The sequence below is a fragment of the Lemur catta genome, chromosome 9, assembly GCF_020740605.2.
Source record: "Lemur catta isolate mLemCat1 chromosome 9, mLemCat1.pri, whole genome shotgun sequence".
Lineage (NCBI taxonomy): Eukaryota > Metazoa > Chordata > Mammalia > Primates > Lemuridae > Lemur > Lemur catta.
The window spans coordinates 62,371,746-62,513,032 of NC_059136.1; the positions used below are offsets into that span (position 1 = coordinate 62,371,746).

A 141,287-nucleotide genomic window follows, 5' to 3' on the forward strand; every position below is an offset into this window, starting at 1 on the left:
GCAGCAATTACCCCCTTCTCTCATGGCAACTTCTCTGCCGTACTATTCTCAGCAGCAATGCCAGCAGTTGTCCTTCCTCCCACAGTGAAAATACAAAAATAAAGACAAAACCTCCCTGTCTTCCCATTCCCCTCTAATTCTACCTTAATCATTTGTACTCCTTTACAGCAAAATTCCTAAAAAAAAAAAAAAAAAAAGAATTGCTTAGTGTTGTGGGCTGAATTTTGTACCTCCTAAATTCATATGTTGAAGCCCTAACCCCTAGCACCTCAGAATGCGACTGTATTTGGAGAAAGGGCCTTTAAAGATGTGATTCAGTTAAAATGAGGCCATGAGGTGGGCCCAATCCACCATGACTGGTGTCCTTAGAAGAGGAGATTAGGACACAGACAACACAGAGCATTAGGTACACAGGGAGAAGACGGCCATCTACAAGCCAAGGAGAGGTCTCTGGAGAAACCGGCTCTGGTGACAGCTGTTTCTTGGAATTCCAGGCTCAAGAACTGTTAGAAAATAAATTTCTGTTCTTTAAGCCACCCAGTCTGTGGTACTTTGTTATGGTGGCCCCAGCAAACGAATATATTTAGACTTTCCGGTCTGCTTCCTCACCTCCCAGTCTCTCTTTCTTTTGATTTTCCTTTCTCTCTATAACCCACTCCAGTCAGGACTTGGTGGCTCCCAGTCAATCCCCCAGAACTGCTTGTGCCACGGTCACTGCTGACCGCCATCTTGCCAGATCCAGAGGCCACCTCGCTGTCATCATATTCAGCTTCTCTGAGGTTGGTCACACTTGCCTTCTGAAGGCCTTTTCAGCACTTGGATTCCAGGCCACCACACTCTCCCATTTTTCACTCACCCCACTCTTCCCAGACTTCCTGGCTGGATATCCCTTATCTTCCTTCTAAATGTCAGAGCTTCAGGCCCAGCCCTCAGCCCTCTTCTCTGTCCATAATTTCTCCCTAGCTCATTCCATCCACTTCTGTGGCTCTCAATATTATTATATTAATAAGCTGATAAGTGACACATTTACATCACTACCCCCACCTCTCTCTCGAGCTCCAGACCCAAATATTCTGTTGCTAGGACGTTTCCACCCGCATATCTAAAGAGCTTCAAGCTCCACATGTCCCCTACTCCCCTCCTCTGCATCTCCCCATTCCCTTTAATAGCATCTTCGTTCACCCAGTGAGGTCAGAGCCTCAGGCCTCATCCTTGGTTCTGTCTTTCTCTCACACCTCACATCAGTCCACTAAACAGCCTCATTGTCTCTACCTTCAAAATAAATCCTCCTTCAGCCATTTACCTCCCCGTCTACTGCTGCCATCCTGCTCCAGACCCCACCTTCCCTCCTCTCCTCAGAATCGCTACATCTTACTTCCCCACCTACCCTCTTGCTCCCCTTTAGGTCATTTTCTACCCAGCAGCCAGGGTGATTTTTTGAAATTATTGAACCCTCTCATTCATTTCCCATCCCATTATGAATGAAAGCCAGACTTCTCATTCTGGTTTGCAAGTTCCCTCCCAACCCAGGCCCTGCCCACTTTTCTGACCTCACCTCCTTCCCCGTGACCCTTGGGCTACACTGCAGGTCCCTACCAACCTTGTGGCTCGGTGAGACCTTTACACTCACGTTCCTCCTGCCTGTACTGCTAGTCACTGCCTAGAGCTTCACAGAGCTTGCTTGCTCCTTGCATCATTCCGGGCTTGGCTCCAAACCCATCTTCTGGAGAGGCACTTGCCGGAAGGTTGGAGAACTCAGCACACTCAGGTTATGCTTATGACCTTTCAATATTAGCTCTTCTGTGCCAAGCATTGTATTAAATGCTTCACATACATTATCTCATTTAATTCTCAGAACCACCTAAGGAGGCATTCTTATCATCCCCATTTTATGAATCAGGAAACAGGATAAGAGAGGTCAAACCCAAGGTCACACAGCTTGCAGTAAGCTCTGATTCTAAAACTAGTGGTCTTAACCATTACATTCAGCTGCTTCTCACTCTAAATTCCATTCTGGGCTATGGATGATACGGCTTCCAGGAGTTTACTTTCTAGGATTGGTTGGTTTCAATTGCACTTGTGTGCAAGCAGGTAAAATAACTCATGTGTGTCAGTATATGCTTGGGAAGGGCTTATTTTCCCGACCATGGTTTGCAAAATTCAGATAATACAAAATGCAGGGTAGGTAGACACAAATTCAAGCATGGGGTCTAGACCACCTCAGTGATTCCTGCTTGTAGACTTACTAAAGAAGATGAAGATATTTTGCTGTTAATTTTATAATTAGGGGAGGGCTCAAATTCTCAGAAGCTATTAAAGCTTTTAAGCTTTAGTTTTTTTCTTGTCTCTTCTCTTCTTTTGATATCCTATTTTCAAATGTTGATTAGAAATGAAATCCTTAAAACAATAAGTGCTATGGTTTGAATGTATCCTCCAAAGTTCATGTGTTAGAAACTTAATCCCCAAAGCAACAGGGTTGACAGGTGGACCTTTAAGAGGTGATTAGGTCACCAGGGCTCTGCCTCATGAATGGATTAATGTTGTTATAACAGGAGTGCGTTAGTTGTCACAGGAGTGGGTTCCTGATAAAAAGAATGAGTTTGGCCCCCTTCCTCTCTTGCACGCACGTACTCTCATGCCCATCCACCTTCCACCGTGGGATGATGCAGCAAGAAGATCCTCGACAGTTGTGAGTCCTTTGACCTTGGAGTTCCCAGCCTCTAGAACTATAAGAAATAAATCTGTGTTCTTTATGAATTACCCATCTCAGGTATTTTGTCATAGCAGCACAAGAAGGGTCTATGTGTTGGTGAGAACACACACTTATTGAATACCTATGTGTGCCAGGCACTTTTCTGCTTTTATTGTCTCTCTGAGCTGGTATTATTTTTGCTCTTTTACAAGAGAGGAAACCAAGACACTCAGAAGATAAGTTACTGTCTCCATTCCAGAACAGGAACTCCATAATTAACTGTTCTTCCTTCCTTACCAGATAGCACAAAGTGTTTCTGCCTTCCCAAAATGCAACAGAATCGATTACCTGAGTCCCATTCTGTGAGACTTGTTCTGAGGGCTCTGCAATTTAGCTCCATGTTATAATAATAAATACAAAAAGTTACTTCTCAGGGATCTGTACGGTTTTCTGGAAGTGTTTCAAAAACTCAAAATACTGCAAAGGAATTTAAAGTTCTATAGCTCTTCAACTTGTAAACCTATGGGTCTGGTCAGGTAACCATCAGATTCCAGGTCATGCCAAATTCTGTTATACCGTGTAGCACGAGTGCTGTTCCTTCAGCACATCAAGGGTTCATCTGCCTCAGGCCTTTGCATTTGCTCTTCCTGCCATGTGACCACTCTTCCCTGCATGCCCTTCGTTCTCACTGCTCAAGTGCTACCTCCTCAGAGAGGCCCACCTGACCATCCTACCTCCTCCCCAGCTTCTCTCGAACCCTTACTGAGCTTTATTTTTTTTCACAGCACCCAGAACATTATATATTTACTTGCTTATTGTGTCTCCTCTGCGAGATGGAAGGTTCATGAAGACTTTGTTTTGTTCACTGCCACATTGCCAGTGCCTGGCATGGAGCCAGTGCTCACTAAATAACTGTTGAATGGACCCATGTATGCTGTGAATACAGCAGACACTTAGGCCATGTTGTGGCCTGAATGAATGAGTGGTTGACGTTCAACCTTTGTGGGATTATGCTACCCATGTCCTCCCTCTGTCTGAGCCACACAGGGAAAGAAATGATTACTCCTACCAAAGAGGAATAAAGCAGGAGAAGAGGCCCCAAAAGAACGGAAATAAAAAATCTTGCCTCAGATTTCTGTTGAGGCCTGGCTTTGCCAAAGCCATGAAAAATCTGGACATTAAAGAACACAAATTAACCCTGCAAAATGTACTGGATATTTGAGGTAGTTAATTCAAGCAAAAAAGAATAATCCAATAACAGTAAAGAAGTTTTCCTTACACAGGTAGATTACTTAGACGGTATATGGCTTATGTAAGTAGCAGTCATATTGTCTGCACCATCTTTTTGAGAACGGCAGAAAGACATGTCGTACCTAAGCTGTCACCATGACAGAGCAATTCACGGTTACAGGCCCTACCTTGAGTAGCCTCTGGTACACGTGAACTGCTGGACAGTGACCCAGCAGTAGCAGTATGTGGGGCAGTTATAAAAGACCTTTGCTCACTCACCTCAGCTAACTTCTGACAACCGCCCTGGGACCAAGTCAGGTCTGCCCCACATAGCAGGTCTCTCCATGGCTCTTTGTGGCTGGGTTGGTGCATGGAGGGACAGTCTATGTCACGTACCTAGACCGTATCCTTTATGGGGTGACTTTGCTTTCTGCTCTGCTGTAAGGGTAAGTTTTAATGTAATTCTAAATAATTGAGTTCTTATCTGTGCACTCATCCAGAGACTAAAAAGTCTTTAAAGTGAGGACTTTACAGAAACCAGAGAAAGCACTCTAGGCCTAGAGCAAGCATCAGTCAGTCACAATCCAGCATGTGCTACCACAGCTCCTGAGGGCTTTTCTCCCCAGCACTGGCTGCTGAGTACAGTGCCCCAGCCAGCACACAGATCCTTTTTATTTTAAGGGCCTTATTTCTAATCACCATGTGGAAATAGGGTTGAGAAAACTAATAAACGGAAGTCACAAAGGATGCAGGGATTTGAAAAGCTATTACACTTATGGCTCTGGAATAATTCATGACTCCTTCCTGAGGAGGAATCAACTGGCAACCCAGTTAGATTTCTGTTTTCTGTTTTTATTTCAGAAAGCAGAGTTCACTAAATCTTGCTTCCTTCTGTCCCAGGCTTTCTGGAGATTCAGACAGATCCTTTCTTCCCTTCTCTTAGGACAACAGATTTCACTGGAATTCCAAGTCATTGTTCTTCTAAAATACAATGAAACAAAAATTCTTCTGTCGTTCTCAGACACTTGGCAACATACTGGGCCCATAGTAGAAGTTCAGCAGACCCTATTTATTGTTGGATAAGCTGAAAATGACCTAAGTGGACTTCACTTGGGGTTCTCCTCAGTACAGACTGGATGATTTGTCGCTTTGTGTTCTGAGGCTGCCCTGAGTAGCCATCCCATGGCTTGGTAGAAAACAACATTCTTTAGCAGCCTCGAAGCAACTGGCAGGGTGATGGCCACAGCCTGCTTTGGGAAGCAGGAGGCAGGGGCATTAGCTGCATTCTATCTCGATGTTGGCATGAATGTGGTTTTGCCCTGTGAGCCTTCAGAACAAAACTTGAGGTTGAATCCCTTTTGTTAGGGTAGATAAGGGAGTGTATTGAGCTCCATGGAAAACAGACAGGAGGACTCTGACAGATGGGGAAAGGGTCACCCCCACAGCAGGGGGTCAGCCTGGAAGTGGGTACTATGGCAACATGCTAAGAATTATACTGTGAATTAAAGGATGGTTGGATTCACTGGGTCTGCCCAGGCAGGGAACCTGGCTGGGTCTTTGTCAGCCAACAGATGAGAGGCTGGTTTGCAGTTGTGTGATTTGACAGTTTGGATGTGTTCAGACAGCTCTGCGCTGCGAAGATGACATTACTCCTGAGTCTCACTGCATGTATTTATGTAAACCAGTGGCATCCCAAGGAGGGAGGCTGTGGGAGTGATCCATCCCAGGTGCGGGCAGTAGGCAGAGAACTGGTGTTTTTTTTTTTGTCTGTAGAGAAGTTTAAAACAATGATAAAATTGACTAAACATCAGTCTGCTTTTTATTGTTATCATGCTCCAACAGTTCCAAACAATGTCAGTAGTAAATTACTCCTCCCTCACAGGGGCAGACTTCTCCTATCCTGCCCTACCCCACTGCCTCTTTGGTACACCTCTGGTATAAACAAGCACCAGGTGGGAAGATTATAAATCAGCAGGAGAGTAAACAGAAAGCAAATGACTTCTGAGATAAGATGTATTTTTTTTTTTTTTTTGGTCACAAAAACTCCACTTTGTGGAATTTAGAGATGGTTGATCCGTGATGGGCATTTCTGTTAGCTTTGTGTTTTGGGTATCTATTGCTGCTTTAAAAACTACTCCAACATTTAGTCCCTTAAAACAACAATCATTTATTTGTCTGTAGTTCTGCGATTTTGGCAGGGCTCAGTGGAGATGGCTTATCTCTGTTCTATATGGTGTCTGCTGGGGCTGGAACTTCCTAGAGGGCTTCTTCACTCGTAGGTCTGGTACCTCCGCTGGGATGAGCTGAAGAGCTATGGGCTGGCCAGGCCTCTCTCTCTTTCTACGTGGCCTCTCTCGTGGCTAGCTTAGGCTTCCTCACAGCATGGTGGTCTCTCCTTAAGTGGTGGCTGGCTTTTCCCAGAGTGCAGAGCAGAAGCTATCAGGTTTGCTTAATGTTCAGGCTTGGAAGTCATAGAACATTCTTTCTGCCACATTCTGTTGGTCAAAGCAGTCACAGGGCCAGCCCAGGTATAAAGGGAGGAAAAGTAGACTCCACTTCTTGATGAAGGAGATATTGTTGTGGCCATCTTTCGAAACATCATCTACCTCACATTGCTTGTTTTATCATAACAAGGTTGTATGCTTTCACATGTTGCCTTTAACTATGATAAAAAAGGTAGGTCTTTTTGACTTTTAAAACATTAGACCCTTATAATTATCATCATACCTTGGTTCTGAAAGGTCTCTTCGTGGATTCCTGAGGAGAAACACGAGACCATGGGGGCTCCTACCACAGCATGACTAATTTGCCAAAACCTAAAATCCAAAGTGTGGCATTTCCGCCCGGAGGACTCCATCTTTTACACCCCGCCCCCCGTGCCTCCTAACCCCTCCACCAGGGCTCCCTCCTCCTCCGCCCCTCCTTCTCCCGAGGGTTGAGGGGGGCTCCAGCGGGGGGGGGGGGGGGGGCGGGGGGGTCAGCGGGGGACTGCCCCTTGTTGGTGACCGGCCACCACCAGGCTTTTAAAAATATTATTAAAATTAAAATATAAACTTTTAAAAAATGTAAAAAATAAATAAAACCCAAATTGTGTTCAATTCTGTGAGATTATGTAGTCCACAGTTACAGCCTTGCTCCACCTCCCAAGATAAGGCCAAATGACCACCATATTGATCGTTACTCCTGGGTGTCAGACAATTCCCTGCACTTCAGTTGACATCCCTTAAAGCCAGTATTGTTGGAAATGGACTGACCTCAGGATTCTTGTGAGGTTCAGAATGTATCTTTCAGCCTCTGTAATGTATGATAGACATACCCCTATACATTTCACCCTGGGTCAGAAAATTTCACCCCAGTCCAAACAGGATGCACATGAGAGCTGATCTGCAGCAACATGACTCCCTTGCCTTTGCCAGACACAGTTAGTCCACCTATATGTGTACAGGACTTTGGTTTGCAAAACAATTTCAACCCCACTGTCTCATTTCCTTCTCACTATAAATAACCTGGTGAGTAGGCAGGCCCCTGTGAATGTCCAGTTTGCACGTATGTGAACAGAATAGAGGTCATAATTCCTCGTGTCACACCAGAGCCGAGCTGCACAGCCGGGGGAAGGAGCAGCTCTCCCAGCTCTTCTTCATGCAGGGTTCTTCTTGCCTGCTGGAGCAAAGGGCCCTGGGGGTACAGCCTGCTCTGCCTGCAGGCCTAGTCCCATGGCCTCTTCTGCCTCGCCCACGGGCAGAATCCCGAGCCTGGGAGGCAAGCTCGGTCAGCTCCCACTGTTGGTTTCCACAGCAGGTGGGGCCCGGCTCCTGGTTTTAAAAAGGGGATGGAGTGGACCGCTATCCCCTGTGTCAGGAGCCCAGACCTTCATTCCCAGGAAGGCCAGAGGCGGGTCCGCCGTCCAGCACCCAGTCTACGGGTTTACTGCTCCACCGGCCAGAGTGGGGCCCTTGGAGGCGTTAGCCCCATCACTCCCCGTGTCCTTAACTGCCCTCTTACAGGACAGGAAAAACTGTTCCTGATGCCCCAAACTCTGGACTCCTCACACAGCCAAAGGGCCCGCTGAGGGCGGACGGGTGGGCTCTTCCTTCTGCTCTGCCCGCAGCCGTCCCTCCCGCCTGGCCCCTGCCGGTTCCCACGTCTGGGGTCCCCCTGCGCCCCTTCCCTCCCGCCCTTCCGCTCGCCCCAGCTTTTGTTGCCCGGGCTTGTTTCTGACTTGAGAGCGTCGCCGGGCCGGGCGCCAGGTCACGTGCGTTAGTGACAACCTCTCGCAGGGCGGCCCCGGGGCGCCCGCGCCGCCGATTGGTGGGGCCGGGCCTGGCGCGGCCCCGGGGCGGGGCGGCCGGGCCCGACGGCGGGCGGAGCGGGCGATCAGCTGTTGCGGGCGCCGCACAACAACAAAAGGACCTGGACGGGCCGGCCAGCGCGCAACACCGGGAGGGCTGGAGCCGGCTCCGCGCCCGCCGTCCGGGGACCCGAGCGAGGCGCGGCCCAGGCCGGCCGCCGCTACCTCAGCAGCCCGCGCCGGCCCGCGCCTTCCCCCGCCGAGCCGGGCGGCCGCTTCCTTCGCGCATCCCCGCGGCGGCTCGGGCCCACGTAAGTGCGGGCTGGCGGGCGGGCGTCCGGGGCCCCGGAGCCCGGCGGGTCGGGCCGCGCGCCCTGCCCTCGGGGCTCCGGCTGTGCGCTCTCCGCGCTGCTCGCTGCTTCTTGGTGTCGGCGCCGCCGGCCGGGCCGCCCACCCCGTCGGCCGGCCCTCGGCGGTCCCCGCGGCCCGCGGTGTGGGCGGCGGCGGCGCGGACACGGGCCCGGCCGAGCCCCGGCGCTGGGCGGCGGTTGGGTGTTTGGTTTCTGCCTCCTCCCCCGAGCGTGGCCTGTTTTCTTGGCCACGGCGGGACCTCCTCTTTCTCCTCCTCCTCGCTCCCCTCCACGCCTCCTCCTCCCGCACTCGGCCGTTGGATGGGGCTGCCCGCCCGGGACTCGGCCCGGGGCTCCCGGCTCCAGGACGAGCGCCCGCGGCCGCCGCTCGGGACGCATCGCTCGAAGGCAGCGGCGTCTGGGCTCTCGGCCCGGTGCCTGCCCCCGCCCTGCGCCCGTGTCCCCGCTGCTTGCCCCCCAGCGCAGGGCCGCGCACGGTAGCGCAGGAGGCCCCGCGGCGGCGGGGACCCTGCTCCGTTACCCGGCGACCGCCCCCGCCTGAGTGACCGCCTGTCCGTTGCCTGTTCCTCCACCCGACTTGATCTTACGCATCGCTATTGGAGGTTGCACCTGTGGAAAGAGCACTTTACTTTCCCGTTAAAAATTAAATCGTAATCATTTTGATCACTTGGGCTCATTGAGCGCTTAGTATGCGCCATATACTATGCTTGGGGCTTTACGTACATTATCCCAGTTGAGTCTCATAATAACTCTCTAAAGTAGTCCCAGTTATTTTATAGATAGGAAATCCGAGGCACAGAGAAATTAAGTAACTTACTCAAGGCCACACAGCCAATTAAAAGAAAATAGTGTTTTCTATTTCAAAGTTGCCGGTGAATTTTACGTGGGGATTCTTTGTTTTGATTGTATTTCCTGATTGTGTCTGCTTGGTATGTTAATTCCAATTTAGAATAAGAAAGAGCCTGTTTACATCTGTACCTCCCAAGAAGTTGGGCATCTTTGCTAAAAGCTTTTTCTGAATGCAAACATACTTTTGGGGAAAAGGGAAAAAATGTGACCCTTGGGGTCATTGAACCGAGGTCCTTATGAGTGCCCCAAGATCCTGAAGTCCCTAGCTTGGTAATTGAAATACATTTTTCATTTGCAGATGTGAAAAACACTGGGAAGCTTTGGATTTTAAGTCGCAATCACTATAATTCTGAATTGGCAGCATACTTTTCAAAGGCTCCAGCCTGGAACCAGGACCTTACTCATTTCTGTGACCAAGGTCTCTTGTTTTCTCTCCTATCTTTTGTTCTTTTCTGCAGTTGCTCCCTCCTGTGTCTCTTGGGAATGGCCCTGCTTTCAAAATTCAAGGGTAACAGGCTATGAATTACCACTTATTGCTGTCTTTGTCCACTGTCATTCAGCCTTCTGGGCAGACAGTAGTGGGTCCCTGGGGGAACAACCTCCCTTGTAAACTAGTTGAATAGACTGGGTAGGAGTGGACCAAACAAAGACAACTTTCTTGGCTTGGTTTTTCTGCAGTTCAAAATTGATTTTAAATTAGTTGAATCAGCATATTTATTTTTTAAAGTAGTGGGAGAAGTTAGGATATAAAGAGAAAGATCGTTTTGAGGCAGTTTCTCAATGAAGGTGTGTTAGTTCAGCCATCTGATATGCTGAAGCTGTCAAGGAGGCACGACTGTACACATATTTAGAAGTCAGATCATCAAAGTTGTGGGGTTTTTTTTAATTTAAAAATGTTTTCTGGAGCCACCTGCTGGCAGCCAAAACCAACTAAAAGGTGCTATTTTCTTAGGTTCTTAGAACTGGAGTTGAGGCTGGGAGCCTGAGAGATCCTGTGCAGGGAAGAGCAAGGGATTGGAATCAGATGGACTTATGTTCTAATGCCGGCCCCACCCTGACCAGCTGTCACTTTGAGCAAGTTACTTAATTTCTGAGCCTCAGTTGCCTCATCAGTAAAATGGGAAAAATAAGTACCTCAAGGCCCTGTCACATACAATAAGCAATCAGTATATTGTAGCTTTGATTATTATGTAGACATTTTATGGATGAAGAAACCCAGACCTAAAGATGCTAAGTGACTTGCTTACAGTCTCACAACTAGCTTGGAAGGAACTTGTAGTTAATATTTACTGAGTGCTTGCTATGCTAAGTGATGTATACTTAAGCCTCATGTTGGCACTATGAAGTAGGTATTATAACCATCATTCTCATCTTAAGGATGAGAAAACAGGCACCAAGATGTTAACTAAATATCCTGAATTCACACAGGTTGCTAGTAGCAGAGCCAAGATTTCAAACAGAGCAGGCTACCCCAGACTGGTCTTTAGGTACCACAACATATGGCCTCTTGGTGGGCTACCTATCTTTAAACTGAGAAAATAAATTATACTAACAAGATCTTCAAAGTAACAACTTCTTTTCTAAATTCTGAAAGCAGACTGCTCTTTCCCATGAGTATTAAACTCAGTCACCTTTCTTTGCCCACTAAGCATCTCCACTCATGTAATAATGTGAAAAACATTGATGATAAAATGTTAAGTAACAATGCAAGATACAAAATTGTGCATTCAGTAGACTACAACTATGATAAAAAGAAACCTTTATATGTAGAAGAAAAAACTAGAAGAAAATGCACCAGTATCTAACAATATTGCAACAAGGCAATGGAATAATACCTATTTTCCTTATTGATTTTCGAAACTTTTTATAATGTAGTTTTGTCCACTTAATAATGAAAAAGACATAATTTATTTTTAAAAGGGAGGAGGTGGAGATATTTTGAGTCAAGCAGAACAGGGACAAAGCTGCCTTCTTGATAATGCTTGGGCCCAAACACTTTGTTTCTTTTCTCCATCAGGGAGACGGCTAGGCCAAGGTTGGTTACAGCTGAAAGCTTGCAGGTGCCTCAGGGAACAGCAGCATTACCCCAGCTAGCCTTCTTTGCCACTGCCTCTTTGCTAAATTTCGGAGCTGTATTTGTAAATTTGTCCTCTTAGGACACATGCTTTCCCTGGAATTTTCATTTTAGTTTTATCATTGTCCTAGAGTTGTGATTATTAAAGTCAGTGACCGTGTAGGAAGGAGAGAAGTCTAAAGCTCTTTGCTTTGCCTTTCAGCTCCACGTAGAAGCAGTCCCACTGGGAACCTCCATCCCTGGGCAGGACCAAGGTTAAGAGTAGTAGTGACTGGGCAGGGACAGTCTCTGGGTCATCCATAGAAGTATAGGCCATTAAAATTTTAGGGATATTTTTCTGGAACGGCCCTGTCCAACAGAAGTTTATAATGTGAGTCACATGTATGCTTAAATTTTTTAGTAGCCACATTAAAAAAGGGAAAGGAAACATATAAAGTTAATTTTATTTAACCTAATAGTTCAAAATTATTGTTTCAACATGTAATCAATCTAAAAATTATTAATGAAATATTTTACATTCTTTGGGGGGATACTAAGTCTTTGAACTGCATTTCAGTGTGTATTTTACCCATATAACACATCTTATTTCAGATATAAAATTTTCATTTATATTTAAATGTCATAAAATTTACAGGTGAAAAAGTAGTTTCACATACCCTAGTTTATTCCAAACGTACTTGAAAGTTTTCCAAAAATTGACTTAATTATCAACTTTTAAATTTCAATGATTAAAATTAATTCAGTTTCTCGGTCACGTTAGTCACATTTCAAGTGTTTGTTTTTCTAATGTGCCCAGTGGCTACCTCATTGGACAGTTTTAGCATATGGTGGGGGATCTCTCCAACAGCCCCTTGTCTTTTGGGACACCTATAGAAAGCAGGGCCAAGGGAACTTTACATAGACCAACCTCACTTCTTTGTGCTTGAAGTTTGTGGGTAAAGGGAGTGAAGAGGCAAATCCAGCACAGTCTTCCCGCTTTTCTGAGAGACTGAGGCTCCGAAGGGCAAATTGTGTAGCTGCAGCCACTTATGATAGAGCCAGAGCCAGAATTCTGCTTATGCCCAGATCAGTGCTCCTTCCACGTCTTCCCAAGGACTCCACTGTGAGTACGTCCCACAGAGTGTCAGCAGGTGTGCCCTGTAAATACCAGCAGTGACTCAGGTGAGATGAAGGATGAGCTCTTCCCTCGCCTGCCTGGGCTTCTGAATACTCTGCCTACCTGAGGTTGGTTGTCCTTGCAGAGACATAGGAGATCTGGAGGCATCCTCTGACATTAGGAAACCAAAAGAGCATTGGGTTGTGCTGCTCCTTAGAGAGCTACTCTAGAGGAGTCTTTTCTAGAGCAGAGTTGCATATATTCCAGGCATAATGGAGGGTCTGTGCTGTGGCCAGAGGGGGCAGTTTGTGCTTGGGAACCCAGTAGCTGCCCAGCAATGACTCCTGCCTTGTAGTTGCTGCTTATCTGGCCTGGGTGGCAATGCCTTCCTCTCATGCAGCATCACAGCAGGGGACAAGGCACTCATCCAGGATGAGCAAGGGTTCCCCTGTGGTGTTCTCCCCTCCCCAACCTGTGGCTCTGGCTGCTTAGCTGATTGATGCAGGGCCAGAGCCCAGCACTGCCCTGGAGAATTGGGATGATTCTCTCAACTGTCTCAGCTGACACAGAATTGTACTTGGTGCCAATATCTGTCTCCACCACTTAAGAGAAATGGGGAAAGATTTTGAAAATATCTTTTTCCCTCCTAGCTTGTATCCTTCAAAACCTTTATTTACATCAGACCTCGTGATAGCTCATCTTTTGCGATGTAACTATCACACCACAGTGGGTCAAGCGAACTAGCTATACAGTCCACTCTTCTTGTCATTTCTCTTACATGAAACATAAAGCTGAATTTGAATTCTCATACTAGAGCTCCAGCCTTCATGATCTGGCTATGTTGCTTTCCAAAAGGTTTCAGAAAGACTGGTTATGCAAGTGACACTTCCTGTTTACCCGCTTTTAATAATTAATGGCTGAAGATGATGAATTGTGACCACAAAAGTGTTCTAATGTCATTTCTTTGAAATGTTTTACTCTCGTAGTAGTGTGCCAAACAATTGTAGCAGTCCAGTTTACACACTAGGGATTGAACCAGGAGTCTTGTTGCTACAGACTCAGCAACTTCTACAGCTAAAGGAGGTTTTAAAAGTGAACTGTCAGGAGTCTGAAATTGTGGATTCAAGGCTGATGCTTGTGATAAAAAGTGTTGATTAGTGAGATGCTTTTTACGAGCCCTGGGTGATCTCATCCATGGTTTTTTTTTTCACCCCTTTTGTGTCAACAGCTCCCAGATCTGTGCCCCCAGCTGAGACCGTACTCCTCAGTCCCAAGGCTCTGTATTCAGCGGCCTGCCAGACATCTCCAGCTGCATCATCTTGCACATTCCCCAAATTCAGCATGTCTGAAATGACTCCAACCTATACTTTCCGCAGTATTCATTTCTGTACCCCTAAATGGTCCCATCGTCCCCTCATTTGGCTAAGCCAGAAACCTGGGTGGTTTTTTCCTTGGTTTTACTTTTCCCTCTCCTTTCTTCTGGCTTACAAGGCTCTGCAGGATCTGACCCTCCGTCTGGACCTAGAGTGGTACCACAGGTGCCCTTTTCTCACTCATCTGCTGGCTTCCATGGTGTTCCTTCTCTCCCTTCCTCCATTCCCGATTTTCTCAATCACTCAAAACTAAAAGTCATTTATGGCAGGAGTATGCTCAGGTAGTGTGAGGGGCACCTGGCACTACCACTTCTGTAGCATGCGTCACCCCGGCTTGTTACACTCGCCTGTGGGAGGGCCTGGTTCACAGCTCTCTCCCCTGTGTTCAGAGCTATGCTTGATGCACCATAGGTGCTTGGTAAATGTGTGGAGAATAGCTGGCCTGGATTGAGGACTTTGTGCCAAGTACCTTGCTAAGTCTATTCCCTGCACTGTCTCATTTAACAAGAGTAGCATCAAAGAGACTGTCCGAGTTGTGGTTTTGGCAAAGTCCTGGAGGGACAATAGATTGGCTTAAACTAGGACGAGAGTTTAAATTAGAATTGAGGGAAGTAGGCAGATTCGAGCTGCCTGTGTAGCTGGAGTCCATAGGATTTCCTGATAGTTTAGATGAGGGGTTAGTGGGAGGGTGCAGAAGTTGTCAAGGGTGGTGGGATGTGGTATAATCCCAGCTCTTTGGGAGTCTGAGGGTGGAGGATCATTTGGGGCCAGTAGTTCAAGACCAGCCTGGGTAATGTAGCAAGATCACATCTCTACAAGAAAATTTTAAAAATTAGCTGGGCATGGTGATGCATGCCTATAGTGCCAGCTACTCTGGAGGCTGAGGTGGAAGGATCACTTGGGCCCAGGAGGTGGAGGTTGCAGTGAGCTATGATCATGCCACTGCACTCCAGCCTGGGCAGCAGAGTGCGACTCCATCTCTTAAAAAAAATAAAAAGGATAACTGCTAGGTTTTTAGTCTGAATAACTGCTGAGTGCTGCTGCTTACTGAGAGGGGATGTGTATGAACAAATTTGTAGGGAAAGAATTAAGTTATTTTTGGTATGTGTTCAATTTGATATGCCCATCAGGTAACCAGGTAGAAATGGATACATAAATCTGGAACTGTGCAATAAGATCAAGGCTGGAGTTCCTTATTTAGAACTCATCAGAACTACCTGAGGTAGGAACTATTGTCATCTGAAGCCCTGTAACTTCCTGACTCATATAATGAGTGAGTGGCTAAGCTGGGATTTGAACCAAGGGCCACTGATTCCAGCACCCACCTGCTGAGCCACCACACTGGAGTGGTGTTTCCAGTTGTAGGTGCTGCCAAACTCAGTCTTCTATGGTGTAAATTTCTCCGTGCCAGCTGTAGGAATTGTTTAGAAGGCCGAAGTATGCTGTACTTACAGACTTTAAATGCAATTAGGTGTGCTTACAGCCATAGACAAGAAATAGAGAGCAGAAGGGAAAGTGAGCCAGGTCAAGATGAGGGTCACCGGGCAGTGGGTCCATTGGAAGACTTCAGTTGAATATCATACAGCAAGTGCGTTAATATCTAGTTCTTACTCATCTACTTCCAGAAAAGAGATATTGCAGTTAGAAATACATTATTCAGATTCACCACTTAATTATAAAAGCACAGATGTGAAAAAGAACAACTCTTTCCCTTTTATTTCCCATTTTAAGATATTTACATGTTGCATTTCTTGTGTTTGACTCCTGTAGAAAGAAATACGTGTAGAATGTAGGCTGAGGCATATGCTTGCTTCCAAGGGTATGTGTGTGTGCATGTACTTACAACATACATACATAAAAGTATATGCTGATTTTTAAATGAGCTCCCTTTTCTGTTTTATTTTAGGGATAATGACTCTTCTTGCTGTTCACCTAAGTTGAATAAGCACCCTGTGCACTTTAATCTCCTGTCAGTACCCTCGGGCCAACTGAAGACAAGATTTTGAAATCTCAGCTGTGAAGACACCCAACCAGAGTCTCAGTCTTGCCTTAACAATGTTCCAGAGGCTGAATAAAATGTTTGTGGGTGAAGTCAATACTTCTTCCAACCAACAACCAGAATTTAGTGAGAAAGAAGATGATGAATGGATTCTTGTTGACTTCATAGGTAAGGTATACTCTGGTTAATTTTCACAGTGAGAGTGGAAACTCTTGCCTCTCCGTTTTTGCATAAGTAAACCAGTAACTGAAGGTTTTTAACCCTTAAAAGTAAACAAGAATTTGTCTAAAAAAATGGCAGGAAACATCCTGTGCCAGATAAGTCAGTGAAATTGACTAATGTCAGACTTTCCAGTTTTGCAACTCTCATAGCCTGATCAAATCAGAAGCACTTTCATAGGGAGCCCTCATGTGAGACAAGCAGGAACGCATATGGCTCATTATGTGTTTATTCAGCAGAGGAGAAACAGTCCTAAAACCATTCCTGCAAAGCCAACATACTCCATCCCATACAGTGACACCACACACACACACACACACACACACACACACACACACACACACATATCAAGTGCTCAGAAATTATTTTATAATCATTATGAGTGACTATAAATGGTTTTGTTTCTGAACTAAAGGAAGGAATGTGAGCATCAGCTAACAGTATCATCTCTTCTTTTTCTGTGCTATGAATTTGATGGGCGGCTTTACAATGACGGCTCCATGTGATGATATTCCTCCCATGGGACTCTCCAACAACAAATATGAACTGCAATGTGGACTACGATCTAGATACTTGCACTGGCTTCTCAGCAGAAGAAGAGGAAGATGATGATGATGACATCAGTGAAGAGTCACCTACTGACCACCCTTCAGTCTTTTCCTGTTTACCTGCATCTCTTGAATGCTTGGCTGATACAAGTGATTCCTGCTTCCTCCAGTTCGAGTCCTGTCCAATGGAGGAGAGCTGGTTTATCACCCCTCCCCCGTGTTTTACTGCAGGTGGATTAACCACTATCAAGGTCGAAACAAGTCCTATGGAAAACCTTCTCATCGAACATCCCAGCATGTCTGTCTATGCTGTGCATAACTCCTGCCCTGGTCTCAGTGAGGCCAACTGTGGGCCTGATGAACTTCACAGCCCAAGTAGTCCCAGGTACGTTGCAAGTATTTTACTCCGTGGGTGGTCTGCTGAGCATGCATTTTATTTATTTCTACTATAGTTCAAAGTTAAGTTCTTAGCAGATGCAAAAGTAATTTTGTTAGGGATTTATAAAGGCATTTGCATAGTGAACAAGGTGATCAATGTTATAGAAAAGCTTGTTCATTGCAGATTTTTAAAAAAGTTAGTTGTAGCGTAGCCCCAGTTATATATAATAGAGAGCTGTCTCATAAAATTCTGCTACTGACTAGAAATAGAAGACTGGTGTTTCTGCTAAGTACTTTAGAATATAACTCTGACACTTTATAGACTGGATTATCTAGGGTATCATTCAACCAGAATATTATATCTTAAAATAAAACTTATCTTCTTCTAAGTATTCCTAGCTCGGTCATATCAAATGACACCTAGCCTTTGAAGACCTTGTCTTAGAATATAGGAATAACAAACTCAGTTTCTTCCTGCTATACTCTCACAACACAGTCACACAATACTTCTGACACCAGGTATGTGGGGGGTTTTCCCTGCACACCAAGCAAGCAGTCTTCTAGCAGCAGACACCCTGTGGGTGTCCTCTGATTCAATTCAATTCTGACACTGTCTTCCTGGAGATAGTGTCAGATCCCATGGGTCAAGGGCAGTCCCCAATACTGTCCGCTACTTCTGATACTAATCACAAGCACCAAGTCATTTAACCTGTGCTGCTGACAGACCAGCTGTAAAATCAGGGTTCCTGTGAAGCCCCTCCTAGGGTTTGATTAGTTTGCTAGAACAGCTCACGGAACTCAGGGAAATGCTTCCTCACGTTTACTGGTTTATTACAAAGGTTATTAAAAAGGAAACACATGGAGATATGCCTAAGGCAGGGCGTGTGGGAAGGGGTACAGAGCTTCCATGCCCTCTCCAGGTACACCACGCTCCAGGAACCTTCAGGTGTTCAGCTATCTGGAAGTTCCCCGAACCTAGTACTTCTGGGTTTTTATGGAAGCCTCATTACATAGACATGATTGATTGAATCGTTGGCCATTGGTAATCAGCCTAACCTTCAGGGCCTCTCCCCTTCCTGGAGGTTGGAGTGCAGAGTGCTAGAGGTCCCAACCCTCTAATCCTGCCTTGGTCTTTCCGGTGACCAAATCCTATCCTGAAGCTGCCTACGGGGCTGCCTGCCATCTGTTAACCATTAGCATACAAAAAAACACTTTCCACTTTGGAGATTCCAAGGATTTTGGAATTTGTATGCCAGGAGACCTAGGAAGACCAAATATATGTTTCATAATATCACATCCACCTCCAGTCTTTGCACTTGGATCCCTTACAATAAAAGGATATATAGAGTAACTCAAAAGATACTGGCACATTACTGGAATCCCATTCAGTCATTGCTGTTCATCCAGTCCATCATCATGTTGTATGAATATGGCCTCCCAAGGTGAGGCCACTCAGGTTTTCAGGTTTCTTTGGTCTTATCAGGTTCCAAAAGCAGGAATGGTCTTGGCACAAGCACAGCTTCACCCTTTCAGGCATTTGCTATAACTGAGCTTAGAGACAATGTCATCTCTTGCTCTTAGCCTCTTTTGAGGTGTGAATGTACTATTGGATTTCTCTCAATTCATAACCTATTTATTCATTCCTTTATCCTCCTCCTCTTTATTTATACCTGAACTTTTCCACCTTTGGAAGGGACATCAGGTTTAGCCACTGTGCTGGTCTAGATTGCAGGCAGCATACTGGTCCAGCAAGTACCTCCCCCTCAGCCCACTCCCCTTCAGATGGGGTGAGGTTGCACAGGAGCAGAACTAGGGGGGAACCTTTACCACCAGGCAATGTAGCCACATTCACTGTTAGCCCCAATTTTGCCAGATGGGGTGAAGGCAAAACCCACCCCTATCAGGCCCTTAGGAATTCTGACGTAAGATTTAAAAACATAGTTACAGATTCTTACTTAGGAATCATTCCTGCCTCTAGTACTTGTTATTGCAGCCCTGGTCCTAGTACCACTGCATTGGGTAGGGGGAAAAATTGAGGTGATGTGGGGAAGAAAAAAAAATTATAGTCATTATATTAATACCAGTACGCGCTTCTCTTAGCAAGAATTGCATAGTCGTCCCAGCATCATTTCCAGCCCCTCTTCCCCAGATCAGCCAGAAAAATGGAGGAAGACCTACTGGAGACACTGCTTTAGTCCCAGTCCTGTTGAGTGTGAGTACCCACTCATGAAAGCGTGGAACGCAGCCGTTCATGCTTTTATCTCCCCCCTAATTTAGACAACCACTGTTTTACCTGCCCTTTCTACTTCTCTATCAAACTAGTATTACTCTGAGGAGAATAGCTTTCTGCCCATTATTGGACATTATGACTGTACAGTGTGTTCCTTGGTCTGAAGAAATGATGGTTGCCCGTCCAAATCCATGCAATATCTGTTTTGTTTTTTGTGGAACTCTTAAGTATTTGCATCTTTCACCTGGTATCTCTGGAGCTCAGTCCAGAGGCAGTGTCTGTTACTGTTAAGAGCCATTTGTAGCCCCCCAGGCTTGTGGGCATTACTGTCACTTGCCAGCTCTGTTCAGGGGCCTTCCCACCAGCAATCCCACAGCCATTGGCAGTCTCTGTCTTTTTTGTTGGAAGACAGAATGGTTATTATTGGCATTGTGTGCCTAGAAGGGATGTGCCTAGACTGAGCCCGTCTGCACTGCGGCAGTACCCCATATCCACTCATTTCATAGACCCAGGTGACCACCTCAAGGCCACAGGGATATCTGCTTTCAATTCCAGTCACCGTCTGAACCTGGAAGGTGGCTCTTCTGATGGGCATCGACATGTCCTACTTTATGGACTCCTCAAACATCCATAGAGCTGCACCCCATATGGGCAGCCCTTTAAAAGGCCAGGTTTTCATTGCCCTTCTGCCTGACCATGTGGCCAGACCATTGGCCACTGCTCATGAATCAGTAAAAACCCAAACAGTGGGGGCTCCACTGCTCAATTCCTCCATCACCACTAGGAGGAAAGCAGCATGCAATTCAACCCACTGAGCCCATGTGTTCTTACCTTCTTTGATCAGAGTGGGATCCTTCCAAATAGGATGTTATCTGTTCACGTTGGAACTGCCATGTACAAACCAAGCATCTCTTGGTTGGTCACTTTAGAGCTTTTATAAGTCACTGTCCAAGTGACAGTAGAATCCAGCAGTTCCTCAAACAGTTCGAGTCAGTCTTGTGGGAAAAGAGGCTCCCTGCTTATATCTCCCTTGCATTCCCTGGGTGGCATGATCCTGTATAAACCATTTCCATTTTATTATGGAACTGTTCTGGGCACTACTGTCCCTATAAGAATGTTTCTCTGATGTCACCCAAGACATCATGGGTATTTCAGGTTTCAAGGTCACTGTATGTCTTTCAGTCATAGGGGTAGCTTCAGTTAATGTCCCATAGCAAGGGTAGTAAATGCCCCTCAGGTGGAAATTCTCTAGTCCAAATTCCCAGTAGTAGTTGCTGAGAGGTGCTCACAGTCTTGCCATAAGCTCCAGTTTTTACATTCCACATGGGGCTCTCGGAGATCTTGTCCCTACCAGCATTCCAGTTTTTATTCTACACTGTGTGGGCTTGGGCAGTCTTACTGGTTCCCATTTAACATGTCCAATTAATATTGCTTGAAGGACGGATTTACATGCCTTTTGTTTCGCAGTACCAGGTAGGGGGAACATCCCCCAGGGCAGACACAGTGTTCATTCCCATAAAATATTTAGGTAAAGGAGATACAGCTTCTTTACATAAAGCCTGTTAAAACACTCCAACTCTCATAATCGTACCAATTCTTACATTTTATATTCCCTCAATCTAACTGTAGCCTGAGTCAGGGCTTCACCAATGGATCTTGGTGCCACAGTGCATGGGGCTCCGATGTCAATGAGTCCCGGTAATTTCTCCACCACCTCCTGACCGTTTTACCCACTTGTGTACATGAGGCCTTGTGTCCTCAGCAAAGGGTTGAACAAAGGGACTCTTGCCCATTTTTCAATTTTTGTCTTGATTAATCTGCCTGACTACTGCCCCAAGCAATTATTGGTCAGCTTTCTCCTAGTGCTTAGGAATTAGGCACTAACTTAATTCTTTCTCTTAGGTTAAGAATCCAGGTGTATTTAGATCCTTTGGAGCAGTTCACAATATTCCTGTCGTTAATGCTGTCATCCAAAGGGCTTTTTGGATTGTCCAGGCTCTAACTCACTAAGTGTAGACCGTTGGATATATCTTCTGCTATTTCCTGTTTTCCAAATATAAACAAAGCCCCAGTAGCCCATTGATTTGTTAACTTTACTAGGGTTTTCTGTACTCTCAAGTTTCAAGGTTGTAGATGATCTTTTATGAGGCTAAACATATTTCATTTCATTTTGCTTGTACCAAAATGAAAAACAACTTTCTTATATAACTACATGGTGCCAGTCTATATACTGGGTAAGATCTTTGATGGGAAGTGTTATTTTAACTGGCACTTTATTCAGTGCTATAAGTTTAGTAAGAGGTGTTTCAGGCATTGCAATAAAAATTTAAAATACAACTTTTTGGGCTGGGCATGGTGGCTCACACCTGTAATCCCAGCACTTTGGGAGGCTGAGGCTGATCTTGAACTCCCAGGCTCAAATGATCCTCCTGCCTCAGCCTCCCAAATTGCTAGGATTATAGGTGCATGCCATGGTGCCCAGCCATTTTTACTTTAACTGCTACCCAAACTACACTCATATGTCCCTAATAATGCCGGGAATATTTCATCTAGTTTGTCCAAGCCAGCATCCAGTCTAGGACCATGTGCTGCATCTGGTTGTCGTGTGTTTGTGGTTTCCATGCAGTGAGAATGTTGTTTTTGTACCTTGTTTGTTTTTGCACTCATAGATATAACATATAGGGTAGTTAAATATGTACTTTCTCATATATAAAGGATCAAAAGAACACAAAGAATTTCATATTAATTCTTTCTGCACATATTATAGTTTTATAATAGTAACTAAAATTTTTTTAACATCCTTATTTTTAGATTTGAAATTCTCATAAGACCTGCTAAATCAATATAGAAATCAGGTGTTACCAAAATTAGGAGGATAGCTATGTAGTAAGCATCTACGTTTTCTGAGCAAAAAATAATTGTGTCTTTCAGAAGTTAAATTGTTTCCATAGTGTCTATTGTCGGAAATAATACACGAAGCACATAAAAATAAGGTGATTTGTAATTACAGTGGGCTTTGGAGTGTGCATTTGATTGAATTTTAGCCTTTGTTATAAGTATTGTTTGTGAAGGTTTATGTGCTATCATAATCTTAAGTAATATATGTGCCTTTAATGACACATAATAAACCAGTTTTAATAAAGAAAAGTTGACCACATCCTAATAGTAAAATTAAAATAGCATTTTAAATCATACTAGTGATTTAATAGTTCACCATTTAACATTTGTAGGGCCAGGAAAAGCTGCTTATAGGACTCTCGGGCACACAGTAAGTACATCGACTTTGAGACTGTGATATGTTATCAGTCTGCACAGGAGGCGAAGGACTCACAGGCCGCCCTCCTAAAAACCACACTCTGTATATTCTTTCTCTTAGTTTCTTAATGTGATCTGCTTTAATTCTGCTTTTTAAAATAAATATATACATAAATAAAAAGATAATAGTGTTTTCCTCAAGTGATTTTAGGCAGAATGTATAACTGCCCTTCCTCTTCATGTTATATATTAACATAGTTTAGATCAATCCTGCTTGATTAGCTTTTTATATAGAAAATATATAATAATCATACTGTGTGTAGCCATATTTTAAGATTATGTGGTCTATGAAAGTCTTTATAACATTGCCATGTAAATGCTATTCCAAAATGTGCCCTGTTGTGATATAAATAAAAACTTAAAGAGTTGTTTCTATAATGAGCCATAGCTTCTGACCTAGAAAAATGGTAAATGAGTAGAATATGCGTATTGCTGTTAAATGCAGATTTACAGTGTGCTTCCTAGAACATTTTACTTATGACAGAAAATGTCTGTGAAGGTACTGTTGGCACAATACTCTCTGATCAGTAAAATTTGGGAATTAAAATATTTTCCTTTTAAGATTACAGTGAGAATTAAAGTATATAATATTTGCAAAACAGCAAATGTAGATATTCATAAATGCTAATTCCCCTCCCAGAAAAGCCTATATAAATATATGTACTCTGTAACTGAAATTCACTCAAAGTATAAAGCATATTTTTAGAATATAGTCTACTTAGCCATCTGTGGATTAAACAGCACATTTCTATTAAAAGTTGGCTCACACTCCAGCTGTCAGTCAGTGTGGTCAGAAAATAATAAACTCATCTGTCAGCCATGAGACACTAAGCTCGCATTCAACCATAAACAGTGTGGCAATTGAATTGCTAAGTAACTTTTTCAGTTTCATTAATAAGATACTTTGTTATTTAATATATCCCCACTTTTTTCTGTTTCAGAGTGGAAGCTCAAAATGAAATGGGGCAGCACATTCATTGCTATGTTGCAGCTCTTACTGCTCACACAACTTTTCTGGAACAACCCAAGAGCTTTCGGCCTTCCCAGTGGATAAAAGAACATAGTGAAAGACAGTCTCTTAACAGAAATAGCCTTCGTCGCCAAAATCTTACCAGGGATTGCCACTCTCGGCAAGTCAAGCACAATGGCTGGGTTGTTCATCAGCCCTGCCCGCGTCAGTACAATTACTAAGAATTTCAAGTTTTGTTGGTTGTTTTCTCTTGGTTTGTGCATAAGTGTGTGGATGTGTGTATATGTACAATGAAAATGTTGTCTCTTTACAGCCAACTGATGACCAATCACATAGTTTTATTCAGTGTGTTTAGACACTATCTTGAAAACTAGATTTATATGCTGTGTATCACATAATGCCTTGCTCTTAACATTTACTTTTTTGTAAATTTTTTCAGACTATTTTTGGAAACATATCAATACAATTACAGTGTTTGGTGTTTGGGGATGTCTTTAAATCTATTAAAGTGTACATGAGTTAGCATTTTAAAGACATTTCTTCCCAAGTACAAGAAGAGGCATCTTTCAATTTCATTTTGTTTTGTATTACTTAATCTTTTGAGTAAGCAAAAATTTATTCTCAGGGTCAGCCATACACTTTATTGACCAGTACTTGATAATCTTTTCTGTATATAATGAATACATTTTTACACACTAACACGAGCATTAACAGGTGATAGTTGCCATGGATATAATGGAATTATGGCTGGACTTTCTTTTGAAAGAAAACTTGATATATTTCTGTGTGTATGGGTTGTTTTTTTTTTCAGATTAGTCATGCAGTTTATTTTGGAATTCAGGTACATTAAGCTTTAGTGAACAGTGCATTCACAAATTCCAATGTGACTATGTGACGTGGTACAGACATTACAGGTGTCATGGACAAGAGCACTTGTCTCACGTGCAGAGGGATTAAATTAGACCTGTGAAATTATATCTGGAAAAATTTATGTCTATAGCTAACCCATTAGTCCAGTATTTAAGTTGTTTCGATTTCTTCCTGCCAGCTCTGCCCACTCCCCACCTCACATCAGCTGTAAATTCAGAAGTACTTGTCCAGGCACTTGCATGATTCATGTTCATATTTGCCCATGGGAAAAGAGGCTTTATATTTCCAGATACAGTGAAAAATCCTCTGCCATGGAGCCTGTCCTGCCAAGTGGCAAGCAAGGGTGAGGGGGAATTTCTGGTCATGCCTTTTGTAGCATCTAAGTGGAGAGTAACAGGTTGGCTTCCTTGACTTTTCATTTTTTTGTTTTAACTTCAGGCAAATCTTTAACCACTCTGGCCTCTGTTTCTTCCACCAACAGGGGAGTAGTGATACTTACCTCCCTCACAGAGCTGTGAGGATTGTATGCTGATTTGAAGTGGGGCTGTCCAGAACTGAACCTTGTAGGAAATTCCAAGGGCCTTTCTGCTGAATCTGGCGATGGAGTGAGGCTGAGGCAATTTCTCTGCCACAGCTGTTCTTCAGTGTTGGTGCTAAAGAGGCCAGGGTGCAGGGTTCGATTCACATGTAGGCCAGTTGACTCAGCACAGAGAAACTCTCTTCCTTACCTCTAGACAGTCACTTCCTCTTTTAGCAGTTGTGATGGGTTTTGCTGAGCCATCTACAATCTCACCAATTTCCTTTGAAATTAAGTAAATACATTTACAATCCAAAGCACTTTCTACTAACAGAGCAGTAGCATCACCTTCATAATCAAACAGCTTATTTTTCCATCTTCTCTACAACTAATTAAATGAATACACATACACACATCTGTAAAATATTTTCAAGGAAAAAAGCAGCATATAGCTATGTAAAGTATTATATTTTTCAATAACCCTGCAGCAGCTTGATGCAGGGAACCCTGGAAGACTTTAAGGGAAGAGCTGTGCTCTTTTCCAACCAGACTGGAGCACTGGTAGTTGGAAGAGGTCAGACGTGTAGCTGGGTGGTGGTTTTGGGTCGTTCTTCCACTGGCTGCAATGAGTGCCAGGATGTCTCCTTAGAACAAGTCTCGACCCCCCTTTTCTCCTGATTGCCCCTTCTGTTTTGACTTTCCCTTTATTTATTTGTTTTCTAATTAGGGGCCAAGTCCGTAAAGTTTTGTCAAACTGAGTTAGAAGTTATTTTGTTACTACTTGTGTTTACCAGAGTTGGGAGATAAGGTAGTTTTCATGAAGGTGTGTATGTTTTACATCGTGTCTGTTATAGGGTCATAGGTTGGTAACTTGAAAATAGACCAGCTAAATGTCTTCAGGATGTAAGCCTCCGAATACATGGGGTCTCTTTTTCATATATTGCATGCAAGTCGTTAGTACCTCACAAGCTACAAAAGTTCAGCCATGAGAATTTGTTTGGCAGCATGAACAGATTTGTACATACAACTGCAATGGTCTTTTTCTTTCAGATTTCCTGATACTTTAAATACATTCATATCTCTTATCAGTTATTGACTTTTTGTTTGCTTTATCTGGACCTAGCTTTTTATGCTCTGTACCTTGAAAACAAAAATTTCAGTCACTAGGTTAGGATTACACCACCACCTGTGACGTCATACTGTGGTTTCTGTGTCAGTGTCTAAAGTATTGGCACATGTAAAAATTGAAGAAAATGGTTACATAATTCAGTTGAAGTTCTTGGTCATTAGATGTTAGGCATCTACTGTGTGTAGGACACAAGGCCAATAATAACACAGAACGATGTTGACCTGTTAAATATTCTCTGAAACATGGCCAAAATGCATTTTATTATGAGCTTATATTATTTTTTCTATTGTAAATATTAGTGGTTTACAATGTGCTTTATTGAATATTTCTTAAAAATTCAAGCAGTGAGAAGTAAGACTCCTGAGCTTAGTAACTCTGTTTCTAAACTGATAACAGAATGTTACTTGGTGAAAGTCTGGAATACGTGCTGCACACAAGCAGTGCTTCGTGAATGCATTTCTTAACTTTTACAATGCACCATGTTTCTCAAAATTTGTTTTTGTTAATAAAACGTTTTATAATATGTCCTATGTTTATTACTTTTTCTTCCTCAACTAATTGAGTTATGTACTGCACTGTAAGTTGAAGATTAGAGCCATCCATTATTTATCTTCTGTGGCAATGCATTTACATGGTTAGTTGTGTGGGGAATTTTTTTGCAGAAGATGCAAAGTGATTGGATTTTTGACTTCCTATTGCAGAGACCATTTTTTAATATTAATTTCCTGAACATTTTTCCAATTCCCATGCAGACTGTTCCTGTTTACATATCTTCTCTGTTGTGTTAGTACTTTGATTCTAGTGAGAAGACAGTTTACTTAAAACTTGAGAGTGCTGTTCAGCATAGCCTATTGTTTTTGCTTCTCAAATCTGTATAGTACACTGGTTTGTAATCCTCATCTTTGTTGAAATCTGAGTTTCTTTGCCATTTCTCTTCCTCTTCAATGAAATACGTTGTATTTATATATTCTTAAGAAAAAAGAGCAAAGAAGAGTATCTTTGTTTTCCTCATTTGAGTTGGAAACAAAAAAAATGAAGGACTCCAACTAGAAGATAGACATTTGCATTTAAATAGACTAGTGGGAAAAGTTTGAGTTTCCAAGTATTAGTTTTTGTTTTTAGAATCAGTTAAGAGACTGCTCCTTGTACTAGGAGATACTAGTATATGTTTGTAATGTTACCTTAAAATTATCTTTATTTTATAAGGCCTATAAATATTGGTTAAACTCTTTTACAAGTTGGGCTTCTATCATGATGGTTGCACTGCCATCTGCCATGCTGATATATTATATAAATGGCATCCCTGTCTACTCACTGTAATGCTTAAAATTTTATATAAAATGCTTTATTTAGAAAATTTACATAATACAATGGTGTCAGCCTTGCCATGTACCAATTTCACTTGAAATTTGACACCGACTAACGTTTAGGGTGGAGAAAGAGGTACTAGAAACGAAACAGATGAGGATATCTTATTTGCAACAGTATCCTTTATGTGGGAGGAAAAGTTACTATTCAGAGGAAGGCAGCTTAAGTGGATAATGTTTTGTATATCATTGAGAATTTTCTTTGACATTTTTAAAAATTGTGTAATTGTTAAATGCCCAGTTTCGCTCTGTGTTTGCCTGAAGTTTTAGTATTTGTTTTCTAGGTGGACTTTCAAAAACCAAACCAGTACTTGGGGAGGTTAGATGTGTGTGTTTTCAGGCTTGGAGTGTATGAGTGGTTTTGCTTGCTTTTTGGTTGCGTTTTCCTCCAGAGATGTTGAACTTTAATCAATACTTGTGTGTGTTATTAAAACAAAAAGTGGCTTTGTTTTTTTTCTCAAGTAAAATTGTGAACACATTCGCTTTTCAATGGCAGGGCATGAGTTATGGAGACTGAAAAGTATTGTAGAGTGTATTATGTGCCTTCTTAATGTGTTTCTGGACACAAAATTTTTTTTTTCATCAACTTGAAAACTCAAAAGGGACATTTGGTTAGGATATATACTGTGTATCAATCTATGCATAAATGGCAGCTTGTTTTCTTGAGCCACTGTCTAAATTTTTTTCTGTTTTTATAGAAATTTTTTATACTGGTTGGTTCATAGATGGTCAGTTTTGTACACAGATTGAACAATACAGCACTTTGCCAAAAATAAGTGTAGCATTGCTTAAACATTGTGTGTTAACACCCATTCTTTGTAATTGGGTTCCGTGGTGCATTTTGCACTACCTGGAGTTACGGTTTTTAATCTGTCAGTAAATAAAATGTCCTTTAACTTCATGAAACTTGTTGAATTCTTTTATCTTTATGGTCATTAGTCTTAAAAGTAAGCACAACATAAAATATTTGCTGTTTAGTTTTGGTTGTCCAAGTCCAAAAGATGTATTTAATATGCACCTTAAATACTTTTTTAAAACTGTATATAAAATTAGTGCATTAAGATTTTCTTTTACATAAAATGAGTAATCTTTTAAGCAAACAGGAATTTGAAGGTGGCCCCAAAATAGTACCTTATCCTCTTATCAATCTGGGTTAAAAAACAAATATAGAATTTATTACCCTTGTTCTTAGCCTTTTTAAGCTAGCTTGGTGAATTCCCAATGGATCTTCTCCCAGATGAATGGAGATACATCTCACAGAAACGTTTTAGGACACTATGGCCCCTATTGTGGAGCTCTGGCTTAAATAGGCCAGTAAACATTCAGAATACTTGAACAAGAAACCCAAAGAATAACTCCCATGTGAATGAGTCCTTGGGGAAGATCAGCGTTCTGGAACTATAGCCTATTGCGAGACAGACTTTTATTATCTCTGAGCCTCTCAGCTAGATGAAAAGACGGCGGGGTGGGGTGGGGCGGCAGGGATTGGAACCAACCTAACATGAAAATAAGGTCATGAAAGTTGACTTGGGAAAGAGCAGGTTGAAGTGAAAGCCCCTACTCTAGAACAGCGGGAATGGCTGCTGCTGAGAAGTGTTTACTGGGCCCACTTAGGAGGTGACCAGAGTTCCAAGGAATCTGGCAGCTTGGTCATGTTTCCAGGGCATGACTACACAGAGTCTGAAAGCGGGGAGTCAAACGTGAAGGTGCCTTATGGGAATGGCCACGTCAGGGGTTCACAGTTTGCTATACAGCCTAAGATTATCTAGCTCCTTTGCTTTGAATCTGCACGGGCTACAAGGTTATTGACTGCAGCACTGTCTCCTGTAAATGTAAAGTGTTGGAAATAACCTAAATGTTTATACACAGGAGAATGGTGGAAAGTATTATGGCACATCCACACAACAAAGGTGGAGACAGCTTAAAGAAAACGAGTAAAAGCTTTACGAACTGATTTAGAGTGATTTCTGAAACACTCTGAAGTGAAAAAAGCAAAGTACAAAGCTATGCTTCATGTAAGAAAGAAGGGAATAGGCCAGGTGAGGTGGCTCACGCATGTACTCCTAGCACCCTAGGAGGCCAAGGTGGGAGGATCGCTGGAGCTCAGGAGTTCGACACCAGCCTGAGCAACTGTGAGACCCCCGTCTCTACCAAAAAGAAAGAGGGGAAAAATGGGGGAATATAAGAAAACACACATTATCAGCACTTTTGTGCCAAGAGATATGGAAGAATAAGCCAGAAATGAAAGAGAATGGTTGCTTACAGAGGGTGGGTTAAAAAGGGTTGGAAAGGAGAGAGGAATTGGAACAGGTTCATGGGGATGAGGAGGAACAACATTCTCTGCGTGTCCCTTTTTGTATCACTTTGGCTTTTACTAATAGAACTATAGTAATGCAGTCATACTAGTCTTATTTCAAGTGCCCAACACCCACCTGTGGCTGTTAGCTGCCATACTGGACCGTGCAGAAAGAGAACATTTCCATCATCGAGAAAGCTCTCTTGGACAGTTTTCTCTAGACCTGTCAACAGTTCCACAGACCCTATATAGCAACCTCGGACCATTGCATTGCTGTCTTCTCCTCCCACTTTGCCTGCTTCACGTTATTAGAAACATTCAGGTTATCACTTTCTTTCTTCATGGCCACCCTCCTGCCTACCCAGCCTAGACCCCCATTCTGCACCATTTTGGCCATTCTCCTGGCCACATGCCTAACTCAATCTTATCTTTCTGACATGCCTGCTCTGCTCATCTCAAGTCAATCCGAATGCAGGACTTGTTTCTACACTCCAGCTGCCTACGAGCTACTGGAGGAAATCACACACTTGTGGGGATCAGGGCTTGAGACATGCAGTCTACAAGCTCTCACGTGCCACTGCTCAGCGGGCCTTTTGTGTGCAACTGGTCAGCTCTTTACACTCTCCAAGCCCCCTAACCCAGTGCTTACCAAACTTTAATACGAAAACAAATCATCTGGGGGATCTCATTAAAAATGCAGAGTCTAACTGGTATGATTGAGGAACTGCTGGAAGCATTACTACAGCTCTAAAAGCCAAAGTCACAAAATGGAACACTCAGAGAAATGTTGCCCCTCCTCATCCCTACGACCCAGTAGGCCAGGTGTGTGGGGGCAGAAATCCTGGATTTCTAACAAGCCCCCGGTGATGCTCATGCTGCCAGCTCCTGGGCGCTACTTTGAGCAGCAAAGCCCTAATTGTTCTCAAACTTCCCTGAGCATTACAATTACCCAGAGGGTTTGTTAAAACTAGATTGCTGGGCCCCACCTCGAAGTTTCAGTAAATCTGGGATGGGGCCTGAGACTGTATTTCTAACAAGTTCCCAGGGGATGCCGTCACTACTAGCCCAGGGAATACACTTTGAGACCATTCCCCCGACCCACTGCTGGCCTTATTACTCAGTCTCCTGACTCACAGAGCCAACTGGGCCTACCAGGTGAGAAGCCCTGTGTGGGCTCCTATGGCACCTGCTCTTCCCTTGTTGCAGCAACCATCACGCTTCTGAAGGGTGTCACTAAGAACACATCTGTGATTAAGAAAAACATCGAGTAAAGTACAGATGCATCTTGTGGACATTCTGCATCCATTTTCTTCTTCTGATAATAGCATCCCAATTTTCTTCTAGGGATCTACTTCTTCTGCCATATCCACATTAGTTTCAGATGGTATTAACGATTCCCAGCTCCAGGAGTAAGCACACGAATCGGGGCTGGCCAATCAGATATGCGTTCCCCCTGGCCACAGGGATAGCTCAGGGATGGGACTGTGCCCCACTCAAGGCTAATAAGATGCACCAAGGCTCTTCCTGGGACTGCTGGGAGAGAGGCTGAAACTCATTTCCACTTGACTTCAGTTAAAGAATACACGAACCTAGAACTACAGCAACTATCTTGCTCCAAAAGGGGAGAGGTGGTCAGAGATACAGTCAACATGCAAGAAGCAAAGGATGGAAGGAGAGACGACCTGTTCTGGTAACATAATTCAATACCTTGATCAAGTTCTACCCCTGGACTATTATGTGAGAACTTATCTTTTTGCTTAAGCTTGTCTGGGTTGGGTCTTTGTTACTTGTATGTTCCCTTGGCTTCCAGTAGAGCAATTTAAGAGCTCTTCCTCTACCCTCCTTGAAGAGGATTAAGCTGGGTGGTTCCAGAGCTGGAGAAAATGCAGTTGCTTTAAGTGTGGAGATTGGACCCAGTGGGTGGCTAAGACTGTAAGCAGGGACAGGAATTCAGGCTTTCTTTTCTTCAGAGGCTCAGCCCCAGGTGACCGTAGAACCCCAAAGGAGTGGCTGCTGTGGGATGTTGCAGAAGCTGGTCAGCACGCAACACAGCCTGTGAGCAGCATGCAGCTCTCGAGGGGCAAGCCAGGGCTGGGAGGCGGAAGGTCATGCATAATGGGGCTCTGTAGTGGCATCCTCGAGTGCCCTACCTCTGAGGGCAGGCATGCAGCACACCGGACTGCATCAGCCATGGTGGCAGCCAATGAGGACTCAGCCCAGCCCTGCCCTTGTTTCCTTGTGCCACATACTGGGTTGCTTGTGTGATCCTGGAGGAGGGACGTGCAGGGCTCCCATACTGGCTGCAGTGATTATGCCATGAGGGCTCTGCCCTCATCAATGGAATTAATGCCCTTGTAAAAGAGGCTTCAGAGAACTGTCTGGCCTTCCCCCAACTTCTGCCGTGTGAAGATGCAGCAAGAGGGGCCGTCATGAAAGCAGAGGGCAAGACTTCACCAGACACCAAATCTGGTAGCACCTTGACACTGGACTTTGCAGTCTCCAGAACTGTCAGAAATAAATTTCTATTGTTTATAAATTACCCAGTGTAAGGTGTTAGAGCAGTAGGGATGGACTAAGGCATCTGGTTAGGATCTTGTCATCTGTGATCCAAGACCTTACTCCAGGTTCTATCCAGATGGTGGTTCTTATATAGTATTATAACTGTGTATCAAACTGTTATCACCATATATAGTGTTATCACTATATATCAAACTGTTAACTCACCGCAGCCACCTTTACCCTTTCAATATTTTCTTTTGAAGACCACTTCCTCCAAGAACAATATTTTAACATGAAGTTTGGCCTGACAAAGTGAATAGACTATAGGAAATTCTACATTAAAAAAAAAATTACATGCCCATGGATCCTTCCTGACTCTACTCCACTTTAATTTAGAAATTTTTGGTCCTAATATTCTGGTTAAAGTGTATATTTCTTAATTTTTCACTGCAATGTTTTAGACTTTGTTGCTAACTTGGTTTACAATGCTAATTGTGGATAATGAGATCAGATAATACAGAGCACCTGGAATCCTTAACGTTCAGAGGCCATCAGGGCTGTCCTGCAGGTTACACAGGACATTCTGCAGCTGCAGAACACTGGCCAGTGGGACACAGGGTAGTACTGCTCAGTGCCACCAGGGGGTACCCCTGTGGCCTGGGAGGAGTGAGTCACTCTCTGGAGGACTTAGACGATCCTCTCTGTCCCTGGGATGGACGAAGTGTAGCCAAAAGCAGGTTGGGTAGACTGCAGGCTGTTAATTCCTGGTCTCTCTGAAAATGAAGGAGCAAATCATGGGAACTGCATAAAGAGAAAGATAGTCCAAAGTGTTTGACTTCTTACATGAGAATAAAAACCAAGCTGTAATTACAGGGTACATTGAGTTAAGGAGTGAAGTAATAGCCATTTAAAAGTGCTTTTATCAAATAATTACACTGGCACATCCAGTGGGGTAATATTTTATTTTCAAGTTCTTTAAGCTGGAAGTGACATGTATTTGAAAAGACAGCCCTTAAACAAGTGAGGAATTTGCTTCCTGTATAACATGAATAAAACTTAAATCTTTCAAGGTTTTTTTTTTTTTTTTTTTTGCTATTAAATGAACTGACCAAAGAGGATGTGTCCTAAAGTTGCTTAAATACACCCTGGCCTAAAAGTTTTTAATAAAATTTAACACTTAACTAAATTAAAATTAGTGTCACATCCAATGTAAGGAGTAAAAAGGGAAATGCATTTTATCAGTTGGTCAGCATTTATCAAACACCTTCCAAGGGTAAAACACGGGATGGTTTGCGGAGAAGGCTGTGGAGATGGAATGATGCATGTGACGGGCGTGCAGGGGAAGTGGGCAGAGAAGGAAAGCAAAGGATGGGAGATGTTCGCTTTGGGCAAACCTGGGAATACAAACAGAATACACTCTGCTGTGTGTACCTCCATGCGGAGTGCTCTTTAATGTCCAATCACAGGAATAAAATATTCTTGTTAAAGAGGGCCGGGCGTGGTGGCTTACACCTGTAATCCTAGCACTCTGGGAGGCCGAGGTGGGAGGATTGCTCGAGGTCAGGAGTTCGAGACCAGCCTGAGCAAGAGCAAGACCCCGTCTCTACTAAAAATAGAAAGAAATTATCTGGACAACTAAAAGTATATAGAAAATATTAGCTAGGCATGGTGGCATGTGCCTGTAGTCCCAGCTACTCAGGAGGCGAGGCAGGACGATTGCTTAAGCCCAGGAGTGTGAGGTTGCTGTGAGCCAGGCTGACACCACAGCACTCACTCTAGCCTGGACAACAAAGCGAGACTCTGTCTCAAAAAAAAAAAGAGAGAGAAACATTTGACAACGATATTCAAGAGTATGTCATAACAATATAGAGATCAGTGAAATGGTATTTTATACAGCTACCTCATAGGCTAAAAGTAGCCTCTAGAGAAGTCTGTAAGGGTGAAAATGGATTAGTAATTAAAGAAAGAGCTGACCAGGCTTATCTGTAATAAACCAAGCCTCTAAGATAACAGTAACTGAGTGTGACGTGGTGGCTTCCCTGGCAGCTTATCTGGGCCAGTCTCCCAGGCCCCACCCTGCACCAGCACCTCTGCAAACCCTCAGAAGTGCAGGCCAGGGTTCTCTGCTTCAAACCAAGCCTGGGCCCCAGGGGACATGAAAAGCACCTGGGTGGTCAGATTAGTGTCATCCTTTGAGGCTGGCTTTGTGTCCCTAATGAGCCTGGACTGTGTCCAGGGCACTAATCAGGAAGCGGGTCAAATTGGTTAGGTTGGTGCACTTAGAAGTTCCTGAGTTTTACAAGTCAGGCAGTATTTCCTTCTGGGGGACAAAAGTATTTATCCAGGAATCCAGTGCAAGTTAGAAAGCCTTAGAACTAAGAAACCCCTTACAAAAGAAAGTTTTGCTGATCCAAAAACATCTGACAACATGGGCTGGAGAATGTAAATCTGAAAGAGGCTTCCATTAACATTCTTGCATTTAAGATGCAAACATGATGAACAGATTGATATACTTTACATTTTTAAAGCAAAGTGAATAAAATTAAGAATTACCTCTTGTACACCTTGTCATAAAATTGGGTTGGTAAAATATTAATGCATGCGGTCATAACATTTAGGAGAGGACTTGACAAAGAGCAAGATGGTATTAATTTTACATTCCAACTAAAATGTTTGCCCTGTTTTTTATAGAATTTATACATTTCTTTGTTTTCCAAAAACTCCATAGTGTTGACATACTAAATTTCTTCCTAGACTGAGAGATTCTTTGTGGTTGAATTTTCTATTTTAAAGCCAGTTTTGGGGGATGCCATTGCCAATACACAAAATGGTAATCCAAACCACCTTGTCATTACACAAAAATAATTCATTTCAGACCCAAGGGTTTGTATATTTTGCTATCAACTTTGGCAGAACTTACTTTAATTTCCAATTGTTATATTAAGGGGTAAATATACTAGTCTGAGAAATGTGGATTCTAGTTGTAGTCCATAGCAACACCTGTGTTAGTATAAATTCCAGTAAGTAGGTTAGACCACCTCGAGGACGTAAGACTAAGGCAGAGATGTTAGTAAATGACTCCGCAGCTCTCACACGAAGATACTCTGGAATTAGGTAAAAACAAGAGGACTAAAGCCCTTAGGTTATTGAAGTAGTGTTACTTTTTACTATAGGAACTTCCAAGTTGGTACACAGTGTTAGTGATTTGTCTTCCAAGATTATTCCTTGTGGCTGTTTTTGATTTTTAATAGGTACAGTAAGCTAAAATTTGGCCTACTTTGTAGTAATTCCTTTAAATGTAAATACTAAATACTAAAGTGGCTGCCACTTAGGATGACAGCTGGGATATAAGAGGGAATGGGTCATTTATGAGGTGTTAAAGCCAGGGCACCAGCCTTTCCCCCCTCAGGCGGATGGACTAGTGGACAATAACCCCATTAAGGGAAATTTCTTGCTGTTTGGGGGTACTGATCTCACGGGATAAGGATACAGCTTGACTCTGTGTTGTGTTGTTAGGCCACCTTGGGTTCAGTGTTGAATTGCTACTGAGAAACAACAGAGGGAAAGGTGTTGCACCAGGCTCTAAGAAATTGCAAAAGGCTTTATTTCTTCTCTTTTCTATACCATCTTGCTACTTCCCCCGGCAACTCAACAACCTTCAAACTCACCACACTTCATCCGTCACTGCCTAAATTGTAGACACCATTTCTGCTTACATTCCACTGATAGGACTCGGTCAGTGGCCTAGCTGTAAGGATGGATGGGAATTTAGTCTTTATTTCAGCTAAATTAGGGGATCTATTACTAAAGAAGAGGGAGAGCACAGATATCACAGGAGTATCCCTAGCAATCACTCCCACCCACCCATTAAAATCCCATTCATCCTACAAGGTTGGGACAGGTGTCACTTATTCTGTAAGTTTTCCTATTTTTTCCTTAATTCCTAGACAGACACGAAATCACTCACTCCTTTAAAGTCCTATTTATACTTATACTTGCTTTTTGCCTTGGGAGTATATGATCTGTATACTCGTTGTGGTCTCATTCTAAATTTTAAGCCCTGAGCCATGGACACCTATGACTCACCTTTATATATTTAGTTCCACATGTTACTTCTGTAATTTTAAGGACCATTCCTTTTTGTGTGCAGAGCCTAGTGCCTATATGGTGGTTTGCAATTGAAGACCCTTGGACTTTTGGTAAAATAATAAGAGGAATCTGTGCTATTTCTTATATACATATATATTTTTAAAAAACTATGATATATATTAAACAAATTTTATGTATAACCTCAGTTGGTACACACAAAATATTTGTTTCTATAAATGACATCATTTCAGCAAGATTAAGCAGGTTATCCACACCAATCAGAAGCTTTGTTGACAGCTGTACACATAGCTCCAAGGCTAAAGGGGTCTCCAAAGTCTGGCACCAAAACTTATTTGTAGCAAAACCTGGCTTGAACTGACCTAAGACTCAGTTGTGTCACGGCACTCCTCCCCAAATGTCTGCTGTGTGCTCATATCTTGTTGCTTCTTTTGTTGTTTTGTAACCACAAAAAATGTCAAATGGAGTCAAAGATACTCTTACGGTAATAGAAGATGAAAAGAAAAGAAGTATCATCATCAACAATAGCAGAATGACGTTATTACAGAAGCTTGATCCTGGTGTGTCTGTGAGGCATTTTACTGAAGATCGTGGAGTGGAACCATTACCATATATGACATGAAGAAATGGAAGTTAAATTTTATAGTGATGATGAACAAGAATTAATGAAAGAAAACACTGCATAGGACAAAAATTGAAGATCTTCACTATGTGTAGATTGAGTGGATTCAACAAGTGTGTGTATAACTAGAATATATTAATATCTACAATATACCATGAAGCACTGAACCTTGCAGGTGTGTATAAGCATTAATTAGTCTGGCTACAAAAACCTGAGCATCATTGTGTAATATAATCTGAAAATCAAATGGAAAAAAGCTACTGATCAAGAAGCACTGGAAATTATATTGATAGATGTGGTAAAACCTTAGTCTGGAACCAATTGACAATGCTGATGAAACAGCTCTTTCCTAATGCTACTTTCTTGGAAAGACATTAACAATACTAATGAGTGAGCACCCACAGGCTTTGAGGAATTGGCTAACTTCTCAGGGTGTGCCACAATTGCTGGCCACATCAGATAAGATTGGCAGAGATTGGAAAGAGCATCATCCAAGATGTTTGACAGGTGTACATCATTTACCTGGGCTTTCCTATGCAAACAAAACGTGGGTAACCAGATAAATGCTTTCTGACTGGTCAATAACTACTCCATGGCAGCAGCATGACTTCATCGCAGGGGCACGGACTTTGGCTTACAGTGACCTCTGAAGGCAAATCTACAGATGACGACTTTGAAGGATTTCATATCACTAATGAGAAGAATACCTTGTGCCAAAAGTTCATCAGCTAAAAGCATAAATAAAGCTGACATCAAATAAATGTTTCACATTGACATTGATGTTCTTGTGCATGTCTTAAATGGAGAAACCATGGAAATGGTTTTAAATATAAGTAATCATAAGGGGATAATAGTGATGATGAAGAGGAAATTGTAAACACAGGTGGAAAAAAATCACTAGATGACTGTGAAAATATGTGATCAGTCAATGGTGGACCTTGAACCATGCACATTGGTCAGTGAACATGAGTTTATGGCAGTTTTCGTAATTAATGAGGGACTGCTTAGACAGAAACTCAAATTAATGAACCATTAAGACACCTGGGAGAAAGTCCTTTAAAAACGGTGCCTGTTAGAGTGCTGCATTTAATCCTGCTCCTACTGGCATCAGATGTCTACCTCCAGCCTGCTGCTGGGACTGGCACTGAGCCTCCTCTCCTCTGTGATGTATAAGAACCAGAGGTTATAGATGTTCATGGTTTGTGTATGCACGAGCATTTTTAGCTAAATTCAAAATATTTATAGATTTATAAAATCTTTTCCTTAGAAAAAGACTACTAGAGTATTTACAGTCTACATTTATTCCACTATTTCATTTACTGGTTTATTTAAGTAAGCTACACATTATTTGTCCTAATTAATGTTGCACACATTTCACTGTAGAAATATTAATATGTTTGAGTACGGTGTGTTGCCTTAGACCCTCCCAGGGCTGTTACTTAACACATGGTATTGTATACATACACACTACCTTTCAAAAAATCTTCAAAGCTCTGAATTCTAAAACTCGTCTAAAAAGATTTGGATTACAGATTGTGGACCTTATTTTACTCAAAGAGCAACTAATGCACTTGTAGGAAACCATTCCATTTTTCTAGGTTAAGATTTCTTTTGAACAATTTTTAACACCTGTCACACTTGGTTATGTAGATTTTTAACTAAAAGCAGCTACTCTATCTTTCCCTCACAGGATAAAGACCACCATTATATTCTGGGGCTGATACAAAAACAAAACTTTTTAAGCAGCAAAACTAAAGGAGTTTAATCATATCTGATGGTAATACGTCTGGACTATATCACACTCTTGGGGGCTTTACAAGGTTATATGAAGAATGAATTAATTTCTCCCTAATAATTCAGCATTGTCATTATGAAGAGCAGTTATTCGTTGTGAAAACAGAGCCTGGGCCCAGGCCATCTGGCTTCCTGAGCTCTTGTGTTTGTGTTTCAGTCTTCCGTGTACCTCTAGGCTCAGACCAGGCTGTCACTGCTGCCTGCTCTCAGGGTGGCTGCCGTAGAGTCCTCACTAATGTGCCAAGGCTGGAAAAGCTCGTTTGGTTGTCTAAGATAAGAATAAATGATCCAGGAGAGCTTGACTTTAGACATCTGCTTCGGCTATTCAGGGGCCTCTTCCTTCCTTCCTGCTTCTCAGCTGGGTTACTAATAACTGAGGTACCAGGTGAATAATCCCTGGAGGGTTAAGGCACCGTTGTATATTATTCTTATTTTGCCTTGAGGGGGGAAATAGAGATTATCTCCTGGGTATTTTTTTCTGGAGAGACATTAATCCACCTCTTTGGAAAGGCCAAGGCCAAGTGGAGAACATCAGGAAAACACACACCAGCAGCAGAGCCAACACATTTTGCGTGTGTTTTAATACTCTACTCCAAGCCGCTTGCGTAGACGGAAAAGAAACTAACATTTATAGAAGGATTACAATATGCTACTTGCTTTGTATACTTCCTTTAATCAAACACTGTAAGGTAGGTATTATTCCCCTTTTACAGAAGAGGACTGAGGCTAAGTAATTTACCAAACTTCTCACAAGCATCAAGTGATAGAAACTAGATTATAAACCCATTCTCTCAAAGTTTTTTTTTTTACTTTATTACAAATCACAATATCAATACATGCTTGCTATAACAAGTCAAACAACACAGATATGTTAATGTTTCCTCCCACATCCCAATTCTGCCCTTGAGGTAACAAGAATATATCATAGACAGCTTTTCCAGTCCACATAGGTAGTGGTAACTCATTTGAAAAAAATAATTGCATGATATATTCTGTATTACACATAAGCCATAATTTATTCAACACTCCCTGATAAAATTCAAATTGTCTTTAGGTTTTTGCTATTACAAATAAAGCTATAGTAAACTTTTTTCAACATATATTTTTACAGACTGGAACCTTGACTTCCACAGGATAAATGAACAAAAGTGACGTTACAGAATGTAATCCCTACTTCTATTTGTTTATTTTTGAGACAGGCTTTCACTCTCTCACCCGGGCTGGAGTGCAGTGGTGCGGTCATGGTGCACAGCAGCCTCAAACTCCTGGGCTCAGGCGATCTTCTTCCCTCAGCCTCCCGAGTAGCTGGGACTGGTGCCCGCCACCATGCCTGGTTCACTTTTTTTTTAAGAGATGGGATCTTGCTATGTTGCCCAGGCTGGTCTCAAACTCCTGGCCTCAAGAGATCCTCCCACCTTGGCCTCCCAAAGTGCTGGGATCACAGGAGTGAGCCACCACACTGGGCCTGTACTTTTCATTTTAATCGATAGCAGCCTGCATTCCCTGTCAGCACAAAATATTATCAATCTCCATAATTATTTGCCTATCTGATGGTTAAATAATGATATTTCATTGCATTTCTACTGGCAAACTTTAGGTTCAAGCTCTTCCTGTTATCAGGTTTTGACTCATGAAGAGAGACATGCGTAGCCAAACAATGGAATCTATCTTCCTATAGACTTGTAAAGTAATTCCTGCTGGACAGAAGGCAAGATTCTGTTAGATCCTGTGCAATGTGAACTCTCAGTGGAGGCGGGGTCTATATCAGAAAGCATCAGAGAAAGAAAGAAAAACAAAACTAGACTCCGAGTTGTGCAGAGTTCAAGAGCAGGATCAAATATAAAAACAGTAAATAAATGGAAAGTGAGGTAGGTTATTATTTTATTAACTCTCAAACTTAGAGAACTCTCAACACCAGTTCCAAGCCAAGCACAATGGCTCATGCTTGTAATCCTAGCATTTTGGGAGACCGAGGTGGGAGGACCGCTTGAGGCCAGGAGTTCAAGAGCCTGCCTCTACCAAAAAAGAAAAGAAAAAAAAAAAAAAAAAGACCAGGGCCTTAAAGGGGAGGGAGTAGGGAACCCTGGCTGGACACCTCTTCTACAACTCTCCAACCACCATCGCCACCACCTGCAAGGGAAACAAGAAAGAAGGAAAAAGAAATGACAGAGAGAGAGACACTGAGTTTCCTTCAGTGAGGACCATGCTCCTCTCAGAAAGGGGCCTGGCTCTCAGGGGCCTCTGATGCAGACAGAGCAGAGGGCAGCTTGGTCTCCCACAAGCTCAACCACTCTCTCAGGCTGACAGTGAAATCTGAGGACCAACCAGAGGCAGCAGCTGGGGGAGACAGCTTCAGGGCAATTACTTCTTAAACTGGATGTGTACCTTTGGATGCCTCCTATAAACTCTCCAAACCTTTTTTTTTCCTTTTTTGAGGAATGAGGGAGGAGTTTGAAATTTGTGATATGTGAGGTCACTTCCAATTCTCAGATTCTATAATTCTAATTACAAAATGTTGGTAATTTCCTATGAGATTTGTATGAATCAGTACCCATGAAAAAGTAGGATGATCCTAAAATTTGAAGTCAAGTCTTGGGTTCAACCCCAACCAGCCAGCTCTGTAATCATAGCCAAGCCCTTTGACTCCTTGAGCCTTTTTCCTTATCTATAAATCTGACAAAATAAGCCTCATAGGGTTGTCGCAAGACTCAAACGAGGGGATATTTATGAAATAACTTGTAAACTCTAAAACTCTAAAGGTGTTAAATAAATGTAGCATAGTATTCTTACTAAATCTAAGCCACTAGTTTCCGTTTCTTTGCTCAATTTTAACTTCACTAATCAAATATTTGAGTCAATCATTCCATAAATATTTACAGAGTATCTCCTGTTTTAGGCACTAGAGACACGTTAGTGAATAAGACATGGGAGGTCACTGATATCATGGGACTTGGATTTGAAAATGTTCTTTTAATATCTATATCAAACACAGAAATCTGGACATATAAATATTTTAACAGGGTACATAAAAGGTTAATATGTTATATTCAATATAGTAGAGATATGAATTCAATAAATATGTGGAGTATCCACTGTGACCCCATATATAGGGACCAGGCACTGTTTCAAGTACTGGAGATTCAGCAATGAACAAACCAAACCAAGTCTCTGGCCTTTGGAAGGTTACATTCTATCAGAAAGGTTGAATTGGCCAGATTATTACTAATTACACATGGAAGACGCAGCCAAGCAAAAGTATGAGGCTGACATGAGAGTTATGAGACACAGTTCTGGACCCAGAGCTTCTGGCCTCTTCTCTTATAATACTCAGTCTCGCCTTATCAGAACTGAAGGCATTATGGACTCTGACTTGCTCACCTTGTTTCTCGTTCCAATTATTTAATTTGGACAAGTTAACAGCTTTTACCAAGTAGTGAGATGTTTGGGCATATGGCATAATCACAGCTATTTTCAGCTGTAGCCAGTTGTTATGACTTCATTAGATTTTTCAAACAGCATTTACACATTCTGCAAAAGTATAATTTAGCACTGCCCTTTCCTCAGGTCCTTGGAATCTACCCATGACTCATGTAGCATGAGGATTCCTGCAGCAAGTGGTGGACCACCAGCCTCCATCCAACCTGTAAGTATTGATCCTTTATGTATTCTGCTATATGTCCAACAACTGCAGATTCTTTAGTATGAAGGCACTGTGCAAGATCTTTGCTTCCTGGCATTTATAATCACACTGAAAACTTAAGAGAAATGCAAATAACTGTAATATCACATGGTATGAGTAGGTGCCATTTGACTAAATGAGATATAGGAGCTCCAAGGAGGGAGCTCTTCTGGCTGGAGTAACTACGGGAGAGAATGATGCAACTCTTTGAGAGATTGTTACGTGCTGGGCACAGTGCTGGCCATTTTACACACATTCCTCCACCTGACAGGATGGCTTCGTGAAGGGTTTGGGAGTCTGAGACCTTGAGTGATGGGAAGAATTTGGAAAGGCAGACATGTAGTTTCTTTTTTTTTTTTTTTTTGAGACAGAGTCTCGCTCTGTCACCTGGGCTAGAGTGCCCTGGCGTCAGCCTTGCTCACAGCAACCTCAAACTCCTGGGCTCAAGGAATTCTCTTGCCTGAACCTCCTGAGTAGCTGGGACTACAGGCACCTGCCATCATGCACAGCTACTTTTTCTATTTTTAGTAGAGATGGGGTCTCGCTCAGGCTGGTCTCGAACTGACTTCAAGTGATCCTCCCACCTCGGTCTCCCGGAGTGCTACGATTAGAGATGTGAGCCACCACACCCAGCCAGACATGTAGTTTCAATTGAATTTTTATTTACTGCCCAATGCTGGCCAGGCACAATAGTAGGTACTGGGCACACAACGCTGCCATAAAGTGCTTTTCGTGGGAGACACAAATAAACAGGCAATTACAGTTACCATACAGTGTGATGTGTACTACAACAGGTGCAACGGGAGAAGGAGTAAGCTGTATTTGTCAGGATTCTTTCAGGTACATGTGACAAAATTGACTCAAAGTATCTTAAGGTAAATGTGACAGCTTATGTTACTAGGAACTGCAAGATGGATCCAGGACGCTCGCTCTGCTCTGTGTCAGCCATGTCCTTTAGTATTACAGACGGGGTGCTCCTCCAGAGGAACACATTCTTTGACACAGTGACCCCAGAGGCAAGAGGCAGGCTTCTCAGCTAGATCTAGCAGAGGGCAGGCTCAGGGAAGGACTTTGGTCCTGCTTGGACCATTTATCTTTCTCCGAAACAGTCATTGTTGCCAAGGGAAAGGGAACCGCACTTAACAAGCTGGGTTTATGCACCTCGCCCTATCAGTGGGTGTGGGTTAGATTCGGATACCAGAAGAAAGGGAGAGGGAAGAAATACATACTGTGCCACCACAGGCAACAGCCACCATAAAGAGGCCCTGAGGTGAACACTGTGGTCGTGGAGAACAGCAGGAACACAGAGGAAAGGATGTGCAAGATGCATTCCTGAGTAAATCTGTCTGGCTGGAACAGGGGTCATACTTAAGAACACAGAGAAAAACCAAAGGGAGCACTGGGCCAGACTGCAGAGGGCCTGGAATGCCTGCTAAGCACTCTAGACCAGCTGGACAGGAGCATGGTGACAGCTTTGTTCAGAATCTACAGGGCAACAAGAACGAAGGTGTGAAACACCTACAGACTGTATCTTCAGTGAAATGAAGGAGTGAAAAAGTTTACAAATTTCACATTTTGTGTAGCGTCTCCCCCAAACCAGCACAGTAAGCCACATCGCGTGGGTAGGTGCCATAGGGAACACCAGAAATTGCACAGGAGTCCAGGTGGTGGCAGGTCCCAGCAATCCCCAGCAAGAAATTCAACCCCAGGAGGAGAGGACTCACCCTGGATAGGAACCACTGTGAGAAGATCAAGAAGGAAGAGGGCAGGAACACTGGGAGAGTAAGAAATAGATCATGTGAGTGCCTGGAGGACTCGGGGCAGCTTAGGGAACTGCCACTTCCAACAGAGAGAGGAGCACCTTGGTGGGAGAGGCAAGAGGCCTCAGAATTACTGGCTGGGGAAGGAGCCCACCCCAGTCAGGTTAGGATCTTAAAGTCAGGGGAAGCCTGGCTACCACACAGAAACCCGATAGTAAGGAAAGCAGACATCGCTGTAACAGAGGAGGGAGCCCTCGAGCTGAGAATCCAGGAAAGCTACCCTCTCCCCACCCCAATCACAGGATTCACTTGCTAATTGTTGGTTTGGAAAACTCCGACTCATCAAAACAAAAATGATAAAAAGTTGTAACTCAACATCTAATTAGAGGCACATCCATAAAAACATCAGAAAAACACATCAGAAAAAACATCAGAAAAACATCCATAAAGGATACTTCCAGAAAAAACAAACAAACAAACCTGAAAATGAATAACAAAAAACTTCCCTGCAGAAAGAAAACTCATCAGAAAAAAACTGCCACAAAGCAGAAGAAAATTTTCACCCAATATTCTATTATGAATTGTTAAAAGATATAATGAGGCAATGGCAGCTATGCAGGAAGATGACAAAGCAAAAATAACTCAAGGAAAGGATGGTTAGAACACAGAAGGTGACAGACCACAAGGGGACACGAAACAGGAACTAGTAGATTTAAAAATTTCTTAGGAAATGGAAAAATATACAAAAACACTGCAGAAAGGAAAGCCAAATTACAAGAAACACAAGGAGAAGAGACACTACTATAAGGGACACAGTAGAAGACATAAAGAACAGAATTAAGAAAAGTGAGGAAGATAACTAGAAATTTAAATTATTAGAGAGGAAGCAATAGAAAAGAGAGGCAAATAAAATTGCACAAATGTAAAGTTAGAGTCCCTGAAGGAAAAACCAAAACCATGGAATACAACAAATTTTAAAATATGGTTCAGTTTTAAGTGGGGTTTGGAACTGGGACTGGAGGGAGAACGTGGCCCAGATCACAGACCTAGATTTAGGGCCTCAGAGAGGAAGGAAGGCCTGGACATCATCTCAAGGCTGCAGAGCCAGAAGTAGGTCAGAGGTGCTCTTTGTCCACGGTCGCCTACTCCCTGGAGTCTCTAAGGAGAGGGAGGCACAGGGCTGGGAGAGGGGAGCTCTGTCCCCCCACACCCCGGTTCAGCCCAGCCTCAATTACCTACAGAGGTGGAGGGTGGGGTGAAGTGAGTAAATAAATACATAGCTCAGGAAAAGCTCTTTACAGACTAACAAGTTAGCAACCAGAGAACTAAAAAGGAGAGATTAACATCTGTGATGGAGCTGCGGCCATCACTCAGCTTTATCAAATCTTAACATTTTATCGTATTTGCTTCAGATGCTTTTAAGGAAATACAATGTTACAGATATAGTTGAAACCTATAATTTGTTTCACATGCTTTCAAACTTTATACAAATGGCATCACACTGAATACTTTGATACACAACTTGCTTTTGTTTTTGCCAGACATTATGTTTCTCAGATTTATCCTGGTTGACACACATGGCTCTACTTCATTTTAACTATGGCACAGTATTCCAGAGTGTGACTGTACCACAAGGCATTCACCATTCTTTTGTTGATGGACCTCTGGAAAAGGCCTAACAGTTTTTTATTTTATTTATTTATTTATTTTTTTGAGACAGAGGCTCGCTCTGTTGCCTGCCCGGGCTCGAGTCCCATGGCGTCAAGCTCACAGCAACCTCAAACTCCTGGGCTTAGGCAAGCCTTCTGCCTCAGCCTCCCGTGTAGCTAGGACTACAGGCATGTGCCACCATGACCAGCTAATTTTTTTCTATATATATAATTTTAGCTGTACAGATCATTTCTTTCTATTTTTTTTTTAGTAGAGACGGGGGTCTCACTCTTGCTCAGGCTGGTCTCGAACTCCTGACCTTGAGCGATCCTCCCGCCTTGGCCTCCCAGAGTGCTAGGATTACAGGCGTGAGCCACCATGCCCAGCCTCAGTTTTTTAAATAAAACTAAAATGTATACCTACCCTGTGACCCAGCAATTCCACTCAGGTATATACTCAAAAGTAATGAACGTATATGCCCACAAAAGACTGTTTTGTGGTCATACAAGAATGTTCATGGCACCTTTATTCATAATAGCTAAAAACTAAGAAATAATAAACTCTGGCATGGTCATACAATGGAATACTACTCAGTAATAAAACAAAGTAATACATGCAACAACATGGATGAAATTAAAAAACACTGTGCTAAGTGAAAGAAGCCTTACACAAAAGAGACTATATGTATGGTTCCATTTATACACACACAATTCTAGTACAGGTAAAAACCAATCTATGGTAGAAGAAAATCACAACAGGGGTTGCCTCCAGGGAGGTGGAAGTAGGAAGCTTTCTAGGGGTGATGGTAATGTTCTATAACTTGACAAGAGTTTGGGTTACACAAATCTATTAATAGTATATACTTAATATTTATACTTTTCGTTGAAAAAAATTTTACCTCAAAAGAAAATAGAACAAATTAATACTATGCATGCTAAAGTATTTAGGGAGATGTGTACTGTTAGCTCCATTTATTTTTAGAAATGCATCAAAAAGTAAGATGGAATGATGGATGGATAGATGGAGAGATCTGTGATGAAGTAAGCACAGTGAAATATTGGCAGTGGAATTTAGATGGTAGAGTATGTGGGTGTGTTCATTTAACCCTTTCAACTTTGCTAAGCATGTAAAAGTTTTTCATAATAAAAAAATGCAGGCCGGGCGTGGTGGCTCACGCCTGTAATGCTAGCACTCTGGGAGGCCGAGGCAGGCGGATTGTTTGGGCTCAGGAGTTCGATACCAGCCTGAGCAAGAGCGAGACCCCGTCTCTACTAAAAATAGAAAAGAAATTATATGGACAGCTGAAAACATATATGTATAGAAAAAATTAGCCGGGCATGGTGGCGCATGCCTGTAGTCCCAGCTACTCGGGAGGCTGAGGCAGGAGGATTGCTTGAGCCCAGGAGTTTGAGGTTGCTGTGAGCTAGGCTGACGCCACGGCACTCACTCTAGCCCGGGCAACAGAGTGAGACTCTGTCTCAAAATAAATAAAAATAAAAAATAAAAAAATGCAGGGGAAATTTTAAAACATTTAACCTGTCCCCAACCAACTCCTGGTTCCATCCTGCCCCATAGCTGCTCCTCCCAGTAAGTGACAGCCACCATCTGGTTTCACGTGACTTGTCTCTTCCTGCCGTATGTCTAAATCCACCAGCACAGCTCTACCTTCAGCGGGATCCAAAGGTGCTGCTCCCCACGCCACCCAGCCACCATCCCATTGACCGCATTGCATGGGTCTCCTAACTGCTGGGTTTATGCTTCACACAACAGCCAGATGGCTCCTTCCAAACATTCCCTCCTGCTGCAGCTCCTTCCCCCCCACCCTCGCTCACTCTGTTCCAGCCATACGGACCTCCTTGCTGTACATTAACTATGCCACGGTCCTCTGGACTAGCTGTTCCCCTGCCTGGATTTTCTTCCTTCTCTTCGGCAGGGCTTGTTCTCACTTTACTGTCTGACATGTTTGTCATTTTCTGTGACCTCCCTCCATGACCACCACACACTATCATTAAGCCCTAAGGGGCAGGAATCTTTGTTCACTTTAGTACTATGTCCTAGTGTTTGTTGAATTAATGCATGAACTAAATAAAAAGTCACTTCTTCAGGGCCCTCCCCAGGCTACTCCCCACCCCCTGCAGTCCCCTCTACCTTATTTTATCTTTCCCATAGTGCTTAATGATAACTATTCGTTACACATTTATTTTCTGTCCCCAACCCCAACAGAATGTAAGCTCTGTGGGCACAGACCATTTCTTGCTAACTGCCACATCCCCACAGTGAAGAACAGTGCCCAGCCCGGAGCTCTGTACCCTTCTGCCTCTACCCAGAGATTCTGGATTTCCATCACCGCCCGGCTCTTCCCTGTTCTCAGTGTGGAGTATCATGAAATGTGATGGAGCTGGATCCACCATTTCTAAGGTGTGCTCTACCTTACACATCCTAACATGCTTTGTCTTCCTTCTTAAGGCCCTTCCTCTGAGACAGCCAAGGGCGGCTCCGGTGGAGCCAGGGGCTCACCTGCCTAGACTCCCCGGTGCTTCTGGAGTCCCAGAGGCCGGGAGCAGCTCTGCCTCTAGAGGGCAACACCCAGCGAGACCCCGCTGAGCCCAGCCAGGTGCCAGCTTCAGAGCTCTTTCAAGGGAGCGGTCCCTGGAGTCTGGTCAGGAGGGCCATCTTCAGAGAGCACACCTCTGCTGCCTCCTCCACCCATCCCATAAAGTGCCTGGGGCCGGCCAGGTCCCAGGCCAGTGGTGAAAGAGACAGCCCCTGCCCCGGGAGCTCCCCACCACCGGGCTAGGGAAGCAGGGGTGTGCAGGAAAGCGCCTAGCTCAGCGCAGGGCAGGACAGCTTTCTGGAGGGGGTGGTGTCTGAGTACCAATGGGTAAATGGGAATTCGCTGAGGCCAGGCAATGGAGCCACGGAGAATGAGAAGCACAGGCGCAAAGATCCAAAGGTGAGAAGGGCAGGTGGTGTGGAGAAGTGCATGTGGCTGGATTTCCTGGGTGCAAGAGGTCTTGTGTACTAAGGGGCTTGACCTTTAACCCGACGCAATCCCTAGGAGGGCTTTAATCAGGGTGGCAACACGGGCAGATCTGTGCTTTGGAAAGGGAGCTTTGGCAATATGCTGGAAGGATGGAAGAGGCAACGCCTGTCAGGAAAACCAGTTAGGAGGTCATTGCACTAACAGAAGAGAATGCAGTCCTGAACTAAGGCAGAGGAAATCAAGGAGTAATCTGGAAATGACCTGGAAACAGAAAAGGACATGGTGATAAATGGAGGCACACACAGGGGCTCTGGAGTCAGCCTCCAGGATGGATCTTGGGCAAATTACTCTTGTGCCTCAGCTTCCTCATCTGTAAAATGGGAATGACAGTAATAGCACCTGTCTCAGCACTGGTGGACGACGGAAGGAGTTAATAATACTATGTAAAAGCTTAGGGGTACAGCTTGGCACTCATCTTACTCAGCAAATGTTAACTATGATTATGGAGCTCAAAAAAGAGAGAAAAGGAATGTCTATGTTGACTGTCAGGATCCTGGTCTGGACAAGTAGATGTGCAGTTCTCAAAGTGTGTTCTGTAGACGTCTGGGGGTCCCAAAGATAATTTCTGATGAAACACGAAGTCAAAACGATTTTATAATGAAACATTATTTGCTCAATAATAAAATTAAGACATCTACCCTTTTACTGTGCTAACACTTACTGTGACGATGCAAAAACAATGGTGGTTAAAACTACTAGTGCCTTGGCATAAATTAAGGCAGTGGCACCAAACTATACTAGTAGTCATATTCTTCACTGCCATTCACTCCAAGTTTAAAAAAAGCCAGTTTCATGTAAGAATGCCCTTGATGAGGAAATAAAAGGAATAATTTAATTAGTACTGCATTGCTAAAATTGGATATTTTTTTCTTTAGATAAGCACAGATGATGAACAAGTTTATTAAATGGGAAAAATGTTTTATTCCTTATACTGATTATCATTAAGCACCATTCATTCAACTCAGTCCCATGGCAATAAAAATTAGTAATAAAAATACTCTGGCCAGGCCGGGCGCGGTGGCTCATGCCTGTAATCCTAGCACTCTGGGAGGCCGAGGGGCGCGGATCGTTTGAGCTCAGGAGTTCCAGACCAGCCTGAGCAAGACGAAGACCCCCGTCTCTACTAAAAATAGAAAGAAATTATATGGACAACTAAAAATAATATATATAGAAAAATTAGCCGGGCATCGTGGTACATGCCTGTAGTTCCAGCTACCTGGGAGGCTGAGGCAGAAGGATTGCTTGAGCCCAGGAGTTTGAGGTTGCTGTGAGCCAGGCTGATGCCACTGCACTCTAGCTCGGGCAACAGAGCGAGACTCTGTCTCAAAAAAAAAAAAAAAAAAAAAAACCCTGGCCAAACAAGATAAAGTATTACTGAATAATAATTCAAAGTATAAAATATCCATGAGTGCATACTAATAGTAATAAATGACTGAATAAGTTAATAAATGGAAATGAAACAAATCTCCAATGCAGAAGAAATTCACATGATATAGATACTTCTTTACCCTAAGAATGGGGGAGCTAATTGCCCACTCCTTAGTGGCTGCACACAGTGACTTCCTTCCAAGGAGCCCAGTATGGAAAAGGAGAAAAAAGAGTAACCTTACAATGGAGAAACCTGATGAACACCACCTCAGCCAGGTGATCAGGGTCACCATCAACAGTGACAAATCATGACAACAGTATGTACCTTTAACATGATGTGATGAAAATGGCACTTTACCTCTATATCTTCCTCCCCAAACCCATAACCCCAGTCTAACCATGAAAACACATCAGATAAATTCCAGTAGTGGGGCAGTCCACAAAATACCTGACTAGCACTCCTCAGAATTGTCAAGGTCATAAAAAACAAGTCTGAGAAACTATCATAGCCAAGAGGAACCTAAGGAGCCATGACATCTAAAGGTGATGTACTACTCTCGATGAGATCTGGGAGCAGTAAAAAGACATTAGGTAAAAACTGGCTTGCATGGTGGCTCATGCCTGTGATGCTAGCACTTTGGGAGGCCGAAGTGGGAAGGATTGCTTGAGATCAGGAGTTCGAGACCAGCGTGAGCAAGAGCAAGACCCTGTCTCTACAAAAAAACAGAAAAGTTAGCTGAGCATGGTGGTGCATGCTTGTAGTGCCAGCTACTTGGGAGGCTGAGGCAGGAGGATGACTTGGGCCCAGGAGTTCAAGGTTGCAGTAAGCTGTGATGACATCACTGCACTCGAGCACGCAGGCAACAGAACTAGACCCTGTCTCAAAAAAAAAAAAAATCATCATCAAGAGAGAGCTTGTAATCTCCAGCACTTTGGGAGGCTAAAGTGACAGGACGCTTGAGGCTGGGAGTTCGAGGCTGCAGTGAGCTATGACCGTGCCACTACACTCCAGCCTAAGCAACAGAATGAGACCCTTCTCAAAAAGAATCAAAAGAAAGAGTGTGCAAATGTACTTTGCCGACCCCAAGGCGCTGGTGGAGCACTGGTTCTTTCTAGCTCGCAGGCCCGCACGGGCAGCGCAGCACAAAAGGCAGGGCGGGGTGGGGAGCCCGGGGCCGGGCCGCCGCCTCCAGGTGCATTTCGGGAAGGGCTCCCCGCCCGGGCCGCGACAGCCCGGCCTGCGCGGCTTCTTGTCCCAGCCCTCTCCCATCCGCTCACTCGGGGCCAGGGCGGAGAAGCACCGGCCGGCGCGCGTCTGGCCCGAGCTGCTGCAGGTTCAAGGAAGGCTTCGCACAACTCCTCCACCCCGGGGGTCTTTGTTCCCGGAGCTGTTCCCCGCCCCGTTGCTCCCGCCGCAAACCCTGTTTGCGGAGTATCATCTCTACGTCTGACTTCAAAACGCGCACTGTGGGGAGCGCTGGGGTGGGGGCGTTAATAGATACAGAGAAGGGACCCCTAAGCTTACATACCAGGGGAAAGGAAAGGCAATCAGTGGGACCCGCCCCCTCCCAGCGCCGCTCGGAGGCGGGCGGCTCCCGGGCGGGCAGCTCGCGCGGGCTCCGCAGGGCGCGCAGGCGGCCGCGGTGGGGCGGGGCGCGGAGCGGCGGGCCCGGGGCCTGCACGTGGTGGCGACTGTTCTCGGCCGGCCGGGTCCCCAGAGGGCCACGGCACTCGTAGGGTGGCGTTGGCCCCGGAATTGAAAGTTGGGAGGAGAACAAGGAAGGGCGCCCTGTGGCGCGTACGTTTCCTGCGCGGAGACTGCAGGGTGGAAACTGCAGGGCGGCGGGCTAGGGAGTAACCACCCGTGGGGAGGGCAACCCGGTCGGCAGGAAAACAGGGTTGATACGTACCTCGGTTGTCCGGCTGCTGATGCCTTCCCTGAACGTGGCCGCCCAGTGCGGCAGAGCCAGCCACTGGCGGTCCTAGGAGCCGACCCTGCAGCGCGCAGGGCCGCACGTGGCCGGCTGCGCGCCGGGGCTGTGTTTACATTCTGCAGCCGCTCCACGTTGTGCCGCCGTCCCCGCCTTCCATTGGCCAGCTCGTCACCCAAAGCTTCGCTCCTCCCGGAGGGGCGGGCCCTCCTGGTCCCCGCGTCTCTTAGGAAAGACCCGGGTTCCCTGAGGCTTTGGCGGGACAAGCAGGGCGCGCCACAGGATGGCAACTTCCTGGCCACTCCATGCTTGCCCATGTCGCCTTCCCCTGGCCGTACGCCGGGGCTGAGCCGCAGCCTGACACCCCCAGGATCCGGGAGTTGCTGTGGGAGGGGGCAGGCGCGAACTGGCGGGAGACGTGGGAGCCGAGCGGCGGGGAGCGGGGCCGCGGAGGGGAGCCTTTGAGAGACTCCTTGCCGCCGCCGGGCCGCGCAAGCAACTGAAGTGAAGTGCGGTGGACGCGGGACGAAGGCCTGGGCTAGCGGGCCCTGCAGCCACTCGGGGTGGGCGGGCGCGCACTGAAGGCAGGGCGCGACGCGCGGGCGCGCGGGCGGGCGCGCGGGAGAGGGGAGCGCGCTGTCCCGAGGTGTCAGTGTGAGGCGCATGCGTGCGGGGCGGGCCCGGCCCGGCCTATATATTGGGTTGGCGCCGGCGCCAGCTGAGAGCCGAGCAGTAGCGGGTCTGGCGGTGAGGAGGTGCTGGGAGTAGGGGGGATGCGGGAGGAAAGAAAGCCCCGTCGGGCCGATCCGTTACCGCGGGCGGGAGCCTCGGGGAGGAGAAGTGGGAGCGCCGAGAACTAGACGACTGGGGAGAAGGGGTCCCCGCGTTCCGTCCCTGTCAGGACCCTTGGCAGGGGACGGGGAAGCGGCGGGGGAGGGAGGGCCGCCCCTAAGTGGGAGGCCACGGAAAAGCCCCTCATTTTAGGGGCGTCTCTATCCCACCCTCATTTGGGGAGCTAACCCGCGGGAGAGAGGATGGGGGTCTGGGTCCCCTCCCCTGGGAGAAAAGTTCCCGACCGGCTCAGTTCCCCCTTTTTAACTCCATTTCTTCCCCCCGCCCCCCATCTGGAGTCGGGGTCCCGGTGCCCCTCAGAGCGGCGGGCAGGGCCCGTTGGGGCCGGGAAGGAGGGAAAGGAGACTGGAGGACGTGACACCAGTCTCAGTTCCCTCCGCCCCCTGCTTCCCCGCCACTGCCGCTCTCCAAATTGGCGCGGAACCGGCTTCTCCACAGCGTTTCGCCTCCACAACCCCCTCTCTGCGCGGTTCGTCCAAGACTGGAGGGGCGACGTGGAGCCGCTGCCCAAGCCCCACTCTGGGTGCACGGGGAGAGGGTGGAGGACCCAGAAAAACCCGTTTGGGGGAGATATGCCTCCCAGCGCGTTCAGGGTGCTGGGCGTGCTTTGTAAATTTGTAAGACAGTCGCGTTTCGGCTGTACATTCGGTTAAGGAAATGCAGGCATGTGTCCAAAATTAATTACCATGAGATAACTAATGTAGTGCAGAAGACAGCATGTCAGCCACCTCCTGAGGGACTTAGCTGTAACCTCCGAATCAGCGTCTAAATTGGCACTTGGAGAATATGAATGACAATGTATTTGACTCTGGTTTTCCCTTTCCCCCTTCAGAGGTTTCATACACCTGAAAGAAGAGAATGTCAAGACGAAGGTAACATTATTTGTCTTGGAGCCATGTTTCACAATTAGTTGCTGCCTGTGACTTACTAATTAGACTTCCTTTTTAAAAATTCACTTACAGTAGCCGTTTACAAGCTAAGCAGCAGCCCCAGCCCAGCCAGACGGATTCCCCCCAAGAAGCCCAGATAATCCAGGCCAAGAAGAGGAAAACAGCCCAGGTGATTTAAGCAGAAAGAAAGCCGGAGGGAGGAAATTCCTTGCTAGGACCTTAGTTTACCAGTGATCTTTTCTATTTTCCAGGATGTCAAAAAAAGAAAAGAGGAGGTCACCAAGAAACATCAGTATGAAATTAGGGTAATGCAGGACTGGGCTGGGTGGGTTTAGGGGAAACAAATGCAGGATAGGACAAATAAGAACAGAATTTAGCATTACCGCTTTACAGTAGAAAAGATTCCTCTGACACTTCTAATGTCCCTAGAGGTCAGCAGGAAGGTGCTTATCTTTGGGTGATTTTACTTGTGCCTGAATCCTACTACAGCTGCAGAGTAAGTGTGCCTTGAAGCAGCTGGTTCCTTTTTGTAAATCCCTCCCTCTCGGAGCTAGCTGCCTGGTGCACCAGGCAGGGCCCGCCTAATCTGTCCGATATACTGCTCTTTGTTCCCTCTCAGACTACAGTAGAGGGTCCTAATAGTTGCTTCTTGGGCATAAATAGGATGTGAGATCACTGACAGCCTGGCATCCAGCCCTTTCCTAACTCTTCATCCTATGTGTTGTACAGAAAGCACTTTAGAGACAGTGATTCCCTTTGAAACCAGCATTGTTGGGAAAAAGATCCTTTAAGTAATTGATTCCACTTGATTCCAATTTTAAGGTTTTGCCTTCAAGCATTCAAAAGTAGGAAAGCAGGCTTAATTTAAAAAAAAAACACCTTTTATTAAAAAACAAAGTGTCCTTTGTATCGCCAGATATAGAGAACTACAGTTTTATGATCTTTAAAATGGTTAGTATTTTAGACTATAGATGCACTTTATTGTTACTCTCCTCCTTCAATACCTAATGTCTTCTATTATTAGAATTGCATTTTGTTGTCTAAAACATCCTGTTACTCTTTATAAAGATTGATGGGAGCTGTATGGCTTGTTTATAAAATATCATTGTCAAATTAGTTTTACTGTCTGCTATGTTAAGCTAAAACTACAGATTGTTTAGACATATTAGCTTTCATTTATGAAAGATACAGGACAAAAAGCTAATAACCTTAGCTTATTTCCCATTGCACAAATAGATTTTTTTTTTTTAAATGACAGAATTGTTGGCCACCTGTATTATCTGGGGGAATCAGTCCATGCATTATCATTGAAACACCTCACAAAGAAATAGGAACAAGTGATTTCTCCAGATTTACAAATTACAGATTTAAAAACCTTTTTATTAATCCTTCACCTCTGCCTGATTTAAGGTAAGAAAAATTTCAGTAATTTTTCATCAAAGATTAAAATTAGTGATTTAATACATGGCACTATTTTGACTTATCTTTTGCTTTCACTATAAAATAGAGAAACATAAAAATTGCTTTCTTTAGTAATATTTAAGCGTGTATCATTTTATCTGTGAGTAGTGCTATCTGCAAATGATATGAGTATTTAAAACATTCTATAAAATTATTTTCATTTGCTTGCTGAGTACTGTTAAGACTGAGCAGGACTGAATTACTTTAATGGAGTTTGACTTATCTAAATTGTCAAGATGGAAGGATTTTAACATGTACAGCATTTTCGATTGATGTATCAACCCTATTTATTTCTTACTAAGCTTAATAAGGTCTAAACTTTTTTCTAGCTTAAGAGAAAACTTTTTTCTAGATTAAGAGGTACAGCTTATATAAAACATGTAGTAATTTGGCTTTAATAAGCAAATTAATGGAATCAGACACTTAAACTGATCAATCCCCCTTCCCCCATACTCTGTCCCACCTTACCCCCACTGCAGGTGACTCTACTGTAGATGATCTATTTGCAGGTGATTGAGACTTGTCTCTACTGTGATCATATGCTTTAAATATTTAACTTTTAGTATTGCTATTGAAAAAACATGGTTATCTCTTAAACATAACCTTTATAAATTATAAGTAAGTACGACTAGAAAGCAATCTTTTGAAACCTACTAATGTAAATTATCATAGTCCAGGTTCTCACTGTATTATTTCAGGTCTCTACTTTCTTGTGCAAAAGAAATGGTTTCTAAAAATTAAAGTAGAAATTTTCTTCTAATTTAAGAGCTTTTTCTTTCAAATTCTAATTAAAAGTTGGGTTTCAATGTGTGAAACTGAATTTATTCTTTGTGAAACAGATAGCTTGTATATTATGTAGATCACACCATTTAAATTATGTCCTCCCCATCCCCCACCCTACCCCTTTCTATAGCTGGGGATGTTCAAAGGAGGTTTGGCTAAATATGTTAAAAAAGGAGAGCAGATATATTCATGACAAGCATTTTGAAGTTCTGCATTCTGACTTGGAACCACAGATGAGGTCAATACTTCTAGACTGGCTTTTAGAGGTATGTTCCAGCAATATAAATTTCCTTTGTCTCTGTATGATGGAAAAATATTTAGATGTAGATGTGCTTTCCATGTGCCCTCAGGGTATATTATCCATTGCCAGTAAGCCATCTTTTTTGGGTTATTTATTGTAGTTGATGGTACCCAAGGTGGAAAATGTCTATAAGAGTAAAATCATAAGGACACAGCCACTACATACAACCAAACCCAATTCAGAATTCCTGATATCTGTGGGTATTACTATTTACTGGGCACCGTTCTAGGTGCTGAGGATACTTAAGATGAATGGAAATGTAGAGTTGACTAGGTTTTGAATTCTGCTATGCAAAGTAAAGAACCAGAACTAGGCTTCAGCGTCATCAGAAGTTACTTTCTGCATTACCAGAATCAAATTAGGAATCCTAATTTCTTTGTCCTAAGCTAAACTATAATGAGGCTTTGGATATCTGGGAGCTTTAAGCCCTGCAGGCAGGCTCTAGGTAGCCTCCCTTTATTATATACTTCTATTCCTTTCAGAAATACACTGCACCATTAATATAAAGGAATAAAAGCGATCCTGAAGCCCCTTCTAGATCTATGCCAGACTTTTCTCTCTTGTTTAGGTCCATTCCCTTTGACAAAAATTCTAAAAGTCTCTAGAATTATTATTGACAAAATGATTACTTATATTGATGTCAAAATGATTTTCTTCCAACTTTTGAAAATCTTCTCTGTAGTCTATCTTTAAGATAGAGATGATAGGCATTCTAAGGGAGAAAGACTATAGGCTTTTGGGTGGAGTAGCACTTGGCAGAACAGATCTCAGAAGCTATGAGGAAAGTTTTTAAGACTAAAAAATGTCCTCCTGTATCAGGTCATCTTGTTCCTTATTCTGACTAGAATGAAAGATTGAATTTTAGTAGTGTGGCTATAAGACTTAGGTAGTTGGGACTTTTTCTGAGTGTCTAGTGATCATGAAATCAACTTAAGCAAAATTAAGTTAATTAAAATTTTTTTTCCTTTTTATGTTAGACCAGTATTCATCCAGTGGTTATCCTGTCCTATTTTCTCCTAAATATGATTATATGCAAAAACAGAATATAATAAATCTAGCAGTGTTAAACTCTATTTTGTCTTAGTATATTCTCTGTCTTGGAATGCAAAGATGGTTCAACATTTGAAAAATCTATTAATTTATTATTTTAATAGTTAAAATAAGAAAAATCCTAAGATCTCATTATATACAAAAGACATTTTTTAAAATTCAACATCCAGGCCAGGCGTGGTGGCTCACGCCTGTAATCCTAGCACTCTGGGAGGCCGAGGCGAGTGGATTGTTTGAGCTCAGGAGTTCAAAATCAGCCTGAGCAAGAGTGAGACCCCGTCTCTACTAAAAAATAGAAAGAAATTAGCAGGACAACTAAAAATATACAGAAAAAATTAGCTGGGCATGGTGGCGCATGCCTGTAGTCCCAGCTACTTGAAAGGCTGAGGCAGAAGAATTGCTCAAGCCCAGGACTTTGAGGTTGCTGTGAGCTAGGCTGATGCCATGGCACTTTAGCCAGGGTGACAGAGCAGGACTCTGCCTCAAATAAATAAAAATAAAATAAAATTCAACATCCAGTCCTGATTTTAAGATACATAGTAAGCTAGGAATAGGATATTTCCATAACATTGTTTATTAGAAACTCATGTATCTCTGTCCTTCTATTTCCTCATCTCCAAAATGGGGATAATGGTACTGACTTTATGGAGTTACTGTGAGATTTAAAAACTTTCCCTGTATGTGTGGAAATGACAGATACTATTTATTATTGAGTAGTATTAAGAGTAAAACATTAGGGCAATTCCCATAAAAGTCAGAAAGAAGGGATAAGATACAGGTTTTATCTATTACCAATGTTACTCATTCAGTATTCTTCTATAATTTCTTAACCAGTGCAGTAAAATATAAAAAACAAATGAGATAAAAACACATGAAAAAAGCTACAAAGCTAATGAGTAAATGAGGATGGTGATAGATCTGTTTATCCTATTAGTACATGTTAATTTTTTTTTCCTCGCCTATCTTAACTTTGGTATCCTAAAAAGCAAAGTTTGGCTTAAAAGTATTCTGAAGTCTGGTATGCTAAGAGATGACTTTCCAATTTGGAGGAATTCAGAGGATAATATTTAAATGTTTTGATTCTTCACTAGGTCTGTGAAGTATACACACTTCATAGGGAAACATTTTATCTTGCCCAAGACTTTTTTGACAGATTTATGTTGACACAAAAGGATATAAATAAAAATATGCTTCAACTTATTGGAATTACCTCATTATTCATTGCTTCTAAACTTGAGGTAAGTTCTCAAAGTTTATCCATGGATATATTTATCCCAAACTTTTGTTATTTTAATCAACACATTAATCCCAGAGAATTCTATTATTTTTTATGTTAACTCCTTAGGAAACGTGAGTGGTTCTGTTCCTCAGTACACTTTCTGAACATCATGATGGGGATGGAAGAATAAATTATCAGAGTTCCCTCTATACTCTAAGCCTATTATGACTCTCTGGTTTAGATTCTGAGCTTAGTATTACTATCTAGGTGAAATGTTCCATCACTCATTCTGCCAAACAAATCATATTGCTGTTGTCCTTACATACATAATTATGGTGTTTGGATTCCATAGAATGATCTTTGAAAACTAAACAGCCAATCAGATGAAAAAAATGCTGTGGTGGGTTAGAATAATGGTTTATCCAGCCTAGATTTTTCAACTTTTTGATGGTACAAAAGTGATACACATTCATTACACTCCTTGACTCATGCTGAGGGGGTTATATCTGGATAAGTTGAAAATATTGTAAGTTGAAAACGCACTAATGATATTTTCAATTTACAATGGGTTTACTGAGATGTAGCCCCATCATAAAGTGAAGAAAACTAATTCTTTTATCTCAATCTGAATTGTGCTTAATAAAAAAATTCCAATTTAAAGGAAATCTATGCTCCTAAACTCCAAGAGTTTGCGTACGTCACTGATGGTGCTTGCAGTGAAGAGGATATCTTAAGGATGGAACTCATGATATTAAAGGTAATAATAATTACCTTTATTTCTCGTTACAACTTGGTAACATAGTAATTATGACCAAATCTGAAACGCCATGATGTAAATAGTCAAAACTGAGGTTTTTTTTTAGTATTAGGATCCAGTTCTAAGAGGTTAATGCATCAAAATATTGACAGTTATGGCTGGGAGGGGAATTTACTTAACCTCAACTCTATTGTATAAGGTGGTATATGTGCCTACTACGTTCATTAACAGGCATTTTAAAATTTTGTTAACAGGCTTTAAAATGGGAACTTTGTCCTGTAACAATCATCTCCTGGCTAAATCTCTTTCTCCAAGTTGATGCTCTTAAAGATGCTCCTAAAGTCCTTCTACCTCAGTATTCTCAGGAAACATTCATTCAAATAGCTCAGGTATTGACATTTTTATTGAATATATGCTAATATTATTGTTAATTTCAGGTTTGTTTAGTTTATATATAGTCTTAAATAGGCTATACAACAAAGTTGTATTGAATTCACTCAGTTGACTAGAACAAAACTTTTGATGTATAAAATTCTGTCTCTAATGTTTATGTTGCTTAATAATTCTAGAAAACAAAGTCCTGAAACTTATGAGTACTTTCGTTCTTTAGGAATTCAAACTAGAGAGGTTAAGTATCTCTTCTTAATATAAAATGGAAAACATTTTTTCAGCCAGTTGTCTGTAGACTTTATAATGGTATAGAATTCTTCTGTATGATTATTTTATTCTTTGTATTTGAATACATAGGGATTCATTTTAAGTTAAATATTGGAATTAAAATCACCTTATTTTGTTAAAGTTTTTTAAAACTTAATAACAAATATTTTACAAAGTAACTAATTAGAGGAGCAGGATCCCATTCTTTCTTGCCTACTTCTCCTAAGTAGTATTTTAAGTCTGCTGTATCTGCCACATACAAAAGTGAAGAAAATCTACATTCTTCTCCTGTGTTAGAATGTGAAAATCTTACCTATGGAATAGAAAGAATTGTGATATTTGGGGATGAATATTAAGTCACCTGGGTTAAAATCTGTGTTTTGGATAACCAATAAATATTTTAGAATGGGTTCATTTTATAAAACTTTCTAATAAAGGCTTATTAACTTGTTCATCAGTCAGAATTCCTATCATCCCAGATTGTCATAGGCAGTCATACCCTTTTGATAGAGTGGGTAAACTTTTCATAAATTGATAAATGTAGAAACAGTTTCTAGAAGTATATACTAATATTTCACTTCCAATTCTTCTTGTGTTTCTATTACCTTCTGGACCAATGAGGACAAACAATTTAAGTTTTATTCCATTGTATAGGTATCATCTCAAACCTCTGAAATCTAGCCCTTTTATACTATTCCACTGCTACCTGCTCAGCTCTCTTATTGCCTGGATCATACTGCCTCTTAGCTAATTTCCCTGCTTATAAACATGTTCCCTTCTGGTCTGTCTGCTTAAGACTAACTATCTTCCTTAAATTGTAACTTTCCTGATTTAAAATCTTCCAGTAGTTTCAATAATTAGCCTATAAAGTTCTGACTTCTTACAGACCGTTTATGATCCAGTCTAGACTGTCTCTCTAGCCACCTACCTCCCCGCCCCACCTTTTGCCTGGATAAGAAATAAAGGAAAGGTACTCCTTGCTTATTTCATATTTTTCACCTTAGGAGTTCTGAACTACTGGGAACTACTTTAGTTTCAAGTAATGTTCCTATACCTAGAACATTCTTTACCTTCTAATCTTCCTAGCTACCTTATCTTTTAAAACTCATTTAAGGCATCAGAAGCTTTCATTGTCTTTTCCAATCTGGATTAGGTGTCCTTCCTACTAATATATCACACTGCATCACAACAATCCTTTCTTTGTGCCATTACTCCCTGACATACAATCCCAAGATTTGACTTATTTCAGGTTGGTGGCTTATTCATCAGGTTGGTGGCTTATTCATCTTTGGATTCCTAAAGTTTTAGCAAGAGACATGTAGTATTCATCCTCCTAAATTACTTGTACTTTTGTTTTTCCTTTGCTAGCTTTTAGATCTGTGTGTTCTAGCCATTGATTCATTAGAGTTCCAGTACAGAATACTGGCTGCTGCTGCCTTGTGCCATTTTACCTCCATCGAAGTGGTTAAGAAAGCCTCAGGTAAGACTATATTTTGTTGTCGTACCTGTTCACAACTTCTAATGGGACTATAATGTATGAACTATAACATCCTGTTAAACATGAATTTAAAACTTAAGTAGGAAATATTAAGCAGTTTAGTGATTACCTTCCTTTCTGTTAGAAGTACTTTCCAATCCCTCAATGTATATCTATAAACAAAAAATAAGACCAAATGGAATTTAAGTCCATTTGGAGTGCATCAAGATGATTACAGTTCTGCCCTAAGTTTTTGGAGATTTGACAATTTCAACTTTATATGTAGAAGGTATTGGTTAAGAAGTTCTAAAGTCCTTTTCCCCTTCAATAGTCATGGTATAAACACAGTTTGAGAATGGTAATCTGTTTTGACTTGTTTGACTTGTTGATTTGGATGTTTTGGTTTCTTTTTTAAATGAGTTTTAGCACTAGGTCAAAACTTAGAAGCAGAAGCAAGTATATTAGGCACACATAAGATAGTTTCTGATGTACAACCTTCACATTTTTCCAACTTTTTTATTCTATCTAGGTTTGGAGTGGGACAACATTTCAGAGTGTGTAGACTGGATGGTGCCTTTTGTCACTATAGTAAAAAGCACTAGTCCAGTGAAGCTGAAGACTTTTAAGAAGATTCCTATGGAAGACAGACATAATATCCAGACACATACAAATTATTTGGCTATGCTGGTATGTTTTTTTGGTCTTGCTATCTATATCTAGTAAGTCACTGAAACTGATAGGATACTATAGAATACTACTTCAGGCAGTTATGTAATATGGTAGGGGGAAAGGAAGTTCTAATGGGCACATTGATTTCAAAATGTTGTAAAGTTAGTAATACTACTTTGAAGTCAAAGCAATATTTGTGAAGTGTATCAAGATCAGTACACCAATAGTCTAGGTAAGGGAACCTTAGAATGACTATTCTCATTTTCAAAGACAAAGAGACCATATCAGAGGGCTGAATGGTCTCAAATAAGTATAGCAAGGTCTGACTATCAATGCATGATTTCTTCGCATGTATAGGATGAAGTACATTACCTAAACACCTTCAGAAAAGGGGGACAGTTGTCACCAGTGTGCAATGGAGGCATTATGACACCACCGAAGAGCACTGAAAAACCACCAGGAAAACACTAAAGAAGTTAACCAACCAAACAAGTTGTAATTCCACCTGTACTGGGTAATATTTGATATAACCGAACTACTAAAGTTTTATAGGAAGATAGTGCTATGATTTGTCCTGGCCAATTCAGAAGTTACACTGCCATTCTTTGATGGAAAAACTTAAAAAATTGGCACTAAGGAAGAAATTTAATTCCTCTGTTCGCTGTTAAAGAAACAGCAGGACTTGTTTACAAAGATGACTTCATTCCCAAGGTTACTGGATAGAAGCCAGCCATGATTTATGCCATAGCAACCTTTTTTAAAGACCCAGTGTTACTGTGTTTATCTTGATAAACTAGGAATTTTATCATTAGAGTTTTGGATTAGATAAGTGCTACTTAAAGGGTACATTAAGTGATATATACTTTGAGTCTACCTTTTAGGTTCTCGAAATTCCTACACTCTTGACTAGTGCAATTTGGTTCTTGAAAATAAAATTTAAACTTGTTTACAAAGGTTTAGTTTTGTAATAAGGTGACTAATTTATTGATAGCTGCTATAGCAAGCTATTATAAAACTTGAATTTCTACAAATGGTGAAATCTAATTTGTTTTCTAACTAGTTTATTTGCCTTGCCATAATACATTTTTTTAACCAGTGAAGCTTAGATGAACATGGTGTTTAACCTGTGCTCTAAACAATGGGAGTACCAAAGAAATAATAAACAAGATAAATGGTGTGGCTCCTACTTGGGGCTTTGACACATAGGTTGCTTTATAATAACATTTTTATATGTCACAATTTCAGTGAAAAACTTAAGTACCCTTTCAAACTATTTATGAGAAAGTCACTTTATTATGCTAAGATATCCCTAAGGACTCTTTTTTTTAGTGTGACTAAGGCTTTTATTTATGTTTGCAAAACTGTTTTAGACAGTGTCAAAGTGACAAAGCTTAACACTTGACCTAAACTTCTATTTTCTTAAGGCAGAAGAGTATTAAATGTATACTGACTCCTAGAAAAATCTATTTATTAAAAAAAAAACTTGCTGTATATAGACTAGCTACTTCTACATATATATTTTAAATTAGCTTTTAAAATAAATTTCAGCCTCAAAGTAGATTTAATTAGAAAACAAATTTTTGTTACCAGACATGTGAATCTCTTCTCCCTTTGAAGAAATTATAAATTTAAGCTATTGTTATGGTATGAAGTCTTCTGTATAGTTTGTTTTTAAACTAATTTCAGTATTTTGTCTGAAAAGAAAACACCACTAAATGTGTACATATGTATTATATAAACTTAATCTTTTAATACTGTTTATTTTTAGCCCATTGTTTAAAAAATAAAAGTTAAAAAATTTTAACTAACTGCTTAAAAGTAAAGTTTTGCCATTGCTTGGAGAAACTTTTTTTTCCTTCTCTGCGCTGCCAGCTGTAACACTTCTTCTGGGTTGCTTGCATTCAATTCTGTCTGGCCGATGGCTTTGATCTTCCAAAACAAAAAAGTGATATTAGAGATCTGGTCAAAAATTAAATCTTGCTGGTATACATAACATAAAAGCTACCTTATATGATAACAATGATAGTTTTAATGATTAACTGAACCTCTAATTGTAAAACCCAAGAGTTGTGGGAAAAATTAATGTGTAAAAATTGATTAGAGCTACTCTTTTTTTCTTTCAAAATCCATTTAAAATTTATTCAATGGGGTAATCTTCCCCTGCTCACCTTACTAAAAATGTGGCCAAAGAACCGTCAACATTACCATCAATTGGAACCTTGTCAGAAATGCAGACCCCATCCCAGACCCAGAGACTCACAATCTGCATTTGCAGAAGAGCAGTGGGTAATTCATGTATACATTAAAGTTTGCAAAGATCCCTGATTTTTCTGCTTCTCATGGTAATGGAAAGTTCTAAAATGACCTTAGGCCACAAGCATACTTCAATTTACAAATTAGAATGCCTGTGCTAGATGTTAATCATATCTCCGATTTTACTTGAAGTCTTTGTCTTCTTACTTCTTCCCCAAGTAAGGTATTGACTTGGAAAGCGGCATAATCAGCATGCTCTCACTCTGTCCCCGCCCCCCACGTCTTTTCCTCCTCTCATTAGCAGCTGTTTCCTTTGCTTCTCACCTAGGCCAAAGTAGGAGTGTTAGGTCTGGTGGAGGGTAAACAGGTGGCAAGGAAGAGGCTAACGGCAGAGAGCAGGAACCAAATTACAGCTAAGAACTATTCCCTGGTGGGAACACACATGGTAAAAAGTTCCTAGTAACCTTTAACTGACCTAGAGCTCCTTATTATCTAATTAGCATGACTAGGGCCACTCTTAAGGAAAAGATTGATTGTTGTAGCACAGTTTATGGAATTATCTTTGGTGACATTTTATCACATGTAAATTTATTTGAAAATATCAGTAAGCAAGCTCTACATGGTAATTTGACACGTGGCACCATTTTTTTAGAATTAAGGTTCCTACATATTAGTTTTAAAAAAAATCACAATTTGTATTTTAGGGCTTCACTTTTGTAGTGTACAAAAATAGCTAGTTGCTTAGCACTGTAATAGCATATAGTAGCTCAACTTTTCATGGTTAGAAAGAAGTACCTCAACCTACTAAATATACATAGCAGTGTTCTGCTATAGAGTGCTTATATAGTTTAGGACCTTAGAATATACTTTTAGATTAAAAAAATTAGAACAAGACTACTCTGATATGTAGCTTGAAAGGAGATATGACTATTCAGAAATGATTATCAGTTAGTATGGGAGGTTAGGGAATAGGAGAAATTGCTGGGTGATGCCATTTCAATATAAAGAAATGCATGTGGCAAAGGCTTGTAGTAGGTATAACTACAGTTGTTTCAAACAAACAAGGCAGCCCAGAGACAAATGGCTTATAAAAGCCCAAAGTGTGAGACAGAAGTAAAAATAGGAGCCAGATATTTGAGAGAAATAATATATCCCAAGTGGGTATTAGTCAAAACCATGAGTGGATGGATGACATTACCTAGGAAGACTGTAGGGTGATCAGAAAATAACCCAAAGGCTAATTTTCTGTGAAAACCAAGTTTAAGGGGTGGGCAGAGGGAGATACAAGGAAGAATACTCAGGGAAAAAAATTAAAATGACAGGGAAGTCAAAGGAGTATCTCAAGGAAGGAAGGAGATGTAAACAGTAGGGAAAGGACGAAAAGTATCCACTAGGTTTGGCATTTGGTGACCCTTGAGAGAATAGTTAAGAGCCATGATGGTAGAAGTCAAAGCACACTGGACTGAAGAGCTTCAAACTAGGCAGAGAGGAATGAGAGGTGGCCGCATAGTCAATAAAAGTTAGTATTAGGATGAAACAGTTTGTAGACTATGGGAAAGGTTGACAATATAGGAAAAAAGAACTCATTAAAAGGTCCCCGAGGGGACAAAATCAGAAGCATAAAAATTTGCCTTCCAAGAGTAGTGTAACATCTTTTCCTCACTGGCAGAATGGCTTTAACAGTAAGTACAGCTATAGATTATTTTAAAGGTGGAAAGCAGGGACTTGAAACAGGAATTTGAAGCTGGCACTCATAGAACTGCCATTCCCAAGACTATAACACCTGTGGGGCCAGGGGCTGTTCAGTCTTTTTTCTGGTGTATTTCCAAGCATACAAGAGGCACAGAAGTTACTGAGAATGGAAAAGATAGAGGACTCAGGACTTAACAGGAGAAAAGTCTAAAATAGGGAAGATGGAATTTGGCTGACAGACTGGGGGAAAAAACTGGTCACAAACCCAAATACCTCATTGATCACTAGAAGTCAAGGCAAGAGAAGGATAGGTTATTGGCAAAGAGTGGGTTGCAAGATAAGACCGTATGTAAAAACAACTTTGGCTGACAATAAGACATGGCAGCTTTGGGTGTGGGTGGCTTGCACAGAATTAAGATGATAATCAATGGAACTGAGGCTGGCAAAGACCTGTAAAGCTGGAGTGATAGGTAAGTTCATCACATGTCTCCTGACACATGTAGAGGAATAACTAGGAGGTTACATGAGCTAGTAAGGAGGTAGGTATAAGCCTCAAAGGAGAAAGGGCTTCAAAAATGATACAAGCAGAAATGATTTGGAACTAGCAAAGGAAAGCTGGCAAAATTTCAGCATTGCCTTCCAGCCCCAGGTAAATTAAAATGAATGAGTAGCCTCCAATCAAGTGGAACTGGCCTTCATGTCCTTTTTCCTTTTTTTTTTCCTTTTTAAAAAGGTGCTGTTATTAGTGTTTCCTCTAAACAATGGATGTACAATTCAGTCCAAATACAGAGCTTTAAAAGACATAATAAAGAGCATATACTTTTATTAATATGAGTGAAAGAGCAAAGAAAGTATCTGGTGATATAGATGCAGCAAATTTAGGCAAGTAATAATGGCCATAAAATTTAAAATGTTTTGGCTTCTAAATCAAATTTTAGTAAATAATTAATTCATCTATTCAGTAACTACTAGGCACCCACTACGTGCCAGGCAACATTCTAGGTACCAACTATGACAAAACCAAGTCCTTACCCTCAGGGAAATAGACAATAAATAAGTAAATGTATAGTATGTTAGATGTTGATAAGTGTTATGGAGAAAAATCTAAGGGAAATGAGAATAATACTGGAGGGAAAAGGGAAGTAGAAATTGTTATTTTATAAGATGGTCAGGAAAGGATGATTACAAAGAAGGTGACAAGTAAGGCGAGCCCTGAGGGAAGCTGGATGTCCCTTGAAGAGAAAATTTCAAAAGCCATTAAGGTGAATGTTGTCAGCATGTTCAAAGAACAGTAGGGGTACTGGTGTAGCAGAGGTTATCAAGGGGAAAGTCAGATGGGTAGGCTATACGCCAAGTTATATGCAGCCTTGTAGGCCCATCATAAGGACTTTGTGTGAGATAAGAAACCAACTTAATGTTTGGAGCAGAGAAAAAGTAAACACTGATAGCCAAATTGTGGCAGTAACTAGGCATGCAAAATCTTTTTTGTTGCTGCTGGTTCAAATCTTAACAATTGTTAATAATAATTGTCTAATATTCTACAAACTAAGTACAAACTGAAGAAAGGCAGAAGGTAACTTACCGCAATTTGTCTTTTATCTGTTTCTCCTCTTTTATGATGAAGGTCTAAATGAATCAGTTAAGAAAAAGAAAGCTGATAGTATTAAATATAATGAGAGAATCTCAACTGTTTTTCAGTTTTGATTTAGAAAAGACACAATAATAAATACTTCTCTAATTTACAGAAGTGAATTATTCTAACATAACATACATTAATGGAAGGATACAAGTCAAATATTCCAAAATGGTAACATCCCATATGTAGTCATAGTAGGAGTCCATAGCATCATGGCTGAAAAAGAGAATTCAGTTACTTCTTCTTTCTTAAGCAGAAAAATTTACAGCTCAATTTATTTTAAAAATCATTCATACCTGTTTTGTTCCTGTAGTGATTTAAAGGCTGTTTTGTAGTCAATTTCTCTGAGGAACTGACATAAAATTGCCACCTACATAAACAAAGATTTGAAAATGATTTCATGTAATGACAACTGGCTTGGTTTAAGAGGGTAATCTTTATTCGTGTATGAAGAATATATTTTTTAAGAAGCTATGTGGATCATGCTGAGTGCATCAGCTCATATTTATGGATTCCATCCATTTTAATTTCAAAAAACTTTACACAAGTGTCTCTTTGACTAATATTTTCTTCATTGGTGACCTTAACCACAAATTTTTAGAGCTTTTGTTTATCTGAGAAGCTGGCAAACAGCCAGTTCAGAAAACTAAAAGGGATGGAAAACTGCCAAGCAAAAGTATCATGACATTCAAGGACATACAGAACATGCAATTAAACCTTTCACAGCTGGCAAGTACTGAAGCCCATTTTGGCAAAATTTAAGCTGCCAGTCTACTTAACATAGAAAACATCTATTTCAATTAGGTCATAAAATTCATCTCTTTAAAAAATATTAATATTTATTGATAACTCATATACCACAAAAATGACCCTTTTAAAGTACACAATCCAGTGGTCTTTAGTATTATTCACAAAGTTGTACAACTATCACCACTAATTCCAAAACATTTTCAATATACCTCGCCCCCAAAAAACCCATACCCATTAGCACTCTTCCCTCCCTCTCCCCTTAAGCCTCTGGTAACCACTAATTTACTTTCTGTCTCTATAGATTTGTCTATTCTGGACATTTCATATGAATGGAATCATACAATAATGTGGCCTTCTGCGTCTAGTTTCTTTCTCTTAGCATAATCTTTTAAAGTTTATCCATGTTGTAGCATGTGTCAGTAATTCATTCCTTTTGATGGCTAAATAATATTTCATTGTAAGGATAGACCACATTTTATTTGGCCATTCATCATTTGATGGACATTAGGATTGTTTCTACTTTTTGGCTATTATAAATAATGCTGCTAAGAACATTCATGTACAACTTTTTCTGTGGACACATGATTTCAGTTCTCTTGGGTATATACCTAGGAGTGGAACTGCTGAGTCATATGGTAATTTCTACGTTTAGCTTTTTGAGGAACTGCCAAACTATTTTCCCAAGGCTGCACCATTTTATATTCCTACCAGCAACATATGAGGGTTCCAATTTTTCCATATCCTCACCACCACTTGTTATTAGAGTTCCTTTGATTATAGCCATCCTAGTGGGTATGAAGTGGTATCTCATTGTGGTTTTGATTTGCATTTCCCTAATGACTGGTGTACATATCTAATCTTAAATATTAAAAAAATACTTGAAAATACTTTTTTCCATTTAGGAGGTTTAAAGGTCAATGTTTTCTAATTCACACTTTCATTTTAGTTGAAACTCTTATAAACTACTAAGAATAATTTAAAGAATATGCCAAACTCTTAAACACCATAAATTTAAATAACTTTGATATGGAAAATAAAAGCTACTTTCCAGTCCAACGCTTTATATATTATAAACTCAAATATATGTGAAAATAAACCAACATCACAATATAAACTAACCTGTGTGTGGCAATTCAGCAAAGAACAACATTTTATCATTCGTTTTATTACCTACAAAAATAAAATTCTGATTATTTTCAAAAACTAGTTAACATTGATCGATTGTAACAAATGAATGAACCACTCTGGTACAGAATGTCCACAGAAGGGAAAGCTGGGGGGAAGGGATATGGGAACTCCGTACTTTCCACTCAATGTTGCCATGAACTTAAAAGGGCTATTAAAAATAAAATTAATCTTAAAAACCTAATAAATTTTAGGCCAGGCGCAGTGGCTCACGCCTATAATCCTAGCACTGTGGGAGGCCGAGGCGGGAGGATGGCTCAAGGTCAGGAGTTCGAGACCAGCTTGAGCAAGAGCAAGACCCTGTCTCTACTAAAAATAGAAAGAAATGATTTGGACAGCTAAAAAATATATATGGAAAAAAATTAGCCGGGCATGGTGGCACATGCCTGTAGTCCCAGCTACTCGGGAGGCTGAGGCAGGAGGATCGCTTAAGCCCAGGAGTTTGAGGTTACTGTGAGCTAGGCTGATGCCACGGCACTCACTCTAGCTGGGCAACAGAGCGAGACTCTGTCTCAAAAAAAAAAAAAGAAAGAAAACCTAATAAACTTTAAATCTTATTTCAAGAGCCATTTATTGTAAGTACTAAAAAAAATGCCATTTGTTAAGTTATGATACTGGTAGCCTAAATCAGAGGAAATAACAATGCATATCCAAAGAAAATGAACAAAACTTGATACCAGGGCCATGTGGAGGGGGAGGAAATGGGGAGAAGTGGGTCAAAGGCCACAAATTTGCAATTAGGTAGAATAAGTCTAGAGCTCAAATATACAGCATGAGGACTACAGTTTATAATATTGTATTATATACAAAAAATTTGCTAAGATTAGATTTTAGGTGCTCCTATCACCAAAAAAGGGTAAGCAGGGAAGGTGATGGATGTGTTTGACTGTAATAATCATTTCACTATGTATATGTCTATCAAAACATCACTTTGTATGCCATAAATATATGCCAAAAAAATTAGAAAAAAGAACTGGAGATTTAGGAGATAAAATGCATATGCTATGAGAGCTACATAGACGTTGGTGGGGAAAAGAGCCAAGGATGATGCTCAGGATTTGGACTTAGACAACTAAAATGGTTAAGTGTGGGTATTTTGGAATTTTGAGGTTTCTTTTTTTTGGAAGGGCAGGTGAGTTTATTAGGAGTATCAGAAGTTCATTACTTTATAGTAAAGTAAGATACTGAAATCAGTTTTGGACAGGTAGAATTTGAGGTGTTTTTGGGAAATCACTGGAAATAGGGACAGCAATCTGTTATCATCACATAAATGGAAATGAGTAAGTTCAGCCAAAAGGGGGCCCAGGAAGAACACGGACAGGTAAGCAAGAAGCAAGCAAGCCCATGAGAGCAATTTACCTGGTCTGTGTAAACATCAGGGGGTACAGCCTTATTAAAGAAATCAGAACACACAGCTCCTGCCTGGAGGTAGTAGTGAAGAGCTGCCGAATACTGATTTGTTGCTGAAGTAGAAAACAGAGATAAAGCATTATGTATCATTAGATATAACAGCTGGAAAAACAGGGCCTCTTTTGTGAAGAGTCAGGTATAAACATGAGTTGACAAAAGAAAATTCAAACCATAGTTTTAGGAATAAAATTTTATACTTATTCAGGACAACACTGAGAAAAACTACCTGTATTTTTTTAACCACATTAAAGACATGACAGATTCTCCGCCTCCTAAAACTGATTAGCCAAAAATTTAGCTCTGATTTCTCACAAAATTTACTAGTATAGAATTTAGTACTTGGAGGTATTTATTTCCCAAATGTCCAAACTGGAAACATATCCTAATTTTCTGAGGTAGTTCAGAATCAGTATATATATTCTGCAAATAGATATTAAGAACCTGATAAATTCTTTGGAGAGGCAGGGGTGAAAATAAGCATTAAAATCGGCATTTGCTTCAAAACAATCTGGAGTAGAGTAAAAAGATATAGGTAAGGGTACAGATGAAACAAGACTGACTGTGGGTTAATTCATTAAAGTTAGGTAGTAGATACACTGGGGTTCATTACACTATTCCTTCTACCTTCATTTGAAGTTTCCATTTAAAAAAAAAAAAATCAACTCCTAAAAACCTGATCCTAAAATGTAATCAATCAGAAATCTTATTTGATCTGTACAGTAAGAGAAATACTGAAAATTTCATATCAAGTTGGGAAATCCTATCACACATGGGCGGGGGCTAGTGGAAGGAGGGGATTAGGAATCTATCTCCAAGAATACAAATAATTATTAAGAATACCTGGAGAGATTTTAAAATCTTTAAATAGCAACTTTGCAAATAAAACGTACTCTCATTCCTTAAGAATGTTTTACCAATTTATTAGATGAAAAATTATTCAGTATTTTAAAAACACAAAAGTTAGCCAACATAAAATTAAAAGCATCTGAACCAAAGGTTCTATACCAAAAAATGTGTCAGACAATTATAGTTTTACTGCCTTAACTTTACCAAGGAAGAAGAGCAAATCTCAAGAACAAAACTTAAAAGTTTAATACAGTACTGTAATAAAATGTGTAATAGATTTACTAGCAACCAAACATCTCACTTACCAAAATAAATGTCTGCCTGAATAATTAGCCAGGAGTGGTTGTTTGGATTTATACTTAGTGCATACCGAACAAGCTCCTTCACTGTGATTGCCACTGCTTCAAAGTCCACAGACTGGAGGCTAAAGGAAAGACACTTAACACTAATCTCGACTTTAAAAGCCAACTTCAAATTCCATACATATATTTATTAAAAACAAAAAGACTCAGCCAAAATTTAAGTGAACATAAATACAATAATAATTATTACTTAGGAGTAAATATATAAGAACTATCAAAACACTAAGTCTGAGAAAGTGTGATAAGCCAAGTTTGTATAAGGGGTTGAAAACAATCTGATTTTTGTTTCCTTGTTTACAAAATACTAAAGGTAGGCTAGACCACAACAAAAAAGTATCTTTACATCTTTTACAAATGTTTAAAGCATATAAAAGTGTTAAGATAAAACACTTTATTTCTGCTTTTAGCACAATTTACAGGCAACAAAAGAAAAGAGAGAAACTCTTAAGGATTTCCCCAAATGATTTTCAAGTTCTGTTTTCTGGTAGAAGCCACTAAAAACAAGAGCTCAAACACTAACAATACTGCTATGTGGCCTTAAATCTACCTTCTAGCTTCTTGCAAGAGTAACGGACTCCCCTGGATTAGATGTTTCGCAGGCCCTAATACGGTGAGGGGCTAAATGTGGCACGTATACCACACCAGTGCACTAAGTAGCAACAGAGTCAAGAAAAGGGTAGGGAATGAGGCCAGCTGCTCTGAGGCTGGTTAAATGCAGACATCTAGAGGTAAAGAATTAGAAGATGGAACTTCGAGGATAAAAGCCAGGGCAGCACCCAACAAACACAGCTGATTGCTCCTACCTCCTTAAAGCAGTAAAGCACAGAGATACAGAACACAGGCTCTGAATCAGAGACACATGAGGTTCAAGTCATGGCTCTATCATTTACAAGGTGAACTTGGACAAAGTACTTTTGCTGTCCTAAGGGGTTAGATTTTACCAGAACTCACGACTATGCCCAGAACACTGGGAAAGGATTTGTGGGATTATTAGCAAATATCCAATTATTTACTTACAACTAAATGAGTTAAATTGGTTTATGATTATATTTTACAGACATTTACAGAATGTTACAAGTCTAAGAATTCTATCTATATATCAAACAGCTGGCTTTAAAATAGTTAATACTTAATCCAGCATCATTTCACTGTTCTTAGAATACTACCCTCAGAATCAATTAAGACTCTTGCTTTTACGTTTTCTGGTCAAACATTTAGTCACATTTTATTTTATCTGAGTCAATTTAGAGTATTTTTATCATGAAGATAATAGTTAAGCTACTACATACCAGTCCTAAATATCTAGCTTACAAAATGTATTAACTTATTTAATCTTCACAATTCTGAGGAAGGTACTACTACTTTTAAACCCATTTTAGAAACAAACCTAGCACAGAAAGCAACTTACCCAAGGGTCATATACCTGGTAAGTGGCTGGGACTCAAACCCATCCAGGCTGGCTTGGGAGTCCCTACAGTAAACCATTCTTTTGCCTCATTTATAAAAACACACTGGAAATCAATCATTACACTCTACATTTAGGCCAAAGAGGTAACAAATACAACTGCTGAAATCACCAATTAAAAAGGCAAAATCATCTATAGCTGATTCTTGGACTGCTATCTAACATAACAAAATTTGTATAAAAATTAGAAACACATTATGATGGAACCTGCAGTTAGAATGCTGTGAAGCAAGCCCATTTGCTTCATGAAGCACGGTGCTCCTTTGGGAAACAGGACTCAGTAAGTGGAGGGCAAGGTCACACACACACTTTGACCCTCCAAATCCCCACAAGAGACACAGAGCTGCTTCCAATCTCTAAGATTGAGACGGAAGCAAATTACTTACTCTTATTAATATTCTATTATCTGCTTGCCTACCTATTAAAATCTTTTCTTCTTCAAAGATGTCACTTAAGAGCAATAAAATAAAGCCTGAACCTGCCCTTTAAACACAAACTAAGAAAACTGGGAGGAAGAGCAGGAAGGAAAAACTTTTGTATGGAATCAAGTGGATTCTCCTATGTGACAAGTTACTATGTGTAGGAAAACAAAAATGTAAATGGTTTCTTCTTCCAGAAAATGAACAGCTTTTTTTCTCCCCTAAAAAAATTCCCCCATCATCTTATTATGATTCTCAGGTGATAAAAACAAAAGGAGTTGGGAACCTTTGATAATCACAGTCTTATAATAGAAGAAATCCACAAGGAATTACAAAAAAAGATACAAATTTCCCAATAAATATTTATAAAATAGAAGATACTGCAAAGCTGATAAAGTCATTTTTTCTAAGACATAGGATGTCACTATGTTGCCCAGGCTGACTTAAACTCCTAGGCTCAAGTGATCCTCCTGCCTTAATCTCCCGAGTAGGTGGGACTACACGTGCACACCACCATGCCCAGCCAGAAAGTCATTCTTTCATTAGCCTCAATTTCCTAATTCTACTCAGTGACAATTAATCGGGGACCACTTAGATCTTCTGTTCTCTCTAGGGCTTACATACTTTAGTTACTACTTAAAACTTACCAGCCAGGTATAGTGGCTCACACCTGTAATCCTACCATTTTGGGAGGGCCAAGCAGGAGGATTGCTTGAACTCAGGAGTTCGAGACCAGCCTGGGCAACATAGCTAGACCTCATCTCTGCAAAATATTAAAAAATTAGCCAGCCATGGTGGCGTGCACCTGTAGTACCAGCTACTTGGGAGGCTGAGGCAGTAGGATTGCCTGAGCTCAGGAGTTTGAGGTTGCTGTGAGCTATGATGATGCCACTGCACTCTAGCCCAGGCAATAGAGACCTTGTCAAAAAGAGTCATGCCTTATTCAGAATTTTTAGGAAGGTAACTACTGTGACAGAGAAACCCAAAGTAGATTTGTGGCCTTTTTATCAAACTATCTAAGGGTATCTATACTAGTCAGGATGGTTTCTACATACATAACTAATAAATGTAAGCTATACTACTACCTACTTGGGAATGGAAGATGGCCAGATAGATATGTGTTCAGCTGTAATATCATTCACAATGTCCTCCTTAAAAAAGAAAAAGAAAGTGTGATTTAAAAAGAAATTTCTTTCAAATATTTTTTAAATACTTTAAGTGAAATTATGAAATACTGACCCGAACATTGTGAAGTTTCACAAACAGTGACAAAATAATACTCAAAACCAATGGTTCCTATGAGAAAGAAAAAACAGAATCTTTAAATAGTGTGTATACACACTGTATATATATTTTAACATTTCTCCTATCAACCTCAGAGACACCAAGTATTTTCTTTCAAAACACCCTTACCTTTTTAAAATCTACCATCTGCTTTATTTAGTTTAGAGCATACTAAAGATCAACTTCAGTTTTAATCTCATGAAAAATAAATCACAGCACACAATTTACATAAAAATTACCATATTTAGATTCCTGGCTTATTGTCCTATCTCCAAGCTCAACTCTTCACATGACTTTTGAAATTGAGTAACTAAATCTCTTTCCAGTTAGTACTTCCAGCTACCTCCAAAAAAATTTGACTTTTCATTCCTTAAAATAATATTTAAAGGATGAAACCTAGGTTAAATAAGTCCAGTAAATAAATATGACATTAATCCCACTAAGGAAAAATTAAAGCCAGGCTTCATACATTAGCCCTATTAATGAAGACTTCTTTACAATTTAAAAAAACACCTGGCTGATGTTTACTAAAACATGGTAAGGTAAATGCAAAATAAATTTCTCCATTCAGATTTTGTGTCCTCCCCCACCCCCGCCTCCCCACGCCAATAATGTTCACTGACATCAGCACATTAACAGGTCGCTTTGATAATATAATCAGCATTTGAGGCACTCAAGATTTTTTAGTCATATTCCACAAAAATCAGCAACATCAATTAGAATAATTTTAAATAAAACTTACCCGTAATTTTTTGATAAAAGAAAGCAGTTCACTCCTACAAAACACAAAAATTTTTGAATACACATTTAATATCAGAAATTAAAAATAAAAAGAAAGTAAATTATAGGTGAAGGTTTATCCCTAATGTTCTAATTCTGCAAGTATGAAAAGGAGTATAATATGCTATTGCCTGCCATACTAACATAATAACATTTTTTCCCAGTTTTAATCACATGTGAAGTCTGCAATACTATCCAACCTTAAAACACTGTTGATTTTGAATCATAGTTGATTATATTAAATGATTAATAGATAGTCTCCTAAAGTAACTTAGAAATAGAAAGTATTTCCAAAGGTGGCCATGGCAGACAGGTCCATCAGAGACAAGCATCGCAGAATTCTTAAGATTGTTCATCTTTACGATACACAGGATAAAGGATGACATTCTTGAAATAGTACAACTGCTATAAATAAAAGAACTCAAAAAATGTAACTGATAAAACCATAGCAATACATACCGATACATTATACCTAATGTAGACTCCCTCTGCTTTATTAAACTAACTCTGCCATCGTTTCCTCGTTTGTGCTGACTGGACACACTGCAGATTTGAACAACAACTTCCCAAAGGTCTTTAGCAGTCCGTCTACTTTCTTTAGGACCTGGAAGTTCTTTACATGTAGCTGCTAAAAGTTGTCCAAGCTATAATATGAAAAACAAACACAATACACAAAAGATAATCCGTAATGTCACACATGATAGTTCTATTATTAAGGCACCCTGAGGAAAGATGGGTGACTGCCCAAACAGACCAAGCACAGTTATCTTATGCTGTGCATTCACTGCAACCGCTAAGGAATCCATGGCTCACTGTTTATTGGTGGATCTGAATCTGTTTGAGAAAGGTTCTCTCTCATTTTATCATATAAACGTCATCATTTCTGAACAATTATAGTATACTGCTAACAAAAACAAGTATAGTCTAACGACAACAAAAACAAGACAATGAGACATATGATTTAAGTGAAGAAAAAAAAAAAAAAAAAAAAAACAAGTTGCTCAGTATAGGTAATACATCATTTTACCAAAAAAAAAAAAAAAAAGAAAGAAAGAAAAAAAGGTAACAGAAGGCATACACTATGTGTTAACTGTGCCAGAGGTGAGATTAAAATAGTGATTGGGTTTCACATACATAACACATGTGTTGCTTTTAATCATTAAAAAAATAAGGAAATTGAAGCTGGCAGAATAAGGAAACAAAATTTAAAGCAACTTTTCTTTAAATTGGTAGAAACTGAGGATGGAGCTATTGCAAATATGAAGAGGTAGAATTAAGAAAGGAGGAGAGATTACAGCAAGGATGATTTCAAGTTCATCAGGAAACCCCAGTTCCCAATGAAATGGACCTAGAAAGTTTTCTAATAAGGTCCCCACCACTTAGGGTAGCTTCTTTAAGAAGGAGGCAGGATTGTGACAAAGATAAAAATTGTTTTCCCCCATATTTTGTTATGAAAAATTTCAAAAAAATCAAGACTAGTTCAATCAATACCTGACACATTGTGAATATTGTCATGTTTGCTTTATGTATCTGTTTATAATACATATATAGTTTTGTTAAACTACATTAAAGTAAGTTTACAGAACGTCATTTCACCCCTCAGTACTTCAACATACATCTTCTAAGAACAAGGACATTCTACACAACCACAACTCCATGATTACAAACCTAAGAAAATTAAAAATAGTTGGTTGCAGAAAAAGCCAGTAAGGATGACATAAAAACCCTACCTATGCTACGTGAATGGGCACTGAGGATCCACAGTCTAGTAGGATCATTTCGCCCTGCATGCCCACCTAATATATTCTTCCCCAACAACTGGGATTGCAATATATGCAGCTATATCCTACATAGTACAATGCCAGGGCTATTGTAGCTCCTTATCTCAAATTCATTTTCTGTTGTCAGGGATCATATGCTTAGTTGATGGTCACTAAAGTTATTAAGTAAATTTAATTAAAAGAATTTTCAGAGGTCTTAGGCCCCAAATCAATTGAATTCCACAAACATTCTTGAGCACCTACTATATACGCTGGCATGATGGAAAGCAGGAGAATACAAAAATAAACCGCCCTCAAGAAGCTCACCATCCTATAGGGAAGACAGGCGAAAAAATAATCTATTGCACAGTATTAACACAACAAAAGAAAGATGTCAACAGTACAACTGTAGCAGGACCAGTATCACAGTACAAAGGTAGCAAGAGGAGAAAGTGATTTATTCATTTACAGAGAAAGGAATTTGGGAAAGCATCAAAGAAACCACCCAAACAGGCAGAAGTGGGACATCTTACCTAGTTGACAGAACAAAACGTATGTGCAAAGGCACAGGGGCATGAGAAATGTCGTGTGAGCACTCTGGTGATGCCAGCACAGAGCTGGCATGACAAGGAGCAGGGGAGGTGCACCTGGAGGAGAAGCACTCACACCTTAAAAGGCCTTATAGGCCGTATTAAAAGCTTGGGTTTTTATCCCACATTCTTACTACTATCACAACTCCTCCTCCTCCTACTGGCTAGACTTTTATAATCCAAGTGGCTACAAATCCTATGCCCTTTCCACTCTGATACAAGGTGCAGACTAGACAGTTGTGTATTATTTCAAAAGGTATATTTTAGTCATGTACTTAATGTTTTTCCATTCCTTTTTGTGATTATATAGTTTATACTCAAATAAATAAGAAAATATGTAACAGAATAGAAAATAAAACTGATTAAACTCACCTAATATTCCACTACCCAGAGATCATGTCTATTAATATCCTTTCAGACTTTTCCCGACACTTACATATATGTATATTTCCCACCAAATTAGAAGTTTTGAAACTGCTCCAAATTATTATTATTTTCAAAACACAACCCCTTACTCTTGACTTCTATGATTCCTTTTTCCTTGACATTAACAAAGCAGAAAGGGGCCAATTATGGAAGGCAGCACATAAAACCCTAACCACCAGATGACAGGATGAGATGCCTCAGTGACTACTCTTTAGCAAGGTCACCAACCATCCTTCCTCCTTGTGGGCCAGGTCAGGGGGACTGCAGAGAGCAGTGAGATAACCTCGCCTAGAGTTAGGCAACCTACAACAGGACTTCCTGCGTCCTTACACACTGCAGAGCCTAAAGCATTCAATACACAAACATGCGCCCATCTCTCCTGGTGCACAGCTCCACAGAATTCACTGCACTGGAAGCAAAGAGGGGAACTACTGTACTGTCTCAAAGCTGAGCAACATGCTACAATTCTAAGTACAAATGATAATAACCTTGGAATCAAATGGTTCTCTCATCTGAGAGTTTATTAAAGGCATAATCAGACAAGCATCCTAGATATTAGGAACTCATATCCCAGAAAGTTCACTAAAGAGATAAATAAGATTCAATGTCTGAAATTCCAAAGAAAAGGATGACTCAAGTATGAGAATAATTTTTATGAATGAATGTGAAGACAAAAAGGAGGGGGGAAAAAACTAAAGAAATCAATACATCTTCAAAGGGTTAAAATGAAATGAGTTCAGTTTTTAAAAGGACATACATGAAACACAAAGGAACAGACAAATAACCAAAGACAAATGTGAAAAAGTGGTATAGTCTACCAAGAGTTTTCCAGATAAGCATGGACTTAAACGACTACGTATTAAAGACAAATTGGGACAGATAAGAATTAAAAAATTAGGAAATTTGAAGGAATAAATGTGCCCCAAAGACGGGGAGAGGTGCTGGTAAAAATGTTAAGTCACTAAATGTTTTATTTTGGTTTCTTAACTACAAGACCAGAAAGAAAGAAAAGCCTACTACTTATTCAGGGTATATATAATATTAACACATGAAAGATATAATCTTAGGAAAAACCTCCAGTTTCTCTTTAGTTTTGATATTTTCTGCACTCAAAAGCATTTTATGTTGCAGAGGACAGATATAATTAAGGGAGATGAAATAAACAATTTACTATCAATTTACTGAATGAATTATTTCATATGGGTATAATTACTAACAGCAAACATATTATTAGTTCATTAATAAACATGCTCTAGATTCAGACATATCAAACTTACAGCAGTAAATAGGTTCTAAAGAAAGGCAAGGTGTTCAAACAGAAAATGGGTAGAAGCGCTTTCCTGATGGTTCCCATCAGTCCTGGAGTTTGATCACAGCCACCAAAGCAAGAAAAGTTGACTAACCTCTCACTACCTTAGAATTACACCAAAGTGTTGTCTGTTAACTAAATAATTTGTAACTGTATTCTTACGAATCCTACATAGGGAGAGCAAAATCAAGTGTATAACTTATCAACAACTATATTTTTAACTATAAACCAATAAGCATTTGTCCAATCTTACACTATATCACAGAAATTAGACAAGTGCTCAAAGTAATGTAAATCTAAAGAAACAGGTACAATACCATTTTAATAATCCTTTTATTTACATTAAACATGAATTACCTTTACATATGGATTACTCTGAAGCAAAAGTGCAGGAACTTGCAGTGTAAGGTATTCATTTTCCCTCCAGTTTAACATAAAAGCGACACACTCCTCAGCTATAACCTGACGAAGAGGAATATCTAAAAAGCAAAGCAAACAGCTGGAATTACCATCACAATATTAAAATGGGAACAAAGCAAATATCTGCTCAGATTTCAACTGAATAAAAGAACCAATAGCTACAGATAAAAAATAGAAAAACACTAACATTTAATGCTTATTTCTATAAAGTTTAACATTTCCCAACAATAGACTACAAGGTCCCCACTATTAATCAACAAAATTCTTTATCCTTTAGGTGCCCAACACTCTACTCTGCAAGTCTTAGATACCTAATCTCCAGAAATGAGAAGATAATAATCACACAAATAAAACGAGAACAAAATGCTGTGGTATAAACTTCTAGCACATTTACAGCAAAGAAATAGGTAAACTATATTTAAAAAACTGTAACAAATCTGAGTTGATATATTTATCCTTTTTAATAATTTTTTTCTGATTAAAATGTGACTCATAAGAGACATGTCATTTACTTGTTCAACAAATATGTACTATACCAGAAATAATTTTAAATAAGAAAACAAGAAAAAAAACTACTCAGACTTGTTTTGACCATTATTTCTTTTGAAATAAATTATTAAATACATCCTAATATGTTGTGAATTTTTATAGCTCCAAGTATACAATTTCAGATTTTAATGTACTTCAGGAAAAAGGAAAAGAAACCACAATGAATCCTAAATAACAGCACTAAGATTGAAAGTGGGGAGATTTATTAACCTCTTTTTCTAGAGTACCTACATTTCTCAGTCTTTCTAAAAAGGTAGTGCCTGTGGCTATTTATTTACATCTCACCTTATTCACAAAAAAGATTTGAGGTGACCAAAAAAGATGCATAGGAACACAGCAAAATAAAATAAAAATACATTATGTGCATCACTTCTAGAAAAGGAATGACGAGAGAAGTGAAATTAGTTCCCCAAATGCATGCATGTCATTGAGTTCTATGTATTTTGCCAAAGGGAGATTGTGGCTCCAAGGCTTCCTTTAATCACCAGGCACTCAGTAATACTGTCACTGTAGGAATGATTCTTAATGGAGAATCAGAATCTAGGGAGGGGGCTCTGATACAGCCCGAGAGGCAGTGATTTAGAGATTAAATGTCACTTTAAGCATTTGCAATACAGTTATTCATTTAAAATAAGTAAAGAATCATGCTTTAACAGCCAGAGTAGGCCTAACATTCAATATTTGTGAAACTGAGGAACATAAGGACGTGTGTCTGAATAGAAAGCCACCCTACTTAGCTACAAAGCTATTAAACGGCATAACCCCCAAAAGGCATAACTGGTCATAGAATAATTAGTTTGTATCCTTTATTTCTATTATAACTAAAAGGCTGGATTTGCTGTCAGTTAAGATCACTTCTTGTTCCTGATAATAAAACCAGGTTAACCCACATAAGAGTGCTTTCCCTTCTGTGTTGGACTAGGGCATGCATCCAACTAGTTCAAAACTGGCCGTATAACACTAGCGAACAATTTTTTTCCTTAAAAAAGGAGTGGCAAGAAGGTGGCAGATGACACCCCCATCTTTACTACAAACCCCAACTCTTCCAGTGGCACTGAAGCACAGAGCTGTAAAAGCATCACAGCCACAAGTCAATCTGTACCGAACTCTCGGGTAACTCAGTCCACAGCTGAGGCTTAGTCGAAGACAAAAAAAAACTATACTCGTAGGAAAAACCTGTTTTCTTGCTCCCCCTAGTTGAAACAATACAACCTTTCCTTCTCATTTTAAAGACTTTATAAGCACAAGCTATAGGACAGGCTGCTGAACACTCAAATAAGCTAGAAGTTCATACAAATTATGTGAAGAGCTGAGTCCTTTACTACAAAAAAAAGGAAAAAAGTGATGTGAACTCCAAACCGTTAAGCCAAAAAGGTAGTACAAACAATTTAAAGGCATTTCCATCCATTTAAAGAGTAAAAGCACAGTCTTCAAAGATGGATGGGTTAAAATCATAGTTCTGTCTCTTCCTGTGTGACTTTGGACAAATTTCTTAAACTCTCTGCACCTGTTTCTTCATTTACCCAAATGAGAATAATGAAATAGTGGCTACTTCTCAGATTCACAGTGAGGACTAAATGAGTTATGTACCTGAAGGTCTTAGAATAATGTCTGATATGTAGTTAGCACTCAACAAATGTTAAGGTTTTAAAATTCTTTTTGCTTGTAATTTTAGAAAAACCATGTATGAAAAAACAACTTCCCACCTTTATAAACAAGTACCCAGTTGCATATGTCCATTATAACACCACATTATTAGATCACTCTTATAAAGACATTATGATATTAAAAGGCACTGATGCATTAAAGCTCAAAGGTATTCTATCTACAGGGTGCTTGCTGAAAAGTTATGATTTATAACTATGTACCCCTGCTGGAAATTAGAATGTAATAATTAAATTAATTCATTAAGACCCCAGGAAGCCAGCAATCGTTTCTGTTTTGGCACATTGTTAGCACCTTCCTTTACAATGAAATTTTACTGTTTATAATAGTGTTAAATGTGTACAATATGATTTAATTGCAATAAATACTCTTAAAACATAAAATTAAGAAACTGCTTTAACTAAGAAAGGTTTATTTATGACATAGATGACAATTTATATGATAGGTCCCTTTTCATGGTAAGATATTTATAATTAGAATAGGACACTCCAGGTCTGTTCCTAAGGTGGCCACAAGTAAATTCCTGGCCCAGGGCAATCAGTATGAGGACATTTTGTGGCTGTAATGAGGAAATAAACTACCAACCAGTATTAATCAAGAACATTTTGATTCTTTTAACAGAATATCTTAAAATTGCAATATAGTTTCTATAGTGTGTTGAAGTGTCCCCTAACAATTCATGCCCACCTGGAACCTCACAATGTGACCTTATTTGGAAACAGGGTCTTTGCAGACGTATTTAAGATGAGGTCACACTGGATTAGGACAGACCCTAAATCCAAGGACTGGAGTCCTCATAAGAAGAGAAGCAGCACAAACACACAGGAAGGAGAATGCCATGTGAAGACAGAGGCAGAGCCTGGAGCAACGCAGCTACAAAGCCAAGGAACACCAAAGACTGCCAGGAGCCACCAGAAGCTAGGAAGAAGCCAGGACGGACTGTTCCCTGGAGTCTCTGGAGGGAGCATGGCCCTGCAAACACCTTGAACTCAGACAGCTAGCTTCCAGAACTGTGAGAGAATACATTTCTGTTGTTTTAAGCCACCCAGTTTGTGGTACTGTTATGGAAATCCTAGGAAATGAACAATTTTACCATTTTTCACAATATTTTCCAGTGAACTACAAACCCAAACTATTTTATGAGAGAAATAACTTTTTTAAAGATGGTTAATTTTAGTCAAGTAAGTTTTAAGATTTTTCCCCCGCAATTATTTGAACACTGAATTTCTGAAATCTGTCTTTGTGAAACAGTCTTACCAGGAAGCCTCATTTCCAGATATCCTCGCACCCTACTAATAAGATCAGAAGGAGGTCTCTCTCCTGATTGCCCCGTTCCAGCTTCATGCGTATGAATATCCAAAAGCAACATCTCATTCAGCATGACTTGACGAAGTTTTGGTGAGAACTCTGTTACCAACTCCAAACAAGCAGCAAACAGCTGTTTAGCATGGGAAAAATCCTATAAAAAGAAATAACAGAATAGCCTGGGTCACTTTTCCTGTGGAGTCAAAAACTGTGTGCCTTTATGAATACAGAGCAAAGAGGAGAAGGATTAATTTAAATGGTTAACATCACTCATCCCCGGGCATAAGGCTAGATTATCTTTCTCTTTATCATCTTTGTGTTGTTGATTTATTCCAATAAATATTTCTTTTACAATGTAAAAAATCCAATAATCAATATAAAATATAAACTATATTCTTAAACAAGTTTTACAAAAATTATAAAATGGCAAAGACTTCTGTATTATACAGGTGTAAAATTCTATTACAAGCACTTTTCTCCACCTTCGACTTTTCAATAGGTTTCACATTCCAAAATCTTAGCACACTCCACCCTATTAGCCTATATAATTGGCTAATAAACAAATCAAATAAGCTACGATCCAAGTCCTTTCCTACCCATCTCATTCTAACTTTTCCAAAGACTAGTCTTCGGCTCATTATCTCTCTCCACATGCCTCATTCATTCCAACAATGTGGCTTCTATCCTCATCACCACAAAGAAACAGCTCTCACAAACCAAAGATCTTCCTACTTGTCCAATCTACTAAACACTGTTCCATTATCTTATTGGAATTAGGGGGTGAAACTCAGTGTTAGGCACTGCCTTTTCCTTGACAATTCTCCTTTCCCTTGGCTTCACATTTGTCTGGTCCTCATACCCATCACACCACTCTTTCTTGGACCCAGTGTTGATATTCCCGAGGGTCCCATTCTCTGTAAATACCTGGGTAATCTGTGATGACTCCCAAATCTGTAACTCCAGTCCAGACCATTCCCCAAGCTTCAGGCTCATGTTTCCAATTATAGCCTCAAATTAAATATTGTAAAAATGAACTCATAATCTGCCCTTCAAAAATGTTTTTCTGCACGTTCACTTGCTGGCACTGTCACCCATTCTCTGATGCCCAAACAAGAAACTGGAGCATCATTCTTGATTCTTTTCTCCATCTTGCCTTCCACATCAAATCAGTCTCCAATCATTTCTAGACTGTACCTCCTAAATATTTCTCTGATATGCTCTCTTCTCTTTATCGCTTCTAACACTTGTGCCACTTACTAGTTATGTGACCTTGGACAATTTAATACCTTTTAGTCTCTGATTTCTAACCTATAAAACTGATAGCACCTTCCAAACAATTTTTGTGAATAAATCAACAAATGTATATGAAATTGCAGAATAGTCTATGTGCCCAATAAATGTTATTTTAGGTGTGGAAGAAGAGCTGCCGACTACATTCCCCCCATAAAACTTTTCAGTGGCTTACAATTATCTAGTTATGTGCCATCCAACATGGCAGCCAGTAGCAACATGCGGCTACTGAGCGTGCAAAATGTGACCAGTCCAAACTGAGAGGTGCTAAAAGTATAAAATACTCACTGGATTAGCACACACATTTCAAAAATGCAAAATATCTCCATTTTTTATATTGATTATATGTTGAAGTGATAGTTTAGATATATTGAGTTAAATAAAATATATCATTAAAATCAACTTTACCATATTTGTACTTTTAAAAATGTGGCTACTAAAAAATTATAAATCACATACATGACCCACACTATATTTCTACTGGACAGTGTTGGTCTAGAGAAGTTCTCAAACTTTAGCATACATCAGAATTACTTGGAGAGCTCATTAAAAAGGATACTGGGTCCCATCCCCAGAGTTTCTGATTCAGTAGGTCCAAGGTAGGGCCCAACAATTACATTTCTAACAAGTTCTCAAATGTCACAGATGCTGCTGGTGTGGGGACTATACTTTGAAAACCACTGGTCTAAAGCATTGTCTTCAAAAGATTCTTTGGCCTGGGCATGGTGGCTCATGCCTGTAATCCTAGCACTTTGGGAGGATGTAGTGGGAGGATCACTTGAGGCCATGAGTTCGAGACCAGCCTGAGCAACATAGCAAGATCCTGTCTTTATAAAAAATAAACTAGCTGGGCATTGTGGTGTGCACCTGTAATACTGTAGTACCAGCTGCCCAGGAGGCTGAGGGAGAAGAATCGCCTGAGCCCCGAAGTTCTAGATTGCAGTGAGCTATGATGACGCCACTGCACTCTAGCCCCAGTGACAGAGTGGTGAGACCCTGTTTCCAAAAAAAAAAAAAAAAAAAGATTCTTTGCTCGCTTCCCTCTTAAAACAGTTTTGTAAAAGTATTTACTCCCTATGTAAATTTTTAAGTGAGAAATGTTTTTTTGCATAAATTGAAGGAGATGCAAGGGATATTATTCCTGGTGTAGTGAAAATACTGACTTTTGAATAAAGAATTATACTTTGTTTCTGTTTTTTAAAACTTTAATGTATTTAAGGATAAATGTAACAAAATATGTGTAAGATTTGTATGCTGAAAATTACAAAACATGAGATTAAAGACATAAAGAGATATATTATGCTCATGAATTGAAAGTCAATAGTGTTACGATATCAATTCTCCCCAAATTGATTTACAGATTCATTGCAATCTGAATCAAAATCCCAGCCATTAAAAACCTGATTCTAAAGTTTATATGAAAAAGTAAAAGACCTACAATAGCCAAAATGATTTTCAAGTACAAAAAACTGGAGGATTTACGCCACTTGATTTTAAAATTTACTATAAAGCTATAGTGTTGCCTTCCACCACCTTTTCTTTAAGTCATGAGGAAAAGGACAATTGTGAAAAGGGGAGGGAATGAGGAACTGACATGACACAGGGACTGCAGGAATGTTTTCAGGCACATCAATTTTAGGAAAGAATACAAAGAGAAGTTGGGAAGCCAGGAACTGCTTCTCTTAAAACTAGTGTCTCCATTTTGGACTTCTAGCTGTGTAATTCAGCTAGGAGACTGCTGGTCCAGACTGCCAACCTCCTTAACAAAGCTCCCAGGAGTTTTTATATTCTGGGCCTTGCCTTCCCACCTAGCCTTATCACCTGCCTCACTTCACATAACAAATGACACCCTAATAATAGCTGATTGCTTCCCACCCCCTCATATATTTCCATTCTACTGCTTGTCTTTGAGCTTTTCCTCATGTTATTATCCTCTGCCTTCAAAGTCTTTCACTTTCTTCTTTACCTAGCTAACTCACTAAGTCTCAGTTTTAGCTCAGGAATTATGCCTGAGGGTTATGCAGTCTTTAACCTTCTCGTACTATTAGTTGTGCAATTACACTGCCTTACGTGACTTAATATTTATGTCTCAATTTTCCAGACTGTAAACTCCTTATGTAAAATACAGTACCCAAAATAATTTTAAGAGATTCTGTTTTTGAATCTCAGTATACACTTTTTACTAAGTGAATCCTAAAGAATACAAATAATATCTTTTTATGTTCTCTAGATTTTTATAAAGGTAGTCCAAGACCATTTTGGTATAAGTATAAGGGTAAAGGAAAAAAACCAAACCAAAACACCTTTTCAAATAAACTTTTAGGCCTATGACTATGATTTTAAGATCAGGAAAACATAAGTTCTGATTCCTACTAAAATTATTAAAGCACATTCTTAACAAACATTTGATGCATACTTTTACTCACCTTAACAGTACTGCAGTGCAAACCTTTGGCCATGAGAATGTAAACCAAATCTCTTGTTAAACTGTCTTTAATTCCCAGGATAACAGTACTATAGACAGAAGGTACTTCCCACTAAAAGAAATAAAAATAAATAAAGTACATAAACACACATAGAGAAAGCCAAATATAGATAGGAATCTTTCAATAATCTTCAATCACATGTAAAAAATTCATTCATAGATCACTTTTGAAAGAGAAAGGAAAAGGACAGCCATAATGAAACTAATCAAAATGAAATATTCACAATGAGCCAGTTTCCAGATTGGGACTTTCTGAAGGATAACTTATAGGGAAGAAAACCCCCCAAAACTAAGAGTTTTATATGTATTAACTCATGTGACCCTCATAACAATACTACGAAGTAGGTACTATTATCCCCACTTTGCAAATGAGAAAACTGAGGCACATAGCAGTAACTTGTTCTATATTATACAGCTAGTATAAGTATGAAGCTCGGATTCAAACTCAGGCAGGCAGTTAGTCCCAGAACCCCCTCTCATAACTACTATGCTATACTTCTTTATCTTAAGAATTAACACTAATAAACAGCATCAATATTAAGAAAGCCCAGCCAATGATTAGAGCAACTTTCCATTCCTACTTGTATGTTTAAATTGTATAAGCTATACATGAATTTCTGGCTGTTTTTTTTTAACTACATCTTCAGCAGGGGAGGAGTATGAAGTTAGTTAGATGCACTGCCAAACTGCTTTAATTTCTCCTGTATCTGTCGATTATTTCCTTTGTATTTCTAAGCTACATTCCACTAAAATGGTATTTTAAAACCTATTTTTATTTGCATTTTCCATGCAGGAAAACTTTAAAACAGATAAACTTAGAAACAGGTAAATACATTAGCTGAGAGTTTTTAAAAGAACATTTAAAGCCAAAAATGTTCTATAAAGAAGTTTTAATGAACTGGTTACATGCTGTAGGTTTCAGATCTCAAGCAGGTATTAAAAAAACAAAAATATCCAATACAGCACATAACAAGTATTAGCTACAGACGGTATAATATGCTTTATACATGTATATATAGGTATATTTGACAACAGGTATATTGTCAAAAGTATACATGTAGATACTTTTGACAACAAATGGAATACAAGCTCATTTTTAGATGTTACTGATTTAACAGTATCTTTGTTTTTGACATATTTTCTGTCAATTGATGTTAAAAGTGCAATTATGGTCATGTGAAGGTCCTAAAATTGTTAAGTAAAGGGGTCCTTAATATCAAAAAGGTCAAGGAATAGCTGTTCTATTAAATGACATGAGAAAACAAGGGTAAGCCAGGCATGGTGGCACATGCCAGTAGTCCCAGCTATTCTGAAGGCTGAGGTAGGAGGATCGCTTGAGCCCAGGAGTTTAAGACCAGCATGAGCAATATAGTGAGACCCCATCTCAGAAAAAAGAAAACAATGGTAATTTTCTTACTTATTCTTGACACAGGGTTTCTTACCTTATTAGACACTGTCCAGAACTGACGCTCAGAAGTCATACCATGTAATTCAATTAAAATCTGTCGAATCCTCCAGGGATCTACTGACAATATAAGTTGATGCTCCAACTGACCAATGTTGACACTTGCTGAGGCTAAGAAAGAAAAAAGAGATTTCTATTTCAATAGTGATTTAATTCAAAGATATACATAAACCTATAAATATGAGAATGACAATTTACTGAGAGAAACTGTGTATGTTTGTACATCTATAAATTAAAAGCAGCTATCATCTTAAGAACTGATTCATTCAACATTACGTAGATTACATATTAACTTTAATCCTTGTGTAGAAAACCTAACGTATTTAATAAATGAATGCAGTTTAAAAATACAGTGATAATATAAACAAAGGTAAAAATCAATAATTAGTTCATGGAAAGAACTATGTGAGGCATATGGAAAGAATTTATATGCACAGATTCCTGCTTTTGAACATAATGTGTAACAAAAGCATGTATAAAATGTTAATTTTGAGTAATAAACATTAAGAATGTGTTGTTTGTAATAGGAGAGGAAAGGAGGAGGCATTCCCTACCTAGAGAACCAAAAAATGGTCATTAAAATCCCTAATTACAGGTCAGCTATCAGATACAGTCTACACTAATGCATTTCCAGCATTTTGTGTTAATGTTATTCTTTTCCTTCACAACTGGACATTGAACCAATTTAAATCTAGTGAGGATCAAAGCAGCTAAAATTCTGCTTCTGTTAAACCAAATGAATTTTCTGTCTCATCTACATTAAGTTTTGAAGCTTATGTTTCTTATTAATGAACAGCACTGTATTTTCCACCTATATCTGTAAATAGGGCAAAAATGGAAGAAAAACCACAAATGAATAAGGCAAAAATGGCAATGTTGCCAAAGCTGAATGTTTAGCCAGCAGAGAGTAGCACTGAGTTATAGGCTGAAATGCATGAAAATCTGTCTTTTTTTGGTCCTAGCATCCCATACCACTCACCTCCCCCTTTTTGTTTTTTAGCTCCGAGAACACATTAGCAGCAGTGTTACCTTGGTCTATTTCCCCAGCTAAAATCTTGTATGTATTTAAGCCTAAATTTTCATTAACAATGAATGGGCTCAGCTGTTCCAGCACCTATCTGCTTATACAAAAATCTGACTATGGAAGAAAGGTAAATTTCCATTCGTTACCGACACAGTATAAACTAAAACAAATAAGAGGGAATCCTCAAATATATTTCAATGTTAATTTGAAAAGAGGGGCAAAATGTGCCAACATTTTAGCTGGCAGACTAGAGAGCTAACCTGGGATATCATAAAATGAAGTTACAGGTTTAATGCACAGATTTACTCTAGGGGATCTCTTCCTCATCTGATCAACAAGTAGCTTTCGTTCTTCATCTTTCAACAATGTAATGAAAAGCTCATGTGAAGAAATCATGAAAACATACTGCAGATCTTCCAACCCCAGACACACATTCCTAGATCAGTAAGAAATATTATAAAACAAAAAAGTGTATAATTTAGTTTGGGAAAAACAACAATATCAACTAATTTTTATTAATAAACCATTCATAAAGCCACCATTTCATAAACTGTATAACAAGATTTTGAAATAGATTTTAAAATTTCCCTTTGGTCCTTATTTAAAATTGTGATGCCAATGCCCCAATATACAAAAAAGGTAATTATACAATCCTAGAATCTCGTATGACTACAGAAATTTGAACTTAACCTTAATTTGTTCTAAAATACCAGTTACTGCCTGGTTGTAAGATATGAAAAACAAATACAAAGAGATAAGCTATGATAGTTTTCTCAAAGGACTAAGTTCAAAGTTAAAAAAGAAGAAAAGGAAGGTACTTACTTTAAAAAAGCAGCCATGTTTCCCTTCAAAGAATCTGAAGCTTTTTCTAGATTTACTGATCTTGAACATACCTAGGAATTTGAGTAATTTTCATTTGAATATGGGTACTTTAAAAATGAACACTATTCAGGTGATGGGCACACTAATAGCCCTAACTTAAGCATTATAAAAGCTATCCATGTAACAAAAACATTTGTACCCCCTTAATATTTTGAAAAATATATATATATAGTTTGAAAAGTTTAGATTTAAAAACAACTGAATTTTCCTATTTCGACCATACACAAATCACAGATTTGATTAAGTAATTTAACAGATGAGAGCAAGGAATAAAAATCCATTACAGAGGATATGAAATATGACCATTATAATGACTGCAGGCATTTATACGTAGTAAAAAATAATCTGGGCCGGGCATGGTAGCTCACGTCTATAATCCTAGCATTCTAGGAGGCAAGCTAGCATCTCTACAAAAAATAGAAAAATTAGCTGGGTGTAGTCCCAGCTACTCGGGAGGCTGAGGCAGGAGGATCACTTGAGCCTGGGAGTTTGAGGTTGCAGTGATCTATGACAATGCCACTGCACTTTAGCCCAGGTGACAGAGCAAGACTGTATGAAAAATAATAATAATAATCTATTTAGCACACTATAGGGTTTCACAGAATTTATCAAGTATATTGCCAAATTATATGAATAAACTATGAATCAGTAGCTCCTGTCAGAAAAGAGAGTTGAAAAGAATGCTAATGAATATAGAACCAATGGTTAAGAAGGTAACCAAGGTTTAAAAAGTAAACAATGAAAACAAAGAATAACAGAAACTACTTTAGGAATATGAGTTATCTACAGATAGTTTCAAAGTATTATTCTGAATTTATTCATTAGATTAGGATTCCTCCTCACATATTATTTACAAGAAGCCAATATAAAATATAATTAGTGTAAAAGTCCCTAACCTCAAGAAATTGTCAAATATTCTCTATGTTGACACCAAAAAACACAGAATGTTCACAGCAGTATTATTTATAGCTATAGCCAAAAAGTAGAAAAAACCTGAGGTCCACTGAATGACGAATGGACACACAAAATGTGGTATATCCATTCAATGAAATATTATTTAGCCATAAAAAGGAATGAAGTACTGATACATGCTACAATATGAACCTTGAAAACATTGTGCTAAGTTAAAGAAGCCAGTTACAAAAGACCATCCATTGTATGCTTGCATTTATATGAAATATTCACAATAGACAAATCTATACAAAGTACATCAGTAGTTGCCTGGGATTGGGGGGATTGAGGGAAAATGAGAGGTGACTGCTAATAAATAAAAGGTTTCTTTTTGGGGTCAAGAAATGAGGTGATGGTCACACAACTTTAGGAATACACTAAAAAACCATTCACTTGTACACTCTTAAATAGGTGAATTGTATGGTATGTGAATTATATCTCGAAGCTATTATAAAAAAAGAAATAACAGTATTTAAAAAGTACTGTGTTCAAATACCATTTTTTGATTAATAAGTTACCTTATTAATATAAATCACATCTGAGCATCTTGGAGTACATACAAGGTACTCATAGTCTAATAATTTTGCTCCACTGTATATATAAATTTGTTAAGTTTGCTGCCATATGTAAGATTTCTTATGGTAAGTAACATTTGAGTCTCTTTTCATAACAGATTATTTATTCACATACAGAGGTATGCTGTACATGGGTCAAGGAACAATGCAGGGAATGTGTTAACTTACGGTAAGAAAACATAACAGATGTCACGTGAATTTCACCTCAATTAAAAAATGTTATTTAATTAAAAACATGAACTAGCATCTATAGATGTTTTAACATAAAAAAGATACTAATAAAAATTACTTCTTGCAAGTAACTCTAGAAAAAAGAGAAAAACAGAATAGCTCTATAATCACTAATGAAATTGAACCAATTTGAAAAATCTTCCCACAAAAAAAGTCTCCAGGCACAGGCTTCATTTATAAATTCTACCCTTCCATTTTTACACAAACTTTTTCAGATGATATAAAAGATATATGCCTCCACTTATTTATGAGGCAAGCATGACCTTGATGCCAGAATCAAAGACAGGACAAGAAAGAAAAAAAAAGTATGTATCAATCTCATACAGGAGCATAAAAAAAAAAAATCTTAAAATATTAGTACTATATTTAAAAAAGATCATGACCTCATTGCGTTTCTTTCAGACCCGCAAAGGTAGTTTAACACTTGAGAATCAATTAATACACTTTACCGTATTAACAGATTAGGAGACAAAAATTATGTGATCCATTTCAAAAGACATAGGAAAAATGTTTAATAAAATCTAAAAATCATCCGTGATTTAAAAAAACAGAACCCTTAGTGAACTACAGCTAGAGAGGAACTTCCTCAATCAGATAAAGAATAGCTACAAGAAAAATCTACAATAAACATCATTCTAAATGGTGAAACTGTGCAAGCTTTCCTTCTGAGACTGCGAATGAGATCAGGAGGTTCACAATTAATGCTTCCACTGAACACTGTGTTGGAGGTCATAGCCAGCACATTAAAACAAGTAAAGAGAAATAAAAAACCAAAACACACCTTCACAAAGACTGCATATTTAGAAAAACAAAAGTATTTACTAATAGAATTTTTAAGAGCTTAGCAAACTTTTTGGATACAAAATCTTTAGAAAGTTAATTATATACCTCTTTATCAGTGCATAACTATTTTCAAGTCCATATTTTAAAAATAACTTAAAAAAAGACATTTAAGACTTTTATGGAAAAATTATAAGCTCTGAAGGACATTAAAGTATGCCTAAATAAACCAAGAGCCATACCAGATCATGGATTAGAACAATCAATACTGTGAAGATATAAATTCTTTCCAAACTGGCTTTTAAATTTAATGTAATTCCAAACAAAAATCCAACAGGTTTATTTGTGGAACCTGACAATCTGAGTCTAATGTTTACACATACAAATGCACAGGTCAAGAATAACCAACACAACCTTGAAACACAAGGTAGGGAAGACTTGCTCTTGACAACATCAAGACATAGACACAGTAAGGTATGGACAACTGTTACAGAAAAGTATACAAATAGCTCAGAAACAGGACCATACAAATATGGACACTTGGCATACAAGAAAGGTGGCCCTAGAGATTGGTAGGTTAAAAAGGTGAACTTTTCAGTAAATGGTGCTGGAACAAATGGACAGTCATATGAAGAAAACAATGATATCAGACTCCCTACTTTATATATAGATATACAAACATCAACTGTAGTTGGATTAAAGACCCAAATATGAAAGGAAGGATATGCTACAAAACTTTTAAAAGATATAATAGAAGACTATCTTCGTCACCTCACAGTCAGAAAAGCTTTCTTAAACAAGACACAGAAAGCAATATCATAAAGAAAAAGACTGATAAATTTGATATTAAAATTAAGAGCTTTTGAAATAACAAAGAAAATTAAAAGAGAATTCAAACTCAGCAAAGACACCTGCAATATTTAAAACTGGTAAAGGACAGAATATATAAAGAATTCCTGGTTGGGCACGGTGGCTCACACCTGTCCCAGCATTTTGGGAGGCTGAGGTGGGAAGCTCACTTGAGGCCAAGAGTTCGAGACCAGCCTGGGCAAAACAGTGAGACCCTGTCTCTACAAAAAAATTTTTAAATTAGCTGGGCATGATGTAATAATCCCAGCTACTCAGGAGACTGAGATAGGAGGATCACTTGAGCCCAGGAGTTCAAGGCTGCAGTACGCTATGATTGCACCACTGCCCTCCAAGCCTGGGCCATAGAGTGAGACTTTGTCCCCCCCACAAAAAAAAGAATCCCTACCCCTAAAAAAGACAAAACAGAAGACAATCTAATAGAAAAATGCAGCATAAAAAAATACACTTTCAATAGGTACCTCAAAAGATGAAATTCATATAAGCAAAAAAATTAATGAAAAGTTAAATCCCTTAGTAATAACGGAAATGGAAATTAAAACCTCAGTGAGATACCATTATACAACCACCACACAGGCAAATCTGACAATATCAAGTGTTGGCAAGGATACTGACTAATGACAATATTCAGGCATACTGGTGATACAAACCACTTTGATATTAAAGGTAATGCTGCAGATACACTTTTCCTAGGTATATTAACATTGATAAACTGGTACATGTTCCAAGCAGCAAAAATAATATAAATAAAAATGTCCATTACCATATATGTATATAGCTAAAAACTATAAAAAACACAAACGTTCACCATAAGAATGAATAAATAAAATTCTGGTATGGTCCATAAATACTCTAACACCTTATAGCAATGAAAAAAACTTTTACATATACACAACCTGAATAACTCTCACAAATAATGTTTAGTGAAAAGAAGACAAAGAATACATATTATTTGACTCCATTTATATGAAGTTCAAAATAGGCGAATTAAAAAAATACTCCTGAAGGATACATACAAAGGTATACAACTATTAATAAAAAGGCAAGGAAATGATTATCACAGGCAGGAAAGTGGCTGCCTCATGGGGAGGCAGGGGAGGGTGATAAAAACATGGGAAGGGCTTCTAGAGTGCTGGTAATGTTGTATTTTTGGAACTAAGTGGTATAATTTGTGCTTTATATACTTCTCTCAATGTCTATTACATTAAGACTGTTAAGAAACAGAGAGATCCAGGAGAAACAAAGATTCTGCAGCTCACATGAGAGACGAGAGGTATGATTTGGGAGTTTTTAGTAAACAGGTAGTTGAACACATGAGGCTGAAGATGAAAATTAAAAAATGACAAGATGAGTGAGCCAAGGAAAAAATTCTGTAAACAAAAACATTAAAGGGAGAACAAAAAAGAAATCAATGATGGACTGAGGAAAATTCAATGAAGAGTGTAGAAGAAACATCGAGAAGAACTAGAAAAAGAGCTAGAGTAGAAGACAAGGGAGACAAAGACAGAAAAGAGGCACTGGATTTGGCAACTGAGCAGTCACTGGGAAGCTTAAAGTAAAATTATAAATCAAAAGGGCAAAAAAAAAAGTCTTACCTCAAGAAGAAAGTCTATTTTCTCTTTGTTAGGTCTAAGAAACAGCTGGTTAAAATGAACACTAATCGTTCTACCTTCCATTATATCACGGACTGTGTTACAGGCACAGACTTTAAAACAGATTTCATCCAAAGCTTCATTTCTGTAGAATACAAAAGGAGACGCACTAATGTTCTTTTTACTATAAAAGAAAGGTGTAATTACAAAACTATATTCACAAGAATGAGTTATTTATTCTTGAGAGGTAAGATGTTAGGCTATCATATACTGAGTTAGGGTAAAAAAAAAAAAAAAAAAGAACAGGTTTTGAATTTATTAAGGGAAAATTCAGTTACAGATTAGGCAACAGAATGAATTCTTCTATGTATAATTTTGCCCCCAAGCACTTTAAAACGGATTAGATGAAGGAACATTAGAGAGGTTCCTCTGGCTGTGCTAACTTCCCCTACGTTAACAAAAGTGAAAGTAATGTCAGATTCATAGGAAATTTGGAGGTATGCTCTTGATAAGCCAAAATGCACTTGCTCTTTCATTTAAAAATCAAAAAGCAACTTTTCAACTTACTTACCCCTGTTGAGCTTTCTGAAAGAGTTCTCTTAGTACTGACTGCCGGAACTGGACAGGTAAACTGAAAGTTAAGTTGTCTTCAATGAAAATCTGTATTACCTCCTAGAACACATATAGAAAGTTGCATCCATTTCAAAAATCATAGTCAAGTTTCTTTACTGTAAAAAAGTCTTTTTTTTTTTTTGAGACAGAGTCTCGTTCTGTTGCCCGGGTTGGAGTGAGTGCCGTGGCATCAGCCTAGCTCACAGCAACCTCAAACTCCTGGGCTTAAGCGATCCTACTGCCTCAGCCTCCCAAGTAGCTGGGACTACAGGCATGTGTCACCATGCCCGGCTAATTTTTTCTATATATATTTTTTTAGTTGTCCAGATAATTTCTTTCTATTTTTAGTAGAGACGGGGTCTCACTCTTGCTCAGGCTGGTCTCGAACTCCTGACCTCCAGCGATCCACCCGCCTCGGCCTCCCAGAGTGCTAGGATTACAGGCGTGAGCCACCGCGCCCGGCCTTAAAAAAGTCTTTCTATAGTAGAAAATACAAGTTGAAGAAAATGATAACAATATCTTACTAGAAAAACTTTCTCTTTTTTAAAATTCTAAAATTAGATTAAGGTAAAAATAGCCCTCCCCCCTTTTTAAAATTGAAGATCATGAAGCAAAAATGAGAAGTGAAAGAGGAATAAATCCATAAGAGGCAAGTGAGCTAATGCAATTTGAAAAAAACTTTAAATATCTTCTCATTCACTTTAAACATGGGTTCATAAAACAAACTTTAAAAATCCTAAAATGATTAATTCAGCTGGAAAAAAAATATGCTGAAATGATTCTAAATGGCTTAAAATGTTATTTAGTGAATTACAGAAAATACCTACATTATTACATATAGACTTTTTCTCAGCTCTTAAGCAATGGAAGAGAAGGAGAGAAAGAAGGGGTGATAGTGTGGGGGGTGGGGAGACGATTTCCACGAACAGTTAAAGCTGATCAGCTGCTACCACAAAAGTACTGGCTAAAGTGGTTTCAAAACTATGGCGTAACCACTGTTTCACCTCCATAGCAAAACATGAGCAACTAGGGATCCACAGAAGCAAGACAGTCACTTCCCATAAGTGAGAAGACACATCTGGTAACAGCTGTTCCTTGATAATATAAAGCGAATCCTATTCAAATATAATAAATTCAATTCCTAAGATACTTCTGCATACATAACTGAAGTGATGGATTTCAAAGTTGCAACAAAATTGCTATTTTCCCCTTCTTGGCTATCCATTACACTATTTTCTGATTTACATATTTTGGCACTTTTATCATATTCACAGTAACACGTGCCTGTCTCTGGATAATAGTCCTCATTTCTGGTTTGCACAGGTCTTATCACTCCAGTGAGCTTCTTGAATCTATTTTCTATATCTTACCATAATTGATCCTCGCCCTCCCTCCATAAGCCTCTTCTAGGGAGATGTAACAGAAAGATCTCTAGTCTTCAATAAATTCACCTGCATTTGTATTTCATCTTCAAGAGAGTTTAATTTTCTTCCCTAGGGCAAGCAATACTTTTAAAAAGGGGCAAGGACGGGGGAGGAAGTGCTATCATATACCTCTCTTCACCTATTTTCCATGAAAAAAAGAAACTGCAGATGAGAAGAGTGAACTATAAAGCTGGTATAAAACCCAACTGGAGATAAGACTAAAAGTAAGTTACAGCTTTCTTATTTATGACTCCTGTTTTGAGTTAAATAATAATCATTACTGAGTTAAATAATTTGAGTTAAATATTAATTCACTCTCTAGAACTAAGACTTTCCAATAAAGATTTCAAAAGCACAAATCGTAATTCCTCGTGATTTCATTACAAAACTAAAGATAAGCACCCAGAGGGGGAAATAAAAACCTCAACAGATTAATTAAGCCCTTCGCATGAGTAAAACTGAGATGACAACATGCTGAATGGCAAGGTGGGCTCTGTCTGTAAAGTGACCAACCAAACCTACCAAAACTGCCTTGCTCACCCTGCTCCCTTTCCCCATCAGTGTTACTATTTGTAAAGGCTAATAAAGCTGAGCACAGGCCAGACTTCCAAAATAGATATAAGACTTCAGGGTCGGCCGGGCGCGGTGGCTCACGCCTGTAATCCTAGCACTCTGGGAGGCCGAGGCGGGTGGATCACTCGAGCTCAGGAGTTTGAGACCAGCCTGAGCAAGAGCGAGACCCCGTCTCTACTAAAAATAGAAAGAAATTAGCTGGACAACTAAAATATATATAGAAAAAATTAGCCGGGCATGGTTGCGCACGCCTGTAGTCCCAGCTACTCGGGAGGCTGAGGCAGTAGGATCGCTTAAGCCCAGGAGTTTGAGGTCGCTGTGAGCTAGGCTGATGCCATGGCACTCACTCTAGCCCGGGCAACACAGCAAGACTCTGTCTCAAAAAAAAAAAAAAAAAAAAAGACTTCAGGGTCTGTTATTGAGCCTAAGAATACTGATTTATAGAAATGCCCCCTGTATTTTTGGAGACAAGATTTGATTTCAGAAGTCAAGTAAGGCTTTGCCTTAAAGAAAAATATAAGCATGTTAGTTCGCATATCAAAAAGCTGCCTCACCTCAGGAGGGCGTCTCAATGGTCAGTAACAGCTGCATTCAAAGTGTCAGTTGTAAGCTGGACCTTATGGTTCTCACCTATTTTGAAAGACAAGGCAGGTCTCACCTAGAGCCATAGGTTGCCAGAGCTGATCAACAAAGACAGGCCACTTGAGATGAGAGCTGATCAAACAGATATGCTAATGCCCAAGCCCAGCAACCATGCCGTTAAAGTAATTAGCACAAAGCACAGCTCACGTTGACTTCTGAGATCATCTCTGTCTCCAAAAAACACAATTACCAGAGCCAAGATGTCTCTGTTTTTTGCTAAAGTAATAGCCTTATCATAAAACTTAGAAGTTCGCCCTAAGAAGATTTTGTAACTCATTGTTCACCTAGATAGAGTTAGTTAAAGGATCTATAGTAGCCTTTTAGAAGACTCTGACCCTAAACCAAACTGCCTGTTATTATGGAAATTATGTACCTGCCCTATAAGTACCTATGTAAAAGTTCAGTCTTTGTTCCATTCCCGCTAGAGATTGTAATCTTCCGGACACCCTCCCTTGTCTGTCTTCATAAACCTTTACTTTATAAACTCTATCTTTGGTTCTGTGTATTATTTTTTTATTTCTGTTTCCTACTATTTTTTCATCCTTTGTGACGACCCCTGTCTGAGAGACCTGACCAGAAACACCCTTGGCAGGGAGCGTAGCTAACTCCCCGCAGTCTGTAAAACTAAAAGCTGTCTACCTCTCATTTTAAAAGTTGAAAGTCCTGCTTACAGAGTTTCTTACAAAATTTATTTAAAATGGGCCAAACTCTATACCTTCAAGAAAGAAGAATATCAATAATTAACTAATATCTGTACAGTGCTTTCTCTTAGAATTTATGATAACTTCTCACTTGATTCTTGTAAAAATTTTATGAAATGGGATAATTATTACCACTACTATATAGGTCAGTCTGACAGTTTAAGTGACTTGCCCCAAATCACCCAAGTGGTAAATTGGTGATGCCAGGATTTGAACTCAGTTTCATCCAACTTCCAAAATTTTTCAATTGTACTACTGCATCCTCATCATACATCTTACCTGATAGTTGCCAGATCTCAAACAAATATGGACTTGACTATACGGAGTCAATTGTTGAGATGTACTATCAGAAGAAGGTACAAGAACATCACATGCTTGACAATAGCCAGCTAACCGCTTCTCATCTATGGTACAATGAAGAGATAATGAACCTATCTGTAAAGTAAGAGGTATACACCATTATTCATTAATGTAATAATATAAATAGTCTAGCACCCCCTTAGTGCATTTTAATAGTACAAGAAAATGCTAATGAAAAATTCAACATTAGAGAAGCCATAAAAAATGAAAAGGTTAAAGGTTTAGAACAAAGGTCAGCAAACTACTGCACACAACCTGTGGTCTGTTTTTGTTCATCCCTTAAACTAAGAACAATTTAGTGTTATAAACAATTTAAGGCCAGGCGAGGTAGCTCATGCCTTAAATCCTAGCACTCTGGGAGGCCGAGGTGGGAGGATCGTTTGAGCTCAGGAGTTCGAGACCAGCCTGAGCAAGAGCAAGACCCCATCTCTACTAAAAAATAGAAAGAAATTATCTGAACAACTAAAAATATATAGGAAAAATTAGCTGGGCATGGTGGCGCATGCCTGTAGTCCCAGCTATTCGGGAGGCTGAGGCAGGAGGATTGCTTGAGCCCAGGAGTTTGAGGTTGCTATGAGCTAGGCTGATGCCACGGCACTCACTCTAGCCCGGGCAAGAAAGTGACACTTTGTCTCAAATAAATAAAAAATAAATAAACAACTTAAAGGGCAGCCGGGTACAGTGGCTCACACCTGTAATCCTAGCACTCTGGGAGGCCACAGCCAGAGGATTGCGTGAGGCTGAGGCAGGAGGATCACTTGAGTCCAGGAGTTGAGGTTGCTGTGAGCTAGGCTGACACCACGGCAATCTCTAGCTCAGGCAACAAGCAAGACTCTGTCTCAAGGAAAAAAAAAAAAAAAAAAAAAAACCCAACAACAATTTAAAGGGCTGTAAAGGGACCCCCCCCCCCCCCGCCAAAAAAAAAAAAAAAAAAAAAGCAACAGAGATTGAATGCTGCCCACAAAGACTAAAATACTTTATATCTTGGCCCTTTTACAAAAAACAGTCTGCTGACCCCTAGTTTAGAGTTTTCTGGCCAACACAGAAAAAGTGGACATAATGATCACTCTAAATAGGTATGACAAGACATTAACAAAGAGTGACATGGCTAACAATAAGCTTAAACATTTTAAAATACATATGCCAGGCAGCGATTTAAAGAAGAGAGCAAAGAAAACTTATAATAGTCACTCAATTGGAAAGAATAGAAATGCTTGTACCAAAACATAAGACTTTTTTAAAAGACACATTTGAAAAAAATACTGAAAGTTTTAAATTACCATACCTGAAATGCCATAAAATTAGAAATCTGATGACCAGGCAAAGTGAAATGGGGATTCTTAATGGGTCTAGAATAGATCTAAATTAAATCTCTATGGCATTTAATCAATTTCTCTACTGAGGCAAGGTGAGATTGAAGTGGGATTTTTTTCCAGGCACCAAGCATACAAAAACCTAGTTGTATACTTTAAAAAATTCAGTCATCTGAATCATAAAAAGAAAAATGCAAATGATAAATATAGTGAGGGCTGGGCATGGTGGCTCACGCTTAATCCTAGCACTCTGGGAGTCCCAGGAGGGAGGATGGCTTGAGGTCAGGAGTTCCAGACCAGCCTATGCAAGAGCGATATCTCGTCTCTACTTAAAAAAAAAAAAAAAAAAAAAAAACGGAAAAATTAGCCAGGTGCCGTGTGTCTGTAGTCCCAGCTACTTGGGAGGCAGAGGCAGAGGGATTGCTTGAGCCCAGGAGTTTAAGGTTGCAGTGAGCTATGATGACATCACTACACTCTACACCCAGGGCTACAGAGAGAGCTCACTCTGTCTCAAAAAAAAAAAAAAAAAAAGAAAGAAAGAAAGAAAAGAAAAGAAAAGAAAAAAGAAACAGCAAAAGTTTACTCTTATTAGTAATTAAGGAAAGGTAAATTTATAAAACATACTATATTTCAACCATCAAATTATAAAAAAAATTATTTTTTTAAAACACTGCTGATTGGGCCAGGTGTGGTGGCTCACGCCTGTAATCCTAGCACTCTGGGAGGCCGAGGCGGGAGGATCGCTCGAGGTCAGGAGTTCGAGACCAGCCTGAGCAAGAGTGAGACCCCGTCTCTACTAAAAAATAGTAACAAATTACATGGACAACTAAAAATATATAGAAAAAATTAGCCGGGCATGGTGGTGCATGCCTGTAGTCCCAGCTACTTGGGAGGCTGAGGCAGGATTGCTTGAGCCCGGGAGTTTGAGGTTGCTGTGAGCCTGGCTAACGCCATGGCACTCACTCTAGCCCGGACAAAAAGAGCAAGATTCTGTCTCAAAAAAAAAAAAAACAAAAAAAAAAAACCACTGCTGATTGGAGTACCCTGAGAGAAATGTACCGAGAAAACAATTTGGTTTTATAAATTATAGCCTTTAAAAAAGTAATAACCATTGACATGGTAATTTTACTTGTAGGAATTTAACTTGAAAGCATCTAATATCTAAATAAAATTTAAACTTATAGATATAAAGATTGCAACTTTATAACAACCTAAATGCCCAAATGTAAGGAAAATGAAGTAAATCAGAGTACATTCACATAATATATTTAAAATGTCTAATCAAAGACTTCAGATACAAAATAGTATTTATAATATGAGGTTAACAGTATAAAAACATAATGAAAGAAAAAAAACTGGAAGAAAATATGCTAAGATAGTAAGACAAGTTAGTTTCAGGTAGTAATATAGATTTTTTAAAACCAGTTTTTAGTACTATTTTGAACTTCCCAAATTAACTACAATGAACACATTGTTTTTTATCATCAGAAAAATCAAAGCCAAAAAAGGTTCAGGTTTTAGGGACCTGAATATTATGTGCCCATTATAACTGTATTTACCTCTGCAATTAGTTCTTTGGTTCTAAAAAATTTTTCTCTGGCATTTTCATACACAGCTGAATTTGTGGAGCCTTGCTGGAAGTATGCTGCACCCAAATCATAACAAACCTAAAACGGCGAACAATACCAATTTACTCAATAATTTTTCACGTTTAAGAGCGGATAATTCAAAATTATCTTTATCTCAGGAAAACAGAAAAAAAGACATAGGAAAAAAACATATTCCAACGACCAGTGCTAAAATACAATCAATGTTCTTAGTCACAAGAAACATAAACCAACTCTGATCGATGTAAGCAGAAAACTGATTTACTGATGAGATTTCAGGCAGCCTACAGAATTATTAGGAAGACCAAAGAATCAGGCTGGGAAACAAAAGGGGTTAAGGGAGGCACACAGGATGAAAGACAAAATTGGTCTAGTGAAGATACCACTGCAGCCATTCTCAACATTAGATTCCACAGCTTATGTCACCCACAGCCATCAGCACCAGACACTGAACACAGCAGCTACACTCCTACAAATGCTGCCCTTGAAAACTGGATTCTACTGTCACTGTTGCTGCTGTCCATCACAATGGATTCTCTACCACTCCCGATTCTTTGACTTGCTCCTGACTCACAGTCTAAAATAAGTTATCTGCCAAACCTATGTGACATGCCTGCCCTCAAGCAGGATGAGGCTGAATAAACACAGTATTTGGATATTTCAATTTATTTGCTGCCTTCCACAAGTCTCAAAAGATAGGGAATTCTTCTAATATAGAAAAAGGGAACAGACAGATGCTGGGGAGCCCCCCCCCCCCCCAAACAGAGGGGATACACAAATGTCTAGCATAACAGACTGGCTAGGGTAAATTTAAAAATTTAAATTAACAGCTATAAAATGATAATACATTTCCAGTTGTCTTTTGTTTATTTTATAAGATAGATTCTTTCTCTGCCACCCAAGCTAGAGTGCAGTGGCACAATCAAAGCTCACCATAACCTCAAATTCCTGAGCTAAAGTGATCCTCTCACCTCAGCCTTCCTAGTAGCTGGAACTACAGGCATGTGCCACCACATCCAGCTAATTTTTAAAAATTTTTTTGTAGGGACAGGGTCTTCTTATTGCCCAGGCTGGTCTCAAACTCCTGGCCTCAAGTGCTCCTCCCACCTCAGTCTCCCAAAGTGTTCCTATTACACGCATGAGCTACCACACCTAGCCCCAGTTGTCTTTTTCGAATGACAGAATTTGTATATTTTTCCAAGAACTTTCTTAGATTGATGGCTAGAATCACTGAATGCAGAACTCAAAGAAGACTAAGATTAGTTAGTTCAATTCGATCATTTTATGGATAGGAATACTAAGGCCCAGAAAGTGAAATAAAACACATATAACCAAGCAGTGGCAGAACCCAGGCTTGGATCCAGATCCCTAGGCTCCTAATATACTGTCTCAAGTTTATTCTACATATGAGTGACAGATCAGTCTTCTAAATCTGACTTTAAAAGTCTTCAGTTATTCCCCCAAACAGAAGAAAGTTCAAATTCCTTGGCCTAATCTGTAAGGATCTCAGAACCTGGCTTAACTTCTCTCTCCAAACCTCTCTACTGTTTTCTTCTTCTCAATTCCCCATTCACATCAGACCTAGAAGTGAGCTTCATTCTACACTCCGAATCTCCATTTATACCAAACCAACCTTACCCAACAGATACTTATTCCTCTTCCAAATTCCTAAGCTGTTAACAGTGTCTGGTACTCATCACAGAACCACTCTTTACTGGTATGTCTTATTAGATACAGTTCTGTCCTGTTCAACTAATTCAGTTAATTCTTCTCAGCCTCTACAACATTGCTTTGCACTATTTAGCCTACACTAAATGTTGGGCTAATTTTCATTCAGAGAGCTCCTCCCATCTGGAATAAAAGAGTGCTAAATCAGTAAAAAATAAATAAATAAATACACATGCACATATATACGCAGACATATTATAGCTACTATGTAATTCCTCTTTCCAGGCAAAGATAAGAGTACAAAGCAACAAAAAGATATTTTCAAGTATTACTATCATAACTGACTAGCCATTAAAATGAATTTAAATGTTATAGTTAAGAAAGGGGTCAACAGATGAAAAAAAAGATATCTGATAATGAAGCTGCCTGTCCTAAAGGACAATAATACTTGGTTTTGGAAAAAATTTAAAGATTTTTCTTTTGAATCACAGGTAAATTTTAGTAATGTAAAGAATATATACTACTTTAAATATTATCACACCAGGAAATGAGTATTACATTAATTTGCCATTCAGAAACCAGGAATTGTCACTCATCTATACAATTAAAAAAATACCTGCTAAAGTTTACCTAGCACATATAGGTGTTTTATAGTTTTGTTTTCAGGTTATATCATCCACCATTATTATAAAAATCGTAAGTGTTACTGATAACTTTTAAACAGACTGTGAAAGATTATGAGATACTACAGTACCAGTAACATTCCTATATGCAAGTTACATCAATGATTTAAAAAGGTTACCAGGTATCAATATCTCATTACTCCTACTGTAAACTCCATCTTATCAGATCTTGAAAAACTGATTACGTTCAGCTCTGAAACCAGCTAATCTGGACAGGCACCTTCCCAACACTGTTATAACTATTTCTGCCCTTTTCCAGAAGGGGAAATAGTGACGATAGATGCCAGGCCAACTCATTCAACTAAAGAATACAGTTTAGAAGGTACTGTCCTAGTGGCCCTCTGTAGGCAATCATTGAATATTTTAAAAATTTCGATTATACTCAAGGCTCTGTGCTAGAAATGAAGATGCAGAATATATATAAAAAAAGGAGACCTCAGGGGCGGGGCAAAAAAAAAAAAGGAGACCTCAAAGAGTTTACAATCTAGCAGGGAAAAAGACAAACACATATCTGACAATAAGTATCAACTGAGAGCTGTCAAAGGAACCAGGACCCAGAGTTAGAGAAAGTAGACAAACTTAAGAACCTTGAAAAGCTAGACATTTTTTCTAGGGGCCTAGATATTTTTCAAAGTCTAGCACAATATTACTTTTTGTTTTGTTTTGGTCTGATTAGATTTCAAATAACACAAATGAACTGCAAATTAGTTGTATGTGTACTGCATTCTCAGTATGTAAACTGACTCCTAAATATAAGTAGCAAATTATTTCAGAGACAATAAATAAATTACATATTTCCCTTCCATTTTAGAAAAGTTTCAAGTGAAGTCTTATAAAAAGTGTACAAATACAATACAAACAAGTTTCAATAACATCTTAAGTCAAAGTCAATGAGACAAAGGCAGAAATAAACGCTAATTAAAAATACTAGGATGATCTAAGATTTTCAAAAATATTGCCATATATTGGTTAAATAGTGAAATAAATACCTGGCACTGCATTTCCTCAGTTTTGACTTTCAATCCAGCAGTAGAACTCTCAGTTTCTCCATTTACCATGCCTGGTTCCATGGCCAGTAAATCTAGAGTTCTCATTGTATGGACATAAAGATCCTTGTTTAATTTTAGGGCTGCCTCTAGTACCAAAATAGAATCAGCAGCTTGTTCTTTTAGCTACAAAAATTCCACAAAATACAAAAATAGCAATTGATTAAACTAACCAAAAAATATTTACAAGATATTTAGTCATTTAGTGTACTAAGCTATCAAAATTTTTAACACAGCAAGAGTACAATTAAATTTGTTGAAATAAACTTATCTTAAATGAAAAAAAGTTCCTACTGTGAAATTAGGAAACCTAAAAACAAGAAAAATTATCTTTTTTCTATAGAAAAGTTAAGGAAGAGAAATGCTTTAAAAATTTGTACTGTTTCACTTGATTTATTCAAGAAATGTTTGTATGCCTCAATGTGCCAGCCATTTTACTAGGCACCAGATAACAAAAATAAAATGATGCAGGCTTTTTGCTTCCACATTCAAAATACTACAGCATATTTGCTTTGTATCGATACAGATTGTTTATCTTCCCTCTCCTCCTCCAGTTCCTACACCTCACATGGTATCTGGAACAGTGTAGGTGTTAAATAATTAGAGATCATTTTTATTTATTTTTTATTTTTTTCCAGCACATACAGAACACAGAAACAGAGAGAGATCATATTTAAATTACAGAAACTCCCACATTCCTTTTATATTAAGTAGATCAATTAAAAAATAACTACTAGAATTTTCTGATTATAAAAATTTTAAGTAAGTATAATACATGCTTACTGTAGAATTTTTAGAAAATACAAAACAATATAAAGATATCACTTGTAAGATCAATTACTTATATCTGCTAATGTATCATGAAATATTCAACAATAGAATTGGTTGTAAAGTTGAAAATTCCAATAAAGTTGAAAATTTGTATGATTTAAATATTACCTATATTTTAACAGTAAAATATAACTGTATTTATAATGTCATTGTACCTAGACCTTGAAAACTCTCATTTACCTAAGATTAGAAGATGTATCTATACATGCTCTAAATGTGTTCCAGAAATGTCAGTGTAACTAATACCAATACTTACCACTTTCAAAATGTTTTCTGTTAGCTCTTTTTCCTGTTGCATCTGATTCATACTAAAAGATAAATGGATTAAAACAAGAGTATCAAAAATTACTCTCAGGCTGAAAAATGCAAAACATAAGAGCATCATTCTTGAAAGTGAGGTTCAATTTAAACAAAAGTATTTTTAATGCTATTTCTTTTCATGCTTAAAAAAACAAAAACTCCAACTATTATGACGCTCATACCAATACTTTCTCATTTGCTTTGTATATTAAAAAAAAACCCTCAATTTAAGAGTAAAACTTACTGAAAACAAAAGCTCAATTACATGGAGCTAAAAACTATGCTCTAGCTCCAAATTTGGGTAAGCTGCTACCCGGAATTTAAGAATTAGGTTTAAACTCCAGATATTATCAAACTTCTACAAGGAGCTTTTATACTTTAATATTTACACATATTAAAATGACTTTCCTACACACAAAGCAAATATATCCTCTTCAAGACAACTTAATTACATTTTTAAAAAACTTAATATTTTTACATGAATGGCACAATTCCCACAGCACTCCCCTTCTTTTTCAGAGCTCTGTATCTAGAGCACTAGCTGATGCTCCAATCCCTCTAACTCCTCCAAACCAACCTTCACGCAGGCCTTCTGCCCTCCTATTTCTGCTCTACTTCCTCTGTAGTAGGGGTCATTAAAAACTTGCAAAATGTTTTAAAACTCTAATGAAAAAACACCAAGTAAGGGTCATATCTGCCAACTTACACACTTAATTGAGGCGGTCCAGGTTTTGCCTGTTTGACAGGAAAACTACTTTGAACAATTGTCCTAATTGCCCTGAAGACAAGACAGGAAAAAAGAAAATTTAATACATTTTAAATGTCACTTCAATTATTTTTTCAAGTACTACTCTTAGAAGATTTATATAATAAATTATCTGAAGCTTTCATTGGTATATAATGAATATTTTCTAAATCATCCACATTTTTACTAGAAGACTTTTCATCTATGCAGCCACAAATTTTCTCCACCATCGGACTCACAGTTCCCAAGGTCCTCTCAGAGATCTCTGGGGATCTTATTATCATCAAACATCCAATCAAAAGGGGTCCTTTAAAAGCATACCTCTAACACCGAGGTGATGAGGATTCAAAAAATAAAACAGCATACCCCTAAAAAGCTAGAGTGCAATAAAACAGAGGCTGCCCAACACATTCTGGTTTTATAAAAAAATTTACCATCTATTGTAGAGAAGTATAGCCATGGCAGTGGTTGGAGGTAGAGTGGCCAGATCCATGTCTACATGCTTTGTCCCAGGGGGAACTTTACTGATACAGAGCAGTTCATTTAGTAGCATATTCAATACTGGAACAGACAAACTTGAAGAAACAAAAGGTACATGTTTGTATGTTAACTGCATAAGAAGCACAAACAAAATACATACACAATTCCCTATCTTCACTGAAAATAACTACATCATTAAAAGACCAAATCTTCAGGTTTACCTATCAAATTTGAAAAGATTTTTAGAAGTTTTTATTATGAAAAAAAATTTTTTTTGGAAAAAAAATGTGAACATATACAAAAGTAGACATAATATCACGAGTCCCCATGTATCCATCACCCAGCTTCAGCAATTATCAACTGATGGCCAATCTTGATTCACCTCTACTCTTACCCACTCATTTCTTTCGTAAATATTTCAGAATATAGCTCAAAAAAATTAGCTTTTAACATAATCAGTGTTAATTTCACTTCTAAAAATTTAAACTTGCTTATAATCATCAAATATCCAATCACTGTTCAATTTTCCAACTGCCTCACATTTGCCATAGTTCTTTGTACACATAGCTATCTGCTGACATGTCTCTTCAGTCTATTTATGTATAGGTTCCAGTTCAGATTAAAGAATACATTTTTTCTAATTCAAATATTTAATACTGGAGAATATGGTGGGGGGAGGCAGTTTTATATACTACTGGTGAGAGTATAAACTCTTCTGGAATGCAATCTGGCAATATTGTGTCTTAAAAACGTTTATACTGCATGACCCAGCAATTTAAGAATCTATCCTAAGGCTATAACTTAAAGTTTATGGGCAAAGATATTTAAGGCCTTGTGATTTAAAATAGTGAAAAGCTAGAAATAAACTAAATGACTGTCAATGTAGGAATAGTTAATGAATTATTCATACAATGGAATCATCTCCAAAAAATAAAAATAGGAAATGCTCATGCTCTTCTGTTAGGTGAAAAAAACAAATCAAAACAGCATATAGGGCATGACTACAACCTTGTTTAAAACCATAGAGAGAAAAAGAACAAAAATTACACAAAAGTGTTAAAACCTACTTCTCTCAGCAGTAACATCTGGGAAAAACAAACAACGCAAAAAAAAAAAAAAAAAAAAAAACCACACTTCTCTCCTCTGCCCCTTTATTTCCTATTTTCTGAAATTTTCCCAACTTCCTATAAGGTACTAATGTTTCTGTACCTGTGAGATGAAGGGGATGAAAACAAATCATTTTCTAACCACAGACTTGAAAGTATTTATTTTTAAACAAATAAGCACTGATTCTAACCAGCTGTTTTAATAATGTGGGAGACAGTGACTTATCAGTAAAATTAAATGAATTATTCAACAGCAAGTCATTCATAATATATACAACACTCATTAATTTTATTCACTTTCTCCAGATATGTAAAAGTCAATTGAAAAATTTTAAATAGTTTAGGTGTACATTTTCTCTAGTCACACCAAAAATGATAATGATGTTATTATTACTGATAACATCAAGTTTATACTTTAAGGGGTGATTTAAATTCATCTAACATTCAAATACTTACTTGTATCTTTTGAAAAATACTCACATATTTTACCAAGAATATAGCGAAAAATAATTTTAAGAGCCATTATTTTAAAAACATATACAGAAATAAACCAAGATATATAAACACTTCAAAAAAATTTCAGTTAAATCTTGTATACCTTTTCTCTAATATGTCTAAGTCCCACTTCAAATGTGCAGCAACTTTAAGAGCAAGAAGTTTTAAAATACGATTTCTCTTGTTGTCAGGTGGAGGTTGAACTTGGTTTTGTTCATTAACTGAAGGTTTGGAAGCCTGTTCCAAAAACTGAACTATAAGTTGAACTGGTGCAGGATCTACGATTAAAAGAAAATAAATTCTTAAATTTAAGTTTTAATTATGAAGATGCAAAAGGATTCACTATTCTTTTTTGGCCACAAAAGGAATCCCAACAGCTGTGTAGTTATAATGACTAAGTAATATGATTTATGAGAAGTGTGCTTGGAGGTTAAAGTAGAAGATCAGCAAGGGTGGTAAGAACGAAGGAATAAAAGATTAATGCACAAGAAAGCACTTCATAGGGAAAAATGTAATAAAGATTCCCCGTTCAGCAAATAACCAATGCCAATTAGAGGAAAGAGATCCAGATGTTAGACCTGTTTTGACGCTTAATTAGGGTGATCTCCATCAAGTTACCTGGCACCTGTTTCCTCTAATGCAAAATGGAGGATAATTACCATCTACCTCACAGGATTATTAGGAAGACTGAATAAATGAGATAACAGATGTGACGAATTAAGCACAGTGCCTGGCACCCTGAAAGCACTCAACAAATGTCTGTCAAAAAGGAATGAATTAAAAGGACATAATACAGGTGGTAAAAATACCCAAATAAAATACCCTAATTTCTCACACAGCATTCTTCATCAGTTAAGGCCAGTCTATTAGACTGAACAAACATATGTGGATTTGAGTTTAGCAAAATGCTATCCAAGTAACTAACCCTTTCATTCCAGTACCTTTTTCCAGAAACGCCTTCAGTTCTCCTCTCCCCCACAACACCCACGTAACTGGAATCTTAATCTTATCATCACTATACAATAACCATCTTGCAATTGTGCAGCAGTTCCCGCCCTCAAAGATTGTATTTTAATGTACTGCCCAACTTTGGAATATACAGCCAAGAGTCAGCAAAATTCCCTCATTGAGGAACAAAATATTTAAGTAAGAACCTAACATAATAACTAGCGTCAGGATCAGCACCAGAACAGCTGATTTCTCCCCATCTCCCTGACTTTCCAGCCTGGGATTCTGTAAAGAGAGGGTTCCGGCAGCCTCCCCGACCCAACCAACCCCCTGCCCGCCTCGCAGGCGCTAAAATCCCAAACAGTGAAAGTGACCAACGGGGGCGGGCTGACAGCGCTAAGCACGCCCTCCGGGGGCTGCAGGGCCTTTGTTTTGAGCTTTTCTCTGACCCAGCACGGCGGTGTCCCCCCACGGGGATGTTTAAGGCACGGCGAAGGGCCGAGCTCGGCTCTGGTCCGCGCCTCCCAGGCTGCAGCTTCGGTGGCCGAGAAGACTGGGGTTGGAAGGAGGCCGTGCAGACATTGCGGGTGGCCGCGTCCCGTTCCCCAGCTGCAGGCGCCGTGCTTACCGGGGCAGGGCTTGCGCAGATGTTTCTCCAACAGCGACTCCTCCAGCAGGAACTCAAACCAGCAGGTCTGCGGCGGGGTGCAGGGCCGGCTGGAGGTGGCCGCCTCCCGGTCCGCCGCCTCCGCGCTCATCCTGCCCCCGCCGCCGCTACCCCCAGGGACGCTTCCTGGCTCCAACCTGACCCTCGGACGCGGGCCCCGGGCCTGTGATCTGCAGAACCGGCCAGAACACAGCCGCACTCGGAACGTCCTGGAAACTCACACGGTCCAAAATGGCGGCGCGGGCCAGCCCGACCGGGGATCCTTAATCCGCCTCCCTGCGCCACCGCCGCGCCTTCGGGCCAATCGTTGTTAGAGTTGGAGAGAACGGGGCGTGGCCAATCCTCAGACCACACCTCCTCCCAGTTGCCATGGGAGACGGGTCCGCGTGATGCTTGGTCTGGGGTGGGCTTTCCCTGTTCCTGGTAATTCTTCAGCAAGAAAATGAAACCACCTCATCTAGGGTCCCAGTAGGCATCAATATTTTCGTACAAGACAGCGAATGCCACAGGTTCTGGTTGTGACCCTGGCAAAATGAGTAGGTCCTCTCCACAGATGCTCCCCATTGTCGTGAGCACCAGCGTCCCCGCCCCCTTCCTAGATGGATGACAGCCCACGGTGAGATCCAGCCTTTCTGCCTAATTAATCCTCTTGATATCCCCACTAGAGGTGCTGTTGACCCCATTTTACATTTATCTCTATTCTGTAATGTTCTTGTCTTTTTTACTAACAAACAATTAAAATTGAAAAAAGTACATTCATAGATCGTGAACAGATTAAGAGTGCAAGCTCTAGAGTCCATCACTCTAACACTCTGGATAGACTATTTAACCTTTCTGAACCTTAGTTTCCACATTTGTAAAGCAGGGATAATAACGGTGCCTAATTTTAGGGTTGATAAAAGAATTAAAAGAGGCAGAGATAAAGGATGATACAGGTAAATGAGATAATACAGATAAGCTTTTTAAACAAGGACTGACACCTAGTAACATCAATAAATGTTAGCTAATATATAATGCTTTTCTATTTGCAAATTATTTCCTGTCAAGTAGTCCCCCCTTATCCACAGTTTTGCTTTCTGAGGTTTCAATTGCCCATGGTCAACCTAGGTCAGAAAATATCAAATGGAAAATTCCAGAAATAAGCAGTTCATAAGTTTTAAATTGCATGCCATTCTGAGTAACATCTGGCACCTTCCCTCCTGGGCCACGAATATCTCTTTGTCCAGAATATCCACACTGTCTATATTACCTTCTCATTAGTCAATTAGGAGCCTCTTAGTTATCAGATCAACTGTCACAGTACTGTAGTGCTTGTGTTCAAGTCACCCTTATTTTAAAGAGTACTGGTGCTGGCATGGTGTGAAAATCATTCTATTTTATTAGTTAGTATTGTTAATCTCTTACTGTGCCTAATTTATAAATTAAATGCTATAATAGGTATGTATGTTTAGGAAAAAACAATATATATAGGGTTCAGTGTGTTAATGATAGCCAGGCATGGTAACTCATGCCTATAATCAAGATTGCTTGAGCCCAGGAATTTGAGACCAGCCTGGAAAACATACATAGAGACTGTCTCAAAAAAATAATTAATTAATTAAAATTAATTAATTAAAATTTCCATTTAAAAAGTAATACACTTGGAAAGATACGATCAGGAAAATGAAAAAACAAGATATAGACTGGGAGAAAATATTTGCAAAGCATATAATTGATAAGAGACTTACATCCAGAACATATAAAGAACTTTTACAGCTCAACAATAAAATGACAACCCAATTGAAAAATGAGTAAGGGATGTGAATAGACAGTTCTCCAAAGAAGATATACAATCAGCCAATATGCACATGAAAAGATGCTCACCATCATTAGTCATTAAAGAAAGGCAAATCAAAATTACATGAGATACCACTTCGTATATACTAAAACAGCTGTGATCAAAAAGACAAAAATAAGTGTTGGTGAGGATGTGAAGAAGTTAGAACCCTCATACATATAAAATGAAAAATGATGTGACCACTTTTGAAAACAATTTGGCAGTTTCTCAAAATGTTAAACAGACTTACCAGATAAATCGGCAATTCCCCTTCTAAGGAAATGAAAACATGCCCACACAAAGACTTGTGCATTAATGTTTCTATAGCTGTAGTATTTATAATAGCCAAAAAGCAGAAACAACCCAAGTCTCCATCATCTGGTGAATAGATAAGCAAAATGTGATCTATCCATTGTATTTGTTTCATGTAGCTGTTGTAACAAATTACCATAAACTTCATGATTTCAGACAATAGAAATTTATTCTGTCACAGTCCTGAAGGCCAAAAGTCTGAAATCAAGGTATTGGCAGGGACAAGCTCCCTCCAGAGTCTCTACAGAAGAATCCCATCCTTGTCTCTTAGAAATTCTGGTGGCATTCTTTGGCTTGTAGCCACATCACTCCCAATCTCTGCCTCTATTTTCACATTGCTTTCCTGTCTTTTGTCTGTCAAATCTCCCTTGTGTGTCTCTTATTAGGATACTTGTCATTAATTTAGGCACCCCCTACCCCAGGAAATCCAGGATGATCTCTTTATCTCAAGACCCTTATTATCCAATACCAGCAGAATATACATTCTTAAGTGCACATGGAACATTCTCCAGGATAGATCATATGTTAGGCCACAAAACAAGTCTTAACAATTTTAAGAAGACTGAAATCATATCAAACATCTCTTCCAACCACAATGGTATGAAACTAGAAATCAATAATAGGAGGAATTTTGGAAAATTCACAAATATGTGGAAATTAAATGACATGCTCCTGCCAAAAATAACATATAGGGACAGGTCTCTAAGCAAAAGATTTTATTTAGCAATATATATAAAAACAGAATTTCAATTTGGGGCATATGCACAGATTGGGGTGGTCTTTGGTATGTCTGCAGAACAAAGGAAAAGGTTGGGGGTTTATTGGGAAAGAGAAATGTTACATAAAATGTTTTGAAAGTACATTTATTGGTGCTAATGAAGTTTCTCTGAAATTTCTCTGAAGCTGGCAAGCTCTGATTGGTGAGCAAGGCTGGTAGGTAAACCTAATCTTAGAGTCATGACAGGTCATTTTGGCAGGTATTAGATAAAACTGGTCTTAAGTTTATAACAGGTTGTTTTAGCAGCTGGGCTTGCAAGACAGTTCCTAGAGCAGGCACTTTGTGGCCTGAATGCTTTTTTCCCTTGGTCTCTTGACTCTAATTTAGTCAGATATGACAGAAACAACAATAAAACCAATTTTCATACTCCTAAAGAACAAATAAGTCAAAGAAAAAATTAAAAGAGAAATTTGAAAAGTATCTTGAGACAAACAAAAATGGGAACTCAAAATATCAAAACTTATGGGATGCAGCAAAAGCAGTTCTAAGAGGGAAGTTCATAGCAATAAACACCTACATCAAAAAGGGAGAAAGATCTCAAATAAATGAGCTAACATTACACCTCAAGGAACTAGAAAAGAGCAAACTAAGCTCAAAGTTAGTAGAAAGAAGAAAATAATAACGATAAGAACAGAAATAAATGAAATAGAGACTAGAAAAACAATAGAAAAGACCAATGGAAATAAAAATTGGTCTTTTGAAAAAATAACAAAATCTAAAAACGTTTAGCCAGACTAAGAAAAAGAGAAAGAAAGACTCAAACAAAATCAGAAGTGAAAGAGGAGACATTACAACTGATACCACAGAATATACGAAGAATCATAAGAGACCACTATGAACAATTTTATGACAGTAAATTGGATAACCTAGAAGAAATAAATAAATTCCTAGACATGCCTACCAAGACAGCATCATGAACAAATAAAAAAACTGTATCCATAACAAGTAATGAGATTGAATTAATAGTAAAAATTTTCCATCAAAGAAAAGCCCAAGACTTGATGACTTCACTGCTGAATTCCAACAAACATCTAAAGAACTAATCCCAATCTTTCTCAAACTCTTTAAAAAAAAATTGAAGAGGAGGGAATACTTCCAAACTCATTTAATTAGGCCAGCTTTACCCTGATATCAAACCCAGTCAAGGACCCTACAAGAAAAGAAAATTACAGGCAAATATCCCCGATGAACATAAATGTAAAACTCCTCAACAAAATACTAACAAGCCGAATTCAACAGCACATTAAATGGATCATTTACCATGATCAACTAGGGTTTATTTATCTCTGGAATGCAAAGATGGTTCAACATACAAAAATTGATAAATGTGATACACTACATTAACAGAATGAAGAATAAAAACCCTATGATCATCTCAATAGATGCAAACAAAATTTGACAAAATTCAACATCTTTTCATGATAAAAACTCTCAACAAATTAGATACAGAAAGAATGTACCTCAATACAATAAAAGCCATATATGACAAGCCCACAGTTAACATCATACTCCATGGTGAAAAGTCAAAAGGATGCCCACTCTTGCCACTTCTGTTCAACATAAGACTGGAAGTCCTTGCCCAAGCAATTAAGTAAGAGAAAGAAATAAAAGATATCCAAATAGGAAAGGGAGAAGTGAAATTGTGTCTGTTATCTGACAACATGCTCTCATATATAGAAAATCCTAAAGAACTGACTGAAAAATTTAGAACTAATAAAAACAAATTCAGTAATCTTGCAGGATACAAAATCAACTTACAAAAGTCAGTAGCATTTTTATACACTATCAGTGAACTATTCTAAAAAGAAATCAAGAAAACAATCCCATTTATAATAGCTACAAAAAAATAATTACAAATAAATTAAAGCAAGGAGGTGAAAGATCTATACAATGAAAACTACAAAACATTGATGAAAGAAATTGAAGAAGACACAAAGAAATGGAAAATATTCCATGTTCATGGATTGGAAGGATTAATATTGTGAAAATGTCTATACTACCCAAAGTGATCTACAGAGTCAATGCAATCTCTATTAAAATTCCAATCTCATTTTTCACAAAAATAGACAAAACAGTCCTAAAATTCATATGGAACCACAAAAGACCACAAATAGCAAAGGCAATGTTGAGGAAAAAGAACAAAGTTCAGCCAGGCATGGTGGCTCACGCCTGTAATCCTAGCACTCTGGGAGGCTGAAGCAGGAGGATTGCTTGAGTTCAGGAGTTCGAGATCAGCCTGAGCAAGAGCAAGACTCCGTCTCTACTAAAAATAGAAAGAAATTAGCCAGACAACTAAAAATAGAAAAACTTAGCCAGGCATGGTGGCACATGCCTGTAGTCTCAGCTACCTGGGAGGCTGAGGCAGGATTGCTTGAGCCCAGGAGTTTGAGGTTGCTGTGAGCTAGGCTGACACCACAGCACTCTAGCCCAGGCAAGAGAGTGAGACTCTGGGCTAGGCGTGGTGGCTCACGCCTGTAATCCTAGCACTCTGGGAGGCCGAGGCGGGAGGATCGCTTGAGGTCAGGAGTTCGAGACCAGCCTGACCAAGAGCGAGATCCCATCTCTACTAAAAAAATAGAAAGAAATTATCTGGACAACTAAAAATATATAGAAAAAATTAGCTGGGCATGGTGGCACATGCTTGTAGTCCCAGCTACTTGGGAGGCTGAGGCAGGAAGATTGCTTAAGCCTGGGAGTTTGAGGTTGCTGTGAGCTAGGCTGACACCATGGCACTCTAGCCAGGGCAAAAGAGCAAGACTGTCACCAAAAATAAAAATAAAAAGAGAGTGAGACTCTGTCTCAAAAAAAATAAATAAATAAAAAGAACAAAGCTGAAGGCATCACATTACCTGACTTCAAAATATATTAGTTAGAGTAATATGAGTTAGAGTAATCAAAATAGCATGGCACTGGCATAAAAACAGACACATTGACCCATGGAATAGAATAGAGAGCCCAGAAACAAAAAGAATTGACAAATTTATAGTCAATTGATTTTCAACAAAGCTTTATTGTTTTCCGAGCCCCAACACTGTCTTCTAGAAGTTTTACTGTTTTCCTTTTCATATTTAGGTCTATAAACCATTTTTGATTGTTTTTTATATATGGATCAAGATTCATTTTGTTTCCATAGTGCACCATTGGAAATTCTATCTTTTTTCCCATTGAATTGTAGTGATGACTTTGTCAGAAATCAAATTAATGTTCATGTGTGGATCTGCTTCCAAATATTCTATTCCATTCCATTAGACTTTGTCAATCCTTGGAACAATATCACACTGTCTATTAATGTAGTTTTATAGTAATTCTTTTTTTTTTTTTTTTTTTGAGACAGGGTCTTGCTCTGTTACCCAAGCTAGAGTGCAGTGGCATCCTAGCGCACTGCAACCTCCAATTCCTGAGCTCAAGCAATCCTCCTGCCTCAGCCTCTGGAGTAGATGGGACTACAAGTGCATGCCACCACCCCCAGCTAATTTTCATATTTTTTTATAGAAGCAGAGTCTCTCTCTTGCTCAGGCTGGTCTTGAACTCCTGGCCTCAAGCAATCCTCCTTCCTCTGCCTTCCAAAGTGCTAGGATTATAAGCATGAGCTATCATGCTGGGCCTATAGTAATTTTTGATATCTGAGAGTATATGTTTTCTAATTTTGTTCATCTTCATTAAGATTGTCTTGATAATTGTAGGACTTTTACATTTTCATACAAACTTTAGAATAATCTTGTCAATATCTGCAAATAATCCTCCTGGAATTTTGAGTTAAAGTACATTGAATTTAAAGAAACATTTGGGAAGAATTGATATCTTAGACTCTTCTAGTCCATAAATATCTTATGCCTTTTCATTTATTTACATCATCTTTAATATCGCTCAGCAATGACTTGTAGTCTTCAATATAGAAATCTTCCACATCTTTCCTTAGATTTAAATTTTATTATAGATGATTTTAAAATTTTAAATTTTTATTGTTGCTGGTATATAGAATATGGATAGATCTCAAAATCACACTCAGTAAGAAGAAACAAATTATAGAAAAATACATACGATATAGTATGTGTAAGTTATAAAACCCCCTGAATACTACAGCAAGTCCTCACTTGATGTCATTGATAGGTCCTTAGAAACTGAGACTTTAAGCAAAACATATAACAAAACCAGTTTTTCCATAGGCTTATTGGTGTAAACAAGAGTTAAGCTCCTAAGGCATATTTCTGGTCACAAAAACATCATCAAATTTCCAAATAAAGACCTCAAACACTTCTAATACTAAACATTTAAATAAATGTGAGCTATATGTACATTTTAGAAAGAATAATAAAAACAAGATAATTATTTAATATTTACCCAATTATTCTTGTTCAGGGTCCCAGGTGGCCAGAGCCTTTCCCTGCAGCTAAGGGCGAAGGGCAGAAACCAACTCTGCAAAGGAGCCCCTTCCATCTCAGGGTGCACTCACACACACACCCATGTTCAGACTGGGACCACGTAGACACACCAATTTGCCTAGCGTGCATCCTTGGAATGTGGGAGGAAACCAGAGTACTGGGAGAAAAAACATGCAGACATGAGGAGAACATGCAAACTTCACTCAGATAGTGGCCCCCATCGGGAGTCGATTTTTTTTTCTCATCAACATTATGATAACGTTGAATGAAACAATATTATTCAAGGACCTGTTCTATATATTGGTCATAGACATAAATGTATATGAATATGTATAGAAATGAGCCGAAGCAGCATTCCTAAAGCATACTTGCAGACCCCAGCGGGACCCAAGGTCCTTTCTGGGAATCTTTGAGGTCAAAACTTTTTATAAGACTAAGATGTTATTTATTTGCCCTTTTGCTGTGTTGACATTTGCACTGGTGGTGCAAAAGCCATCGCAGGAAAGACTGGCACTCCGGTAGGCATCACAGCAGCAGCACTGTATTCTTCACTGTCACTCACTGGCAGTTCTAAAAAAATGGCAATTTTACTTACGAATGTCCATGATGAAACAGTAAAAATTTTATTAATTTTATTAACTCTTAAACCTCGAGTACATGTCATGTCTTTTTAATATTCTCTATGATGAAATGAGAAGTATGCATAAAGCACCTCTGCTGTATACCAAAGTGCAATGGTCGTCTCAACTTGATTGACTGAGTCGTGAGCTTTTTCATGAAACACCATTTTTACCTGAAAGAATGAGGACTACCTATGGTTATTCAGATTTGGGTATTTGGCAGACATTCTCTCAAAAAGGAACAAAGTGAGCCTGTCACTTCATGGAAAACAAGTGATGGTATAGGTGGCCAATGATAACATCTGAGTTTTCAAGTAAAAAAACTAAAATTTTAGAAAACTGTAAATTTGACAGCTTCCCAATACTTAAAGACTTTTCTGATGATATCAGTAGTGATATTAATAAATGTTTTCGATATTGTATAATAAAATGCATCAACTGTGGGCTGATCGTTGTAACTCAACAAACCAATCAATCGATATTTTCCTAATGTATGGGTAAAAAATCTATTCCTATTGCAAGACAGATCAATGAATTTTAATGTAAAGGAGTTTGAAAAGTTAATTGATATAATTTTAGATTCCAAATTGCAACTAACCTTTAAAAAACCACCATTTTCTCAGGTTTTGATGTAATAACAAAGAAGAAAATCTACAATTATCTGAAAAGACTCTTAAAATACTCCTTTTCAATTATGTATCTATGTGTGGGTGGTTTTTCTTGAAAAGAGCAGTTTGAACCCAGAAGCAGACATGAAAATCCACTGTTTTCTATTAGTCATACATGAATGAGATTTGCAAAAATATAAAACAATAATAATCTTCTTACTAAATTGTTAAATGAAAATATGGTTATTTTGCGTGAAAGCTATACTTGATAACATAATAGGTTTATTTTTATTTTTAAATGATTCTTGTGTCATTTTAATTTGAATAATTTAAATGTTTTTTAAATTTCTCAGTTTTCATTTTTAATATGATAAATGTCATAAACAAAGGCTCTTTGGGGTGCTTAATAATTTTTAAGAGTGTAAAGGGGTCCTGAGAGTAAAAAATTTGAGAAACTATTTTATTGAGGTATACACATCACAATCTTTCCAGAGAGAAGGAAAACAGGGGATAGGACGGGGGTGCATTAGGCCAGGGGAGGGGGGAGGTAAGTGGATGGAGAGAGGAGAGGAGGGGTCACAGGTACTTCAACTTTATCCATATTTCATTTTTTATACATAAAAAAGGATTTTAGGTGAATGACAGTGTTAACATTTGTCAGTTTGGGGTAGATGGTGAGAACAGGTGTTTATCATATCATTTTTATATAATTCTCTAAATATTTTTAAATTCTCAAAAAAATTTAAACAAAAAAACATTATTCTTAAAAAGTGTAAAATGTATTGACGTTTTTATAGTCCCTGATGTCTCCTTAAAACCCCTGAAAAATTTAATGGGCTTATAGACACAAACTATTATGGAGCACTTGTTATACATCATGACCTTGACCTTTAAACCCACTTTTTCTCATTTAATCCTTCAACATCCTACAAAGTAGGTATTGTGACCCCACCTTACATCCAGCTGAGGCACATGAGGATCAGAGAACTTAAGTAACTTCCTCAAAGTCTCCCAGCTAACAAACGTCGGAACCAGGATTTGGGCCCTGATTTGAGCTTCATTATATTGCACCACTGCTATGGTCTGAATGTGTGTTCCCTCAAAATTCATGTGTCAAAACCTAATCCCCAATGTTAGGAGGCAGGGCTTTTGGGAAGTGATTAGACCATGAGGGCAAGATCTTATGCAGGACTTGTATAGAAAAATGTATAAAAATTATATTGAAAACCATTAAGGACCTAAATAAATGGAGAGAAAAATTCTGCTCCTACATAGGAAGTCTCATAACTGTATTCTTGAATTCATCCGCAGATTCAGTGCAATCATAATAAAGGTTCCATCAGGTTTGTGTGAGTTTGTGTGCTATTGGTTTTTGTTTGTTTTTTAAATAGTTGTAAACCCACAGAAAAACTCTAAGAATGGTATAAAGAACTCTCACATCCCCTTCATCCAGGTGTCTCAATTGTTAGTATTTACGACTCTTCCTCTGTCAACCTCTCTCCACAACCCCTCCCTGCACCACCCTGCTTCCTTGGACACCGAGTATGACCAACTGTCTTAGTCTGTGTTGTGCTTCAATAACAGAATATCTGAGCCTGGGTAATTTATAAAGAACAAAAATTTAGTTCTCACAGTTCTGGAGCCTGGAAGTCTAATATCAAGGAAACAGCTGGTTCGGTCTCTGGTTCCAAGATAGTGCCTTGTTGCTGGGTCCTTGGAGAGGAGGAACATTGTGTCCTCACGTGGCAGAAAAACGGAAGAGCAAGCAAGAGAGCATGAACCCACTTTTGTAGGCCCTTTTTGTAGCAGCACACCCTTCACAAGCGCAGAGCCCTCACGACCTAAACACCTCCCAAGAGGTAGTTAATTATTCATTAGTTAGATGGACACCTCCCAAGAGGTAGTTAATTATTCATTAGTTAGATGGACTGAAAGATGTCACAAGGTACTAGAGTGCTTAACTCAAGATCAAGGAAAAATTCACAAATAAGGTGGTACCAGATTTAGTGATATCATATAAATAAGTTAAAGTGTAGCAAACATTTTTATAACGATGATTATGTACTTCCAGGGCACCTGGCAAGGTTCATATGCTACATATGTTTACCAAATATTCAAGCAAAAGCTTCTGTTTTACGTTGATAGTAAACCACAGTACCTAGTCATGTTCTTCCTCCTTCATGATAGTTTAAGATGTTTTCTCTCACATTCTCCCAGCTTCGTTGTTCTTCTGGGAGGTCACAAACCCTTCATCTCTGAAATCTGAGCCTTCCCCAATGACTCTACATGGTATAGGAAACTAGAAGAGCTACACAGAAGGGGAAAAAAGCAAAGATACTACTATTGCATAGCCTAAGGATGAAGATTATTTTCAAGAAGAGCCTCTAGGAAGCACATAAATAAAAATAAATTTGAAGTCAGTTTGTTTCTTCGAGATTTCTTTTAAAAAACAAATGCAATGCAATTCATTTATGAACAGATAATTTGAAACATTATTCATAAATATTTTGGAGGTGGAGGGGAAACCATACTGATGGATTACACTGCCGTCTTGTGGCCATTGGGGTTAGTGTCTGCATCTACTAGTGATTCTGACGAGAGCGAATCGCCTCTTCCTGATACTTTCCAGTATGGGAGAAGGAACATGACATGAGGCTTGTGGTTGGAAGTAATCTGTTCCTTGTACAAGCTATCCTGCAACATCTAACTGAATCACATCTTCGAAGAGACTTCCAAAAACAGATCTTTCGAGAGGTAACAGTGAGTCCTGTAGCTATCAAACATTTCTTCCTTATGCTTATACATATTAATGCATTAACTTTGCAGCCTTTCCGCCTCCTCGTCCAGGTGGGCAGCCTGTTATACGCAGCCATAGCGCCCCACATCCCTGCCATGGCATTCGTCTCACCTTGCAATTACCTGTTAATATTTAACAATCTAACTTCCCTGGTAGACTCCAAGATCTTGGAAGTGGGCGTGGGGGAAAGGACAGTGGTTACATTGTTTACTGAGTACAGTCCCTGGTACAGAGTAGCCACCCAATAAATATTTGCTAAATAAATATATCGTTTTATTGAACATATAGCACCTGCATTTCACATGCATGCAAATGCTGCCCTATAAACCAGTTCTACAAACCTTTACTTAATCTTTCTTTTATCTAATCTAAAGCATTATTAAACTTGTCTTAAGATACTTATGATTCGCTGCCATGTTCTAGGTTTTACAACCATCAATGAACTTAAAGCTTGTTGGGGCTCAGAAAATGATACCCCAAAATGAAGTTCTCAGAAGCAGAAGTTTCTCTCCGACCTTCTCCAGCCCTCCTATCTCTCTGCCCTCATTGTCCGCCAAGGCTACCTGTAGAAACTAGAATCCCTCTTCTCCAAGGCAAGTCATGGCAACCAAAACCCCCTTTTCCTCAAAGCCAGCCATAAAACCTAAAAATATCACTCTAACTTTCCCTTCACCTTTCTCTGTAAAAATTGGCCATAAAGAAATTATCTGACCTACCTTGTTGATTGTAGGTCATAAGACCCCCATTCCAGAGACGGTCCTGTTCCACACCCAGAAGGAAAGAAAGCTGCACAGAGAGGCCAAGAAGAATCTAGACAGACAGGCCTTGCTGGGTTTCCCCACTGTCTGTTAGCAGGAGATCACATGCTTTTTGTCCAATCATAGTCTACATAGCTGTTCGTACTCTGTTGAACCTAAAAATAAAAATGGACAGTTTCCCCTGTATCTTTGGGTTTTCGTTCTGAAGGCTCCCATGGTCAGGTAAAACTATGATCAAATAAAGTTGTCTGTATTTTCTATCAATCTGCCTTTTGTCGGTTGATTTTTGGCAAACCTTCCAAGAGTAAAGGGGAAGTTTCCTTCACCCCTACAAACTCTCATAAGCAGCATCCTATGTCTCAAACATCTGTCCTTTTATTACCTATACAGCACCTAGATGGCTGGGTAACTGAATGTAGACCTTATTCACCTAAGAAAGGGAACAGGCATATGCTTATGGCCACTATGGAGCCAGAGCTGAGGCTCCGAGGTCATTCCACCTTTACCTGGCAACCTCCCACCACCTTCCTTTACAACCCTCTGTTCAGTGGTAGACAAGCTTGGTTGGGGATCGGGCCAAGCAGACGCCTCCATACCTGCATTTCCAGGGCTCACAGGGAGAAGGGCACATCCTGACAGGCTGGGGGTCAGTCACTTCCATTCTGCCAGCTGTCATCTGGAGAACAAAAAGTCACAGGACTTTCATTTTAGTCTCTCTTTTTGTTTTTTTCTTCTGAGTATTATACTTTTATACTAAAGACTTTAAAGCCTAAAAATCCTTCTGCATGCATACAGATAAACAAGACAAAAATTCAAAGTGTGCTTTTAGAATTGGACACCAGAACTTTCTTGACATTCTCCATAGGTAGAAAAACATTGTCATATTAATATATCACCAGGACACCCTGTTTTCTCTATTTCCCCATCCTGTGGAAAGACCATAATTCTCTAAGACAGATACACAGCTCTTAGCAAGCAATTGACTTCATTCAGTACTCCAGCATAAGCCAAGTTTCTAAAGTCTCATCCAGACAATTTCAGAATTAGAACAGATGAGAATGTCCCAGCAAATAATGTGATTTATTTAAATAACCTGCTCTTAGACCGAGTACACACAAAATCAGAGAACAGAGATATTTGAAGTACGGTTTGCAGACAGGTGTCAGCCCACAAACTGTTTGTTACTATTATTGGTCTGCATCAGGATGAGTACTGGAATTGAGAGTGATACGAGTTTAGAAACTCTTACAGCAATTTGACATTGTCCTGACGTGCAAGAGAATGATCACTGGCCTTGTCCAGTGGAGCAGGGATAGAAGAGTTCGGGTGCTGGGGAACTTGAGTGCCAAGTTCAATACGCAGTGTTAGTTGTGTGCTAGTCCTGAACACCAGAACCATTATCAGTGTGCAATGGATTAGAAAATAAAACACAAAACAAACTGGTTCTTCCCCATAAATATTTTGAGAAGCACTATTCTAGAATTTATATGAAAGGAATTCTTAGCCACATTTAACAAAGTTGAAGTTCATTGTACCCAGCAAACAACAAAATCCACAAAGGACCTCTAAGGAAAAAAGTAATTCAATTTGTCATTTTAGCAAATAACAGAAACTGGTATTTGCTAAAAATGGAAGAATAACTAAGGCCGGGCGCGGTGGCTCACGCCTGTAATCCTAGCACTCTGGGAGGCCGAGGCGGGTGGATCGCTCAAGGTCAGGAGTTCGAGACCAGCCTGAGCAAGAGCGAGACCCCGTCTCTACTAAAAAATAGAAAGAAATTAGCTGGACAACTAAAAATATATATAGAAAAAATTAGCCGGGCATGGTGGCGCATGCCCATAGTCCCAGCTACTCGGGAGGCTGAGGTAGAAGGATTGCTTAAGCCCAGGAGTTTGAGGTTGCTGTGAGCTAGGCTGACGCCACGGCACTCACTCTAGCCCGGGCAACAAAGCGACACTCTGACTCAAAAAAAAAAAAAAAAAAAAGGAAGAATAACTAATGTGTACTGAGCACTTATTACATGCCATATTTTATTCTAATCACTTTACAGTATTAATTCATTAAATCTCACAACAACCTTACAGATTGGTATTATTATTATTGTCCCAACTTTATCACCAAAGACATACAGAGTTGAAGGAACTACACAGCTAGGGTATGACCCAGACAATGCCCAGGACATCCCGTTGCTTCATTAGCTACCCATTTAGGTAACATCAGCATCTGCCTAACTTTCAAAGTGATCACCCTGCAGACCAACATTCTACCCCTGGGAAGAGGCATTCCCAGTGTCTGAGGCATGTGTGTGGTGGTTCAGGTCTCCAGTGTAGACAGTGAGGGTGTGGCGGCATTTGGGGGTGCCTACACTGTCTGTGATCAACTTGGCCAGGTGAAAAGCCTTGAGGCCTCCCTGTCACAAATCAGTAGCTGGGAGGAGGAAGTGCCAGGTGGAGCTCTCCTCACGGGCCAAGTGACCCCAGGAGGAAATCCGGTCTGTGACTGCATCGACCATGAGCTCACTCCCAGGCTCTCGTCCAGGAAGGGGGTAGCGAAGGGCGCTGGGTCTGCATCTCAGTCAGAGTCTAGTTGACAGCAAACACCTGAGTCAGAATCACACGTGGTTGAGAAAGATGGCCATGGAGCCTTGAAGCCACACACCTCACAGGTCACATGCCCGAGCGTCAGGGAAGCTGAGAAAACATTAGGAAATGTCTTCAAACCTCAAGCCTTCCTGGGGACTGGGCCGTATCTCATTCATTTCTGGTTGCTTGTGCCTAGCAATGGTGCTCAAGAGATGTTTGATAAATTATGAATGAACGAAACCATCACCAGTTCTGGAGATGGACAGACCAGAGTTCCAACCCCAACTCTGCCACTCACTTGGGTGTGTGAACTTGAGCAAGTTACTTAACCTTTCTACACTCAGCTTCCTCCTCGGTTAAAGAGAAAGAACAATGGGACCTACATCAGAGAGTCATCATAAACATTCAACGAGGGATGTAAAGTACTTGGCATAGGACTATGTTAGATCTACTGAGGCCAGAGGATCCCTTGAGCCCTGGAGTTTGAGGCTGCAATGAGCTATGATGGAGCCACTGCACTCCAGCCTGGGTGACAGAGCAAGACCCTCTATAAAAATAAACAAATAAGTAAATAAATAACTTTTAAACTTAATTGTGAATATCAAATATGTAAGTGTGCATCTCATATATGTACAGTTAAAATGACAAAAATGATAATATAACAAGCTCTGGTGTATTCTTGACTCAATTCAGGACACAGCTATTGTTTTATGCCAATTTATCCCCAGAATCTAATACAGAGTCTGGCTCAATAAATGTTGAATTAAGCTAATGTAGTTTGAAAAATGTGAATATGGAGCTGTGATGAAGGGTAGTTTAAGGATAAAAACATAGTGATTAACTCTATTTCATTGACCCTCTAGTCCAAGTTCCATCTCTCTGCACTTCCTCATAACATTATGCTACATTTGTCTACCATTATTATTATAATTTTGAGACAGGGTCTTACTCTCTTGCCCAGGCTAGTCTTGAAATCCTGGCCTCAAGTGATCCTCCCACCTCTGCCTCCCAAAGTGTTGAGATTACAGGCATGAGCCACCACACTCAATTGTAAATTTAATGTTTTATTTGCCATACAAGAATTGTAATTTGGGGCATACACACAGACTGGGAGGTCTTCCTTATGTCCAAAGAACAAAGACAAAAATTAGCTGGCCATGGCAGCTCATGCCTATAGTCCCAGCTACTCAGGAGGCTGAGGCAAAAGGACCACTGGAACCCAGGAGTTCAAAGATACAGTGAGAGCTGTGATTGTGCCACTGCACTCTAGCCTGGGCTACAGAGCAAGCCCCTGTCTCTTGAAGGAAAGATAGGAAAGAAAGGAAGAAAGGAAAGAAGGAAGGTAGGAAGGAAGGAAGGGAGGAAGGAAGGGAGGGAGGGAGGGAAAGGGAAGGGAAGGGAAGGAAGGAAGCAAAGGAAGGAAGAAAAGAAAAGAAAGAAAGAAAAAAATACTTGGGACCAGAGTGTTTTGGATTTCAGATTTTTTCAGATTTTGGAATATTTGCATATACATAATGAGATAGCTCAGGGGTGGGACCCAAATCTAAACATGAAATTCATTTAGGTTTTATATACATCGTAATACACATAGCTTGAAGGTAATTTTATACAATTTTTTTTGCAATTATTTTTTCTATGCTTTGGCAAATTCTCCCACTCCTTTATTTTTATTTTATTTTATTTTATATTTTTTGAGACAGGATCTTGCTTTGTCATATAGGCTAGAGTGCAGTGGCCCAATCATAGCTCACTGCAGCCTCAAACTTGTAGGCTCAAGTGATCCTCCCACCTCAGCCTCCCAAAGTTATGGATTTACAGGCATGACCCACCATTCCCAGCCTCCCCTACTCCTTTCTAAATTTGGATCAGCTCTCAACATTTTATCTTTTCTGTTTTCAATGTCATAAAACATCAGAGAATTCCTTTAATGTTAGGGTTTTTGCTGGTGTTTCTTCCTCTGGGCCATCACCTTTTTTGTCACAACCACTTACTTTCCTCACCTTCACTGATAAGTGTGTCTTCACTAAGGCCCTCAGATTGCATATCTAAAATCTCTTGAATGGCAGCAGTGTCAATATTCCCAAGGTCAGCTGTTTCCTCTAAAACTCTATTTACATTCAATTGCAATTTCATTCAAGCATTATTCCTTTTTGTTCCTTTGCTGAACTTTTGTCTTTGTTGGCTAATTCCCTCTTTCAATTACCCATTTTTGTAAAGTGTTGCTTGAGTGTATCACTAGAAGACAAGAAAGCAACACAACTGCATGCTTTGCTTTGTGTGTGTGAACCAACTAACAGATGAACAGCAGCCAACAGGCTTTGAAAGAAGCAATGTGATTGGTTACTGATCATGACATGCATCTGTTATTTACATAGTGGTATTCCACTGAAGTGCTAGCAGTTAAGTTTATACTCTGTGCCATTACTCACAGTTAATTCTGGTAACTAAAATTTGAACCATATTGTTGGGGGACTGGTGTTATTTAACTAAACTATCATTACAGAAATTGGTGCATATCAGAACCATGGAAAGCAATGACCTTCCAGCCTTTTTCTATTTATTTATATGCATCATTCTTTTTAAAAATTGCGTCCTCCCTATGGTGGATACTACAAATTGGCTCATCCTCACCCATCCCAATGATCTTCTAATGTCTTCCTTTCTGTAGGAAAGCTATTAATACAATCTACACTTCTCAGATTCCCGTCTAGAGCTCCTCACATCACCCAAGTTCCAAGCAGAGGCAGTAGGGTTTGTTTTAGAACAGTTCCATGGGTGGTTGATGTTTCTCTTGACTATCTTGTTCTCAGCCTTCCTGAAAATTCCCTAAGGCACCTAATACCCAATAACAAATCTCTTTCTAATTAAACTAGACTGGATTTTGTTGTTTGCAACCAAGAACCCTGAGCTCTATAATTCTCTGTGTCATAACCTGACCTTTTCAATGAACTATAGTCATGAAATGTGTCATTAGGCAATTTTGTCATTGTGTGAACATCATAGAGTGAACTTACACAAACCTAGATAGTATAGCCTACTGCAACCTAGGCTAGATGGTATAGCCTATTGCTCCTAGGCTACAAATCTGCACAGCATGTTACTGTACTGAATACTGTAGATAATTATAACACAATGCTAAATATTTGTGTATCTAAACATACCTAAACATAGAAAAGGTACAGTAAAAATACAGTATGATAATTTTACAGGACTGCCATAGTATTATATATGTGGTCTGTTGCTGACTGAAACGTTGCTATGTGGTGCATGACTGTATAGATAATATTTTTTCCTGTGGATACAAAATCTCAAAGATATATGCTCTTGGACATTTCAGGTAGAACAATGGAAGATCTCCCAAGTAGCAAGAGGCAATTCTTTGAGCCCAAGGCAGTAGAGAAAAATCTTGTCACCACCAAGGCCTTTGCTTTTCCTTCTGGTGAACCTCATATTTGGAAACATTTGTCTTTCCAAAGGGGAAAGAAAAGCAACAATTATTGTGCACCTACTTATTACCCTATGGAATTGATATAAAATTGGTCCAATGGGGAAAATGGCCATATTAGTTAGTTATGATGAATTAATGATGTCCTTTAGGCCTTCTGAAATATGGAAAAATGCCCACAAAACTTCCAAGTCAATTAATTGTTACAACCTTTATGAAAGGCAATTTGACAATATATATTAAAAGCCTAAAAAAAAATCATATTCTTTTTGTCCCAGTCATTCCATTTCTAGGAATTTATTCTAAAGAGGTAATTTTTTAAAAGAATAATATTATATCTAGATATAAGTATGCTATTACAATGCTATTTATAAAAGCAAAGTAAATAGTAAGAAATTAAATAAAATAACCACAATGTCCTGTAGCAGAGGGATAGTTAAAGCAGTGCATTCCACCACAAAATGAAACATTGCATATGATTACAATTTTTGCTTTTGGAGAACATTATAAATGTGAAAATGTTCATGATAAAATGCAAAGCATAAAAGCAGGACCAAAAAAGGATGCAGAGAATTGTCCTAATTTTGTTAAAATTAGAAACATATACACACACATATGCTATACAGGCTGTAAAGAAATGTACTAAACAAATCAAAATAGTGGCTATCTCTGTGCAGTAGGATTCAACAGTGCAGTAGTGTCTCAGGTGAATTTATCGCTGTCCAGGACTCCAGGAAGCTGGAGGTAGAGATGCTTTTCAGGGACATGTGCAACAACTCCGCTTTTTCCCCAGGGCAGGTTGTGGCCCTGCTGACTCTGAGACGGTTCATGAACCCGGAAAGCCCAGGGCTTATAGACATTCCCATTAATGGTAGCACATTCATGGTGGGGTAGGTTCTCCCTTAGAATGAGGAAAAAGCCCCACAGACAGCTGTGGTCCGGAAAGAAATTTAGCTTCTCTAGTCTGCCCACACTGTGCCGGTGGGATTTTGCATTCATGACCAGATAACTCAAGATCTCAAATAACCTGATGGTGAGGGCCGTATGAAAGTATGTGTGCACTTACATGGTTTCCTCCCAACACTCCTCGGTCCACTTGAATTTTGACTCTTTTTTCTTTATAGATTTCTCTCTTTTCCCGATTTCCTACACTGATCATGGATTGTTTTCGATCCATACTATTTAATGACAGAAAGAACTAGCAGACAGAGGCAGCTCAGCCGTTGGGTGACAGGCAATCACTCGGAGCTTCCTAAAGCCCAGGGTGTTGCTAGCCATAAGACTAGATCTTGATTTATGTAGTTATGGTGTATGTTCACGACATTGTGCTGCAGCCATGTAACCTGCCACTAGCCTAAGAAAATGCACTTAATTCCTGTGGAGGCCAGTGAAATTTAGAACGCCACCTAGAAGAGGAATATAGGCCCCGAATGTGCCAGAAATGAGCTCAATAATTTTGATTATCTGCCAGATCCTAATTGCCAATGTGGGTCCACTGGACTCAAGGGGTCCTAGAGGGTGGTCCTATGGTGGGGGTCATGGGCTGCATTCCTGCAAGCACGGGCAGCTCTGGAGCTACCGAGGGGCTCGAGTGCCGCACCAAGAGGAAAATTGTATTTGTCTATGGTATCCCATTTTCAGTCTTTTTTTCTGTAACCTCATTCAGATATCCTACCCTTGTTAATCTCTCTGTCCCCTGTTTAGACTTGAGTGCATCATGCAAAATTATATTATCTAGTAATTATTTAATGATTTGTAGTCAATAAATGCCAGTGATTTTCTTTTTCAATTATTTTTTGTTGCATATGAAGTACAAAATCACCTTCCACCATGTGTTAGCAGGTGAGCCCTGACGGCTGGTGTAAATGATTCTCTGGCCAGCCCACGCTGGTCCTTGCTGAGTTCTGGTGGGTTGAATTTAGCTGAAGCTCCCTTGACCCCAACCCAGGTCACTGAAAACACAGTTAGAATAATTTCTCTTGCAGTGAAGTAGAATGTATATTTTCTACATTTAAATGGTAGTTTTATTTGCTCTAGTGAATATCTGATCATTTGTAGTTCAAAAAATCATACTGACGAAATGCTCCAATACACTATGCCTCCCCTTTATAAATAGTTGAAAAGAAGGCAACTTTTATATTACATGCTTCACACAAGGCTCATTTTACAGGAGAAGCAGGAACATGTTTACGAGCAGTGGTTGATTATTTCACATTTTCTTGTTAGGCTTGAAGGCCGTGGTGATGACAGCTAAAGTCTGTGAGTCAGAGTCACAGTCTGTAGCTATGACTATTAGGAAACAAGGAAGAGAAGTGTTTTAGATGATTTCTAAGGGAATAATTTCCAAAAGGCCTCTGTACAAAATGAGTCCCTTCTCACTTAACTTCAAAACATATCATAAATAGCAAGGCTTACTCATCACGGATAGGAGAGATATTCATTGAAAAATAAAAAAGAAAAGAAAAAGAACAAGGAAAGAAAATGTGGTGTCCATTGAGTATTACTCAGCCATAAAAAAGGAATGAAATGTCTTTTGCAGCAACTTGGGTGGAACTGGAGACCATCATCCTAAGTGAAGTATCTCAGTAATGGAAAAGCAAACACTACGTGTTCTCACTAATAAGCAGGAACTAAATGATGGGCACACACAGGCACAAAGTGATATTAATATAAAGGACATAACGAACCAAGAAAGGCGGAGGGTGGGTGGGGAGTGTAGGATAAAAAGTTACCTATTGGGTACAATGAACACTGTTTTGGTAGCCGGCACAATGAAAGCCCTAACTTCAGCATCACACAGTGTGTCCACTTAACAAAAGCATTTGTACCCCCTTAAGATCTTGAAATAATAAAAAAAAGAAAAGGAACAAGGAATGCAATAGGGACTATATCTCGATGTTATATAAAAAATAAATAAACATTAAAAATTTCCTAACAGGCCAAATATTTTCCTTCTCTAAGGCCTGGCTGAGGGGTTTCCAGGAGGCCTTCCCTGGGTCCCTGAAACACATCTCAGTTCATCCCATCCTATTTTGTGATAATGCTGAGAGACTCAACCTACCCCTGTATTTGTCACATGGATCCTCAGCTGTTTTCACATCTCTGTCCCACAAACACTGTAGACCTCTTGAGAGCAGAAACTGGTCTCAAGCACAGTCTTTGGCATATAATTAGGGTTCTCTAAGTATTTGCCAGACAAGCAAGTGAGAAACAACATGACCCAGAAAAGGAAGACCTCAATATATGAATGTATTGCTATATATTGTTATTTTAATATAAAGCACTAAAAATAAACTATAATGTTATTTTAATATAAAGCACTAAAAATAAACTAAAGGAAAACAGATTTAAGGTTTCTAATCCCAATGCCAACATCTTAGATGTCCTCATGGATCAGATTTTGGTGGGAACTGACTCCAGGGACTCAACACAGTCCACCCACCTGGGGCTGCTTCCCAGGATGTGCCCATCTTTGCTGCAGTAGCCTAGATGCTGGGCAGAAGGATCCTTTGTGACCAGTGCAGCCCGCTGTCAGATGCGGTGGAGGTTCTAGAGCCACTCAGCTCAACAGCTGTTGTGTCCTCTCTTGGCTTCTGTTCTTTGCTTAGAAGAAGCTTACGCCACTGAAAATGATCTGAAGCCTCTTCTGGTTGAGGTTGTTGCTCATTTTGGCCAAGGAGGTCCTCCCTCTCCTAGATGCCTTCTTTCCATAAACCTGGGGCAAATTTCAGAAGCCAACCAAGAGAGTGAATCCAGCTTTAAATCTAGCTGCAATGGTTACTTGTGTAACTGTTGTCTGTAAAAGTGGGCATAATACTATCACTGAAAGAGTTATTAAAGAATTAAATGAAAAATGTATATCCAAGTACATAGTATGGTGATTAGTACAAAATAAATTCTTAGTGTTTATTGTTATTAGATATGGCCAATGGCCTAGCCCATAAACTCAAGATGGCCCAGATTCCCTCTCTCAGAAATTTGAAATAAGTAATTAATAAATCAAGGCAATTAATAAATGGAAATTTATTAATTCTCATTTATTAATAACCCAGATTTAGAAATTAAATGGGTCAAGACAAAGTAATAAGGAAGCAGGAAACGAGCAGACAGAGGTTAAGAAAAGAAGAGATGCAAAAAGATAGAGACTCCCAAGAAAGATTATGTCGCGAACAAGAGACACCGGTTACTTGAGAGGTCTTGGATCCTGACACTTCTTCCTACAAACTCCTCCCTACCCAACTTTTGTTAAGGTAAGTTAAGTAAACCTCTTCTCTTTGCAGGTGGAAGTGCTTAACCTGAGGAACAATTAAAACAAACTGATGCGATATCAATTGGAGTTGCTCTGCTTTCACCTGGAATTGTCAGCACTGTAAAAGAGGAGTTTCCAGTTGTTTCTCTGCCCCAGGACAGAAGGTGGTCACTGAAAGACACTAACTGTGATCATAGAGATACCTTTCATGTGAGTAAAGCAGGGATAATTTCATAGCTAGTATTATAAATAATATATAACCATGAAAATTCTTTGTATTTCACTACTAAAGATGACTAAAAATTGAAATCCAATCATAAAAGAACAAAATGACAGATAATTATTCATATTAAAACTCATTAAGGAGGGGCTTAAGAAAGAAGCTAAAAATTAAAATATAAATATTTGTATACATAGGAAAACAGCCTGTCACATGGCAAGAGTGACACCATCTTAAGTGAAACCACTATGATGATCAATGTTTGACTCCTGGACACCAAGGTGTTCCCATAGCATAGACGACCCCTCATAAAGAAACAATGCCCATAGCATAGATAACCCCTCATAGAGATGTTTATTTAACCTCCCCCGTGGTCACGAGTTTCACAAGAAAGTCTGAGACATGACTAACTGTACATGTTTTACCAAAAAATCTTGCTACATAAAGGATACTTTCTGGAGGGCGGGTGTGGGGGTTCACAATCTTGCAGTGGCTCGAGACATTGCTTCTGTTCCTAAATCCCTATTAAATGTTCCTTTCTGAGAAATGGATTTGTAAGCTTCTTTTTTTTTTTTTTTTTTGAGACAGAGTCTGGCTCTGTCACCTGGCTAGAGTGCTGTGGCATCAGCCTAGCTCACAGCAACCTCAAACTCCTGGGCTCAAGCGATCCTTCTGCCTCAGCCTCCCAAGTAGCTGGGACTATAGGCATGTGCCACCATGCCTGGCTAATTTTTTCTATATGTATATTTTTACTTGTCCAGATAATTTCTTTCTGTTTTTTTAGTAGAGACAGGGTCTCACTCTTGCTCAGGCTGGTCTCGAACTCCTGACCCCGAGCGATCCACCCGCCTCGGCCTCCCAGAGTGATAGGATTACAGGTGTGAGCCACCGCGCCCGGCCCCTATATCTTAAATAAATTGAACCTTTCAAAACAGAAAGCACCAGGCCTCAATGGTTTCATTGCTGAATTCTACCAAATATGTGAGGAAAAAATGGCACCAATTCTCTACAATCTCTCCCCAAAACAGAAGCATAGGGAATACTTCCTAACTCATTCTATTAGGCCAGCATTACCAAATCCAGATAAAGGTTTTACAAGAAAGAAAGACTGCAGACCAATATTTCTCATGAATATAGATGTAAAAATCCTCAACGACATACTGCAAATTGAATCCAACAATATATGAAAAGAATTATACACCACAATCAACAGGAATTTATTCCAGGAATGCAACGCTGGTTTGACATTTGAATATCAATTAACATAATCCATCACATCAATCAGCAAAACAGAAAAAATCATATGATACTATCAATAGATGAAGGAAAAGCATTTTACAAAATCTGACCCTCATTCATGATTAAAAACTCTCAGCAAACTAGGAATAGAGAGGAATCTCCACAACTTTATAAAGAACATCTGCGGAAAACCAATAGCCATCATGTTTAATGATGAGAAACTAGATATTTTCCACCCAATATTAGGAACAAGATAAAGATGTTCCCTCTCATCATTCCTATGAGGCATTGTACTGGAAGTCCTACCTAATGCAATAAGACAACAAAACGAAATAAAAATGTGCATATTGGGAATGAAGCAATAAAATTGTCTTTGCTCACAGATGACATGATTGTTTATGTAGAAAATCTCAAATAATTGACAAAAAAACCTCCTGGAACTAATAAGCAATTATAGCAAGGTGCAAGATACAAAGTTAATAGACAAGTCGTGTTAGTCAATTTTGTATTGCTATAAAGGAATGCCTGAGACTGGGTAATTTATAAAGAAAAGAGGTTTATTTAGCTCACGGTTCTGCAGACTGTACAAGAAGCATGGTGCCATCATCTGGTACTGGTGAGGGCTTAAGGGAGCTTCCAGTCAAGGCAGAAGGCAAAGAGGGAGCAGAGGTGTCACAAAGCAAGAGAAGGAGCAAGAGAGAGGAGGAGGTGCCAGGCTCTTTTAAACAACCAGCTCTCATAAGAACTAACAGACGGAAAACTCAATAACTCAGAGAAGATAGCAAGACATTCATAAGGGATTCGCCCCTCTGACCCAAACACCTCCCACCAGGCCCACCTCCAATACTGGGGATGAAATTTTAACATGAGATTTGGAGGGGACATCCAAATGATATCACAAGTCAATTACTGTCCTATATGTCAGCAATGAACAATTATAATTTGAAATTAAAAACATAATTCAATTTATATTAGCACCAAAACAATGTAAATATAACAAAATATGTACAAGATCTATATGAGGAAAACTATAAAACCAATGAAAAAAAGCAAAGATCTAGATAAATAGAGAGAGACCAGGTGCAGTGGCTCACGCCTGTAATCCTAGCACTCTGGGAAGCCGAGGTGGGAGGATTGATTGAAGTCAGGAGTTCGAGACCAGCCTGAGCAAGAGTGAGACCCTGTCTTTCCTAAAAATAGAAAAAATTAGCCAGGCAACTAAAAATAGAAACAAAAAATTAGCCAGGCATGGTGGCCAGCCCCTGTAGTCCCAGCTACTTGGGAGGATGAGGCAAGAGGATTGCTTGAGCCCAGGAGTTTGAGGTTGCTGTGAGCTAGGCTGATGCCACAGCACTCTAGCTCAGGGAACAGAATGAGACTATCTCAAAAAAAAACTGGATAAGGCCAGGCGTGGTGGCTCACGCCTATAATCCTAGCAGGTGGGAGGCCGAGGCGGGTGGATCGCTCGAGGTCAGGAGTTCGAGACCAGCCTGAGCGAGACCCCGTCTCTACTAAAAATAGAAAGAAATTATCTGGACAACTAAAAATATATATAGAAAAAATTAGTTGGGCATGGTGGCGCATGCCTGTAGTCCCAGCTACTGGGGAGGCTGAGGCAGTAGGATCGCTTAAGCCCAGGAGTTTGAGGTTGCTGTGAGCTAGGCTGACGCCACGGCACTCACTCTAGCCTGGGCAACAAAGTGAGACTCTGTCTCAAAAAAATAAAAAAAATTGGATAGAAATATTCCGTTTTCATGGATAAGAAAATTAAATATTGTCAATATGTCAGTTTTTCCCAACTTGATCTGTAGATTCAATGAAATTCCAATAGAAATCCCAGAAAATTAATTTGGGAATGTTGACAAACTGATTCTAAAGTTTATATGGAAAGGCAAAAGACCTGGAATAGGCAACGTAATACCGAAAAAGAACAAAGTTGAGGATCAACACTACCCAATCAAGCAGTGTGAAATTGGCAAAGAATAGACAATACATAAATGAAACAAAATAGAGAGTCCAGATATAAACCCATGAAAATATAGGCAACTGATCTTTGACAAATGGGCAAAGGCAAATTAATGGAGAAAGGATAGTCCTTTCAACAAATGGTGTGGAACAACTGGACATCTATATGGAAAAAAAATGAATCTACATACACCTTATATCTTGTACAAGCTTTAACTCAAAATGGATCATAGATCTAAATGTAAAATATAAAATTATAAAACTCCTAGAAAATAGCATAGGAGAAAATCTAAGTGGCCCTGGGTTTGGCAAAGATTTTGACTTTTTTTTTAAATGCCTACCAGAATGCTTTGAAGGCAGTGATTTTTAGATACACCTAAAGCACAATCTATAAATGAAAAATCAATAAGTTGGATTTCATTGAAATTTAAAACTTTTGCTCTGTCAAAGACACCATTAAGAAAATGAAAAGACAAGCCACAAACTGGGAGAAAATATTTACAAAACACATATCTGATAAAAGTCTTCTATTCAAAATATACAAAGAACTTTTAAAACTCAACAATAAGAAAACAAACACAATGGGCAAAATATCGGAACAAAAACCTCACCAAAGAAGATATACAGATGGCAGATAAGTATATGAAAAGATGCTCAACATCTTAGGTCATTAGGGAATTGTAAATTAAAACAATGAGATACCACTACATACATATTAGAATGGCTAAAATGCAAAACATTGACAAGACCAAAGACAGTTTGGCAGTTTCTTACTAAGGTAAACATAGTCTTACCCATACCATCCAGCAATTGCACTCCTTGATTATTTACCCAAATGGGTAGAAAACTTATGGCCACACAAAAACCTGCACACAGATGTTTATAGCAGCTTTATTCACAATTGCCCAAACTTGGAAACAACCATGATGTCCTCTTTGAATGGCTAAACTGTGATAGCCTCACACAATGGAATGTTATTCAGCAATAATAAGAAATGAGCTATCAAGCCATGAAAAGACATAGAGGAATCTTAAATACACATTGCTAGTAAAAGAAGCCAGTCTGAAAAGACTACATACTGTATGATTCCCAACAGATGGCATTCTAGAAAGGCAAAACTACAGAAACAGTAGAGGTCAGTGGTTGCCAGGGACTCAGGGAAAGGAAGGGAGAGACGAGTAAGTGGAGCACAGGGGACTTTCAGGACAGTAAGACTATTCTGTGGCTCTGTAATGGTGGATATATGCCATTATGCATTTGTCAAATCCCATAGAACTGTACAACATAAAGAGTGAACTATAGTGTAAGCTATGGACTTTTGTTGATAATAAATTATCAATATTGGTTCAACAACTGTAACAAACGTGCCACTCAAATGCAAGGTGTTACCAGAGGACACTGGGAGTGGGGAGAACAGGGGGAAATGTAAATTCTCTGTACTTTTTGCTCAATTGGTCTGTATACCTAAAACTGCTCTAAAAGGCAAAATAAAGACATTTCCAGATATACAAATATGGAGAAAATTTATTGCTAGCAGATCCAACTTAAAAGAATTACTAAAGGAAGTTCTTCAAACTGAAAGCAAGTGATCCCAGACAGTAATTAGAATCCACTGTAAAAAAACAAAGAGCATTGATTGGTAAAGGTAACTATGTAATTAATTTATTTCGTCTCTGAACTGATTTTTAAAAGTAATTGTATAAAACAATCTATATAATTATATTGTTGGGCTTATATCATAGAGAAATATATTTGACATAATAGCATAAAGGAGATGAGTTGAAAGCAAAGGTGTATTGGAGTAAGGAAATAACACCAGATTGTATCTCGAATCCACAGGAACAAATAATGGTAAATAAGGTTAATATAACAAATGATATAAATATATACTTATTCTCTTTTATTCTCTCAGCTTCTTTAAAAGACATAAAATCATATAAAGTAATAATTATAACACTATATTCTTGGGTTTATAACATATAGAAGCAATATGTACAACAATAATGGTACTAAAGGGGGAAGATAGTATAGAGCTTTTTACAACTAACATTTCTGTATCTCCCTGTAATTAAATTAGTATAAATCTGAAGCAGATTCTGATTAGTTAAGATGTGTATGATAAGCCTTAGAATAATCACTTAAAAAAACCCTCAAAAACATAAGGTGAAACAATCATTAAAAGAATTAAAATGTTACATAGAAAATATTAACAATGAGAAAGAAAGCACTACAAAGGGAATAGAAAAAGAAATGAGACATTTAGAGAACAAAGTGAAATAGCAAATGTATTAATAAATCTAACTATATCAATAACATTAAATGTGAATGGATTAAACAATGCAATCAAAAAGCATTTGTTTCAAAGGACACTGACAAGGAAGTTAAGAGAACCCACTGAATGGACACAAGTATTTTCAAATCATATTAATATATAAGGAAGGGTCTTATATCTAGAATATATAAAAAACACAACTCAATAATAAAAACACAACCTAATTTAAAAATGGGCAAAGAATTTGTATGGACATTGCTTCAAAGAAGATATATTATATAAATGGCCAATAAGCACATAAACAGGTGCTCAACATCATTAGCCACAATAGAAATGCAAATTAAAACCACTGTAAGATACAAGCTCATATCCACTGTGTGGCTATAATAAAGAAGATTATCAAGTATGTGGAGAA

The 141,287-nt window shown here is 39.3% G+C and overlaps 3 protein-coding genes across 6 annotated transcripts; 2 read left to right on the forward strand and 1 right to left on the reverse strand.

Moving 5' to 3' along the window:
* The first annotated feature begins 8,269 nt into the window (after window positions 1-8,269).
* Window positions 8,270-28,416, forward strand: TP53INP1 (tumor protein p53 inducible nuclear protein 1). Of its 2 annotated transcripts, XM_045560738.1 has the most exons (5): window positions 8,431-8,521; window positions 15,880-16,140; window positions 16,761-17,124; window positions 22,578-22,615; window positions 23,604-23,693. In XM_045560738.1, exons 2-4 carry the CDS (start codon window positions 16,029-16,031, stop codon window positions 22,597-22,599), a joined length of 498 nt encoding a protein of 165 aa, XP_045416694.1. In that variant the 5' UTR covers window positions 8,431-8,521; window positions 15,880-16,028; the 3' UTR covers window positions 22,600-22,615; window positions 23,604-23,693. The 2 variants fall into 2 exon arrangements, with proteins under 2 accessions (XP_045416693.1, XP_045416694.1); XM_045560737.1 differs by lacking the exon at window positions 22,578-22,615 and having other exon boundaries at window positions 8,270-8,521; window positions 23,604-28,416.
* A 24,515-nt stretch (window positions 28,417-52,931) lies between these two features.
* CCNE2 (cyclin E2) lies at window positions 52,932-64,203 on the forward strand. Of its 3 annotated transcripts, none has more exons than XM_045560740.1 (12): window positions 52,932-53,011; window positions 53,949-53,988; window positions 54,079-54,175; window positions 54,258-54,311; window positions 55,265-55,416; window positions 56,381-56,516; window positions 58,693-58,839; window positions 59,482-59,577; window positions 59,832-59,966; window positions 61,603-61,714; window positions 62,241-62,398; window positions 62,738-64,203. In XM_045560740.1, the coding sequence occupies exons 2-12, from the start codon at window positions 53,975-53,977 to the stop codon at window positions 62,849-62,851; spliced, it is 1,215 nt and encodes a 404-aa protein (XP_045416696.1). In that variant the 5' UTR covers window positions 52,932-53,011; window positions 53,949-53,974; the 3' UTR covers window positions 62,852-64,203. The 3 variants fall into 3 exon arrangements, with proteins under 3 accessions (XP_045416696.1, XP_045416699.1, XP_045416697.1); XM_045560743.1 differs by having other exon boundaries at window positions 52,987-53,011; window positions 54,082-54,175; XM_045560741.1 differs by having other exon boundaries at window positions 53,007-53,019.
* INTS8 (integrator complex subunit 8) lies at window positions 64,109-113,065 on the reverse strand. The gene is made up of 27 exons (XM_045560739.1): window positions 112,791-113,065; window positions 111,318-111,492; window positions 109,568-109,708; window positions 109,095-109,166; window positions 108,345-108,396; window positions 107,201-107,383; window positions 103,813-103,920; window positions 100,860-101,015; window positions 97,200-97,300; window positions 96,632-96,773; window positions 91,573-91,643; window positions 91,011-91,186; window positions 89,704-89,837; window positions 88,203-88,313; window positions 84,439-84,640; window positions 80,905-81,026; window positions 76,922-77,106; window positions 76,425-76,458; window positions 75,638-75,694; window positions 75,488-75,549; window positions 72,458-72,576; window positions 71,256-71,359; window positions 69,831-69,881; window positions 68,258-68,331; window positions 68,113-68,177; window positions 67,908-67,951; window positions 64,109-64,309 (listed from the first exon to the last, which is right to left on the reverse strand). Exons 1-27 carry the CDS (start codon window positions 112,918-112,920, stop codon window positions 64,193-64,195), a joined length of 2,988 nt encoding a protein of 995 aa, XP_045416695.1. The 5' UTR covers window positions 112,921-113,065; the 3' UTR covers window positions 64,109-64,192.
* Between the last annotated feature and the right edge of the window lie 28,222 nt (window positions 113,066-141,287).

Excerpts from the sequence above, each read along its gene's own strand:
- TP53INP1 (XM_045560737.1), top strand. The coding sequence starts at position 16,029 with ATGTTCCAGAGGCTGAATAAAATGTTTGTGGGTGAAGTCAATACTTCT. Across the intron at positions 16,141-16,760 it reads GATTCTTGTTGACTTCATAG|ATACTTGCACTGGCTTCTCA; the intron begins GTAAGGTATACT and ends ACTACGATCTAG. Across the intron at positions 17,125-23,603 it reads CACAGCCCAAGTAGTCCCAG|AGTGGAAGCTCAAAATGAAA; the intron begins GTACGTTGCAAG and ends TTTCTGTTTCAG.
- CCNE2 (XM_045560740.1), top strand. Across the intron at positions 59,578-59,831 it reads TGGAACTCATGATATTAAAG|GCTTTAAAATGGGAACTTTG; the intron begins GTAATAATAATT and ends TTTTGTTAACAG. Across the intron at positions 61,715-62,240 it reads AGTGGTTAAGAAAGCCTCAG|GTTTGGAGTGGGACAACATT; the intron begins GTAAGACTATAT and ends TATTCTATCTAG.
- INTS8 (XM_045560739.1), bottom strand. The coding sequence starts at position 112,920 with ATGAGCGCGGAGGCGGCGGACCGGGAGGCGGCCACCTCCAGCCGGCCC. Across the intron at positions 109,709-111,317 it reads TTAGACATATTAGAGAAAAG|TTTGTCTGTTCCAGTATTGA; the intron begins GTATACAAGATT and ends TGTTTCTTCAAG. Across the intron at positions 68,332-69,830 it reads TGCTGAATTGCCACACACAG|GTGGCAATTTTATGTCAGTT; the intron begins GTTAGTTTATAT and ends TTGTTTATGTAG.